Source organism: Tasmannia lanceolata, unplaced genomic scaffold (assembly GCF_043159265.1).
Source record: "Tasmannia lanceolata isolate RefF3 unplaced genomic scaffold, GAP_Taslan_0.1 ptg000037l, whole genome shotgun sequence".
NCBI classification, from domain to species: Eukaryota; Viridiplantae; Streptophyta; class Magnoliopsida; order Canellales; family Winteraceae; genus Tasmannia; species Tasmannia lanceolata.
Genome location: NW_027518714.1, coordinates 17472362 through 17595647, shown reverse-complemented (window position 1 = coordinate 17595647; position 123286 = coordinate 17472362). Strand labels below are relative to the sequence as shown.

The 123286-nt window shown below is 41.4% G+C and overlaps 9 protein-coding genes and 1 long non-coding RNA gene across 14 annotated transcripts; 6 read left to right on the top strand and 4 right to left on the bottom strand.

The window, feature by feature from the left end:
• Positions 1–4475: 4475 nt before the first annotated feature.
• LOC143862354 (uncharacterized) lies at positions 4476–7686 on the bottom strand. Its single transcript, XM_077373383.1, has 3 exons — positions 7508–7686; positions 5586–6514; positions 4476–4692 (listed from the first exon to the last, which is right to left on the bottom strand). Exons 2-3 carry the CDS (start codon positions 6510–6512, stop codon positions 4687–4689), a joined length of 933 nt encoding a protein of 310 aa, XP_077229498.1. The 5' UTR covers positions 6513–6514; positions 7508–7686; the 3' UTR covers positions 4476–4686.
• A 5885-nt stretch (positions 7687–13571) lies between these two features.
• RAP lies at positions 13572–26446 on the bottom strand. Of its 2 annotated transcripts, XR_013239757.1 has the most exons (4): positions 24284–26446; positions 24105–24187; positions 16521–16674; positions 13572–13993 (listed from the first exon to the last, which is right to left on the bottom strand). XR_013239757.1 is itself a non-coding variant. In XM_077371312.1 (3 exons), exons 1-3 carry the CDS (start codon positions 26145–26147, stop codon positions 16582–16584), a joined length of 2040 nt encoding a protein of 679 aa, XP_077227427.1. In that variant the 5' UTR covers positions 26148–26446; the 3' UTR covers positions 16353–16581. The 2 variants fall into 2 exon arrangements, 1 of the variants encoding a protein (XP_077227427.1); XM_077371312.1 differs by lacking the exon at positions 13572–13993 and having other exon boundaries at positions 16353–16674.
• Positions 26447–27670: 1224 nt separating this feature from the next.
• Positions 27671–32741, bottom strand: LOC143861824 (adenine DNA glycosylase-like). Its single transcript, XM_077372760.1, has 7 exons — positions 32163–32741; positions 31092–31151; positions 30647–30763; positions 30471–30568; positions 29413–29963; positions 29177–29283; positions 27671–27911 (listed from the first exon to the last, which is right to left on the bottom strand). Exons 1-7 carry the CDS (start codon positions 32637–32639, stop codon positions 27834–27836), a joined length of 1488 nt encoding a protein of 495 aa, XP_077228875.1. The 5' UTR covers positions 32640–32741; the 3' UTR covers positions 27671–27833.
• A 2479-nt stretch (positions 32742–35220) lies between these two features.
• Positions 35221–54814, top strand: LOC143859988 (ubiquitin-like-conjugating enzyme ATG10). 4 transcript variants are annotated; one of them, XM_077370484.1, is made up of 7 exons: positions 35221–35352; positions 38753–38932; positions 39032–39082; positions 39217–39276; positions 52460–52559; positions 52644–52741; positions 54547–54813. In XM_077370484.1, the coding sequence occupies exons 2-7, from the start codon at positions 38777–38779 to the stop codon at positions 54787–54789; spliced, it is 708 nt and encodes a 235-aa protein (XP_077226599.1). In that variant the 5' UTR covers positions 35221–35352; positions 38753–38776; the 3' UTR covers positions 54790–54813. The 4 variants fall into 4 exon arrangements, with proteins under 4 accessions (XP_077226599.1, XP_077226598.1, XP_077226601.1 ...); XM_077370483.1 differs by lacking the exon at positions 35221–35352 and adding an exon at positions 35386–35491; XM_077370485.1 differs by lacking the exon at positions 35221–35352 and adding an exon at positions 36960–37095 and having other exon boundaries at positions 54547–54814.
• On the top strand, positions 35417–37433 carry LOC143859986 (Ubiquitin carboxyl-terminal hydrolase family protein). The gene has a single exon (XM_077370482.1). The coding sequence runs from the start codon at positions 35494–35496 to the stop codon at positions 36724–36726; it is 1233 nt and encodes a 410-aa protein (XP_077226597.1). The 5' UTR covers positions 35417–35493; the 3' UTR covers positions 36727–37433.
• Positions 54815–62494: 7680 nt separating the features above from the next.
• Positions 62495–65141, top strand: LOC143860791 (cytochrome b5, seed isoform-like). The gene is made up of 3 exons (XM_077371605.1): positions 62495–62697; positions 62959–63025; positions 64692–65141. Exons 1-3 carry the CDS (start codon positions 62524–62526, stop codon positions 64949–64951), a joined length of 501 nt encoding a protein of 166 aa, XP_077227720.1. The 5' UTR covers positions 62495–62523; the 3' UTR covers positions 64952–65141.
• Positions 65142–69920: 4779 nt separating this feature from the next.
• Positions 69921–110359, bottom strand: LOC143861170 (MLO-like protein 1). The gene is made up of 14 exons (XM_077372098.1): positions 110170–110359; positions 110026–110080; positions 107306–107520; positions 76454–76570; positions 75936–75996; positions 75673–75767; positions 75163–75237; positions 74960–75048; positions 74788–74837; positions 74342–74382; positions 71019–71228; positions 70567–70634; positions 70383–70443; positions 69921–70295 (listed from the first exon to the last, which is right to left on the bottom strand). The coding sequence occupies exons 1-14, from the start codon at positions 110299–110301 to the stop codon at positions 69978–69980; spliced, it is 1587 nt and encodes a 528-aa protein (XP_077228213.1). The 5' UTR covers positions 110302–110359; the 3' UTR covers positions 69921–69977.
• A 1905-nt stretch (positions 110360–112264) lies between these two features.
• Positions 112265–113451, top strand: LOC143859943 (uncharacterized). The gene is made up of 3 exons (XR_013239520.1): positions 112265–112310; positions 113116–113181; positions 113263–113451. It is a non-coding gene; the product is annotated as an uncharacterized LOC143859943 (long non-coding RNA).
• Positions 113452–113483: 32 nt separating this feature from the next.
• LOC143861278 (uncharacterized) lies at positions 113484–114498 on the top strand. The gene is made up of 4 exons (XM_077372219.1): positions 113484–113889; positions 113974–114126; positions 114197–114382; positions 114457–114498. The coding sequence occupies exons 1-4, from the start codon at positions 113638–113640 to the stop codon at positions 114496–114498; spliced, it is 633 nt and encodes a 210-aa protein (XP_077228334.1). The 5' UTR covers positions 113484–113637.
• A 754-nt stretch (positions 114499–115252) lies between these two features.
• Positions 115253–116549, top strand: LOC143862518 (uncharacterized). Its single transcript, XM_077373581.1, has 4 exons — positions 115253–115405; positions 115490–115585; positions 115691–115906; positions 115983–116549. The coding sequence occupies exons 1-4, from the start codon at positions 115292–115294 to the stop codon at positions 116085–116087; spliced, it is 531 nt and encodes a 176-aa protein (XP_077229696.1). The 5' UTR covers positions 115253–115291; the 3' UTR covers positions 116088–116549.
• Positions 116550–123286: the final 6737 nt, after the last annotated feature.

The window sequence follows — 123286 nt, the reverse complement described above, 5'->3', positions numbered from 1 at the left end:
TTGGTTTAGGGTTGGCCTCAACCTGATCCAACCCGACCCGGTTGTGGCCCTAGTGGGAATCACCCTATTTTGGTGGGACCCCAAAATACAAAGTAGTGTTAGGTTTTGGGAAAACACTGATAAAAAGAGAAGAAAGCAAGAGAGAGGATGGGATTCTCTTGATTCCTTTCCCCTTAGAAGAGAAGGAAAGGGACAACTATGGATTTCTCACTTGAAGAGAGATTAGAGAAATTCTTCAACATTTTTAGGGGTAAAATCGGGTCAGTAGACAGTATGCCAACATGAGGCAGAGTAACCACGAAGTGGAGGAACCGGCGCCCGCCAAGTACCGACGACCACTCCGCCTTGCTGAGTGGGAGATTAGGAGTCCCGACCGAGAGGGCCCTCAGAGTTGAGAGCGATGAGTGCCACCCTACGACACCACCACCACCATTGCCTCAACCGAGAGGAGAGTCCTCGACTAGTCGACACATGACAGCCTGCGGCCAACAAATCCACACAGCAGGGTGCAGGGCTCGAATCGACCAAGGCCCCCACGGTAGGGCGCAGGGCTAGAATTGATCGAGGCCCTAAACAACCGAACAACTCTCGCATCATCCTTCACCCATGTGCTCAGCTCTCATTCTGTTGCCTTCATCTAACGAAACCACCACTCTTCTGCCATAGCTAGACAGAAGGCGGAACCCACTCGTGCACAAGAGCGTTCGTACACTCATCCAGATTTGAGCAGCAACATAAATGATTAAGAGGAAAGAGTTGGAGAATCAATGAAGTGTTGGATCAATTAAGGAACCTATTATAATCTTTATTTATTTTTTACTTTACAAAATATTCTCCGGATCGCTCGTGGACGTAGGCATTAGTGTCAAACTGTTGCGGATTGTTTTATTTGGCCTTTGATCGCGGGTTTTAATTGGACCTTTGTCCTTCGATTTTCTACAGCCCGTCTTAACCGTGATCGTTTGGATCCATGCATCTGATCACGTCAACAGGGGATAAGTGGGGGGCTCAAGAAATGTCTTCGAAGCAACGCAAAAGTAATTTCTTTGACTAAGTGTGTCGCCCAAAATCAGGCCATTCACTTTTCCATAAGTGAATGGTTGAGATTGAAGAAACATCTTTTCGGTTACACTAAACCCAACAATTCACAGAAAGTAAAAAGGGCTGATTTATATGGGGGTGATTTCAGGCTACGCACTTAGTCACTTAGTCATGAGCGTGGTGAAAAAAACTCCTTCCTTTTTATCATGTTCTTTAGGTTTTGAACATTGACACATTTCATCTTTAATGCACGAGTTCATGCAGTAAATTAATTTGATTAAAATAATTATTTTAGTAAAACAAATACATATATAGATAAAAAAAAAAGGGAAATGACATCCAACCCAGCGCGGTTAACTTTCAAAGGGAAGGAAAAACATTAAAGTACGCAGTGAACTATTCTCACCGAAAACGTTAAAGGGAGGGATTTTATCTGTCGGGGGGTGGGTGGCGGGGGATATCATTCCCCTAGAAAAAACATACATCATGTACAAGGGTGGCAATCCAACAGATACCGAACCGAAAATTCAGTTTCGGTTTGGTAAAACCAAACCGATTCAAATTTCGGTTTGGTATAACCAAACCGATTCAAATTTCAAACCGAACCGAAACCGAACCGATGCCCCCGATTTCCAATTATTATGAGTAAGGGGTGGCGAAATTGGCCGAACCGAGCCGAAACAGAACCGAAAATTTAAATTTCGGTTTGGTTTCGGTTCGGTAGAACCGAACCATTGCCACCCCTAATCATGTATGTGCACACAATGCTAAGAATTTATCCCACGACGAATGTTATTTACCCATTTGATGTGGTATTTTGATCGAGGACAAATGAAGACATGATCCCACAACGAAGGTTTTCACTCATTTATTGCAGTTTTATACTATAATGAAGATTATTTGCCCACTCATTGTGGCTTTTTAATTGAAGGCCGAATTACTAAACGATCTAGATCGAGTCTTTGCAAAAGTAGTCACATAGTTTACCTTATTTGTAATTTGTAAAATCAGGGTAAGAAGTATCATACTTTACACCTAGTCTAACAATTTACGACTGGAGTCATCACATTTGCCATCAATTTGTCACCAAATTACTCATTGTAGATTTCTTTTACTCATAAATGAGCGAGCAACATATCCTTAGATGCCAAAAGACAAAAACCACCTTACGAAAATACTTGATTTAATTTGGGAAATGATAAAAGTTTTATCATTTCTAGAATCAAATCAAGGTTTTTACTTGATGTAATTTTCACATATAAGGATATTTTGGTCATTTTATGAGTAAGAAAAATAAATTTGATCACAAACTGATGGCAAGATTTGATCTGCAAAATTCACTCAAATGTGATGACACCATTTATATGTTGTCAAACTAGAAAAGTGCTTTTGCAAGTAAGGTGAAATGCACCACACTTGTACTTCTATTATCAACCACTTATGTGCCTTCGATCGAGATTCTTACCCTTTGGAAATAGCAAGCTTTGGATCGATCTACACATCCACCTCTCTCAAAATCAAAATCCAAATCCAAATCCAATCCATGTAGAGGGCTTGCAAATAGACGAATGGCTACACTTAAATGCAAAATTAAATTTATGGAATGATTAAGAACGTGTGATCATAGTGAATTTTAGACACAAGCATTCCAAAGTGGGCATGACAGACCCTGTTTGGATTGCAAAAAATTTCTGGAAAAGTTTGGAAACGAAAAATATGTCTACTCGTTTTTACACACGAAAAAAGATAACTTCAACCAAGACTAGTCAATTTTTACTTAAGAGGGACTTCAATTTATGATAATATCTCTCTGAATTAATCGTAATCATATCATTTCCCTCTAAATTGTGGGAAGAAAAAATAATTCCATAAAAAATATTTTTCTCGCAATCCAAACAGGGCCATAGTTCCGATTCAAGAATAATTCAGCAAAAAGGCAAATGTTTGATAAATGTCCGGGAAAAGTTTGAAATCCATAAAAATGTAGGGGCCGTTTGGATACGCGGATTTTAAAATCCAAGTTTTTAGTATGAAAACAGTGTAAAAGAGGGTTCATGATCAAGCTGTTGTGTGATGTCCTAGCAACGTTTCTTGGATTTTAAGAAAGAAAATCAGGTTTTAAAAATCTATCCTGCATCCTAAAATTTCTAAAACCTAGAAATATGGAAGGATCTGCTACTCTCTTGTTGATGGAAAGAAGGGAGAGAAGTAACAAATGAGTAAAAAACGACAGGTGGTCAGTCATCCCGGATGATGATATTCTCATCCGAGATGACAATATCGTCACTGAGCAGAGCATAACGGTGGAAAGTCCGTCCAAGATATACTTTATCTGCACTGAGCCATACCAAGAAGTGGTGACTCAGCGCAAATAATGCCCAGGAGGGTAGGTATCCTAGAGGTTGTCCAGACTTTCATCGGACAAACTTTGGGCCCCATCGGGTGAAGACTTAGCTAGGAATTCAAAAGTTCCTAGCTAAGTCTTCACCCGATGGGGCCCCAAAGTTTGTCCGATAAATTCTGCAAATAAAATATGTGAAAATTAATTAATCATTCGTTCAATTCACATTTAATTCAGAAATTTGAGAAATGCTAGTTTTGTTAATTATTCAGGACCCTAAGTTTAAAACTGGGCATAAAAATTCAGGATTCTCTCGAGAACTTAGACCCTGTTTGGATTGCAGGAAATTTTCCAAAAAGTTTGGAAAGGAAAATAATTTCTGAAAGTTTCTACATTTTTTACACGGACAAAAAAGACAAATAGCTTGAACCAACCCTATTCAACTTTTATACAGAGGTACCATCAATTTATGATAATATTCCTCTAAATTAACTATAATTATATCATTTTCCTCGTAATTGTAGAAAGAACACCAGAAATGTTTTTCTTAAAATCCAAACTGGACCTTAGTAAGTAGTAACTATGCTCAGATACAATAACATTGCACTAGGAACAACCATATCAACAAACCACATGGTTTTGTGGTTGTCCTAAACCCTCACCCTAATGTCCACATATGCACCATAGGAATCAATATGTCAAATGGCAAGAAGATCAAGATGACAATAAGGTTATTTATGTGGAAGCATGAGTACACAGTCTAGGCCTTACGGTCACCCTAAACCATGCAATTTTTCCTAGCAAGCAGAGCTCACTTCTTTTCACATCTCTAGCTAAAATGGGACCAAACCCATGACACCTGGTCTACATGCTCAATCTGAAGCTGTCAATGTCTAAAAAGCAGATAATAGTGAAAGATCAACAGGTTTCATTTTTTGATTTTGTTGTTTTTCCCTTCTTTTTCTTTCTCCTAGTAGGTAAATTATTCTAGTAGAATCCTGTTGAAGAAATTATTGCAGGGTTTGCCTATTATCTAGCATGAGATGGTTGTGTCACCCATGGAAGAAAAAAGTATTAGGTTTAATAAGAAAAATTAAGCAAGCGAAGGCAACTGATTCACTAATCACATGCAGACAGATAACACACTAGGTTTAGGTTCAACAAAGTAGATGCACACATAGAGATACTACTCAGCAAAATAACCATAGAAATCCAATACCTGGCTCGAAATCTTCTTTCAATCTATATTATTTGACTCCATAACATAAAACATGTGCCGCTACTATGAACTGTATTATAGACTTCTAATCCTGCACAAAAAGGAAAAGCAATAAATGCATCAGTGAATAGTAGATTTTAATCAGAATTTCTATTCCACTATGCCAATATTTATAGGCCTGAAATAAATAAAAACAGACCTTAATTTAGCCATTTTATTGATTTGCAGAATTATTTCAGCTTTATTTATGCATATTTGACTATCTTCCGGTTCATATCGATGGGTTTTTCTTTTATTATATTTATTTGAATGTTTTATACTAGTATATTTTTCAATATTACCAGATAATTAGTTGTATGGATGTGTTAGCATGTCTGGTACACTTGTCCATGTAAAAGTGTACTCATGGCTCTTTATGGGTCTTTTTTCTTTCTAAAGAATATATCAAGCTATGTTTATACAAGTTAAGATAACAGGAACAAAAAGACAATGTCAAACTTAGAAACAACCTGCAATAATTTGAATTTATCTTGATAGTATCACTAATTATACAGCAAATTAATGTCATGATTAATTTATGGAAATCAAATCAAATCTGCACTCCCTTTTTTATAACGGCAGTCTTCACTTTAGTTAAGACTGTTTCAATTGACCGTTGATAGTTTTTTAGGAATTGTCAAAGCCAATTAGAGAAGATCGACCTTAATGGTAATTAGTTGTCCAGATGTTAGGTTTTGTTGGGTCCCACGCATAATACCTAACTTGTTAACAAACTTATCTCATGAGCTTTTCAATTCTAATAGACAAATTAATGGCCAGATCAATAGTAGGTCATTTGCTTTAGCACTAGACATGATTTTATTTGCTACTGTCTATAAAAAAAATCCAACAATAGATACTTCAGATAAACAATTGAAGAAAAATAAGCATGAGAGTTAAATGATCCCAAAAATGCTTATAAAAAGGTCAACGGAGTGAGTGTACCTCATCGTCATCTTCTCCACCATCTTCTTTGTTCTTCTTGAGGCGGGTAGTCCCACCCTCCCTACTGATAGGTAATTTCATAGGCCCGAAGGGAGTATCCACATGGATAGTTCCTTTCATAGAATAACCAATACCTCTTCCTTTAATCATATCCCAGAGGGCAGAACCGAAGTCCTTTGGCCTAAACGTCACTGGGATCTCGATGTAACTAATTCCATTTTTATCGACATTAGTCGATTTTGCAAGTTCTGCACCTCCTATGCTCACATCAGAGAGCCAAACTTCGTAGTCCAATTCCTTAAGTGCCAAGTCAAAGTCATTCTTATTCTCCAATTTCAGATGGAGGGTTGCAACTGTTTCTTCAATGGAGAACCTCTCGAAATGTATCTTATCAAGATCAATGTCAGGTTTGTAGGGCACAGGAATCTCGCCGGTCTTCTCCAGCGGGATAGTAATCCTTCCGAAAACAGGTACATCGATGATAAGATCGACCTTAATTCTGTAAGGAATTATGCTTCCGGGTTTGATATCATCATAGGTTTCTTTAATATCATCATAGATCAATGTCAGTGGTATCTTGACAGTCTCTGAACCATGTGCATGAATAGTTCCTGCATCCGGGATCAGCCCAGACACAAGTTTCCTCTCATCACTCTCTATTGCATAATTTATGTCTATGAGAGGGATGGGAATGGGATTTGGGTTCTTTACAAGCACATCGACGACAATGTCTGCCTTCTTCAGATTGATAGAAGGAATGTGAACCCCAGTAACATCTGCAGTTGGCTTCCCAAATCCTATTGCTTCCTCAATTTTTTCTCCTATGTCATGAATAAAATCCTTAACTTTGTCAATGAATCCCTCCTGTTTGCCATCTCTGTCTTCTTCCTTGTGGGATTTCTCCTTAACTTCCTCGGAGGACGACATATCTTATAACATCATGTCCAGAAATAGCAATTTATATTGTAAGCAGATAAAATAAGTGAAAGATAAATTAATTTTAATGTTCGAGAAGGGGAAGGTTTTTAAATGCAAATTCTTCATCAGTCCACTAAAAATGATATTAATATAACAATTCAGATGAAACACTTCTGACCTGGAGCTGGAGCTAATCAAAGTCGAATGATATTTACTATTCTATGATGCTGATGGAACCTAGAACCAATCAAAGGTAAAACTAAAAGTTTCAAAGCAAATGCTGGTAAAAGTAGAGCTTAAGATGATAGAAGCCAGATGCCGAATCCTTAATTCACAGGGTCAACAAATTAAATTTGAAATTTATATACCAGTTTAAAAGAAAAGAAAAAAAAATGTTGACTAATGAAAGAAGGGATTGAGCCTCTAGCTCAATGGTCAAGGCTTTGTTCTTTGACCTAGAGGTCGGAGGTTCAATCCAAGCTTTTACCCACCCAAAAAAAAATGAAGGGACTTCACAAGAGTGTTTCAGACCAATGTTCAAATGAATCCATATCCAGCTCCTGATCATTGTAAGTTTCATGAAAGAAACAAAGAAATTGGAGAACCTCCTATAGAGGAATATTTTTCAAAAAGTACTGTACGGATCACACTATAGGATGATCCAAACCGTCCATGTGATGGGCTGGCCACAAGTAAATAGGTCATGCCCCAAAAAAATCATTTCTTTCGGATGATCCCAACCCTCCGATCTATAGAGAAACTGCAACAGATCGGAGGGCTACGACCATCCTATGGAAATGATTTTTGAGGCACAACCTATTTACATTGTGTTCCATCACATGGACGGTTTGGATCATCCAATGATATGGTCCGTACAGTACATTTTGAAAAATACTGGACTTTAAGGGCTTACGAATAAAAAAGAAAAGATATCACCCGATTTATGCTGTATCAATTTCTAGGGTTTAAGCAGAGAAAGGAAGATAAAAATCAGTGTGTTTTACCTGAAAAATTGGCGGAATGAAACAAGAATCCGATCGCAGTGGGATGAAGTATGAAGAGATGAATTCAGAATTCTACTTGATTTTCTGTGAATGAGAGAAAAACAAAGAGTATCTTGTGAGTACTTTTGTACAGGAAGCTACAGCTCATAGTCATTTGTAATGGTCGGATATAGACATCTGCCATTAATACACGCCCATACAAGGAAATTTGCAGGATCTTATTAGTTGATCTAACCGTACACGTGGAACGCGTTCATGATCCGGATGCACCTTTGCATAAAGAGCGGGACAGTGCCAATCGGTCATTTTCTACCCTTTCTATGGATGCACCTTTGCAAAAAGAGCGGAAAAAGTGCACTTGATTACCGTCATTATCGGTAACCTTTAGGGATTTGCTAGCGTCCATCATAGAAGGCATTTTGCGGATGGCCTGTTGCATGTGTAAGCAGACACATAAGCTCACTTTTTAGCAGATTTTGTCTTCATTCATGAGGTGGCTACTCTCGCATGCAACAGGCCATCAGCGAAATGCCTTCTGCAATGGACGCTAGCAAATCTCACCTTTTAAAATCAGTTGAAAAAGTGGGTTGCACTTATTTTCGTGGATCCCATTAAAGGCCTTTTCCGGCACTTTATGCAAGGGTGCCCTTGCATTTATAATTGCTCTTATTTTGAATCCTATTTAGAAGTTGTTGGGGGTAGAATTAGGATATTCGGTACTGACCATAAACTTCTCCCCAATTCCAGGTCACGCCTGAATTGGGCCAAGCCCTCGACTACCGGTGCCGATACATAGCGGAAATCCCGAAAGCGAGTGGAAGGTCCGGTTGACCGTTACAAGAATCTCGCCCCCACGACAGAAAGAGAAACCGTGGGCTCTCGCCACGCCCGTCATTCCATGATCCCTGCTTGGCCATTCCTAATATCACACCCCCATTACCGTAACAGCCGCCCAATCTGCAACACGCCAGCGATATTATGGGCGTAATGGGCGTCGTGGGCACCATGGACCTCATCTCCTATAAGAAGGCACCCACACACTCAAAGAAAGGGCATAAGCATTCATATCTTGGGTAATCTATTTTGGCTCTCGCTAACTTCCCGTCATCCTTTTTGTCTGTGTCGCCTGTTTCTGACTTGACTGCCGAAGTGGCTGCCTGGAGCCAGGGGCAGAGGCACATCTAGCATGAGGGGGGCATCCCCCCGCCCCTCGGCCCCTGCGCGAATGACTTGAAAAGTCCCATTAAAAGTGCAGGTACAGCCATGAATGCTTCGGTAGTTTAGTGGCTATGCCCCCCCCCCCCCCCCCCCCGCGGGGCCTCGAGCCATTCCTATGGACCCACTAACGCTTTGTCTGTGGGCACAAGATCACAGGCACTACCAATCTAAACCAAGCAGTCGGATCCAAGGCACCATAAGAAGTGTTTCCTTAAATTGATGTCAAACGTTGAGATTTTTTACCTATTTAGTGTGGCCCCAACTACCGATTGGCACACTATACGGTCGAGATTGATGCTAGCTACAATTAAAAGAGGTCCACCAGCAACCAAATTGGTCCTCTAAATAAAGAGTTTTTAATTCTACCATCAAGTCCTGGGTGGGTGGTACCACCCTTGATGATAACCACCCTTGATATTTGATCCGACGGACGGTAATTTTGACGTACTGCCAACATAGGGCACCGTATAATTTCTCCTAAATATATTCGAGAGGGACTTTATTACTCATGGTGATGTATACAATGGACACACTGGGTCCAGCATTTGTCTGATCTGAACCGTACATCTAATAAGTCTAAATTTGGATCTCAAATTACTCAATATCGCCCCAATCATATTGTTCTAACATCAAATGGTGTAAATTTGTGGTCATTGAATTCAAACCGATTGCTATCCATGGTTCTTGATTGTCCATGTTCAACAAAAACAGACACATAATTTGATGTCGCTGGATGATTGAATTGAGATTTTGGACTGGAGATTCAAAGCAAGGCCTATCCAATAGATGGTTTGGATCAATCCAAAGTGGGACCCAGTGTGACCTATTGTTAGGCCCAAAATTGGTAACAGATGAGGCAGCGACGAAGAAGCTGATCTGGCAGGTCCAAACTACTGAATTGATTGAGAATTATGTCATGCACAGAAGTACACGAGGCCAGAAGACCAACCCGGAGTTGTAGCTCCGGACGGGCCCTTCGACACTCAAGTCAGTAATGGGCACAAATTTGGGAAAACCAAAGTTAAAGATGGTCTTTGTTCTTAGGAATTCGGTCCCCTACCTTGGCATTTGTGAAGGCTATTTATAGCAGGAGCCTTGGGGTAGTTGAATTACCTACCTCAAGATAGGTGTCAGCCCATGTGTGGGCCTGATTTTACTTGCCCTTGGTAGATTACCTGGCTACCCCTGGGGCTGGTGCCAACTTCTCAGTGATCCCTCCGAGGGCCACGTGTCTACAGCTAATTGGGGGTGACTTTTCATACCCCATCATTTGTCCCCCGGTTCTCCAGATCATTTTGATGACTTAGGAAAGCATGAGAGGTTGCGCTCCTGAGCAGTGAAATGAGTCGAGGCTCGGAATGAAGGGCATGGGCTGGCTTCTGGTATCCTGCCCGGTTCGGGACAACCAGAGATAAGAGGTGAAATATTCTGGTCGGCCAAGCCTTATGCACGGCCTGGAACGACCAGAAATATGAAGTGAAATATTCTGGTCGGCCAAGCCCTCTGCACGGCCCGGGACGGCCAGAACCATGAAGTGGAAGATTATGCCTGGCCAAACTCTCTGCACGGCCTGGGACGACCAGAAACATGAAGTAGAAGATTCTGCCCGACCAAGCCCTCTACACTGCCTGGGACGACCAGAAACATGAAGTGATTCATTCTGGCCGGCCAAGCCATCTACACGGCCTGAGACGACCAGATCATTTTCGGTTTGTGCACGCGTCATATCTTGGCCGGCTTGGGACAACCAGATTTTTGTCGTTTTCCGTAACGCACCATATCCTGGCCGGCTTAGGACGACCAGAGTTTTGTCGTTTTATGCACGCGCCATATTCTAACCGGCTTGGGACGACTACATTTTTGTCGTTTTGTGCACGCGTCATATTATGGCCGCTTGGGACGACCAGAGTTTTGTCGTTTTCTATAACGCGTCATATCCTGGCCAGCTTGAGACGACCATATTTTTATCGTTTTCTGTAATGCGTCATATCGTGGCCGGCTTCGGACAACCAGATTTTTGTCATTTTCCGTAACGCGCCATATTCTGGCCGGCTTGGGACGACCATATTTTGTCGTTTTGTGCATGCGCCATATTCTGGCCGGCTTGGGACGACCACATTTTTGTCGTTTTCTGTAACGCGTCATATCCTGGCCGGCTTGGGACGACCAGAGTTTTGTCGTTTTCTATAACGCGTCATATCCTGGCCGGCTTGGGATGACCAATTTTTTGTCGTTTTCTGTAACGCGTCATATCCTGGCTGGCTTGAGACGACCAGATTTTTGTCATTTTCTGTAACGCGTCATATCGTGACCGGCTTGGGACGACCAGATTTTTGTCTTTTTCCGTAACGCGTCATATCCTGGCCGGCTTGAGACGACCAGATTTTTGTCGTTTTCTGTAATGCATCATATCCTAGCGGCTTGGGACAACCAAATTTTTGTGGTTTTCTGTAACGCGTCATATCTTGGCCGGCTTGAGACGACCAGATTTTTGTCATTTTCTGTAACGCGTCATATTCTGGCCGGCTTGGGACAACCAGAGTTTTGTCGTTTTCTGTAACGCGTCATATCCTGGCCGGCTTGGGACAACCAGATTTTTGTCATTTTCTTTAACGCGTCAAATCCTGGCTGGCTTGAGACGACCAGATTTTTGTCATTTTGTGCACGCGCCATATCCTGGCCGGCTTGGGACGACCAGAGTTTTGTAACAGTTACTACTCTTGGACGTATATACATAAGTCTATATACGTATGTATATACGTATGAATATATATATATATACACGTATACATACGCATCGCCTAGTGCCCTGCTCCATCAATGAAAGACACGTGGCGGCCCTGGGTTTGCGAATGTTAACCGCCTCAAGCCCCCAAGGCTATAAGAGGCATTGCTTATCCATTCATTCTTCATTTTCCTGTTGCCTCATTTCTGCTCCGCCTACTCAGGCTTGCGGTTAGCTTTGGGGTCGTGGTCGTGGTTGTCGCCGAGTTAGGTGCCTTCGGACCGGTAATCTTCTTTCAGTGCGTCTTTTCTTTATTTGTCTCTATATTTTTTGTATTCTTGGTGTCCAGTAGTAGTAGTTCTAGTTCTAAGCCGGACTCCAGATCGTCCCCAGTGGGATCCGCTTCTGCTAGCAGTTCAAGGTCTAGTTCGTCAGAGAGGACCAGATCCAACCCGACTAGGATTCCCGGCCCTTACATGGCCGGTTATAAGTTAAAGAGGAACTTCATTACTCATGAAGACGTATACAATGGGTCCAGCGTTTGTCTGATCTGAACCGTACATCTAATAAGTCTAACTTTGGATCTCAAATTACTCAATATTAGGCGAATCATATTGTCCTAACAACAAACCGCGTAGATTTTTGGTCATTGAATTGAGACCGTTTGCTATCCATGGTTATTGATTATCCATATTCAACAAAAACAGACGGATAATTTGATTTCGTTAAATGATTGAATTGAGATTTTGGAACCACTGGAGATTCAAAGCAAGGCCTATCCATTAGACGGTTAGGATCAATCAAAAGTGGAACCCAGTGTGCCCCATTGTATTACAAATTTACAACAAGGTGCCCTAAATATTTCTCTCCATTACAACTTTACAAGTAGTTAGTTCCCAATGAAATTAAGGGTAGTAGGTGTTTTCCTTGGGTCTATTCCAGTGGAGAAAATATGAGCAGGCTAAAGTACAAGTGAGGGCTAGTTGTTCAATGATCAACACCATTTATCTGCCAGGCCTTGCTACAGATGGGCCATACACCAAAATTCTCTCCCATCGGATGATTCTAAGCCTTTGATTACAGACGTATGCTTTATTGTCACGGAGTTCCTTTATTTGTTCTAGAATTTTCATGGTACTACTTTATTGAGTTTAGTGCTTCTACTAATCATCTATACCTAGTCATTAGATAGAATATAATGAGTGTTTTTAGAACATTTCTTCATACAGATTCTGAGGGAAACTAGTATTGTTTACTTCTTGGGTGGAAGTTTCACTAACAAGTGCTATTCAAACATATCCTTCTTGCTAGATTGTGCATTCTGGGATAGTAGGATCTCATAAGTTCTTATTTTTAGCAGGGAGCTCCTATGGGTCTACATGTGAATCTAACAAAAAATCATTAGTTCATTATTGGTCAGTGCTACCAAGTCCTTATCTTTCTTTACATGAGTGTTGGGTCAATGTCATAGCATCATGAGATGAAGTCGAGAATACTAAGCAAGGACAGTCCCTTGTTCACATATTTTTAATGATAATACTTATGTGGCTTCTATGTTCCACCCCCCAGTATGTGTTTTTAGATTAAGCTTCTCTAGCTTGCATTCATGGGTTTTTTTTTTTTTTTTTCTAGACTAGCTTCCCTGTCTTGTAGTTTTTTCCTTGTATCATCTCTCATCCTAGAATCAGTATCTGTGTTTTTTTTTTTCGGAGTGAGAGGTAACTGTATTAAAAGAGAGAAGAGATTACAAGTGCAAGTCAAACGGGCGAAGATTGACCAACATAGAAGGAATCCCACAAGGCCCCTGATTTGGCCAATCGATCTGCAAGATCAATATGGACAAAATTAATAAATCCATCATCATATATTCTAGAAATTTCATCGAAAAACCTAGCTAATCTCCAAGGACCTACACTGTTACCTTTACCGCAAGAAAAAACATTAGTCGAATCATCTTCCATTTTTCATAGTAGCTAGTCCAGGAAATGAACTTCATGCTTTTTGCATGATTTTTGTGTGCTATTTGTATTTATCAATGAGAACTGACTTGGTTTGGTCTTTTGCTACATCCTCCAGAGTCAAATGAATCCCCTGAGATACCTCCTTCAATAAAAGCACAGATCCTCAAAACTTGTGTTGATGTGCCTGAACTTCTCTTTATTATCCCATAAAAGAAACAGCAACATGCCCCTAGATAATACAAAATAAGTAGTATACAACAAAGTATATTCTTAATACTAAATTACAGGATTAAGATGAGTTTAGGTCCGCTCCAAATAGTTGACTCTGAGCGTACGGCATGTGCTTCTCTCTTCAAACATGTAGTGTCCATGTTACTTAACTATGCACTATATAAACCATGCATTTGATAGTTCTCTGATGTAATCAATTTTTGGACCAGAGAGACCATTTATGCTAGTGGGTCGGCGTGGGGGCACTCAAGTCTATATGGACTCCTTTTCCTGATTTCCAGGCCTTATATCCTTTGTTCCAAGTTCTTGAAGCCTCCGGGCATCATCAGTAACTTGTTTTCATCCGATTTCCTGGCAGAATTTCGATGTGCAATCAGTATCGCCAATGCTGGCACAGCCACAGAACATAGCTACTTGAGGAAGTAAACTCAGATAGTGGTCAGAATCAAACGCTTGGAACCAATGCATCTGATCCCCTGTTTGTTTATCAGACTAAAATTTGTAGTATTTATAGAACGAAATTCTGAAACCGGATTTGGGCAAAACAAGGCAGGCCCTATGATTTGTTGACACGGACACGGAGTGTCGGACACGGCAAACCCCCAAAATTTAGAAACAGGGACACGGTTAAAATAGAAAGTATATATAATCTTGATTTCTGGATATAGATTTTTGTGTCGAATTTTGACACAATATGATAGTGGCACACCCATACACGTACATACACATAAAGTTACCGTCACTTCTAGCATATATTTATAAGTATCGAAAAGAGGGTCGACACGTGTGGACACGGGTGTCATGTCAGACATGACAAGACATGTGTGTCAACAATGAATTCAAAGTGTTAGCCAAATCATAGGGCATGCCGTACAGGTCGCAATTAGTGTAACGTAATCGGGGAAAAAAAGAAATTATAATTGAGAGCACTGCATTTGGTTGTTTGTGATTGAGAAAATTACCTGAAAAAAGAGAGTAAAAATGGCAATGATTTTGAAATGATTTTTCAGGAGAAATTGACTGGCAAGATCATCTGTCACATGACACTTGTTTAGTGGTCGGGACGGATCATTGCCTTCGATAGGAATTTTAGATGTCCTGGTATTGATTGCTTTATTAAGCTGCTTACTACTTTAGAAGATTGTTCCATCTTGCAGGATAATACAAATAATCAAATTTGGACATCTGATTCGAAAGGCTCTTTCTTTGTTAGGTAGTTCTTCAAGACTCTTGGCAGCCCTTTGGCTTCTCCTGTCCCTTGGCACGAGGTTTGGAAACCCCTGGTGCCTACCAGAACCCAAGCTTTCTGCTGGACGGTTGTGTTAAATAAAATCAATACTCTTGACAGACTCAAAGCCGACCCCAACTAGTTTGGGACAAAGGCTTTGTTGAGTTGAGTTGAGTTGACTCTTGACAGACTCAAAAGACGTAACATCTTTCTGGTAAACAGGTGTTTCCTTTGTTCATTGGAAGAATGAGTCAAGCAACCGCATCTTCATCCATTGCAAAAAGGCCTATCTTATTTGGACTCAGGTGCACGATTGGTTTGGCATTCAATGGACAGTGTCAGACAACTCAGACCTAGTCAAGAATTTATGGCTTAGCTCGAACATTGCTAATTTTGGCTCCTTTCGAAAGATTCTTTGGCGTCTCACCCTTTTCATGATCATGTGGGAGATCTGGCTGGAAAGGAACACTCAGAATTTTGAGAAAAACGCTCTTCTATACATAGTTTGGCTTGGAAGATCAAATTTAATGTAGCTACTTGGGCACGTCAGCACAAAGATTTTTGGGGATATTATGTTGAGTGTATCCTAAGGAATTGGAGAACGATCTTATCGGGTTCTTCTATAAAACAGAGGTGTCAGTGGTTTGGAAACCTCCTGCCACCAATGTTATCAAGCTTAATGTGAATGGATAGCAGGAATCAATGGGGTCATTAGAGATAATAACAGAGTCATCATTTATGCCTTTTTTGGTCCAATCAGCCTAATGGATTCTATTGAGGCTTAGGTTCGGGCTCTTCTTCTCGGTGTGCGCATTTACAGGGATCATATCGAAGGGAAGTTAGAGGTAGAAGGTGATTCCTCCAGGCTCCAACATTATATCTTGAGCTCAAGGCTTAAGCATTGGCCCTTGGAGCATACCAAAGTTCGTGGACGAGATCATAACCAAGAACAATGAGACTCTTCTCTTTTGTTCATTTTCCTAGGAGCGCTAATTATCTCACAGATCGTTTGGCCAAATCCAGGGCCTTAACACTCTTTGTATTTGAGGCATTACTTGCCCCCTCTCCCACTCCGACGTGCACCTGTAATCTATTCCTATTGATTCCATATATTTTTTCTCAGGAAAAAAAATGAAGGTTTGTATAGTTAGCAAAACTCCGTTTCAAACTCTGTTTTTTTGAAGAAAAAAAACGCATTTTATTGTTGTGCCGTTTAAAACTTTCACAGCGAATAAAACTCCATTTTTTTTAGGCAAATGTTTTAAACAAGTTTAAAATGCGTTTTAAACACGTTTTTTGGCCAACTTTCCAATTTTACCCCCACCATATTTTGTAAATAACAAAATTCTAAACTCATTTTCTTGTGTTTCCGTTTTTTTTACTACGTTTTTTTGAACCGTCCCGGTTTTTTGGCGAATCACATTTTGCTAGCTAAGGTCTAGACAAGGACCAAAGAAAGGGTGGATGGAAGTGATACAACAGTTTAAGCAAGAAATGATGATATACTCCCATAAAGCATCTGCTTGCAATTGAGCTATTACGAGAGAAAACTCCTATTGATGCTACAGCATATTTCTTTCAAACTATATGCGTAAGAATCAATCCAGTAAAGCAACTGCCAAAGAAAATGGTCAAGAAGCTATTTAATACCTTGCCACCATCATCAAGATTTCATCATAATTTCCACTTTGAATTTTACCATTCTTGACCATTATTCTGTGCTCGAATGGCTTTCACCGATCTGATCCTCAATGATTTTCCTGAGGTACTCTAGCTGCTCAAATGCACCCTGAAGCTCCTCCCACTGCAAAGATGAGAAATTCCATAGTGTAATTCATTTGTAAATGATATTAGAAGACTAAAATACAAAGCCACATTGACCTTCATTTGATTTTTTAAGTTAAATTATGTGGCATCCAATATCGAGAACCAATATCAGTTCAAATCAAAAATCCTCCACATCAAGAAAGGAGCATAACCCCATTTACCCAACCAAAAGAAACAAGGTTTCAACTGATAGTAGTGTTCTTACAAAACCATAGAATCTAGTCACTTTAAGCTGGTGTGAAACATGTAAAAAGTGACATACGCCAAAAGTTTATTATGTGTGGAACATGTAAGAAGTGACATAGATAAAAAGTTTATTATGTGTGAATTCATGACATCCAATCTATAATTTGGCCGACACTTCGAATTTATTGCCAACACATGTGTCCAGCCGTGTCCGACAAGACACGTGTGTCCACCCATGTCGACAGTCCTTAGGACACTTTTAAATAATCTGCTATAAGTGTTAGACTTAATGTGGGTGTGTAGACACGTTTTTGTGTCGTGTTAAGTGTGACATTCTGTTTTATTACTGTATATTGCATTTACCTCTATGATTTGGCCGACACTTCGAATTTATTGCCGACACACGTGTCCTGCCGTGTCTGACACGACACGCGTGTCTAGGGGTGCTCATTATTCGGTTAAAACCGAATAACCGAACCGAACCGAATTGGTTCGGTCGGTTCGGTTCGGTTTTTTTCCATTTCGGTTCGGTTTCGGTTTTTTTTTTTTGGCAATTCGGTTATTCGGTTTCGGTTTCGGTTATCTCCAAAAAAAATTTGGTTAACCGAAATAACCGAATTAATGATAAAAACCATTATTTTTTCAAAAAAAGATGTGATATGGGCACTCCAAAGGATGATCGAAACCGTCCATTTGATTGATCACAACTTAATTAGGTTGTGCTCAAAAAATCATTTCGATTGGATCATCCTAGCCCTCCGATCGAAACAAAGATTTTGCTTTTTTCCCTCTTTTTCTCCCATTATTCGGTTATTCGGTTTATTTGGTTATAACCGAATTTTTAATCGGTTCGGTTTTTTAAAATTTCGGTTCGGTTATAACCGAATAACCACCCCTACGCGTGTCCACCTGTGTCGACACTCCTTTGGACACTTTTAAATAACCTGCTATAAGTGTTAGACTTAATGTGGGTGTGTAGACACGTTGTTGTGTCGTGTCAAGTGTGACATTTTATTTTATTAGACATTCTGTTTTATTATTGCATATTGCATTTACCTCTTTTATTAGAAACTCTTTTTTAGCTCTTCTTTAACTAATATTTGTTGTTGTATCATATATACTTTCTATTTTAGCCGTGTCCCCGTTTCTAAATTTTAGTGGTTTGTCGTGTCTGACAATCCGTGTCCGTGTCGACACGTGACACTCGTGTCCGTGTCCACAAATAATTGATTTACCTCTTTTATTATTAACTATTCTTTTATTATAAACTTTTGTTTAGCTCTTATTTAACTAATATTTGTTATTGTATCATATATACTTTCTATTTTAGCCGTGTCCCCGTTTCTAAATTTTGGTGGTTTGCCGTGTCTGACACTCCATGTCCGTGTCGACACGTGACACTCGTGTCCGTGTCCACAAATCATTGCATCCAATCAAGATAAGGAGGAGATCTAGGCTTTATCTGATTTCTTACATTTACAAACTTATACTGAGGAGGAATCTGGAGTCATTCACACTATTCTAAAGTAAGCCTATATCCATACTTTACTAGAAAGAATATGTGTCATACCTGGGGAAAACCAGGGACATCTCTACTGATTCTCTTACACAAAGGACCAAATTTCATATAAAATGTTGGAAAAGAAAAAAGGTCAAAGTTAAGAAATCAATGAAAACAGAGAGAAAGCAGGTAAGCGGAAGTCTGGTACAAAGTGGAAAATGAAGCCCCCTTTGCTCATGGAATCCATTTTCAATTTCCTATCTAATAAATCGAGGGAAATCGTATCTATATTATCTCAGCAAGATTCAAAAGTCGCAATCATCTAATGAACCCCAACAATGGGATCCAGATATTTCATACTTTGCCTATGAACAGTAAAATATAATGGGAAAACTTGAGTGGCCCTCGAGGTTATTTAAAATTTTATAAATGTACTATATTTTCTCAGCAAGATTCAAAGTTCGCAATCATCTAATGAACCCCAACAATGGGATCCAGATATTTCATACTTTGCCTATGAACAGTAAAATATAATGGGAAAACTTGAGTTGCCCTTGAGGTTATTTAAAATTTTATAGATGTACCATTTTTTAACTATTAAATACCTTACAAACTTTATAAAAAATACCTCACAAATGTAAATTTCTTTATAGATATTAGATATCGTACACATGCAGATTTGTCTATAGCAACTAATTACCTTACATTCTTGACCTCTTGATTTATTTTTACCACATAAAATTCAGTCTAAATCACGTTTTTTTTTTTGTTGCACAGATGATGTTTGCATTATGTGTGTGCCATTATCTTGTGAACAGTAAAATGAATAGGAATCACCATAGAAGTTACAATTTTGCAGAACTAAAACTCCTTAAATATTAATCCTTATGAGACTAATAATCTAAGATTGCTACCAACTTTGAGCAATACCTTTAGTCCCAAAGAAGCTTCTCAAACCCAAATCAAAGTATCATTTCAAAAAAAAAAATCAAAGTTACAATTTTTACCCAACATAAAAGGAATGTGAATCTGTATGGGCTCTTCAAAACCCTTATACCAGCTTCCAAAAATTCAAGTAAAAATAACGATTACTTATCTATAAAAAAGATAAGATCTCTTGGTTTTGTAAAACAAAATATAAGATCGCCCTAGGTTTTGTTACAATTAGATCATTGGTGGGCTCTATTGATGACAAGATGGAATTTGCGAGGGTTGTCATCATTCCTTCCCTTTGAGAGGAACTTATTCTCGAGTAGAACACTTCTAACAGTACTAACTGTCGAAGCACTCCCATCTCAATTTACTCCAGCGTTAGAAAAATTTCAACACTTGCGCATTTGTCAAAACATACTAGGGAAATCCCTTCTGTCAAATCAAGTACTTAGAATATACTTATGTACTTTAACAAGCCCTCCATCCAGAATCTTTTGTTCTCAAATTTTCAGAATAATACAACTTCTTATAGGCAAGAATTAGTAGAATTGTTAAAGCTAACATCTTCAAAACTTTTACGTTAATAATATAACTCCAAAACTTTGATTCTTCCGACCATAATAATCAATGTCGTTATTTAGAGAGAAGGTAAATAGTAGCATTAAAAATGATATTCTGCAATATCTTCAAATTCATCATCTTTGTTAACTTACCAACTTCTCCAAAAGCTTAAGCTGTTGGAGAAAGGCGTTATTTATCTTTTATACTTCAACACTCCCCCGCACGTGTGGCCCACTTGGCAAACACGTGGCACATGTGGTCCCACTTTGGGCCGACCATCGCATGTGGATTTTTGCTATCCGGGAGGTTTGAACTCGAGACCTTTGGCTCTGATACCATGTTAACTTACCAACTTCTCCAAAAGCTTAAGCTGTTGGAGAAAGGCATTATTTATCTTTTATACTTCAACAATCTTCCATTTCTTGATTTATGTATAAGGCTACTTCTTCTTATATTCTTGAATATGCTCTTCAAATTATTCTTCTTTATAATTTTTTCCTTCAATATATTACTCATTCTTTACTAAATATTCATATGCAATTTGGTCCTTTCGTCCCTTTGGTCGTCATTAATTTTTTCTTCCGCACAGTAGTCAAAGCCGTCTACCGTGTCTTGATCATGCTAATCATCAGAATATCCATTGTAATTAGACTCATTTTGTAAAATCCACATAATTTTCTCGACCTTCAATTTGGAAATCTTCCATCTATATTATGCATGTTGGAAATCTTCACTACATTGATTAAGGACATGAAAATTATGAGCAAAGTGTCCCTGTCTAGTGACTCTTCACATGAAACTTGATTTCAAAGTACGTCTCCAGGTTCATTTTGAACACTAAAGGTCATATCGCCAAAAAACTCCATATTCCTCAATTTGCTAGTATATTCCTCGAAGGCTGCAACATCATTCTCAAATCTCGTAAGCCTAGCTCAATAACTTGATGAAGTTGAAGGAATTCTTCTCACCCCCAATTTCATGTTGATTTAATCATTCCACAACCCCCGATGCATCATTTTGATCCGGAAGCTCAACAAGATCCCGCAATATCAAATCCATGAAAATATGGAACGAAAATGGCTTTGATACCAATTTGATGTAAAAAGATGTACATAACAAACAATTGTCACCAAAATTCAAGTATAAAAGAAGCAGAAAAAAGATATAATAAGCCCTAGAACTGTTTGTACAACCACTAGAAGAAGAAGAAAAAACCAAGTCTGTGCGTAGTACCATGAACAATAATGTGAACAGCAATTTCTACAAATTTTCAACTCTGAAGGATTAAAATTCCTAACATGCTAAAACTTTGATGAGAGACATATATTCTAACGGCATGTGATCAGATGCACCACACGAGTAGCAACGCTATTTGAACCCCCCAAATCTCTCCCTGGATAAAGATCACCACTTTATATCTCTGGATCTTTCCTGACAGATTAATAATTATTGGAACTGCTTGACCAACCTTAATTCCTACCGTTAGTCAACACTCCTCTACGGTTAATTGATGATTTTTTTTTTTTGAGACATTCTTCTACCTGTAAGGCAAGCCGATACACCTCGTCAATAATCCACACTTGGGTAACTACCAAATGATTCCTCATTTGTATCTTCAATCCTAATAAATACTAAGAAACTGCAATATCTTCAAATTCAACCAACCCGTTGCGCAAACATAGGTTGTTGAATACATCTTTGTATTCATCCATTGCCATATCCTTCTCTCAAACAGATTTATCATGTAGTCGACAGGTAAAAAAAATTCTGAAAATTTCTATCTTCATCTACTCTCAAGTTCGTATCCTCAGTTTCCCTACCAAAGACCAGGACTCCACCAAATGCTGCCACCATATAGCCGCAACGCCTTTAAATTTTGATTTAATAAGAGCCACCTTACGATCAACTAGCATATATTTCCACTAATAAAAAAACTATCCATATTACCATTCAAAAAAACTATCCACACTCGTCACCCAGATGAGGGAAGTCTTCGGATGCATTCTACCATTGAACTTCGGCGGATTGAGCTTCACCCCTTTTTTCATAATCATGGTACAACCTCTTGTTTGGACCCCTTTGCGATTTTGAGGTGCTGGTCCTCTTCTTCCACTCCCCTCAACACGAGCCCTAGGTTATGCAAGGTTTTAAATTTTGATTTTGGCTCTGATCGTCATGGAAACATAAAGGTATCGGGTTCGGTTGGAAATTTTCGTGGAAATCTTGTAAAATCATGGAAATGTATGGAAACATATATGAATGATAGATTTTCAAGCTGAAATTCAGAAAATACTAGAATAAGCACAAATACACACTTATAAACCATCACATAAGCAAGATAGACATCCATAATGGTTAAACAACATCGAACACCTAGTGATATGCACTGTAGCACATGTCTGATAATTCAGTATAACACATTTCACACTTAGTTCATATAAATATTAATGCATAATACATACACTGCATTTCACATGCAATTTATAACCTATACTGATATAATATACCTAAACTTACGATTTTGGTTTCAGTATGCATTTCGGTGGGATGGAAACGTAAACATTTAGGTTGTTTCATATCGATTTTGGAGAAAATTTAAAACCATGGGTTTGTGCTGCCCTTCATCATCCTCATAAAAACAATTAAAGTCCCGCCTTCCAAAAAAAAGTCATATGAATGCTCTTCTTCACGCAAGTCGCCTTCTCGTACATCCTCAGGTTATAACAACCGAGTGTTTCTCAGTACACAACCATCACAAGATTACTCCATATGCAAGGCTTCAATCTCATGCGATAGGGCAGTCACTTGCTGATAAATATCTAAAAATAGATCATCCTACACTTCCTTGAGTTTTCATGGTCTGAGCAAGAGGAAACGAAACCTTGCTTTATGTCAAAAATTTGACGCAGCCAAGACAAATAGAAAAAGAAAGTAAAACCAGCACAAGAATGATGCGATTTATTTAAAGAAATTGGCAAACAAGTAGCCAAAGAAAGAGAGGGAAAACAGATCACTAGCTGACTTACCTTCTTTAAACTTCACTATTCACATTTTTTTAAGTGAGGAAATTCTTCTCCATGATCTCACTTAATCCCCCCTTTTACAATATTAGGAGAAGACTAATATGCCCCTAAATTTCATAGAGGTGATAATAAACGAAATAAAAGGATATAGAAAACTCCCTAATGATTAAAATCTGAAATCAAATACTCGTCACCATCCATCAGCCTCAATTCCTAGTGTTTGCGTCACCTTTGAAACACATTGATGACTTTGGGTCCACTGCTGTATCACTAAGACTCCTACTAATTTCTAGAAATAAATCCCAGCCTTATACAAACTTCTAGAACCCAAAACAAGGTCATTATAGTAGGCCCTCTAATAACTGATATTTCAGGTGGAAATCAATTCTATAAGTTATTCGAGTGCATTTGTTATGGTAAATGGTATCGCAACCTGCTTTTCTGGTTTTTCAGAGTTGATGGGGCTTCAGACCTTCCCCTTGATTTGCATCAGGGGCACTCCTATGTTACTCAAAGTCACTGCAAGATTGAATTTGAGTGTGGGTACCAATCCCCCTATCTCGACAGTTCTTAAGGTGTATCACCACTTTCTTACACCTTTCTTACAATGTTTTTCTTCATTTCAAGGCTAGGAAGTCTGACAAAACTCAATCTTAGATTACCATCTAAAATCTTTATCTTGTTGACTAAGAAGCAAAGCCTTGACTTTAAGCATACAAACTCCTTCAATCTTCAAAACTATCCATCCAATATATTGGAAAAACGCCGTAGGCTCCCTAGAGTTTAGTTATAAGTTGAAAGATTGTAAGGATCCCTAATAATTCATTACATGTAGCACTCCTGAAACTATGAAACCTTTTTACATGGAAATTTCCACTATCGGTTTTGGTTCAAAATATATCAGTCCGAGTCCTGAAGTAACTGATCACTATATAAAATGAAACAGAGAGAGAGAGACAGCATGTGGCAGCCAAAAATTATATATGGCAACAAACTTCTATACATGTGTCTATGTGCTTGCAAATGCATTTATTGGTCTTTAGATTTCAGATATTAATTAGACCAAGCCAATGAAAAACTCATCAATCTCATAAAAAATTATGTTTGGACTCATTACTTGAACCCTTGGATACATAAATTCAGAAGATTTTTAGCTGATAAGTTAAGGGGAGAAAAAGTTCAAGTGTCTACGCAATATCTCACCTCTTGGTGAGACAGAGAAACAAGTTTCCAACCAGCAGCAGTAATATAGCGACGTTTCAGCATCGTGTGACCCAAAGGCGTCCCTGCAGAGAAACATTTGTGGATTTCTCAATGATTTGTAAGATCTAAGGAACATTAATGCATTGGAAAGTTTCAAGACATGGGTATATAAGAGACACCTGAATTCCTCGAGAAATGAGTTGGTCCATCAATCTCCAAAGCAAGCTTTCTATCAACCAATACTGCATCCAAAGTATATCCTTCAACTACATATTCTCTTATCCACTCAAGGCCTGTGCTAATGAGAAGGCGTGCCACCTCCTTTTGAAATGAAGAAGTTATCTTTTGATTAAACCTCTTAGTTTTTCCCGCAAATGCAATTTTTTCCTCGATATCATTCTTAAGTGATAAACCAAGATGAGGGTATTCAAGTTTCAAGCACTGGTTTGCTATGTAAACCTGTGAAGCAAACATCATGTCCTCTCTATACTGCTCTGAAATCCTTTGCTCTTCAAAATGACTCAAAGTTGTCCACACATGGGAGAAGAAAAGACGGTCCATTTGCCCAAGAACGGCATAAGACCAGGCTATACTTCCGAGCTGATTTCTTTTGAAATTGAGTTTTGGGGCATCAAAAGACATTTCTGAAACAAGACCTTCAATCATTTGTACACCTCTTTCATCGGAACCTAAAAGGCCAGGATCTCCAAATGAGTTCTCCAAGGCGCTTGATGTCTCTTCTACCCCACATTTGAGATTCCCCACATCTTGGAAAGCATTGTCAAGTGAGTCAAGTAAGGGGTCTGCATTCTCATATAGAGAAGCAAATGCCCATAAGACTTGAGTCAGTTCTTGCTCTCGAAAAGTAGTAATAATTGTGGATCCCCTCTTTGACAGCTCTGAAAAGAGCTCTGGTGCGGAGTGCTGCATCGAAGCAAATGCACCCGCAATATTAGCAACATTTTGCGAGTTGAACTCCCCAACCTTGGTCATTGCCACCTCAGCAATTCTATCCATCTCTGATAAATAAAGAAGCTCCCCGCCTATTTTTGACAGTGCCCACGCAATATTCGATATACCCTGAGGAGAGCACTCAGGCAGGGCTGCCATTGCAATACCCACAAGCATCGACATTTCTCTTTGACGAGCAAACACTAACCTATGACTCTTCATCATAGACACTTTTTCCATGTTTTTCGCAATCCTATGAAGGGAAGTTGCTATATTCAAGGGGGAGAGAGGAGAAGGATTCAACCCTTTCCCAACCGCAGAGATTATATCCGTGGCTACTTCTAGTACATCGTCCGCGGTCTGCGCATCTAAAAGTGCTTTGTTTAAATTGATCTCTTTTTTCCTATCCGAAGGTCCCGAGAATTGAGAAAGTTTTTGTATGAAAGCCTCTCTCATTTGCTCTTTTCTTTCTTCAAAAACACCATCTCCCATCAAGCTAATTGTCTCTCTAAGATCACTACTATTACTACCATCCATAGAGTTCATAGAGTTCAACTCCTCTAAGTCAATTTCTTCAGAAACATACTCAATTTCATTCATTTTCGATTTATCTGATTTCTTCGTTTTCTTATTAGTTATCTCCTTATTGCTCTTTTTCTTCTTGTTCTTCTTCTTTACAGTTATCAAATCTTCCATGGTACGAGTCAAACCCCGCGCTTCCATTGATTTCAAAGCAATTTTCCTCGCCCTAACGCACCAATCCATTCCATCAGTGTCCTCAATGAATTTCGATTTTAAACGGGTTCTCTTCTTTGTGGGTTGGAAACCCAATGGATCAATCTCCCCCAAGAACTCTGTTTCCCAATCATTATCAAGTTCTTGTTTATCTTCAACACTTTTTACAACCACAGAGAAATTTCTGAGCCTGGTTTTACTAATCCTTGGACATATTTTAGTAAAACCAAAGTGGGGTTCCCCATTAGAAAACCCAGTTCTTATTCTTATACTTGGAAAGGTTTGAACAGTTTTTGTACTAAAATTTAGAGGTTGCAAGTAACCCTGGGTTGCAACTGTGCTAAAAATCCCTTTCATTTCGCAAATAAAGATAGAAATTCAGAAAGAGATGAAAGATAAACTCTTACCCACAAATTGATTCAACAGTTTCTTGAGGAAGAACAAGCAACCCACAAAGGGATTCCACCGTTTTGAGAAGATATGAAGAAATAAAGAAATTCAAAGGCTAACATTGGAGTACTCGTTTTGTGAGAATAAATGGGGAGAAAAGAACTCTTTCAATTTCAAGCACATAAAAAATTGAGTCAAGAAGGATAAAGCACTGGAAGATGATAATTCGCTCCCAGAAATTTCCCATCCGCCCCGCTTTTACTAACTTACTATTCGTAGTCTCTCTTATCGTTATTTTTGGATACTGATATTGGCACTAACATGTTTTAATAATTGCACAAACTCAACTTGTCTTACATTTCCAAAAAGCTATTGGAAGCCAATTAAAACAGAGAAGATAAGGTGAGTTTGTGCAATTATTAAAACATGGTAGTGCCAGTATCAGTAGCCATTTGGGATTTGCTAGGAAATTTCGCAGAAAGTCATATTGCCGCTCACTTTTGCAGGAGAGAACAGCCACCTCAGATGAGTTAAATGGATAAGACAAAATCTGCTGAAAAGTGAGCCTATGTGCCTGTTCTCTCATGCAAAAGTCAGCCATCAAATGCCTTTCCGCGAAATTCCTGGAAATTTTGTGGAAAGCCAATTGGCGACTGACTTTTGATAATGGATGAAAGAAGTGACTTGCCTTGGTGTAAGATAATTCATAATCTTCTCTGCTTTTTTATGTTGACGTGCATATGTTCCTGATGATGCTAACTTTAAGAGAATAAATCATCACAATTTGGGATCTGTTACTAAAGCTCCACTTGTTTGACGGCTAATCTGCATTATGGTCATAGGCATCCCATGGTTTGTTGTACATCAATCTAATCCGTAGCCCCTTCCTTACAAAAAAAAAGGCTTCACATTGAGCATGATTGAAGTTCTATAGTCAAGTGCCCCTGCACTTGATAAAAGTCTTCTAATAGTGATACTGGCTCATTGAATCTAGAGAGACTTATCATATAATTTCTCTCTATATCAAATAGGAGTTAGCTTTTCTTCACATCCTAGACAGTGCTTGGAATCGATTTATGTTTAGGTGATGTCGCTGTTGGTTCATGCCGTGTGTGCTACTGGGTGCGTCATTTGTTTTCAAATCCTTCTAAAGAACACAACTAGCTTTGAAATACAATGAATTTTCTTGGTGAAATAAACTTTTATACTAATAAAGCATCGGGTTTTTTCATTGCAAAGTTTCTGTTCTGCCAAACTGTAGCGCGAACAACTGAATATGTTCTTACTATGGTATCGATGAATCCAATTTGAAACAAAAGAAATTTGGCAGGGAACTGAAAATTTTTCAAACTGCCACTTTAGGTCCCAAATACGCTAAACAAAGAATCAAAGATCAATTACCAAGATCCAGAAACATGCTCAAACCATAGCACTTTTTTTTTGTACGGCAAAGGAGGCTTTTAGTTAATGAAGGTTGTATGGGAATTCAGTTGAAAGAAAAGGAACAATAGATTATGGATATAAGAGGCAGCTCAAAGCCTGAACCGCCAAACGTATATTGTACTTACAAAATTGTACAATGAACTTCAGATCAGATATAAATTACTGAATAAAACAAAATGAATTTAAAGATCTAGCTCATCAACTTAATCTCTAAACATTTTTCCTTGTTGCTCTTTTGGTCTTCATCAGCAGTTTGCTCTGCTTAAAATCCTGGATCATATTATAAACCTGCATTGGGAAGAGTTTTTATGGTGCAAGTCAGTGGGGATCCAAATCACAAATAGGATAACAATATGGAGAATCGAAGGTGAAAACAGAAACAGAAAGAAACAAGAAGATGTTCAAAAAGTAAGCTCTCCAAGACGACCACTACCTATACTTGCGTGGGTTAAAAATCATCACAAGTCCTAGCTATGAAAGAGTTTGTGATATCTTGCAGCTTTCTGTTTCAAATTGGGGATATAAATGTTTGGGTAAATGAGTAAACCATAAGAAATGTTTGGAAATATGAAAAATAAGATATCACCAAGTAAACTAGATTTTAACCATCTATCTCAAATTTCTGGATAATACACATAGAAATTTCTATTTAGACGCCTCGACCCTGTTGTCGTTATCCAGTTCTTGTCATCTTAATAAAGTTTGTTACCTTTCCACACATATAATGAGTTTGATTTATTATCTTTAAATAACTTGGTAGATTTTGGAGATTGAAATAATACTAGAAGTAAATTTACTTCTAGAAGCATTAGCATTAGATAGTAGTTTTTGTGTATCTGTGTAACCCACAATACAACAAACTCATTAAATAGTAGAACGAGAATAGGAGAGGGAATGGAAAATGGGAGGTGGTTTCAAGGAGAAAAGTAATTGTATTAGAAATCTCTATGGTTTTCCCCTTACCCTGGCATGTGGTAAAAAGAACAAAAAACTAAAACTAACATCAAAGCAACTACCTCAAACTAAAGCTATTAGCGACCTGTTGTCGTGTTACCCGTTGCAATTTGTTCATTCAAGTGACTTACATGCAAACCATATTTCTAACGGATTCCTATCATTTCGATTCACACAACAATTTAATGGGTAGCGAACCAGGCAACAATGGTTTTCACTGACAATTGGGTAAAGCATAAGAAATATTTGAAAATATGAAATATAAGATGAGACCAAATAAACTAGATTCTAACAATCCATATCAATTTTCATTGGTTGCATAATACTCACTAAAATTTCTGTTTAATAGTCGATGCATAATACTCTAAAATTTCTGTTTAGTACTAAACTGTGCATAGTATACACAACAGTCAAGCATTGAGAGAAGCAAATCTCAGCTGTTTTCAATCCGTAAGCAACGCTAACTTTAATACCATTAACTTTAAATATTCCAAATTCGATGGTGACTGGCAACTCATTTATAATTGTGTCTAATAGGAATCAAGTCGAACCATGAATTGTAAAGCCTACTAATAACACTTGTGCATGCATATGAATACCTTTCTTACTCCAGATGTCAATCCCATGCTCTTGATGGAATTTTCATCAACACATTTCCACGACATTGTCCTTTGGTCCTCGTTCCCATTCAAGACATTTACCCCACCTTCACGACAACAAAAAACCAAAGTAATGAGATAATGAAGCAAGTGTAATAACAAAGATAACATTAACAAGAAAATCAAATCAAACCAGATAATTCTCATAGGAAAATAGTTTCCAAGTGGTTTCGAACCTTTCAGACTTAAAACCAACAGCTCAACATACATTCGAAGTCGAATGTGAGTGAAAATGTGAACATACTCCCCAATATCCTCTCTCAAAATTACACAGTTTTTTTCTCTGATGTCAAGCTTAAATGACTCCTTTAAAAACTGATCTATTACTTCTCTTCTCAAGCTCAAATCATTTTCTTCTTTCTCCAACAGAACTGATGGGAACTCCCACAGGCCTGCGAGTAGCCCTTTTTCTGGCCTTTTTATGAGAAGGAAAACATTGTTTTTATTGCTTGCCTTCAAAACATTTGGAACCTGATCTTTAGTTATCTCAATGACACAGACAGCGGCAAAGTCATGCCTTTGTTTAACTTTTGCCACCTTTGTTGGATAATCTGTGACCTGTACCAACTCAGAGTTTCTGGAGATAGAAAGTGCTTGGCACTGATCGGAAATGGGGCATGAAGAACAACTTGGGCTTGTTGGAGTGCATATGGTTGCCCCAAGTTCCATGAGAGCCTGGTTAAAATCTCCGGGTCTAGAAGGATCGACCAGTTGCCCTGCTAGCTTCCTAAACAAAGAAAAGAAGTATATATAAAAGACAAGAAAGTTATCAAGGCTCGTGCCTCTGATATTTGAAATGATGATAGTGATAAATTATAACATAATATTGTTATCTCTGTCATTTGTCTCATGTATCATCTTATGAAATTTTAGTTAGCAATCCAATAAACTAAAGATTACTAAACATCTACCTTCTGAGAAGATGACCAACTTTACATGAACTCTCTCGAAAAGAAATATATTGAGTGAATACAAGAAATAGATTATCAAATAAAAAACAAAATTTGTTCAATCAAAAAGATTTAGGGAAACAAAGACTAAAGACTGGGCAGCTACAAAGAGTCAAATAACCAGAAAGGTAAAACAAATTTAAGGGCACTTTTTTCATTGTATTGTCATTTTCGCTAGTTGTAGTTTTGGGCCTTTGGCAGCTCTACAGAATCTGCCCAAGAAAAATTTTGAAATAAAAATGAAAAAGGATTTCTAAGTTGTCATATGATGCCCACAAGCTCACCAGAAGATCTGGACAGTCGCTGACTCCTTTGGATTTGCAGTAATGGCCTTAAGTCTAGCTATCACCCTAATTACATTTCCATCAACCACGGGCATGGCCTGAAATCACAAAAAAAAGAAGCATAGAAGGAGTTCATGTTCTCCACCTGGAATATAGAAAGCTGATTAATTACACACCTCCTTGAAAGCTATGGAGGCGATAGCCCCAGCTGTGTAATCTCCTATTCCCCGAACCCTCCGGAGAGCAGAAACTGTTTTAGGAAATTCACCTCCATCAACAATTGACTTTGCTCCCTGACCAGCACAATCCAGTACGTATGAGTAAGTTGCATAGGAAAAATAAGGTTCCACTTATATGTTCTCATCTCTTGCCATATCTTAGTGGATCCAGCATCAAGGTTCTTTACATGCAGATATATGAAGTATATGTTGTAAATTCAATAGATGCATGGTCCAGGAAGCTGATAGAAGCAGAGAGAGAACCAAAATAGTAGAGGTAACATCTGAGATGAATAAGGTAGTATTGATGTGGGATTGAAAACAAGGTGCATGAGATTCAATTTAAGTGTGAAGAAGAAAATTTTGCAGGTAATCAGAAGGGAAAATGGCATTTCAGATGTACCTCTAACAGAAACCGGGCACGTCTGTAGTAGCCCAATCCAGCCCACATCTCATTGACCTCCTGCATAATGCAAAATGGCCCGTATTTTAGAATCCAAAAATGAGTATACAACAATCATAACCAACAAACATCTCCCACCCTTCTAATATAGGATGAGCTCTTACTCTCTTCTTCTTTTTTTTAATTCTGCCCCAAAGAAAAGGTATCATTTATTTCTTTCAGATTTATGAATATCGCATGACTTTTAGTACCATAGTTTAGAAAGTGGAGAAGTCAACCCCTAAGCTTAGGTGGATGCAGCTCAACTTTCCTGGTTTGAGTTGAGTTGTCCTTACAAGTCAATCTTGATACAACTTAGTCTAAAATTGGGTCTAAATTTCAGGAAATTGAATCATAACTCAAAATATAAGCTGAAAATTTCACATAACAGAGGATCAATTGCTTTGCAACGTTCTTGAAAGAAACAAGGAGCTCAAAAAGACCCAGATGAGTCGACCTGATGAATTTATATGAGTACCCAATTGAGAATGTAAAGTGTAAATGCATAAATAACACCAACTCTAGCTTAAGCTTTTGGAGTAATTGGTTGTTTCACATGGTATCAGAGCTATTGCTTCAAAGCAGGTCCTGGGTTCAAAACCCAACAACTTCTTGATATTAAAAATTCATGTGTACGACCAACCCAAAAGGGAGGGGCCATGCATGAGTGGGACACACTTAAGGGGGAGTGTTGAAGGATAAATGATTGGGTCATTGGAAACATAATTTTACACGTGTTTTGAGATTTTTACAAATGCTTTGAGACTTTTTCATTGGAAAAATGTGTAAAATTATGTTTCCAATGCACCTTAACAAGTGTCATAGAAAAACCGTAAATGATTAAATAACACACAACTCTAACAACTTAACCTTTTGGAGTAATTGGTTTGTTCCACAAAGAACAGTTCTCAAGTTTTGAGTTTCTAACCTTTGCTTTCCTTCAAACTGAACTACCAAATGATTAAAAGAAAAAAAATTGAGAAGCTTTTGTAGGATACGGCTGATAGTTAAAGAAGAGATTAAATTCTATACCTCTTGAGTAGCCCTAGCGAGATGACCGACGGTCGGCCATTTCTCCATCCAACGGTTGTAATAATCAATAACAGTCGAAACCCTAGTCTGTTGTAACATCACTTCCGAAACCCATACCTCATAAGCACGAGCCTCCATTCCTTCCTCTTCAATTTCCTCCTTTTCTTCATGTTGGTTTATTCTCCAGGGCAAAACCCTCTGGTTTTCATAGTACCAATGAAGCATAGAAGCCCTAATTTTTAGGGTTTCTCCCAGAGAGAAATCCTCAATGTCTTTGTCAACTCCATTGCAAACCCTTTTCACTTCTCTCGTCCGCTTCTTATTCTTCTTTGTTTCCTTCTGCATTTTCCAGTCTATGTCTATGGAGAATGTGAGGATTGGGAAGTGGTATTGTGATGGGAAAGCGTGGAGAAAATTTAAATTTAAGTTAGAGGGTTTTCCCGCCAAAGAGTGTGGATGTAAGAAGACTGAGGGCATGTGTTTTGAGGGTGACGACCGTTAAGGTCTTTCAAAATATTTCTAGGGTTTCCCTTTCTTTTTCCCAATCCTGCAGCCACTCGGTCCTTTTTCCTTCATATATTTTTTTCCTCCACAATTTAGAGGGGAAATGATATATGGTTAATTTAGAGGAATATTATCTCTAAGTAAAATTGATTAAGGTTTGTTGAAGTTATCTTTTCTTTTGTAACTACAAAAATAAGAAATTTTAGAAATATTTTTCCTTTCCAATCTTTTTCCATAAAATTCCTACAATCGAAACATTCTGAGCTAGCATAGTTTTTCAGTGCAAAAGAAGTAGACTTTTATGGGGTTTCTAGAACAAAATTTGAAAGTGAGACCTCCTTTATATATTTATTTGGTGTAACTACTTGAGCCGGACGAGAGGAAACCTTCATGTCCGGTTTTTAAGGGGGGATCCTATAAGAACCTATCCCAATTTTTCTTTTGCTAGGCCCATAGTTAAAAAACCGACTTTCTTACAATTTATGAGGTTCATTTGAATGTGAAATACAATTCCGGAAATATAGCATCCCACTTTATTTTACTACCCAAGGCTTCGATACATTTCGAAATCGAGAAATCTCTACTGGAGCAATTGCTATCAGAGAACAATTAGCCGATCCAGATTTGCAAATTATTACAGATCATTCATTGGTGGAATGGAAGGAATTAGGGGAAGAAGGGTATACTGGAAATGAATGGGAAGATAGAAAAGTTGGACGAAGAAAGGATTTTTAGGTTAGACACATGGAATTAGCTAAGCATTTTATTTGAACAAATGTAGAACCAGAATGGATGGTTTTGTCTCTATTACCGATTCTTCCTCCAGAGTTGAGACCAATCATTCAGATAGATGGGGGTAAACCAATGAGCACTTTTGTTTGCCCGATAAATATGGAAGTTATGTATTCACTCCCTTTTCTTCCCCGTGCCTTATGTATTGGGATTTTATGATTGGTTACTAGGAGAGTGTGTCCGGGGAAAGAAAAGGGGACGAATAACTCATTTCCCAATTGCTAAGGAAAAGTGTGGGTCCATCCAAATCATGCACTTCAGTTACTAGGCCTCATGTTGTCCCTTAATCTGAACCGTTGATCTAGCTGTGCCGTCCATCTTATTAAATGAGAATCGTCTAATTAAGGGGGGGTCAATGATAGATAAAGAGTCAAGACGTAGATGTGGGCCCCAAAGCTGAAAGAAATCATGATAGTGTGATGCCTTTTTTTACGGTGAATTTAGTACTAGGGGTGTAAACGAACCGAGCCGAGCCGAGCTTGGCCCAATTCGGCTCGGCTCGTTAAGCTCAAAAGCTCAACTCTGGCTCGGCTCGGCCAGGCTCGCAAGCCTTACCGAGCTTGGGTTATATTAAGGTCAATGATAAGTTCACACCCGCCATCTTCCATGGACAGCCCTATCTAGTGTAATTTGACTACTCTTTTTACACCACGGGGGTGGTCCAAGTAACAAATGGGGTACCAAAAAAGAAGTGACATATTTTGCCTCCCCCTTTCACTCCCTGGACAACCCTTTTAGTATATAAATTAATATATAATATATATTTAAATATATTAAATTCTTAACGAGCCGAGCCTGGCCTAGCTCGGGCTCGGCTCGGCTCGGGTCATTAAGGATTCGAGCTGAGCTCGAGCGAGCTTCCGAGCCCGAGCCAAAATTGACACCCTTATTTAGTACCTTTGCTTTTGCCCCTGAAAATGGATTCATAATTACTGGGTTTTAGTTTCTTTTCTAAGGCTTTGTTTGGATTGCAAGAAAAACTTATCTGATGGAAGTTTTTTCTCAGAAAAACTTTTCTTTCCACATTTTAGAGGAAAATAAAATAATTATGTTTAGGTATTACTTACCAATCCAATTTTTCCTACCTTTCCATTGGGATTGGTTTAGAGGGATATCATCATAAATTGAAGGCCCCTCTGAATAAAAATTGAATATGGTTGAGTTACCTTTTTCCTAGGGGTGCAACCGGACCGCATCGACCCGAACCGAAAATAACCCGGGTCAGGTTTAGAAATCATGGGTCTTGGGTTGGCTAGGGTTTAAGGTTGAAAAACCCAACTCAAGCTTGGGTAGGCTAGAGTTTAAAGGAAAAAACCTGAAACCTGACTTGACTCTTATAGGTGCAGTATGACTTTATTAAATATCTCTTGGATACCATGGCAAATTATTTTCTAATTAATTGATGTAATCATTTTCATTGGGTTTATCATGTTTGTGATGCGAAAAAATAGTTTCATTCTTAAATTCATGCGCTTGATGATATAAATCTAGAGATTTTTGGTGTGAAAATTTATGGTTTTCTACAATATTTGAAAGGGAAATGATATCTGCGCCAAGGTGTTCCGATAAACAAGCGCTCCACTTGTTTGTCGTGTAGTATTTAAAGGGTTTAAATAGCTTTTTGAGAACCGTAATATCCTCTAAAATCCCTTTAAATACTACACGACAAACAAGTGGAGCGCCTGTTTATCGAAACAGCTTGGCGCATATATCATTTCCCTATTTGAAATTAGTCATCCCAACCCGACCCGAACCAACCTGAGAAACTATGGTTAGGTTTATGAATCTAGGGTTTTATAAAAGGAAACTAAACCCAACCCGAGTAGGGTAGGGTTCTAAAAAAACCTGACCCGCCTGACCAGTTGCAGCCCTACTTTTTTCCATGTTAAAAAAGGTAAGAAATTTTAGAAATATTTTTCCTTTCCAAACTTTTCCCAAAAATTATTTCTGCGGTATTTTGCTACTCATCTCGTCATCTTCCACCATTTCCTTCTCCTCCTCTATCAATCGAATCCAAAATACCAAAACCCAAGGTATGCCTCTGAACCGAACTCTATCCCATTTCAAAAACCCTAATGTTTCTCTAACCAATTTAGCTTCAATTTCAAACCCTAAATCCCCAACATGTATAGATTCCAGTCTTACTTCTCTCACCCAATCTGCTCCAGTTTCAAGCCTCAAAGTAATCTGGAGAAAAGACCCTCGATTAGATGACGCAATCGAGAACGATAAACAATGGAAACTCTGCTCCAAAGTTGTTAAAGAAGTCTTAAACGAACCCAGACAAGTAATCCCTCTCCGATATCTTGAAAAAAGAAGAGAAAGATTAAGACTCCCCATCAAAATCAGAACTTTTCTCAATCGAAACCCAGGTTTATTCGATCTTTATCTCGATCAAATCAAACCCAAAACACAACCAGTCCCTTTCCTTAGAGTTAGCAATAGATTACAACGATTTCTCGATGAAGAAAATCGGATTAAACAAGAGAATGAGAGTCTTTTAGTTGCTAAATTGTGTAAATTGTTGATGATGTCAAAGAATAGAGTTGTTAGTGCTGATAAATTAGTACATGTGAAGAGGGATTTTGGGTTCCCTGATGATTTCTTATGTAATTTAGTACCGAAATATTCGGATTATTTTCGGATTGTGGGTAGTCCTGGAGAGGGAAAATCGTTCTTGGAATTGGTTTTTTGGAACGATGAATTCGCGAAATCGGTTGTTGAATTGAGAGCGGAAGAAGAATCGAATTTGACTGGGATTAGGGTTAGGCCTTCGTTTAATGTTCGTCTCCCTCCCGGGTTTTTACTTAGAAAGGAGATGAGGGAATGGGTTAGAGATTGGATTGAGCTTCCATACATATCGCCTTATTCGGATGTGTCTCATTTGGATCAAGCATCGTCCGAGATGGAGAAGAGGAATGTGGGTGTGTTTCATGAGTTGCTTTCTCTTTCGATTTTCAAGAGAATGCCTGTTCCGACATTGGGGAAGTTCAGCGAGGAGTATAGGTTTTCGAATGCTTTTTCAAGCGTTTTCACTAGGCATTCGGGGATCTTTTATATGTCTTTGAAAGGGGGGATTAAAACAGCTATGTTGAGGGAAGCGTATGTTAAGGGGGAATTGATTGAGAAAGATCCACTGCTTGAAATCAAAGAGAAGTTTGTTGAAATGTTGGCTGAAGGGCGACGGGAGCGTGCAGAGCAGGAAAGATTGAAGAGGGAAAAAGTAAAGAAGGAGATGGAGATGGCAGCTGTTAGGAATGCTGAATGAGATCGGCACGAGTGTGACATGGGGTTTTGAAGTTCAGTTGCTCTAATTGTGTTAGAGGATGGATTTAAGAATGAAAATCCTATAAACCAGTAAGAGAAATGGTTAATTGTGTGTTGTTACCTGAAACAGAGTTCTTTAGCTGCCTGCATTGGACATAATACATCAATAGTTTTTGTCCATCCCATTAAAATGTCAATCACACAGAGCAAGATTCAGGCGTTTTAAGGCAATTCCTGAAATTGGAGTGTTAGATGATTGATGAGATCAAAAGGGTGGATCTATGGTTCTGTTTCTGTTTGCAGGGTGATTGGTCTTTTGCATATTTGATAGCGTAAAAGCTTTGGATCTACTTTGAAGCAAGTGGCGTAGGTATACAAGAGTGGGTTATTTAGTTCTGCGGTAACTGCAGTTTACATTAATCCTAAGAAATATGTATCCATTCTAATGTTAGTCAGATGGAGCTTGAGCCTTGTTCATTTCTATTGGAAATATGTAGAGAGCTCCATTTTGCCCTTGGAAACTCAATTTGAGTTTAGCCCCACCAAGTTAGTATTTGTCTTTTGAGGGGTTGCCAGTTGACAGGGTGTAACGAGGCTTAGTGCCATTACATATTAGGAACATTTAATGCTCATTGTGCTTACAGAAGGAAGAGATGTTTTTTGGATGATTATTTTGAATGTTTAAATGGATGTTTACTATTTATGGCATTGTCATATACCCCGAACGCGACCTGAATATTCATGTAAGCTCTAAGTGGTTGATAGGTTTTTTTGGAATTCAGACAGCCATGAACAGCTCTAAGTGGTTATTTTCCTCCTGAAAATTACAAGGATAAATAAATTACAGATATTTTTTGAAATGGTAATACAGATAGCATTGATATTAAGTCAATGCGTCCCAATGTGAGAAAAAACATAAATGGTTGGGATGTAACTTGTAAATACTAAATAGGCCTCTGTGAAAAAACATAAATGGCTGGGATGTAACTTGTAAATAGGCCTCTAGCTATGTTGATGGTTGAGATTCTCTATTTTTTTGCAAGAATGGGTTTGGATAATCTGTAGATGGTTACCAAATAACAAACAAAAATTGTCAAATTAAGTAAAGTTTATCATTTATATATAAATGCACTAGTGATTCAATGTAAAGTAAAGAGACATATTCACAATGCATTTGTGACACCTTGGCCGTACTTTGGAATTATGAATGATACCCTGATTTGGTATTCGTGATTCATGAAGATGGTATCAATTTGTTAAACAAGGTTTGTCAGGTACAAAACCCTTTCTTTCTCTCTTAATTTTTGAGTCATGCGTCTCATGCTTTTGTCTAAATCATGCTGTATTAAGTGTAAAGGATGAATCCACAGCATTCCCAGATTAACCCATGCCATTTGTTGATGATACCTAATATCTCTTTTGTGTAATAATTATCATAACCTGTATTGTCTTATTATTTAGTTTGTTTTGATCTTATTACGTAGACTCTTTAATCCTATATATACAGTGTAAAAGACGTATCTGCAACTGCAATAAATCTGTGATTTTCTGAATGTAGTAATTTTAATATCTTAATGACTTTGGATGATCTTTAATCATATAGATACTGTTTGCTTGACACTTTTGGATGTCAAGTCACATTCTCTTGTTATTGTAATGCTTGTATGAATCACATCACCTTGTATGGTAATCATGTTGTTAATTTTATATAATACATTTAATAACATACCCAGGATGCATACATTTTGTATTTTGGATAACATTGTACTTTTGATGATTCAGACTTGGATAGTTTGGTATCGAAGGATTGTTGGGTTTTTCCAAGTTATGTTTCATTTGGTTGCATTACTTGTTTTCACATTTGATCTCTTTGTTATGTTCTGTCATTGAGATTCATATGCTCGAATTTTAGCTTGACTCAGTATCTGCAAATAAGAAACTTGGGTGCCTATTCTTGGGTTCTTGATTTTCTCATTCACCTAACTTGTATGGATCACCTGATACTGTGGATGTTCAATCTATGACAGTTTTTTCCTTAAATCAACCATACCATGCAAAATTCCTGGGCTTGGGATGGAACTCTCTCTTCAGATGACTTCGTAGTTGCTGCCAGAGCCCTTTCTAAAAGGTGGAAGGACATCAATCCTAATCTCCCATCATGGTCATGGATACCTTGTCCAAGATTACCTTGGGTCGCTTCACATAAAGTTAGTCGCATTTTCCTAGCTCTCACTTCTTGGCGTAGTTGTGTCCTATATTGAAACTGTTGATGGTTTCGTGTCATTGTTTCTTTTCTATTTTCGCAGGTGGTGGGATACTTATCTCTTGAGAATGTGTATTATCTGGACATTAATGAGGCCAGTCATAGCAATTCCATAGCAATATTATGACCTGTAACAATTTACTAATGTGTGTAACTTGTGGTAACACATTGGAAATGTAGGTGGTGCAATGAGTTCATTTTTTTCATTTCTTATAACTGCTCTTACAGGAACATCATACTGAAGAAAGTTTCTCCGGAGAAGAAGATCTTATTGATAAAGCCACATTGGTATACTTTATGTTACTTTTATCCCTGCTTTGTTGTTAGTAGAAGCCTTGGAGAGTTACAGTGAATTATATCATTTTTTTGAAAGTGCACAGTTAATTATATCATATTAAACATCTTCATAGAATTTTTTTTCTATATATTATTTGTTGTTGAGGGTTTATGTAAATGTTGCAGACATTTTAATCATTTTGAATTATTTTTTCAATATTCTTTTCTCATGAATGTGTGTATATATGTATATAAGACATTTTAATCATTTAGAATTATTTTTTCAATATTCTTTTCTCAGGAATGTGTGTGTATATACACGTATATATCATATATAAAATAATAACATAGTATTAGAGCTAAGCATTCTGTCGTCCTCATGATAACTTTAACATGGCATCCGAGCTGAGTATCCAGTCTTGCTTCTAAACATCTTAGGTGCGTTTTCCATAGTTTCTCCCTGAAATCCCTTTTTGGGGTAAAAAATTACGGGATTCCATTCAATTTAAGAATCTAGTAGTGGAACCTTCTTTTATGTGAACTCTCATGGAGATTTTACCCCTTTTCTAGTGGGTTTTGTGAGTGATTTCATTTGGTTCTTGAATCTGGTCTGTATGGTCCACGTTTTACCCATTTTGTGCCTTTCTCTTCACTTTTCTCCAGTGCATTGTTGGCACAAGACTGTTAGACGAATTACAAGCCTTAAAGCAGTGTGGTGTCCGGGATTTTGTTTTTCTTGTTTCGCTTCCTGAGTGAAAGATGGCTATAGGATGTCGTTGGGTCTATGAAAATTTGTTTTGATGGATCAATTGAGAGATGTAAAGCATGTTTGGTGGATGACTATATATATATATATATATATATATATATATATATATATAGAGAGAGAGAGAGAGAGAGAGAGAGAGAGAGAGAGAGAGAGAGAGAGAGAGAGAGATTTGCCAGCGTTCATGAGGTGGCTGCTCTCACAGCAGCAGACCATCCGCAAAAAGCCTTCTCCGACGGACGCTAGCACATCCCATATATATACTAGGAAATGTTCGTGAGGGAGAACCATATGACCTAGTATCACTCTTTCTTGCTAGTACACAGCTGGGGCTCTAATAATTAATGCTTCATAAGTTTATATTCTCTATCTCTCATCATTCAAAAAAAAAAAACTCTTATATCTAATTGCATAGACCAGGAACCAACATTGTTCCACTTCTGATAATTTGTACTCTCTTATTTCTAATACTTAAAAAAAAAATACAGTGATATGAGTCTTAAGAGAGTACCTTTTTAGGAAAAATTGTTCAAAGTGCCTACACGTGAACAATAATGCTATTCAATTAACATTCTTCAGTCTCTTCGTAAAACTCATTGTGGTGATTTCACCCCCGATAGACTCTAGTGTGGCAGTGGCAACAATGACAGATGCGGAATGGCAGCAGTACCTGACTTGGCTTGATAGTGGCAATAGGAGGTTTCTAGGTTTTTTTGTTGCCAGGCAATCGAGTGTAGAGCCTAGTGCATGAGAAACGTGGGTAGGACAAGGGCAAAGAGTTGAATTTTTTTCAAGTGCCATTTGACTAGGGGTAGGGGAGGCCATTTGACTAGGAGTAGGGGAGGTAGACAAATGCATATCTGGTAATTAATACTCTAATAGCTTATGAAAAATACGGCCCCCGGCAATAGTAATTATTAGAACCCCAACTGTATTTCGAATTTTCTGATTTCCCTAATAATGCAATTTTCTACATGGTAATGTTTCTATTATTGAATTTGACATTTATAATACAATTTTCTTTGTTTTTGTTAGGAAATGAGATTAGGTAAGAGAGGAAGAAGAAGAGGAATGGAGAGATGGAGAGTCTCCACTAATGAGTCTTCCCATGTAAATGATGTATCAATAGGCCCAAAGTAGGGCAACCTTGTACAAAGACTACACTACCCTTCATCTACAAGTAATGACTAAACTACGCTCACACACTCCTTAACACTCCTCCTTAAGCTGGAGTGTATATACTATGGAACTCCAGCTTGGTACAAAGAAAACTACAATACCCATACAAACAACTATAGGAATGGAGAGATGGAGAGTCTCCACTAATGAGTCTTCCCATGTAAATAATGTATAAATAGGCCCAAAGTAGGGCAACCTTGTACAAAGACTACACTACCCTTCATACTACAAGTAATGACTAAACTACCCTCACACACTCCTTAACACCCTCCCTCAAGCTGGAGTGTATATACTATGGAACTCTAGCTTGGTACAAAGAAAACTACAATACCCATACAAACAACTATAAAACCCATACAACCAGAAAGATAATCATCTCATACACACAGCTAGCTCGGTACAACACTCCCCCTCAAGTTGGTGTGGTGAATACATAGTGAAATACATAACAAAACAGAGCAAAGGTGGTGCAAACTCAAAGGCTCGCGAATAACTACCAGGATTTTAGGAGCTCAATGGGACCAAACTGTCACATTCATATTGGCATATCCACATCCCAAATTAAATGAACAAGCACTAAAAGAAGATTAATTGCAACTTAAAGAGTCAACAAATGGCTTTAAAGAGAACTCATGATTGGGAAAACATTCTATCCTAAGCATAAATGCATAAAGTAACTTAATTAATGTAAAAAAGAAGAGGATTTTAAGGTTCAAACATCTAACTTTATTCCCTGATAAGTTGCTGTCCACAAACAAAAATAAAGATCTAGGGCCCAAATGTTGATGAGAGAATGGCAAAGGCTCAAAATATCCTAAAGTAGTTAACTAGGGATGTTACTAAGGATTTCTAAAGGATAAAGGGTCGTAACATGGCTGAAAATATAGAAAAATATTACCCGGAAAACGCAGCAGCCCTTCCACTTGTAGATCTTACTAGCAAAGGTCCAAGGTGATGATGGAGAAGCCCGTGATCGCATTTCCAAATACCGGACAGCAAAAGGCCTCCAAGAATGGAGGTGAAATGGCCATGAGAGAGTGAGTGAGAGTAGAAAAAGGGGATAGAGAGAAAGAGGAGATCAAACGAGTGAAGAAAGAAAGAGATCAAGAGAACGAGAGAGAGAGAGAGAGAGAGAGAGAGAGAGAGAGAGAGAGAGAACATGAGAGAGGGAAAAGACGTGGGAGAGGGAGAAAGAGAGATGAGAGAAAGGTAGAGAGAGAGGGGGAGATGGCTACCTTTTTCCTCTTAGGGTTTCTCAAATATTCTTCTTCAAAAACTAGGGCTCTCTTTCATCCACCCTTTATTTATAATCTTTTGCTAGCAATTCTCCAAGTGAAAGGACCAACATACCCCTCCTGTAATAACATAAAACAAGGTGATAAGTAGGGGCATAAATGGAAAAGTGGATAAATAAAATAAAACAAGGGTGAGTAGTGGGTGCAAAAATAGGCCCTAGATGATGTGGACAACCCCCACATCTAGGCATACTAAATAACCAATAGATAAATAAAAGCAAAAATGATAATCCAAAAGCGCAATAATGATGATCCAACAGTCGGATCACATCAATTCTCCCCGGGCGGGAAGAACTCGACTCCGTCGAGTCAAATCTGCGCCGAGCTGGAAACGGCCCTACCATCGAACAAAATATCGCCCGTGTGTCCCGTGGTAGGCACCTATCGTCTGTATGTCAAATGTATCATCAATCTGCGCCTCTGAAGAAGTAGTGACTCGAAATAGTAATGTACGCATGTCGCCTGGACCATGCTCTGAAAAGTCTACTCTGCCCGGAAGTCGCTCACATCGGAAATATATCATCAGCAAACCATGCGTACTAAAATCCCGCTCTCTGCGATACTGATCTATGACTGTCTCATATGCCTCAATGCGCGCAAGAAACCGCTCCAACACCTCTTGTTGTAGCTCAGTGATGTGCTGAGCAAAATCCTCTGCTTCAACACTGCTACGTCTACAGTAAGGGATGTGGGTATGGTCAAGTAGGTGATGAATGAAAATGTCACAAATAGTCTCAAAGGATGATCTACCTGTGGCTCTAATAATAGAACTATGATATGCAAAATTAGCTTGAGGTAGAATCAAATCCCATTGAAGGGGTCTCTCGCCAGCTAAACATGTTACTAAATCACTTGAGTTGCGATTAACCACTTCTGTTTGACCATTTAAATGAGGATGGCAAGCACTACTGAATTGAAGATTGGTATCCATTATGCTCCGTAGAATTTTCCAAATAAGTGACACATTTGGGACCCTAGCGACACAAATGGACATGAAACAAAACACATCTAGGAACCTATAATCAAGGACAATGCTGAACTTGCGACTACTAGTAGTCTCGATAACAGAGGAACCTATGACAGAGCCTGTGCTTTGATGAGTGCTCTTAAACGGAAAACGTGTGAGGAATAGTGCCAACGACTTACTTTTGGGTTAAACACCCTCTTTAACTGACTCACGAGGTTTTGACACATTCTTAGACGGTTTAGGGGGATCATTTGCAGGACTTAAAGTGATGTGAATACCGTCTTTCACAAAGGAGTACGTATTCTTCTCCTCGTCATGGGAGGTCTTTCTATCATACTGCTAGGGGCGGCCCAGCAGAATATGACCCACCTCTAAAGGAGCCACATCGCACCAAACTTCGTCTTTGTAAACATTTCCAATGGAAAAGTTCACAAGACAGCGGTGTGTGACGGGCACTTCGGCTCCTCCTTTAAACCATGCGATGTTGTAAGGTCGATTATGCTTTTCAGTCTTTAATTTGAGCCTATCGAGCATCAACTGGGAAACCAAATTCTCCGTACTCCTACTATCAACAATGACGGTGCAAACTTTCCCCCCTGATGTGCATGTAGTGTGGAAAATGTTGCTTCGCAACCATTTTTCAGTATTTGGCATTTTAGGAGATATCATGGCCCAATGAATAATAAGTGTATCGAAGTTCTGGTCTCCATCAAGGGTAACCACATGCTCTCTTGTATCATCCTCGAGGGGGACATCATCGAGGAGACCCTCATCGCTACACAGGTTCCTTCTCATCCTCAACATGTACTGGCTTTGCTAAGGTGTTCTGAGGAATGAAGGCTCTATGTGGGCACTCTGCTGATCGATGACCCCATAACACCACACTTAAAACATTTAATGGCATCGTTCTGTGGCCTGGGTCCAAGGAGTCCACGTCCAGCACCCGTATCACCCTGAGGGGGCCTCACAGCCGTACTCTGAGGTGGGGGAGTGGGTGGTGGTTGAACGACTGTGGTCCCTCGGCCAGACGAGCTAGGCTGGGATCGAGATGCGTCTCGCTTCTGAGAGCGCTGGGCTATTTCTCGGCTTTCAAGCCTAGACGTGAGCCTCGTCCACCGTAAGAATAGTGTGAAAGGAAATGACATCGTGAATCTAGTACTTTAGATTGCGAACATATCGAGCATCTGCCTGCTCATCATCCTCTACGATACTGTTGCGAGCGGTCAAAAGGTGGAATTCCTCTATGTATTCCCTCACGGATCTTGCACCTTGCCGAAGTTCCAACAATCTCTGGTAGAGATCTGACCTGAAATCGGCTGGGAGGTATTTACTTTTCATTTTTCCTTTCATCTTTTCTCAAGTCTCAACTTTGCGCTTACCATGCTAAACTCTCCTGACTTGCACTTGTTTCCACAAAACGAGGGCAGAACCCCTCAGTTTCGTGGTCACAAATTTAACCTTTTTGTCCTCGGGGAGCTTTTTCCATTCGAATAAATTATCGACGCTCTCGAGTCAATCGAATAATTCATCGGGATCGAGATGACCCTGGAAATTCCCGATATCTACCCTGACGCCATAATCTAGTGAACGCTCTAAGGCTCTAACCAATCTATCCTCAAAATGTGGGTGGGACCCATCCTGGGACTGGCCCTGCTCCTCATCTGGATCGTAGGTATCATCTTGATCTGATAGTCCGTCTGAGAAACCCTCTAGATCTGGATCTCGACGATCATGCTCACCACCTGTGGTAGTGGGAGACAAAGGAAGCTGTGGTTGAAGAGGAGCGACTGGCCCTGTAGGTGGTATCCCTAGATGGGTATTGATCCTCTCTAAGGTTGCACTCATCGCAGCCATCATCTGAACCTGTTGGTCTAGTGTATCTTGGGTTTGTTGCTGCTAGGCTCCTCTGGGCTGCAGATGACCCCGGCCACGGCCACGGCCCCGTGCAGGAGCGTTGGCCCTATGTGCCATGGAAAAACGAATCGGAAATGTAGGAACTAGGCAAAACTCTACGCTGGATGACTAAGAACTTACCTAGATTGACATTATGACCTAAAGATGCCCTACATGACACGGCTGACTAATCTAGACTCTATGAGGAATTTAACCGAACATTTGGTGTGCACTAGGAAAACTAACCAGGACTCACAATGAAAGAAGGTTTCTTTTAGGACTTTTAACGAACACTTGGTGTGCACTAGACAAGCTAAACCCTATATGGATGCAAGGAATGCCGAGATGGCGTGTGACCATGGACACGAATAAGATTACGAGCTCTAGGCTCTGATACCACTTTGGTGCAAACCCGAAGGCTCGCGAATAACTACCAGGATTTTAGGAGCTCAATGGGACGAAACTGTCACATTCATATAGGCATATCCACATCCCAAATTAAATGAACAAGCACTAAAAGATGATTAATTGCAACTTAAAGAGTCAACAAATGGCTTTAAAGAGAACTCATGATTGGGAAAACATTCTATCCTAAGCATAAATGCATAAAATAACTTTAGTAATGTAAAAAGAAGAGGATTTTAAGGTTCAAACATCTAACTTTATTCCCTGATAAGTTGCTGTCCACAAACAAAAATAAAGATCTAGGGCCCAAATGTTGATGAGAGAATGGCAAAGGCTCAAAATATCCTAAAGTAGTTAACTAGGGATGTTACTAAGGATTTCTAAAGGATAAAGGGTCGTAACATAGCTGAAAATATAGAAAAATATTACCTGGAAAACGCAGCAGCCTTTCCACTTGTAGATCTTACTAGAAAAGGTCCAAGGTGATGATGGAGAAGCCCGTGATCGCATTTCCAAATACCGGACAACAAAAGGCCTCCAAGAAGTGAGGTGAAATGGCCATGAGAGAGTGAGTGAGGGTAGAAAAAGGGGATAGAGAGAAAGAGGAGATCAAACGAGTGAAGGAAGAGAGAGATCAAGAGAACTAGAGAGAGAAAGAGGGAACGCGAGAGAGAGAGAGAGAGAGAGAGAGAGAGAGAGAGAGAGAGAGATAAGGGGAGAGAGAGAACGTGAGAGAGGGAGAAAGAGAGACGTGAGAGAGGTAGAGAGAGAGAGAGAACGTGAAAAGACGTGGGAGAGGGAGAAAGAGAGATGAGAGAAAGGTAGAGAGAGAGGGGGAGATGGCTACCTTTTGCCTCTTAGGTTTTCTCAAATATTCTTCTTAAAAAACTAGGGCTCTCTTTCATCCACCCTTTATTTATAATCTTTTGCTAGCAATTCTCCAAGTGAAAGGACCAACATACCCCTCCTGTAATAACATAAAACAAGGTGATAAGTAGGGGTATAAATGGAAAAGTAGATAAATAAAATAAAAAGGGTGAGTGGTGGGTGCAAAAATGGGCCCTAGATGATGTGGACAACCCCCACATCTAGGCATACTAAATAACCAATAGGTAAATCCAATGACCAATAATAAAAGCAAAAATGACAATCTAAAAGCGCAATAATGATGCTCCAACAGTCGGATCACATCAAAACGGCCACAATGAGTGTAATGGCGAGAGCAACAACTACAAAAAAATAATAGCTCCTCCTGAAGCAATACTACGACGAGTGCGATCACAACAGGGCCTCCCCCTGAATGAGAGCACATCGAACAAATCCGCATACCAACGAGCAATGGAGGTGTCTCCAGCGATCCAACGAGCAAAAAATAGGCACACCAAAGCTGCGCACAACGAACAACAGCGAAACACCACGAGTAGACATCAGCGGAACATCACATCGCCGATAGAAGAACTCCTACCACCAAAAGGGTGAGGAGCCAACGACCGACCAACAAACAGGGCGATAGAAAATTAACCATCACAACAACGATCAACAACTAGCGCTCAACAAATGAGCGCATGACAACCAACCAGCGATGGCCAAACAACACGTCACCTAGACAACAATGAGGCCGAATATAGCCACCACTAACAACAAGGTCGGAAGCAACGCTACCGACCGGGCATATCGCCACTAACAACGTGGATTGAAATGCAAACCACTACAACGACAACAAATGCGTAAACCTACGCAAGGCAACTACACAAGTGTAGAAGCACTAGCAAGGTGGATTGCAATGCAAGCCACTACAACAACAACGAAGGCATAAAACTACGCCAATAAATTACACTCACCATGTAGAAGCATCAACAAACACGATGCGGAAGGAACCAACCAAGAACCAACTACAACCAACCAACCAACAACCAACCACAATAACTATGATTTCAATCACGATCAACCCAACCAACAAACCAACCACAACTAAAAGCAACCCAACCAAAGATGATCACAAACTAACAACCAACCAACCAACAAACCAACCAACCCAACCAACCAACCAAACAACGCATCATCAAGAAAATCACCAACAACGTCCAATACCGACAACACCAACCATCCACCAACGACACACCACCACCAATACCAACTACAAACCCACTATAAACGCCACCAACAACCAATCACCACAAAAAACAAGCACATACGCCAACTCCAAATCACCACCACCAACAAACCACCATCAACACACAAATAAGTCACCAACGAACTACCAACAAAAGAATGGTGAACAACATAAAAGGAAACGCCAACAACACACCAACAAACACCAAGAGGAAGGAAACAAGTAATAATGCGAAGAAGCAATTAACAGGAAACACCAAGTGTGGATGGAACTAACGAAGAACACTAAGACGGAACCAACCAATCCTACAAACCACCAACCAACCACGACAAGAAGGATAGAGAACATAAAGGCATCACCAACAACACTCCCCCTTGGGCGAGACTACATGAGCTCGGAGATAACAACAAGAAGACAACACAAGAAAAGACAACACTAGACAACACTCCATCCATGGGACTACATGGGGTATTCAACACTCCCCTAAAGTTGAGGCCGAAGGCCTTCAACTTGCAACGAAAAGAACACAATCAAGGAACAACACCTCTCTTAGGAGATGAAACTAGAAAGAACACAAGTATGGACTAAGATGCTGAAAAGAAAGGGAAAGAACCCAACAAGGGTATCGATTGACAAAACGGAAAGAGATTTATAGATTTAGGACAAGAATAACAAGAAAGAAACAAGAAAGAAGAAAAAGAAGAATTTAGGAGAAGAAAGAACAAGATTTATAGAGAAAGAGCAAAAAAGAACAAGAAAAGAAAAAGAAAAGAAAGATTTGGATGGAGAAAAGAGAAAAAAAGAAGATACAAGAACGGATCTTTTTGGGTTTTTTTGTCTTTTTTGTTTTAGAGGGTGGATGGATCTACAAATGGTATTTCCAAGAAAAGATTTGGGGTCTAGGGACCCAAAAGGAAGTGTTAGGGTTTGGATGGATGGATTTGGGGTTTTGGATGGAGATAGGATTTTAGGGATGCTAAAAGGGATCTGGGAAGAAGATTTCTTCCCAAAGGAGAATTCAAAAGTGAGGGAATGGAAAGATTTAGGTTTTGGGATTAGAGTACCAACTAACAACAAGTAGAAGGAAACAACAAACAACATGAAACACAGTGAAAGAACCAACCAACAAGTAGAAGGAGCAACTAACCAAGAACACAAGAAATGGTGAAAGAACATCAACTGGAGTCACCAACAACACACCAACAAACATCAAGCGGAAGGAAACAACAAACAACACGAAGAACCAACAACTAACAATGCAAAGAAGCAACTAACCAACCAACCAATGAACCAACGATGGAAACCTGACAACACTCCAACAAGGAGGACGATACTACACCAACCCGAAGACGACGACAAAACGTAATAGGAAGAACAACCACCAACAAAGGAGCACCAACAAGGAACTCCATGTGGAACAACAAGACTACAACAACTACAAGACAACACTCCAACACTCCCCCTCAAGTTAAGGCCGACGGCCTTCAACTTGCAACGAAAAGAACCACTTCAAGGCACATCATCTCTCTTGGACATTTCACCAAACACTTGGTGTGCACCTTTGAGATCAAGATAAAGTCCATAGAATACAACGAATATAGGGAAGGAAAACAAAGAGTAGGATGGAGTGGATAGGGAGAGGTTTCCAAAAGAGAAATAAAGGAAAGATTTAAACCATAAAGGAGTGGGTTAGGAAACTAGAAAGATCACAACAATGTATTAAGATTTAGAAAAGAATTGGATTTAGGGATTTCGAACGGGAATAACAAGAAAGGAACAAGAAAGAAGAAAAAGAATGAATATAGGAGAAGAAAGAACAAGATTTATGAAGAAAGAACCAAAAAAAAAGAAAAGAAAAGAAAGAGTTGGATGGAGAAAAGAGGGAAAAAGAATGTACAAGAAGGGATCTTTTTGGGTTTTCTTGGTTTTTTTTGTGTGTTTTGGAAGAGGGATGGATCTACAAGTGGTATTTACTCGAAAATATTTGGGGTTTAGGGACCAAAAGAAAGGGTTTAGGGTTGGATGAATGGATTTGGGGTTTTCCCTTATTAATATAAGCCCAAAGACTCTCGTTCTATCTTAAAAAGAGAGTAGTTAAGTTGTTTCCAAACACCAAAAGCAACTTTAGATCTTGACCGTAGATTTCCGCAAAGGCCACCATGGTCAGGATTTTATCCTAATGTTCTCCCACTTGGCTTGCGAAAATCTCCAATTCTAACACAAGGATCTTTCCATAGTGGTATTTGTTACTTGCTTATCTTTCTTAATTTCCGTTCAGTGAAACCACTAATAACAAACAATGTAACCATTAGATCTCAATTTCGATCCAATAGCCGAACCCACAATTATATTATTAGTACTTTCACCATCATGAACATGCACATTCACTTGTGTAAACATGGCCAAAAACAATCATCAGACGGTTTGCTTCTCACAATAATGTGCACAAAATATTAGAGTAGCAGATAAATAACCATAATGTCAGAATCAGAATAACCCAAAATAAATGTGATCACAGCAAAGTATGTAGCCATCTAATACAGACTCCCACTATGAAAGGCTATCAAAATTGTCCACCAATCCCATGCGCGTTGCGTGCTCTCTGAAGAGCTTTGGTGACAAGCCTTTAGCCGAGAGATCTACCAACATAAGTACGGTACTTGTGTGCTCCACATACACACACTGATCCTGAACTTTCTTCGTCAGAACAAGATATCTCAAATCAATGTGCTTCGAACCGTCTCTAGATTTATTGTTCTTGGAAAAGAATACTGTAGCAGAATTGTCACAAAACAACTTTAGTGGCCTCTCAATAGAGTCTACCAATTGAAGCCTCGACACAAAATACCACAACCTCAAAGCATGAGCTGAAGCTTCAGAACATGCAATAAACTCAGCTTCCATAGTGGATGAAGCCATCAACTGCTGCTTAACACTCCTCCATAATGTTGGTCCTCCTAGAAGCATGAAAATGTATCCAGAGGTGGGCCTACGGGTGTCCCGACAACCAGCAAAATCGGAATCAGAATAGCCAACAACATCAAGACTTTCTGACCTCTTATATGTGAGCATAAAATCTGAGGTTCCTCTCAAATAACGCATAACTTTCTTGGCAGTATTCCAATGTTCTAGTCCTAGATCACTTTGGTATCTCCCAAGCATACCAACAACAAAAGCAAAAGCAATATCTGGGCGGGTACAGACTTGAGCGTATATAAGGCTCCCAACTGCCGAGTCATATGTGATGTCCTTCATCTCATCCCGCTCCAATACGTTCTTTGGACTTTGTAACTTACTGAATACATCACCCTTAACAATAGAGGCCGGACTAGCGAAGCACTTATCCATTCTGAACCTCTTAACAACCTTTTCAATATAGGCCTTTTGTGATAACCCCAGCGAGCCTCGTGTCCTATCTCTATGTATCTCGATTCCTATCACATAGGATGCCTCACCAAGATCTTTCATATTGAAATTCGCGAGAGAAATTGTTTGGTCTCGTTCAACATGCTTAAATTGCTACTTGCAAGCAATATGTCATCTACACATAACCAAGGTTTTAAATTTCGACCGAAATCTGAAATTTTGGTCCGAAATTGTAGGAAAATCACGTTAAAAACTATATTTTATTAATTATTTAATATTTCCCTGAAATTTCGGGCGAAATTACCAAAATTTCAGTAATTCGTCTGAAATTTCAGGCGGGATAAAATATTACTTTTTTTTGCTTTCGTGGGATTTCGAACGAAATTTCGGTTTCGGTGAGTACCGAAACGCATTCCGAAACCGAAATTTAAAACCTTGCATATAACACTAGGAAGATGAACTTGCTCCCACTAGTCTTAAGATAGATGCTTTGATCTACAACGTTTTCTTTAAACCCAAAACTTGAAATTATCTCATGAAACTTTAGATACCATTGTCTTGAAGCCTGCTTCAATCCATATATCGACTTCTTAAGTCTAAAGACATGGTGGTCCTTGCCCTTAACCCAAAAACCTTAGAGTTGAGTTATATAGACTGCTTCGAGCAAGTCACCATTCAAGAAAACAGTCTTCACGTCCATTTGATGTAACTCAAGATCGAAATGAGCTACTAGAGCCATAATGACTCTCGAGAGTAGGCACCAATCGCCATGGTGAGAAAAACATCTACCCAAGAAACATGGACACAAGCTTATCCCAAAAAAGAGAAAATTGGGTAATGCATTAATTTTGGGAAAGAGGGAAGCAAATTTACTTCGGTAAAGTTGGGAAACAAATTTCTTTGATATCCCTAGAGTTCCATAGAGGTAACCCTTGTGGTTCTTGAACGTTTCCCATATGGTTTTCGACATTTCTCATTTCTCTCGCCGTTCCTCTTATCGGATTTGCAGTTCTTGTTTCCACTTCAACCATTTACATACTATCCTGAAATGACTGGGTTAAACTATCTTCTAGTTCTACATGACATGTTTTCTTGTGTTTGTAGGTTCTTTATATTATTACTGTTCAAATTTGCTATGATATGATATTCACGTTCCCATTCTTTTCATTTCTATTGACAAAACGATCATGATTTTTAATTCTGTTTGCTAGGTTCAAAGTCACGATCAAGAAGCCCATATCTATGATTTCCATATAGTATACAGCCCTTCTTATAGGGTCCCTGTGCTTTATTGCCGTGGGTATCGATGTGGTATGCATGTCTACAAATCAAAGCATGCACAATCTATTAAATGCATTTCTGAAGTAACAATCCAATACTAACTGCTCTATGTAGATGGACACCCTCTGGAATTTGAGGACATCAAGAAACAGCTCTCCTTACACTCTTCTAGAATGCTGAAGGAAGCGGAATGGACATTCATGACTCAGGAGGTACATTTTCATGTTACCCATCACTGTCTGATTTAAATCGCACTTATCCTTAGCTGATAGGGTTGGGGCTGAGAATTATGTAACTTCTTTGAGCTGAGGTTCCCAGGCTTTTGTTTGGGATCCATATCAGCTGAGGTACATTTGTAGTCAGCTCTTTTGTTTTGTACGAAAACCGAAAAAAGAATCTTTAATTATAAAAAAAATCATTTGAAACTAGATTATTTGAACTGAGGGCAGATGCAGATTTTGAGGCTCTGGATCAACGCTGAATTACTTCTAACATGTTAGATCAAATGATAGAAATATTTAGAGTTTTGAGAATTTTTTTTTTTGAGAAGTGACAATATATTTATATACTGAAGTCGTTACAGGGGTACCAAGAGTCCCCCTGATTACAGTATATAAACGGGCATAGAGCAGGTTCTTAATCCCAAAAATCCATAGAAACTACAAAGAGAGCTTGCATATCCCCCAATTACCAACTTCACCAAACCGAGAGTATCTTCATCCAGAGGCTTGTAAAAAACATTTCATAAATAAAACCTTTCATGTACCCTTTTACCCTAGCAAAAATAAAGATTTAACGGAGGAAAAATCCTTGAGCAGCAAAGGACCAAAAGTCCCTCAAGCACGCTCAGAAAATCTCATTAAGCGTCTACTTTCTGAATAGCGTAGAGGCTGTTATAACCAGACCATCAACAACTTCCCTTCCATCCATCAAGACAAAGACAAAACACAAACAACCTCCACAACCCTTCTAGAAAAACAAAGAACTCCAAGACAAAAACCATAGAAACCCCCAAAAAACATTTGCACCAGAGAAATATAAAAGCCCCTTACTTCTTGAGAGCCTTTAGCTCCCTGCTCTCCCTAGCTGGCGTCTTCCCCTTCTCTATCGCATCACACTTCTCAATATCTAGAAACATCTCCTTGGTCTTCTCCACCTTCTCTTCAAAACCAATTCCCAGGTTTTTGCCCATTTTCGACATTTCACCAAATTCTTCCAGAGATGCTCGCTTCTTCTTATCCACCATTTCCGCATTTTCATCCACCGAATCCTGTTCGGCCCTTCTCAGACAACTCTTAATTTTCCTGCTAAGGTCTGCATCCATTGAGTCTCTGGATTGAGCAGTCTCTTGATTGCTGACTACTTCCTCCCAATCCTCCTCCGAATCCGTCTCCACTTCCAAAGTCTTCTTTTCTTCAGCAACGCCTTTTTGAAATGGGGAAGCTCATGGAGAGTTTTGAGAATTGAAATATCCTACCAATTTCAGATATATGATTCTGGCCTGTGTTCAATCAATCATGCCACCACATCTGTCAATCTGCTGATTGTGGGGCTTCTTGTTTGTAACCCAGGTATCAAGGACACTAATTTCTATGTTCTTTTTTTTTAATAGTTGAACATATTATTTAAGTTGCGGCTACTGTTGTGGTATTTTCTTATACTGGTTTTAATGGGTTACTTGAAAATCCATGGTAACCTAGACACATGAACTTGGTGTCTTGAGACTTTAAATTCAAAACCAGATACCCCTCGCCCACATGACTGGTTGAGTGTTAGCTAGTTTTTTGTATCTCACAGGCACCGACGTATAGCTCATTTATTTTTATCTATGAAAATTACTCTATCTTGCATTTTTATAACATTATTTGTATTAGATATCTTTTGAGAATGTGGAGTATTGGATAGCTGCTGTAAGCATTTGTTTATTTTTAGGATCCCTGCACTTTACTCCTCGTCCCTATTTGCATATTACTGCCGAAAAACCTTCAAACTCTTTTCTTTTCTATGTTGATGACAGGAACATCCTTACTTGAATCGACCATGGTTTACCTTGCACCCATGTGGAACTAGTGACTGGATGAAGTTGCTATTTCTTGGTCACACTACGCCAATTAAGGATGTGATTATCAACCAATATTTGATCTCATGGCTATCAGTTGTTGGCCAGGCAGTTGGTCTCAGAATCACCCTTGAAATGCTAAACAAGTCCCCGCAGTTGTCGGGTCTTGCAACTTCTATTTCTTCTGTTATTGACGGCTAATCTACGAAACAAACATGTATAGTGGTTTGCCTAATTCATATTCAAGTTGTAAATAGTTGTGGGTGTCTTATTTCTCTGACAATCTCATCACCACCTTTCAATTCTCTCGTGCCTGTGAAGGACCGACATGGCTACGTTCATCTTGATCTCGATCTCTCCGATAAGAACACTGGTTAAGCAAGTTAAAGACGTTTTATCTAATTGAGAAATAAGTTGGGCGCGTTCTGGGCAATAAGTGGTTTTGACCATGCTTAAAAAGAAAGATGCGCATTAGGAAAACTTTGATTTTCTTCTAATGGTAAACCTAGTCTTTGTTGATAAAAACCTAATGAGAGTCCTTCATGTAACTTTTAGGTTTTTTTCTTGTTTTCTAATTCTTGTGTTCTTCATTTTTTTGAATTTCTAATTCTATTTTCCCGATTTAATAAAATTAGAAGCCTTCGTGTGTCTCTGTGAAGAATAAGTCAAAATATATTTCAAATTATCCTAACAACAACAACAAGATGAAAAAAAATCTGAAAAATCTTAAACAGAAATAGAAAATGAAAGGGGAAGAATAAAGAATTGGTTAAAAAAATCAGGTTATAAAGGTAAAAATCGAGTCCAATTGGCCAAAAATTGGGTTGAATCAGTAAAAATAATCACCTTAAATGGAAAATTCAGTTTGAATTGGTAAATATCAGGTTGAATATCTAAAAATTTGAAAATTTACTGATTTAGCCGGACTTTTTTGACGATTCAACCTGATTTTTACCCACTCAATCCAGCCTTTTGATTTAACCCAATTTTTACCTATTCAACCTGATTTTTGCCAACTCAACCCTAATTTTTGCCCATTTAACCTGATTTATGACGATTGAATCCGATTTTTTTTTTCTATTTTTTATGTTCTTCCTCTACAGAAAAAATTATATGAGGAGATGAAGAGAGAAATAGTATTTTGGACTGTAAGGCCACATACTGGATCAATAGATTTTAGACTACCATGCATCCATCTGTAAATTCAGATTGCTTTGTAATTACTTGGTATTTTACCATATTTTTATATACCAAGTCATTATACATGTCTATATTGTGATATAGAGTACATTTTTATCATATTGTGAACCGAAACTCCCTACATTAGTGGCCCTAAATGATAAACTGCAAACAGATACTTTGAACATTGGTTGAGTTTTTAAGATTTTGTATAGTTTCCTTTTGATTGTTAATTTTCTTCATGTTGGTAGTTTTTTAATCTACATGGTTAGCTAATTGTATCCATGGTTTTAAATTTCGACCGAAACCCAGAATTTCAGATTTCGGTCGGGACCGATACTGAAACGTCACATACCCGAAATGGTATTTTATTTCGGCCGAAATTTCGTCCGAAATTCAGAAAATTTACCCAAAAACCTGTTTTTTTAATTAATTTAATATTTTACCACCGAAATTTTGAAATTTCGTTTTCGGTAGGGTCTGAAACCGGTACCGAAACTGAAATTTAAAACCATGATTGTATCTTTTGCACATTAGTTGAGGTTTTAATATTTGTTGTAGTTTTCTTGTAATAGTTAGTTTCCTTGTTGTTGGTAGTTTTTTAATTGAGATGGTTCGACATTTGCACCCCTGGTTCCTATATATTTTAACTTCAACTCTCTCCAAAGTACGTTTCATGTGATGGCATGAGAGATTATTGGAGTTAGGAAAAGAGTTTTATAAGAAAGTTCATGAACCTTTTGCATTATACAATATCCTCGTGAACTTGGAAATTATAACTAAGCCCATCATTTTACATTATTTTAAAAATGTCCTTATCTTATTAAGAGTTTTTATATGATGCCCGACCGTGAAGTACCGTCAATGGGAACTCCCTTGTAAAAACACCTTAAAAGAAAAGTAGGATGAATGTGAAAGAGGGGTCTCAATGTGGAAGGCCTTCTTGATGAATGTGAACAAGTGATCGAGCACTGCGAAAATGATCCCCGTTTAGTTTTATTTTGGTCAAGGAGTGCTGTTATATGCACTCACTTGTTTTGATAATGGCACTCCTTACTTTCTTAAATTTTTGATTAGTTGTTGAATGAAAAATAATACAACCTTATGAGAGAACATGATTCATGCAAGAGATTATGTGCTTTTGTGACTAATAGTTTATGGGATGAAAAGAGCGCGCGCCTTATGTACCTTCTCCCTCACAAGTACAACTGCTGGAAAATTAATTAAAAAAAATCCATATAAGGCAGGAATTTTAAATGAATTTTTCTCCCGCGTAGAACATGCTATTTACTTAATTTTAAAAAATATCCATGTGCATGTATGCATGCATATATGATTTTCCAATATAATTTTTTGGTATGTAAGGTCTTTTAGCATTTAATAACCATATATAAATACATTTACATTTATAAACTATTTAATTGCGATTTACATTAATAAGGTTTAAAATAGAATGGAGGAGTGGGAATGTTAAAACCAAGTTTATGTATAAAGTAAAATAAAATAAAGTATGATATTATAAGTAAGAAATTTAGCCACTTATGAGAAAATTACATTTATTAGAACTTTAATAGTTGCACATTTATGAGGTTTTAGTTAACTAGAGGACGTGACATAGAATTGACAAAACTACCTTTTTATTTTTCACGGTTGTTCCATTTTTTAATATCATTCCCCTAGAATAATTCAAATATAAATAAGAAAAGAAACTTTATATTGATATGAAATGTATTGGTTTGAGATTTATAAGGTTTTAAATAAATTGAAGAGTGGGCATGAAAATCCGACTTTTCCCGTGAGAGTGACACAGTGCATGTATTGTTGAGGAAATACACGGGGCAAAACTCCTCTCATCGTGCAAAAATTAACGGAAAAATAAAAGTAAACACGAAACCACAAGATGAACAACGAGTTTTTACGTAGTTCAGCAAAGATGCCTACATCCATGGGTGAAAACATGAATTTTCACTAAGAGGAAAATAATATACATGTTACGTGCCTCAATGGGTCCCACTTGGGCTGGAATAAATTAGTTTAGATTTATTAGTTGGTAGAATTTGCTCTGTAGTTGTTTGTGATGTGTAAGAGTCTTAAAGATAAGGATTATCTACATTAGGGATAAAGCTACATTTTTATTTTTCACGGCAATTTCGCGGAAAGCCATTTCACGGCTACCTTTTGCATGTGAGAAGAGCCACATCAATCAAATTAATTGCAAAAGACAAAATCTCCCAAAAGGTCAACATGTGCAGCTGTTCGCACATGCAAAAGCCGTTGTATGTGAAAACTCATCTCCATCGGCCTTTGTAATTTCTAAAATGACGACCCTAGATAGATTATTGGAAAAATTGTTTGAAAAATGCAAAGTTTTGGTTAAATTGTCAAGTAAGGGTACGTTCTTTTTATTTGTGAAATAGGGGCTGTCAGTGCTTTTAGGAATCCCAAAGGACAAGAATACTCTCCCTTCTCTTTTTCCCTTCACCTTTTTAGCTCACTTCCTTATGCATTTTCACCTACCCTATCACCTTTTAAGCTCACTTCCCTAATGGTTCCGAGATATAAAATGTGGTTCCCTAGTGGTTCCGTGGTAGAAAATGTGGTTCCCTAGTGGTTCTGGGGTATAAAATGTGGTTCCCTAGTGGTTCCGGGGTATAAAATGTGGTTCATAGTGGTTCTGGGGTATAAAATGTGGTTCCCTAGTGGTTTCGGGGTATAAAATGTGGTTCATAGTGGTTCCGGGCTATAAAATGGTTTCGGAGTATAAAATGTGGTTCCATAGTGGTTCTGAGGTATAAAATGTGATTCCCTAGTGGTTTCGGGGTGTAAATGGGGGTCCCTAGTGGTTCTGAGGTGTAAATGGTGGTTCCCTAGTGGTTATAGGGTATAAAATGTGGTTCCCTAGTGGTTTCGAGGTATAAAATGTGGTTCCCTAGTATAAAATGTGGTTCCCAAGTGGTTCCGGGGTAGAAATTGTGGTTCCCTAGTCGTTTCGAGGTATAAAATGTGGTTCCCTAGTGGTTCTTTGGTAGAAAATGTGGTTCCGTAGTGGTTCCGGGGTATAAAATGTTGTTCCGTAGTGGTTCCGGGGTATAAAATGTAGTTCCCTAGTGGTTCCGGGGAATAAAATGTGGTTCCCTAGTGGTTCCGAGGTATAAAATGTGATTCCCTGGTGGTTCTGGGGTGTAAATGGGGTTCCATAACGGTTCCGAGGTATAAGTGGTGCTTCCATAGTGGTTCCAGGGTACAAAATGTGGTTCCGAGGTATAAAATGTGGTTCCCTAGTATAAATGTGGTTCCCAAGTGGTTCCGGGGTAGAAATTGTGGTTCCCTAGTGGTTCCGAGGTATAAAATGTGGTTCCCTAGTGGTTCTGTGGTAGAAAATGTGGTTCCGGGGTATAAAATGTGGTTCTGTAGTGGTTTCGGGTTATGAAATGTGGTTCCCTAGCTGTTCCGAGGTATAAAATGTGGTTCACTAGTGGTTGCTATGTATAAAATGTGGTTCCCTAGTGGTTTCGGGGTATAAAATGTGGTTCCCTAATGGTTCCAGAGTATAAAATGTTGTTCCCTAGTGGTTCCCTGTAGTTCCGAGGCATAAAATGTGGTTCCCTAGTGGTTCCGGGGTATAAAATGTAGTTCCCTAGTGGTTCCAAGGTATAAAATGTGGTTCCGTAATGGTTCCGGGGTAGAAAATGTGGTTCCCTAGTAGTTTCGGGGTATAAAATGTGGTTCCCTAGTGGTTCCGGGGTATAAAATGTGGTTCCCTAGTGGTTCCGGAGTAGAAAATGTGGTTCCCTAGTTGTCACATTTCCCTAGTGGTTCCGAGGTATAAAATGTGGTTCCATAGTGGTTCCGGGGTATAAAAATGTGGTTCAGTAGTGGTTCCGGGGTAGAAAATGTGATTCCCTAGCGTTTTCGGCGTATAAAATGTGGTTCCGTAATGGTTACGGGGTATAAAATGTGGTTCCCTAGTGGTTCCGGGGTATAAAATGTGGTTCCGTAGTGGTTCCGGAGTATAGAATGTGGTTCCGTAGTGGTTTCGGTATAAAATGTGGTTCCCTAATGGTTCCGGGGTAGAAATGTGGTTCCCTAGTGGTCCGGGAGTAGAAAATGTGGTTTCCTAGTGGTTCCGGAGTAGAAAATGTGGTTCCTTAGTGGTTCTGAGGTATAAAATGTGTTTCCCTAGTGGTTCTGGGGTAGAAAATGTGGTTCCCTAGTGGTTTTGAGGCATAAAATGTGGTTCGGTAGTGGTTCGAGGGTATAAAATGTGGTTCCATAGTGGTTCCGAGGTATAAAATGTGGTTCTGTAATGGTTCTGAGGTATAAAATGTGGTTCCGAGGTATAAAATGTGGTTCCCTAGTGGTTCCGGCGTATAAAATGTGGTTTTCTAGTGGTTCCGGGGTAGAAAATGTGGTTCCCTAGTGGTTCCGGGGTATAAAATGTGGTTCCCTAGTGGTTCCGAGGTATAAAATGTGGTTCCCTAGTGGTTCCGGGATAGAAAATGTGGTTCCCACGTCGGGCCCGTACGGGCCGGGTCGACCCGCTTGTCACCCGGATTTTTGCCGTATTTTTTAAGATGTTTTTGGGAAATGTTATCCGCACTACCGTATTTTGATGAGGACACTCCTCACTTTATTAAAAGTACGGTATGGCCCGCACCATAGGATGATCCAAACCGTTCATTAGATGGGCCACAACCTAAATAGATTGTGCCCCAAAAAACATTTAGGTTTATCCTAACCCTCTGATCAGAATGTTAGAGGGTTGGTCCTAACCGTCTATAAATCGGAGGGTTAGGATCAACCTATGGAAATGATTTTTGGGACACAACCAATTTAGGCTGTGGCCCATCTAATTGACGCTTTGGATCATCCTATGGGGGGCCATACCGTACTTTTAATTAAATGAGGAGTGCCCTCATCAAAACACAGTAGTGTGGATAACATTTCCCTTTTTGTTTATGGGAATTTGCTACCCACCTTTGCCGAGGCAACTTCTCAGCTTGTGGGCCATCTTTTGATGCAAAGATTGGCAGAAGTAATATGGGTGCAAAGGTGGCTAGCAAAAGCATAATTGCAAAAAATAGTAATCATTACTTGCAAAAAATAGTAATCATTACGGATTTGTGGCTCAAGTGCTAAGTTTTAAATGAAAAATGACGAAAAAATGGAAGCAAAGTATTAAAATTATGAAAAAAATACCAAAAGGATGCACTTACATATGACAATTACCGAACTATAAAGTTTGACTGTCTTCTGTCGGAAGTCCGAACAAACCTTCGGACTTCTGAATGAAACCAATATTTTGGTTATGTATACTGGCTTCCATTCGGAAGTCCGAAGTTTTGTTCGGACTTCCGACGGAAGCCAGTAGAATAGGGATAATTCCAAAGATTTTTATTAAATTGAGTAAAAATTCGAAGGATAATAGGGATATACATTATGATCTTAGTGTCATGCAGGCAACTATAAATTGAAGCTTGATTTTGATGTTTTAGAATAAAAAAATGCAAAGAAAATGGATTACCAAACCCTGTTGTAAATGACAATCTTCATGATTACCAAACCCTGTTCCAAGAGTCCGTCTCGGAAGTCCGACTCTCTCTCTCCCTCATGATTACCAAACCCTGTTGTAAATGGGCAACCTTCAAAACCCTTCAATGGAGTTTTCCACGTTAGAAAAGTCTTGAGGAAGAAGAAGGTGGTAGGTGAGAAGGTAATAAGTGCATAGGGATATGTTCTAAAAGGTGGAAAGAAAAAAGAGGTAGGAGGGGTATATTTGTCCTAAAAGCCATCTTCTCTCACCTGACAACACATTTTTATAATTTTCAAATTACTACCCTTTATTCACAATTTAGAAAAAACTTTGCATTTTTCTAACAATTTGCCCTAGATTATTATTTTTTTTATCATTTCTACCATTGTCTCCTTTGTGAATACAGAACCTTGTATATTCGAAGACTTTTTCTTAGACAAATTATCTAAAATTACCTTAATATATTAGATTAATTTATACACGTGTCATGTGCTGATGGGCCCCAATAAAATTCATATACTCTTTCATTGTGGAATTTCCAATTCACAACATTAGGACCTAAGTGTATGGTGAATAGGGCCATTGATTTGGTGGGCCATCACCCTAACAAATTGCCCATGCAAGTCCCATGACGGATCCAATGTTTGGAACCATCTGTAGTTAAGAAAAAGCCCATTTATGATCAAGAGACTCTGTGGAACTATATAGCGATGCTAGCCCATTAAATCGACGGCTCAGATCACCCAAGACACGCATAATGTGAAAGTAAGAGTGACGGCTATGCCTCGTAACAGGTCCAAGTCTGAAATTTGAATACCCAACATTAACATGGTCAAGTCAAGAATAGGCTTCTCTCTCTCTCTCTCTCTCTCTCTTGTTTGTTTTAATTTTGCCTTTTTTCAAGCATTCATTTGGGCTACTGATATTGGCACTACCATGTTTTCATAATTGCACTAACTCACCTTGTCTACTATTATTTAACCAGGGTTACTACAGCTTCCAAAAAGTTGTCAATTGCCAATTAAAAAAGAAAGAAAAGACAAGGTGGGAGTGCGATTATCACAACATGGTAATGCCAATATCACCAGCCTTCATTTGTTGACCTTACATTTTTGTGTATAAGATTCTAGAAATCACATAAAAATAATGTACTTTGAAAGACTCACACAAAGGGGGTTGGTCCTTAGTGGGCCCATTTGAAAATTATAAGAAACCCTTTAAATATGGCATTTGGTCTTCTCCTTCATCATTCCTCATTCTTCTTCTTTCCTCCTCCTCCTCCTCCTCCTCCTCCACCTTGGGGTTTCTTACAAATGGCAGAAAATAAGGCTTTCACTCTATCTCAAGTGTCTGTTCATTCCTCTAAGCAAGACTGCTGGGTGATTATACATGGCAAGGTACATACATCTTATTTTATTTCCTTCTATGTTTTCTTTATTTCTTTCAATCTTTGTTCATCCTTTACATCTTAAGGGCTGTTTTTCCTGTTGCTTATTCATTTATTTGTCACATAAGTGTTCTATGTATAGCTTAATTCTTATTCTATGGTGTATGTTATCTATCTATTTATATTGATCTTGGGCTATGCTATTTATAAAGTTTAGAATTTAGATCTAAAGGGTTGTTTTTATTAATCTATCTACTTAATTTTTTTAAAGGTTTATGATGTTACCAAGTTCTTGGAAGAGCATCCAGGAGGAGAGGACGTTCTAATACAAGTCTCAGGTAAGAGAAATTTCATGTCTTCAGATTAGGAAAATAATAAGATTTTTTAAGGCATGCTTCCAGCGTGCGCCGGGTAAGCCACTATTTTTACCTCTATAAATCGTAGGGTTGGGATGATCCTATGAAGCTGATTTTTTGTGGACACTCTATCTATGGGAGGGCCAATCAAATAAATGGTCTGGATCACCCAAATAATATGCCCTCCACTGTATTTTAAGCTACTGTGTAGATACTTATCTACACTTGTGTGTAGAAACCGTTTTCTCGAAAAAGATTTCTAAATAAATCAAAGATAGATCATATTCGGAGCGTGTTTGGATCCAGGGAAAAGGAAATTATAGAAAATAATATTTTCCATGAAAAAAATTCCTAACTCTCGTGGGGTTGCAATTTTCCTTGAGAACAAGGAAAATTTTTTCAAATGAGGAAGATAATTCCTTAAAAATATTTCCCTAAAATTAAAACAGCTCCGAAAGGTGGAAGGTACAGATCATTAAATACTAAAAGACAAGATGCTACGGTGGAAATATCAAAATATGGTAGTGCTGATATCATTTTCCTTCAACTTATTTATGTAAGGTTTGCTAGGGACCATCGCAGAAGGCATTTCGCGGCTGGTGCCACGTAGGCTCAGATTTTGTCTTGCTCATTTAGCTGCACTCTCATGCAAAACCTAGCTGCAAAATGGCTTTCTGCGAAGTCCCTAGCAAATCTCGAAATGGTAAAATAAGGCGGGCGTTTTATGCCAAATCACGTGGGACCACGTGTGACACGTGGACTTACATTGCAACAGCACTAATTTTTTAAATGAATAAAATAAGCCGCACTTCAATGCGTAAAATGTACTATATAAAAACGACGTGCGCGTCGATATCTCCAATCTGTGGGAGTGGGCCCCACTTTTTAACCTACGCCTGTGAAAATAAAAGTTACACTAGATAAAATTTACACTATGTGGGCCTCACTTGTGCCACATCTATGTTATATTACCCATGGGTTTAACATTTGATCACAGACGTTGATAACATCTTGATCGGATAGTGTTACTAAGTCCTTGATCCATCAAACCTTTTTTCAGGGTTTTTTTGTACTTTATCTAACACATGTGATGTCTGCTCTGAAACCGTGTGGGACTCTATTTTTGCAAAGAAAAATTAAGGCCCAGTTCGTTTAAGATTATTACAGCTGATTGTGAGTGCAAAACCGATTATTGGACACAAAAATTATGTTTAAATTTGAATCCAATAATTAAGTAATTAAGAGCCTGTTTGTTTTAGATTATGACAACCGATTGTGGAGTCCCCAACCGATTATTGTACTCAAACCTAGTGCAATTTTCAGTCCAATAATTGGTTGGGGACTCCACAATAGGCTGTCGTATTCTAAAACAAACAAGGCTTTAGTTTGGCACTCGCAATCATGTCTCATAATCTTAAACGAACAGGGCCTGAGGGTGGTGTAAAATTAGACATGGGGACCAATTTTTAAACATAGTGTAGAAGAGGAATGGCAAACTAGGGCGCCCACATTGGATCCACGTTATCAAGGTGAATGCACCTTGAGGACGTGGGGCACCCTTTTGCAAGGGCACCCTTCAGTTTAGAATTCCTCTATATCCAATGATGTATAATAATAACGGAATTGGGTATTTTGACACTTGTTGCAGGCCGAGATGCCACAGAGGCTTTTGAGGAAATTGGCCATAGTGTTTCGGCCATCAGCTTGATGTCCAACTATTTGGTTGGAGTGGCCGAAAAAGGCTCAGACGGAGATGAAGATGAAGATGAGATGGAGGAAAAAGCGGGCTTGGCTACAAAGAAATTACAAGAAACTAAGACTTCATCCTCCATGAGTTTTTTTGAGCTTATTCTACCACTCCTTGTGATTGGGCTCGCTTTGGCTTGGTATTTCTACAGCAAGAACTAACTCTACACAAGGCTTTGCTACTTTATTTCTTGACTTTTGTTGCATGTGGGAGGAAATAAAAAAGGATGTCATTTTCTTGTATGAGAAGACTTAGTCATGGATTTTGAAATTTCCTGTATTTTTGTAGACTTCTTGTGGTTATAATATACCACAAGAGAGATTTATAATATAGCATAAAGATATTGAGAAATTGGGATTTGCTAGGGACTTTTGCATTCACGGCTGGTTGTTGCGTGAGAGACAAGCCACCACCAACGAAATTTCGGATTTCGGTGAGGACCGAAACCGAAACGTACCGAAACCAAAATTTAACGGTCGAAATTTTGGAAATTTCAGTAGATCTGAGGGTTAGGATCAACCAATGCAAATGATTTTTGTGGCACAACCTATTTAGGCTGTGGCCCATCTAATGGACGGTTTAGATCATCCTATGGTGCAGGCCATACCGTGCTTTTAATAAAGTGAGCAGTGCGATCATCAAAATACATTAGTGCTGATAACATTTCCCTATATTTATCAAGAGAGGTACATTATATGGTGTCTGTGTATTTTTCCAAGGAAAATAGTATATGCAAAGTATAAGTGGGGTTGAACATTCGGTGATCCGGACCAAATCATTCGTGTATCGGCCCTGTAAAAATTCCCCCTCAAGTTGGCGCATGTAGATCCGAAATGCCCAACTTGGTTAATAGGGATTGAAAATGTTTACGACCTAGAGCCTTTGTAAAGATATCTGCAAGTTAATTTGATGTGGAGATGAGACAGATGCGGATGTCCTTGGACAAAATTCTTTCCTGAACAAGGTGAAATCAATCTCAATATGTTTTGTCTGCTCATAAAAAAAAAGAAGAAGGATTAGCGGCTATGTGAAGAGCTGCTTGATTGTCACAAAAGAGAAGCATGACCGACTTTGTGGCACTCAAAGATCTAACAAGAGAGTCGTGAGGCATAATAACTCACATGTAGCTGTAGGCATGGGACTATATTCAGCCTCAGCAAAAGAACGAGAAATGATATTTTGTTTCTTAGTTTTCTAGGAGATAGGAGATGAGCCAAGCATGGTGCTGATCTTCCCCAAGAGTTCACATCGACCGGAAGCTCTTTGCCACCTGGGGCTGTAGTATGTTCCGAGGGTTAGGCTGTTCGCCCATTAAAGCGGTACTTGAGCTGGGTTCAGAACGTCGTGAGACAGTTCGGTCCATATCCGGTGTGGGCGTTGGATCCAATTCGGGATTTTCCTTAGGAGGAATCGGGAAGGAATTGGAATGTAATAATATTGATTCATACAGAAGGAAATGTTCTCTATTGATTCAAATGTTGTACCTATAGGATAGGGATAGAGGAAGAGGAAAAAACCCGAAGATTTCGTATAGTACTTTTGATCGCAAAATCAATCTACTCCCCAAAGTATTTCGTCACTTGCTATGCCCTTCCTCGTCTCTGGGTGCTTAGGTATCCACCGCAAGCCTTTCCTCGTTTGAACCCCGCCATTCACGTTAATGCTATACCATCCTAAGGTACTGCTAAATGGAAGGATCTTATCAACGTCCATGAATGATAAATCATAGGTGTCGGGATAGTACATGTCAAATGTATCTAATTTGGGTATAGGAAACCATGAGTTGTTCTATGTAAGGGTTCCTCATCATTCAATAGATTGAATCAAATCAATTAAGTATAAATCTGGGACAATGAGAGAGTCTAATTGGTCGATGCATTCTGTTTATGTAATTATTGTTAGTGATTTTGCATTTTCAAAATCATGTATATTACATGTTTTAGTGTTTTGGAAAATGTTTTATCAAAAGCGTTTGGGAAAAAGAAAATGTTTTCTTGGAAATATTTGCTTTTACAAAAGGATGTAGAAGTGTAGTTGAAAAGATAGTTCCACATCGGATGAGAGAAAAGAAAGAGAAGGGCTTATAAAGCACTACCTTTTCTAACTCTTGTTGATTGCACATTGGGTTGAACCCATGGTTGGACCCGCGGGACGGTGCAACGCACCGTTCGCACACGCGCACGCGCACGCGCGCGCGCGGCGTGGGCAATGGGCTATAGGGCGCATAGTGGCGCTTTATTGGCGCACTTTGCACTTCGAGGAGCGATTGGAGCCTTTAATTTTTCCAGATTTGATCTGCACCGTTGGATCAAGATGAAGGTGGACCGGTCAAATGGTTCGCAGGCCCATCAAGCCGAATGGTTCAGTTGGGTTGGGCTTCGGTTCGGGCCTAACGGTCGGCCCAACGGGCCCATGACTCCAACGGTCAAAGGGTGTGATCAAATGGGTTGTGTCCCTTCCCCCAACGGTCATGTGCCAAGGGGGTGCGATCCACACCATAGATCGTTGATCTAACGATGACTGGGTTGGAGAGAGGTTTTACTCAAACCAACAGTCACCTCTAGAATCGATCAGGACCATTCAATATCAATGGGTGCGATCTAACGGTCAGATTTCAAACATTCTGGAAAGATGCCCTGTAGAGGTGTTTTTCACACTGAAAAGACATCAGATGGTCTATAAAATATGTGCAAACTTCAGTCATTTCAGATAGAAATCGAATTGGCAATTCTGACTGATTTTACACTCTCTTCTACACTCCTACAAAAATCCCCAAGTATTTCTACATACTGTTTTTCTTTTGTTTACTGTTCTAGATATTGTTTTTCTGCAGAAACAGAATCTAGAGATTTCTCTAAGGCTTGAGATTTCGGAAGGGCATTTCGGGTTTGATTCCGCTAGTGCTACGCGTCATCAAACATTAGTAGGGCTTCCCTACTAGGCTTCATTGTATCTTGGAGGCAATTCGCGGATCTCCTTTGCACACTACTAGTGGGGGCGAATCTTGTCTTAAGGAAAGTGATATCACGCCTTGAAGCAACAAGTTTCTGTTTTCTATCATCAACAGTACCCTCTACAAATTTTTTCAACATTTATATTGAATCAATAGAAACAAGGATTCTATACCCAGATCTTAATGAAAAGAATACACCAACGCCAGCCGAGTAGAATATACCCTAAATCCCGAGATGGAAATCCCTAGGCATTCTACTACAAAAGACAACCAGTAGTAGAACATCAGGTTATGGGACAACTGGCCCAATCTATGCTTTCAAAGATAGATCACTATCAGAGGGCAAAAATATACCTCTTCTGGAAGAGGATTTTAGTGAAGAACTCGTAAGGTAGAATCATAGTGAGGTTTCCTTGGATCATACATGAATTGGCTCAAAAATGTGGACGGCGTAAGTGATTTCAGGGCGTGTGATAGTCAAGTAAATTAGACGGCCAACCAACCGACGATACTGTTGTTTTGTTCCCAATAATCCAGTTTAGGTAAGAATGTCAAGTGTGTACTTCCGTTGACATAAGAAAATTCCTTTAGGAGAACGAGTGACATCAATACCGAGAAAATACTTCAAGGAATCGAGATGTTTAATGTGGAAGCGACCATTAAGGAAGTGCTTGAGAGATAAATATCATCAAATGCTAATGACTGGTGACTCACCCCATGGATTGGCGTAGGAACCTCATGTTCATGTGGTGTGGAGTTGTGTTCTTGAAAGTGCATAGTATGTTGATCTTCAAGTGGCTGCAAATGAGCAAAGGTGGAGGTTGTTGAGATATGACTATTTTCAGCCATATCTTCGATCATGGTTGGAGACTCCTAGACTAGGGGTGACTCCTAATACATGAGGGTGTTAGGAGGGGCTGTTTTGGAGTCCTAAAATTGCAAGGGTTCCTAACTACAAGTTTGTTGTGAAAGGAAAGAGACAAAGAAAATGAGAACATGTGGGGTTCCTACTAAGTTGGTAGAGAGAGAGAGAGAGAGAGAGAGAGAGAGAGAGAGAGAGAGAGAGAGAGAGAGAGAGAGAGAAGATTTAGACACCAGTTTTGATATTGATTGATTTTTTTTTAAATGATCGAGGTGAAATAGTTGCATTCTTCTTTGTTCCGGCTCATAGTGTAACTTTTGTCTAACTCGTCCATGGACACAGGCCTTTCTGCCGACACACGTAAATCTTATGTTTTGTCTTGGTAATTACCATTTACGATTTTTGGCTCATGGTTTGGATCGCTTTTGGCTCATAAACTTCTATATCTTCCTTATCCTACCAGTATAAATTTATAGAATTTTGAAAAGCTAATACTTAAGCCATTTAAGATAATTACACCATAACCCATTTTAACACCATCTCAACTCAACTCAGCTAAGCCTTTGTCCCAAACTAGTTGGGGTCGGCTAATGAATCCCTTAGAAAATTTTGATGAAGAAGGTGAAAGAGTCTACCCGGCTCAAGCTGACTAACTCTAATCCTGACACTAGTTGGGTTCGTTTACATGGATCTTTTTCTTCCATTCTCTCCTATCCAAGGTCATGTTCTCTGTTATATTCCTAGCCATCAAGTCTTTCCTCACTGTTTCTACCCAAGTTGTTTTAGGTCTGCCCCTTCCTCTTTTTACTCCATCAACTTGGCACGAGTCACTTCTTCTCACTGGAGCATCCAAAGGCCTACGTTAGATATGCCCAAACCATCTTAAGCGGTGCTCTCTCATCTTCTCCTCAATTGGTACCACCCCACTCATTTTAACACCATATTCTTTGAAATTCCTAGAATCACTTCCAAACTGTCGCTAGTATTCTGACAATATGAAAAACAGTATTGCTTTCAAGATGATGCAGTGTAATTTCAATTTTACTATGAAATGCCAACAAAAAATTAAAGAGATATGAACAAACATGTGTATAACTTTTTTGTACGAGAAATTTCACATGCGACTAGCTATCTGATCCATTTTTATACCTACAATGCTTGTCATTGCATAAGAGTTCATGAGCAGGGGTGGAGCCAGGAATTTTCACTTGGAGGGGGGGCTATTTACACTTGCTAAGCATTGGTCGTAGTGGGGGCTGGCGTGGCCATTAAACCAGCCAAGCATGCATGTACACTAAAGGGATTTTGCAAGTCATTGGGGGGGGGGGGGGGGGGGGGGGGGTGCTCATGCTATATGTGCCTCCGCCCCTGTTCATGAGCCTTCAGGTTTAGTGCATTTTGAGGCTGCGATCGAATCAATGTCCTCAGCAATTCCATCTTCCATCATAGATTCTTTTTGCCCTGCATTCTGCTCAACAGAAGACCCATCTACTAACCCCGCTTGATTCAACCCATCTTGGCTGTTAGTGGATTTTGATCCCTTTTCTTTTTTAACAACGTGGGGAAGCGAAAGAAAGCAAGCATAATTCAATCCCTTCTTCCTCTTCTTATTCTTGGCATTCTCTGCCCATTGAATCAGGCTCTTTTGCACATGCTCCTCGAATACAGCCTTATTGAATGAACTCCCCATCTTCATTGGAAAACCATTTTTCCATCAGTAGATAACCCTTTGGTTATAAAAATAAATAAAATAGGGGCCAAGTTAATTTGCTCTCACATGTGTAACAATGGCATAAAGTGGCAGTGTGCTGTAGCTGCAGAGTACTTGAATAAACACCCTGTCGACCACCAAAAATAGCACCACTTCACATGTGAAAATGGAGATATGGACTAAAGCATATACATATAAGATTCGAAAGGTAAGTTGATAGATGGATGTGAAGAGATAAAGTGAGAGCTACCCAATTGTAAGCCTGGTGATGATATAATAAAAGTGTCCCATAATGCAGGAGTCAAAGCCATATATGACCTGTAGAAGACAAATCTTGTTAGTATGTTGGGATTATATATAGGAACATCTCTGAGCCAACCATGCAGTTTCTCAAGCAGCTAACTTATTTTGTTGGTTATCGAAAGTCTTCATAAGAAATATACTGGTGGGTCTGTTTGAAAGCTGCCTGAATAGCAGTTTCGATTGCGGGAAAAATTTAGGTAGATGTTCAGCATGGTTCCTAGAAGAACAAACCAAATTTAAGGTCTTATGGAGTTTGAAACTTCAAAAACTAAAGGCCTAACCAAATAAATTGAAAGAGATTAAGGTCAAATCAAAGACTAAATCTAGTGGGGAACCACAATTGATTGAATCTTAAGCCTTATAACAGACACCCCAGCGAAATAGTACATTCTTGCTTACCAATATCCATAAGAAGAATGCAATCTCGAAAGCATTTTGAAAGAGAATGAAATGGATCAAATAGAGGATTATTCTTGGGCGGTGAAACCAGAAGTGATCATCTGAAGGCTGAACTACCAAGTCGCCCACTACAGCTGCATGTTTTCTGGTGACCCCGTATGCCAACTGAATAATTATATGTTCCAGCTTAGCGCCCACTGCAAGTAGAAGCTGCAAAATATACAATTATGTTTGTAAAGATTGCTCACATTAGTTAGAGTTGTTTTATCTAATTCAAAAATTACATGCACACTATTGTTTTTCAAGATAACTAGTTGGTAATAATGGTTTTGTTATTCACCTGATGTAAGTTAATAATCTTCAAAATATAAGAATTCACAATCATGCAATGAAAAAACCAGATATCGTTCAGAGATGAAACTATGGCATTCTTTCAGTCATATATGAGAAAAATAGCACACCATTGGTTCATTTTACATAAGCAAGTCCTAAGTGCAGCAATTTAGAAAGGGGCGATGATATTTTCACCTCCCCTGCAGTACGCATTCGCCCTCCCTTAAAATGTGATTTGGCGCCAAAAAGCGATAAAGTTGCCCACTGTTCCCGTTGTAAGGGGGGTGAACGCCCTTTAGAAAGATGCAAGCATACTTGCAGACATTAACAATCATCTGATAACATGCTTTTTATAAGATTTGGTAACATGTCGTGTCACGTATGGTATTTGGTTCGCGATGGAGATTGTAAATAGGGAGATGTATCTCATCTGCTTGGTTCTCGGTCCTTATTAATGGCTCTCCTAAAGGCTTCTTTAAATCCTCCCGTGGTCTGAGACAAGGAGACCCCCTTCCCCTTTCCCTTTTATCATAGTAGCCAAGAACCTAAGTAGGCTTATTGAAAAAGGGAAAATCATGTGGATTAATAGAAGGCTTCAAGATTGGAGACAGTGAGGTAGAAGTTCCGCAGCTCTAGTTTGCAGATGACACCTTGCTAGTTAGCTCTCCGAGGCCTTGAAAGTGTTGAACTTGAAGGCAATTCTAAGATGTTATGAAGCTATAATTGGCCAAAGGTCTAACTTTTACAAATCCAGAGTGTTTGGCATCCATTTAGAGGGGGAGGTAGTTCAAGGCTTGGTGGGCATTATGGGGTGCAAGATTGACACATTTATTTCATCATATTCGGGCCTTCCTCTTGGGGCGGGCAGAGCAAAAAACATAGAGTTGGGGTCAAATCGTAGAGAGAGTGGAAAGAAGGTTGGACAAATGGAAAAGAAATTTAGTTTCCATGGGGTTAGAATCACCCTCATTAAAGCGGTCCTCGCTAACATGCCCATATATCAAATGTCGATTTCCAAATGCCCAATGAGCGTGGTCAAAAGGATAGAGCAAATTCAGAAACGCTTTCTTTGGGGAGGTCAAGGTGAAGAGTGGGGGATTCCCTAAGCGAAATGGGAAGTAGTATGCAGGCCTCTTAAAAGCGTGGTCTTGGCATTAGACGAATCAAGGAAATGAATATAATGCTATTAGGAAAGTGGTGTGGAGGTTTGGAGAGGAAAGGTCTCATCTTTGGGTGAGAGTTTTGGGGCAACGCTGGGTCAATGGAGAACCAAGGACAAGTTCAGATGTTCTTGTGTGACTTTATGGAGAGATATATTGAGATTTAGTCATTTATGCTCAGCCGGAATCAGATTCAGAATCTATGCAGGAGATAAAATTCGATACAATTCGGTTTTGGTTGGACAAATGGTGCTCAGAGCTGGACAGATGGTGCTCAGATAGAATCTTAAAAGACATGTTTCCATATTTGTTTGCTATTACAGTAAGAAAGGATGGCTTTGTGAAAGATAACATGGAAAGAAGAAAAAGGGTGATTTGGAAACCCTGGTTTAGAAGGAATTTTTTCGAAAGGGAGATTGAATCCATTTCTAGACTTTTGGAAGTGCTAGAAGAAGGCTACATAAAGCAAGACGGGGAATATAAAAGGGTATAGATCTGGAATTCATCTGGTGATTTCTCAGTCAAGTCTTTTTACCAACACCTAGTGGTTTGCCTTGCATTCTCCAATGTTGCTAGAGTTTGGTCAATCCAGGCTCCCTTGACAGTTTATACCTTTGATTGGGTAGCTTTACGGAAAAGGATCCAAATGGTTGACTTTCTTCGGAAGAGGAAGATGCTCATTGTAGATCATTGCGTCCTATGTATTGAGGCGGGGGAATCAGCGGATCATCTTCTTATCCATTGTAAAGTCGCTAGAGAAGTGTGGAGTAAACTCCTAAGCAGATTTGACATTTATTGGGTTTTTCCGTAAAAGCTTGTTGATCTTTTCCAAAGTTGGTCTTTAGTTCCATGGAAGAAAGAACGTAAGACCCTATGGAACATTCCTTTAGCCCTCCATTTGAGTGCTTTGGAAAGAAAGGAATGCTGGAGTGTTTAAAGGGGTTACAAAAAACCCTGAATTCCTCTTTATCAAAATAGCCCTGACGATTTCATGGGTGAAATCTCCTCCTTCCTTCAACTGTGTATCTGCTTATGACCTTTGGGAAGGTTGGCGAGAGGTGTGTTGCTTAACGGAGATCAAGCATAAAGTTATTCAAGAGTGGGTATCTTCTGCGCCGGGTTTTGTTAAATTTAATTTCAACGGTTCTAGCTTAGGGAATCTGGGCCCAGCAGGAATTGGCGGTGCTTTAAGGAATAATCTTGGGGAGGTCTTATGGGTTTTTGCTTCTTCCATTGGGATAGCCTATGCTTCGGAGGCCGAGCTGAGAGCAGTTCACCCAGGTTTGCTGATATTAGCGAGAGATTAGGTGGAAAATGTGATAGTTGAAGGGGATTCATTGAATGTTATTAGGTGGTTTAAAGGGACTCAAAAGCCCCTTGGCAGTTTGATTGTCTCTTTGATGAAATGTTAGATTGGGTGGCATCCTCTTCAGGGACGTCTAACAAGGTGGCCGATAATTTAGTTAGAGAAGGGGTCTCTAAAGATGCCTTGGCGTTATTTGATTCTCTTCCTCCTTGAGCCTCCTCTTTAGTTTTTTGTAATTGTTTCTTTGTATTGCTTTAATCTCCTTTGTATTCTGACGATCTTAGTCTCCTCTGTTTTTAATAAATTTGGCTATCCTTTTCGGAAAAAAAAAAACATGTCCTGTCACGGGAGTTCGATGACTAAGTCCTGGCACAGATTAACACAACTTGTGCAATTAAATTAAAACTGATATGTCTGTAAATTAAAAAAAAGTCTTTACAAGTGCAGGGTGAGAAGCCACACCATAATCACAGAGGGTGTGAAAAGCTGTAAAGGATAATAATTCAGAGGTTTGGGATCCTTACGATCAATGGAATGAAGGCTATCCAAAAATATATACGCCGACCTGCACCAGGGAATAAGAACAGTCTGAAATCTGAATGCATAGATGTATTCCAAAAAGAATAGACATTGAACTGTGGAAAACCTCACAAAATAAAAGGATATGACTTTTATGAGTAATATTGCTTGCATCAACGGCAATACCATAAGATATAACCATATTTTACATTGTTTAGGCTCCAATTGTTTGGTGTCCAAGTACAAGAACTTTATACATTGGTAGAGTATGACTATAGTAATTCATGAGTTTAAAGGCCTCTTGGTATGTACAGAGTACAAGAACTTTAGACAGATAAGAAGTCAAACCCATTACACAAAATATTCAAATTGAATCTCAACAAGTAAGATAGAAATAAAAAACTCATCATCAATTTAAGTTTTCAATGAAGTAGCTTGAGATTGATCTTACCATCAACATTCAGCAACAAGAAAATGACCACAAATATCCAAAGGTACCAACTGCAATGGAAGAGAATCAGAAATTGAGAACTGAAAAAGGCATAGAGGAGAACCATAAATTAACAAGAACACATGCTAAACAAAACCTTTAGCACCACACAAGTGCTCTCAGATATTAATACCTCATACCAACAACTTTCTTAAAATCATCTTCAAGGGCTCGTAACATGTACTTGTGAAAATTAAATGTTGGGTTTGTCTGGCAATGAGTCTACAGAAGAAATCGCTTAAAAGAAAGTAAGACTGCCAAAGTAGGCAACAAAAATAAGAATACATAATCAGGTAAGTCGAGTTTAACAATATCTATTCAAATTCAAGAGCTTACCATAATGAAACCCCGTCGTAAAATGATGTACTCCGTTTTGCTCAAAGATGGGTACAGTTGTTTGAAGAAAGAATGCTGAAGAAAACAAAATAAATCTCGTCATTAGGAAAAGAATCTGAGGTATTCCATCATACACAATTTAAAATTAAGGCAAAACTTTACTAATCTAGGAACGCAAAGGGCAGTTGCAGAACACTCCGGTCACCATGCTACCAAAATTGGTCCTTATTATGAAGAGCGTTTATTTGAATTTTATGTTATCTGCAAATGTGGTATAAAAGCCACTTTGGACTCTATTAACTATATCATCTCTAAAACTATTATAAAAGATACTTGCAAATAATCATATTGGACTTCAAAAGCCTTTGCATACAAGATTATAAATATGCAAATAATTTTAGAGCTAGCAAAAGAGACTAACTCTTCTAAATTCTCACCAGACATTGAAAGCCGAAACTTTCGGCAAAGATGGAGTAAACATCTATGTTAGTCATGGAAGAAATATCTTACCACCCAACAAAGGAGTCGTGAACCTTTCGCATCACCCACAAATTGATCCCTGATAAAAGGATCTTGAAGCACGTAGGTGACTCTTGATTTCATAACTGTCACATACATATATTGCTCTCATGTTAGGTGAATTTGTAATGAAAAGAATATATGGAAGATGAGTTTCAGTGATTCGGTGTTAAAAAAAACAGTTACATGTCTTCACTGAAAATTCTTGGTGGCAAAAGAGAGAAGTAGCTTAGAAAAGCACCAGAAAGCAATACCTTTATCTGTATTATATTTCCCTTTGGCAATAGAATTCTCCCAATGTTCCCATTGTCTTATCTAAACCATGGGAGAGAAACAATCATTTATATATACCCAAATCACATCAGAAAAATTGATTAGCACAAGTAGTTGTGAAAGTGAATTCCGTAAAACAACCAATTACTCCAAAAGCTTAAGCTGTTATAGTTGGTGTTATTTAATCATTTATGCTTCAACAGTCTCCCTCACGTGTGGCCCCTCTTTTGGGTTGGCAGTACACGTGGATTTTTTATATCGAGGAGTTGTGTGGTTTTGAAATAGCTCTGGTAAGTTCCTGGGTTCAAAACCCAACAACTCCTTGATATTAAAAATCCACGTGTATGGCCAAAAAAGGAAGAAGAGGGGCCGTTCCAGAGGGGGAGTGTTGAGGTATAAATGATTAAATATCACCAATAACCGTTTAAGCTTCTTAAGTTATTGGTTGTTTAATAAATTCCTGCAAAAGTAAAAAGAGGTTGGAGCGGGGAGCAGTTACCCTTGCCCCTCCCAAAATCACTGTGAAAAGGCAGAAAGCCACATGGACAATGCCCAGAACGAAGACGAAGACGTGAAGGTGATGTAGTTCTTCAAGAGACAACAAGGGGACCTTCCCCTGTAAAACAAATCAACACTTGAGATATATGGCATTGATATTAATGTGGTTCAGAGCCTTAAGTGAAAAAGTGAAAAAGTGAAAAAAGCGAAAAAAAAAAAAAAAAAAAATTACAAAATTCCACATGCTCCCAACCTGGCATGATTCCTTTCAGATCTGAAAAATTGACCCAAATTTGACTTATATTGGCCTGGCCCTGTTCAACCCATTGGGCCAAAGAGATATGTAAGTGATGGGCCTTGACCCAAACATGGCCCGTTTTGAAAGTCATAGAACTATGTCAAAACCCAACCTAATTAGGGTCACGCTTATTAGACCAATAGTAGGCCGAGCCCATTTGTAGCACTCTTATAGGGACTTTGTCCAGTTTCTTAAGTTTAGAGGAAAAATCTTAGTGACAAATTTCAATTTCATATGGCACTTTCAAAGTTAACCATAGTCATTGCATATTCAAGGTTCAAGGTTTTAAATTTTGATTTCGGTTTTAGTTTCCTTGGAAATAAAAATGTTTCGATTTTAGTTGGAAATTTCAATAGAAATCCTGTAAAATCATGAAAACACATGAAAACATATGCAATTGATGAAATTTTAAGATGAAACTTTAAAAAATGCTAGAATAAGTACAAATACATACTTAGAAACCATCACATAAGTAAGAAAACCATCCATAATAGTTTAATAACATCGACAACATGGTGACATATGATGTAGATCATATATGATTGTTCAGTACATACCGAATTTCACATGTAATTTATATAAATATTTATATTTAATATATATACCACATTTCATATGTGCATTGTATATAGACATGATTATATAATACATATTGCGAATGGGGCCATTGATTTGTTGAAAAAAGACAGATCTTAGATTGTTCTTTAATTGCGAATGAGGCTATTGACTCATATTGTAGACTTCGAAAGAGAGGTATTCTGTGTAAATCGGATATGGAGAAAGCCTACGATAGGGTGGATTGGATCTTCTTCTAGATAGAATGGGATTTGGTTGTAGGTGTAGATGGATAAAGGTTTGTGTTTCCTCTGCTTGGTTTTCAATTTTAATCAATGGATCCCCGAAAGGCTTTTTTAAGTCTTTCAGTGGGCTCAGGCAGGGTGATCCTCTGTCCCCCTTCTTATTTGCTATTGTTGTAGAAACCCTTAGTAGGTTGCTTGCTAAGAGTAGTGGTGTGGGATTATTCAAAAGATTCACAATTGGTGATGATAATGTGGAGGTTACTCATCTCCAATTTGCAGATGTCACTTTTCTATTTTGTGAACCGGAGAACTACCAAGTGCGAAATTTAAAAGCGATCTTGAGATGTTAAGAGCTTATATTTGGCCATGTTAGGTCTAAAATTGGTAACAGGTTATAGTAGGGCCGGAAGGGCTGATCTGACAAGCCACAGCTGAAGGGCTGGTGGAGTCCTGCGCTGCACAAGGGCACAGACAAGAAGACAAAGGGTCAGAGGACCAACCCGGAGTGTTGCTCCGGACGGGCGCTTCGACACTCAAGTCAGTATGAGCAGGAGTGCAGAGCAATGTCAGAGTAGAAAGCTTAGGGTTTTTGATTTCAGATCCCTCACCTTAGCACAAGTGAAGGCTATTTATAGTGGTTCTGAGCCACCTGTCCAGGACAGGTGGTGGCCTCTGTATGGACCAGGTCTCATACCTAGGAGGGGCAGGTGGAAGTTCCTGATTGGTCCAGGTGTCACACATAGCAGGGACAGGTGTTGGATTTGCAGCGGTCCCTGTGAGGGCCACGTGTCAACAGCCAATTGGTTGCTGAGTTCGGACCTCATCAGTGCTGAGTTCGGACCCCATCAGTTGCCCCCTGGTTCTCCGAGTCGTGACAGCGGCTAGGGGAAGCAAAAAGAGGGTTAAAACAGCATCTGGCCGGCCTTAAGGCCTCTGGGCAGCTGAGGCCGGCCTCAGGCAGGGGCCAGAAAAAACCGCGGCGGCCTGGTCCGGCCTTGAAACTTGGCCTGAAGGAGCACGGCCGGGCAGGAGCCCCTGTGCAATCCAGTCCGGTTGAAATTTGAACCAGAAGTTTGGCCGGCCAAACCTTCTGGGCGTCGTGGCCGGGCAGATCTCCTGGGCGGCTAGGCCGGGCAGATCCGCTGTCGTTTAGTGACTGCGCCATATCCTGTCTGGTTAAGGCGCTGGACGGCCAGGCTGGGCAGGTCTTTTGGCGTTTAGCGAACGCGTCATATCCTGTCCGGCTAAGCCTTCTGGGCGGCTTGGCCGGGCAGAATCTTTTGTCGCGTAGCGAACACGTCATATCCTGTCCGGCTAAGCCTTCTGGGCGGCTTGGACGGGCAGAATCTTTTGTCTTCTAGCGAACGCGTCATATCCTGTCCGGCTAAGCTTGTGGACGGCCAGGCCGGGCAGGTCTTTTGTCGCGCAGCGAACGCGTCATATCCTGTCCGGCTAAGCCTTCTGGGCGGCTTGGCCGGGCAGAATCTTGGCTTCTGGCGTTATCACTTTGGAACTTGTACCTCGCATTTAATGCGGACGGTGCATTTAATGCGAGCGGCGCATTTAATGCGGTAAGTGACGTGGCGCACTCCGGCTGGTGGGAAAAGGGCGGGATTTTTCCCGCTCTTCCAAGCCTATATATACCGGAGTTGTTACTCCTCATTTTTCACTTTTTACACTCTTCTCTCCTTCTCTGCTGCTCGGCTAGTCAAATTTTTGCCCGCCTCGGATCAGTGAGCCCGGAGATCTTCAGTCAACACCTCAGCTCGGTAATTTCTTTTAGCTTTTCTTTTCTTCCCTTTTAATGTCTAGCACTAGTTCCGAGTCGGACTCTGGCTCAAAGGAGTCCGGTTCGACTAGTAGTACGGGGTCCGGGGCGTCGGAGAGGACGAGGCCGGCCTCGCCTACGGAGGCCGGTGTTGAGGACGAGGAGATAATAATCGTAGTAGACGAGGAGAGCGGAGAGAAGTGATTGTGGACTTAGACACAATCCCGGTCCGTGGGGACGGACCGCACCGGGTAGAAACCAGCGACGACGAAGAAGACGTTGAAGCGGTAGTTCCTCGCTTGCCGCGCGCGCCTGTCGAGGTGATAGCGGAGGCACGGATGGAGGCCAACCCACAGTACAACGTCGGGGCCCTGTACGAGGTGAATCATCTGGGGCCGGGCAAACTTCAGGCCGTCAGGGACAAATACTGTATTCCTGATCGGTACATTTTGAGGGCGGCCGTTGAAGGGGACCGGGCCAGCAATGATAGTGCAGATCTCTGCCTCTACGAAGAAGCCTTACGGGCCGGGCTCAGGCTTCCCTTGCATCCATTTTTTGTCGATGTGCTGAATTATTACGGGCTGGCGGTTACACAGGTCGTGCCGAACTCTTGGAGGACGCTGGTCGGCTTCCTGCACCTTTTGGGAGTTCGGCTCCGTAGGAACCCCACCCTGCCCGTCTTCAGGATGTGTGCGCACCTGAAGAGGCACAAGGACGGCGGCTGGATCTACATCAGCCAACGGCCCGAAGTGAAAATGATCACTGGCATACCTACTTCCATTCACACATGGAAGAACAGGTTTTTCTATGCTAGGGACACCGAGCAGGGCTCCCACTGGCCGTTCTCGTTGGAATGGAGAACGCCGACACCCAGAACCTTAGTCGGAAGCCAGCCCTTAAGGGCTATGACTACATGACCTTCGCTTTGATCAAAGAAGAGCTGAAGCGCGGTCAAATAAACTGCTCGGAGTTCTCCGAGGAGGCCGTCCTGGTAGAGCTCGGAATCAGCCGTGCGACGCCGGCACGTACGTGGACCCTTTTAGGCCAGCTTTCATTTTTTGAACTGTTCCTTTCTCTTCTTTTTTTTATAGTGCTAACTCTGTTCTGTTTTCATGTTCAGAAATGGTGAAGCAGATGTCCATGCTGGACAAAATCAGGCAGACCTCCCAGGCGTCCCCAACGCATGAGCAGCCCCAACCCAAGGGCAAGAAAAGAAAGGTGCCGGAGTCAACTCCGGCAATGGACGCACTGGCCGAGCCACTTAAAAGCAGCCGGGCGACGCATAAGCTGTCCGTCAAGTCGAGCCGGCCAAATCTCCTCGGGCAGAGCTCCGGGTCTGCACGGGTGACAGAGCCCCAACACAGCGGGCCGGTCCTGGGCATCCCTGCCGCCACGGCGGCGAGAGGCGACAACGTCTTCCGCCCAAACTGAGCGGTGCAGAAAACGGACAACGGCCTAGGGGATAGCCGGGTGGCCACAGAATTGATGTACCAGGGCGTCCTCCCACGCGACCGACGGGAAGTCGAGAAAGAGGCGCCGGAGACCTGTGCAGAGGCGATCGCCTCCGCCCTCTATCAGCTCCAGGTGTACTCTAGGGATATGGCGAAGAAGAGTTATCTCTTCTCTGAGACGCTCACACAGATAGAGTCCGAGAAGGGCCAGCTTCAAAAGGACAAGGACGGGCTTAGCGAAGCCGTCCAGGTCAAAGAGGCCGAATGCAACAGCTTGAAGGACGAGGTGCAGAGGGTCAAGAACCAGGCCGTGCAGGATCTCCTAACTGCGAGGGAGAGAGCCGATCAGAGGGAGAAGGCGGCTATCGAGGCGGCCGTGAAAGCGGCAGTACGGGAGGCCGTGAAGAAAACCGAAGAGAGGAAGGACACACAGTTCTTCAACCTGGGCCTCCAAGCCTATAAGGCGGGGTTCCTTCTCTGCTCTGAGCAGGTGAAGAAGGCTCACCCCGACATATCTCTGGACGGACTGACCGTCCCGTATGCCCCTCCAGAGGAGGAAGAGGACGAGGAGGAAGAAGGCGAACTGGACTCCTCCCAACCTGTCGAGGTGGAACAGGAAGTCGTTCTGGCTTCCGAGGTCACCCCTCCAACTGCCGAGGCCGGCCAGGTTGCAGCCCTTACTACAGAGGCAGTCACCGACGAGGTGGCCGACGGGGAGGCCTGAGTGGCAGCCCTCTTGCTCCTATCCTTAATTTTTGTTTGTAAATTTTTGTAATGGCCCACGAGGCTCATTCTTTGTAAGCCAGCTCGGCGAAAAGAGCACTTTTGTAATATGAATACAAATTCAATTTTGTCTAACTGTCTGTACGGCTGCCTTGCTTTTTTGTATTTGTGACGTCTGTGCTTCTTCCATATCTTTCTGCCGAGCCGGGGTGGTTGTCCGGATGTCATTGGCTGGAGTGCACCACTGCCGTTCTCTAAGTCTGCAAACACTTAGAATGAGAGCTAAGTCTGCAAACACTTAGAGTCTTTTGGGCGTCTAGCGATTGCGCCATATCCTGTCCGGCTAAGGCTGTGGACAGCCAGGCCGGGCAAGTCTTTTGGCGTTTAGCGATTGCGCCATATCCTGTCCGGCTAAGACTCTGGGCGGCCAGTCTGGGCAGGTCTTTGAGGTGGTTTTCCACTAGGGCGGGTCCGTGGTTGGAACTGATCTCCACACCAAATTGGACGCGCCGGAGTGCACCACTGCCGTTCTCTAAGTCTGCAAACACTTAGAATGAGAGCTAAGTCTGCAAACACTTAGAGTCTTTTTGGCGTCTAGCGATTGCGCCATATCCTGTCCGGCTTAGGCTGTGGACGGCTAGGTCGGGCAGGTCTTTTGGCGTTTAGCGATTGCGCCATATCCTGTCCGGCTAAGGCTCTGAACGGCCAGGCCGGGCAGGTCTTTGAGGTGGTTCTCCACTAGGGCGGGTCCATGTGGTTAGAACTGATCTTCACACCAAATTGGACGCGCCGGAGTGCACCACTGCCGTTCTCTAAGTCTGCAAACACTTAGGCTGAGAGCTAAGTCTGCAAACACTTAGAGTCTTTTTGGGCGTCTAGCGATTGTGCCATATCCTGTCCGGCTTAGGCTGTGGACGGCCAGGCCGGGCAGGTCTTTTGGCGTTTAGCGATTGCGCCATATCCTGTCAGGCTAAGGCTGTTGACGGCCAGGCCGGGCAAGTCTTTGAGGTGGTTTTCCACTAGGGCGGGTCCATGTGGTTAGAACTAATCTTCACACCAAATTGGACGCGCCGGAGTGCACCACTGCCGTTCTCTAAGTCTGCAAACACTTAGGCTGAGAGCTAAGTCTGCAAACACTTAGAGTCTTTTGATGGGGGAGCTGGCCTATACTAGTGACTCAAAAGTGAGGGACATAGTTTAGAGACAACTCCACTTTATTTCTTTTTGAAATTTAATTATAGAGACTCTTTACAGGCCTTCAAAGGCAAAGGAAAAGACTATTGATAGTATATTCGAAGATTTTGGAATTCCAGGCGTGCGGTAGCTTCCTGAACGGATGACCTCTTTGACTCGGTACGGCCCTTCCCAAGTCGGGGAGAGTTTGCCCACCCTTCTTGGCTGGGAGACGGCCGCTTTCCTCAAAACTAGGTGGCCTGCGCGGAACTCCCTTGGTCGGATCTTCGTATCATGGTATCTAGACACATTCTGCTTATACGCCGCGGCTCTGATCTGTGACTCCTCACGGACTTCCTCAAGCAAGTCGAGGTTGACACGGAGCCCGTCCCCATTAAGCTGTTCATGGAAGTTAACAATTCTTGGGGAAGGAATGCCGATGTCAACCGGAATCACAGCCTCTGTTCCGAAGGAGAGATTGAAAGGTGACTCACCCGTTGCAGTGCGTGGGGTAGTCCGATACGCCCAGAGCACATGGTACAGCTCGTCAGCCCAGCGTCCGGCCTTATCATCCAGTCTCTTCTTTATCCCCTGCAGCAGAGTCCTGTTCGTCACTTCGGTCTGTCCATTCCTCTGAGGGTGTGCCACGGAAGTGAACCTTTGCTCAATCTTCAGATCTGCACAAAAATTTCTGAAGTTCCTTGAGTCGAACTGTTTGCCATTGTCCGTTATGAGGACCCGGGGTATCCCGAATCTGCACACCACTGATTTCCAAAAAAAGTTCTGGACGTTCTGCTCGGTGATCTTGGCCAGAGGTTCAGCTTCTACCCACTTAGTAAAGTAGTCGATGGCGACAACGACGAACTCGCGGCCTCCGGAGGCCGGCGGAAAAGGACCTAAGATGTCCATTCCCCAGACAGCAAAAGGGAGAGGGCTGATGATCGGAGCCATTGGCACGGCAGGCTGGTGAACGGCGGGAGAAAATTTCTGACACTTCTGACACTTCTTCACAAGGCTCAGTGCATCTTGTCTCAATGTAGGCCAGTACAGGCCTCTTAGAAGGACTTTGATGGTGAGGGCCTTGCCCCCAAGATGTTCTCCGCAAATCCCTTCATGGGTCTCTCGCAGGGCATACAGGGCATTGGTTGGCCGGAGACACTTCAAGTACGGGAGGGTGTAAGATCTCTTGTACAGAGTCTCGCCGTCAAGTGAAAACCTTGCTGCCCGCTGTACGACTTTACGGGCCTCTTTTTTCTCTCCGGGGAGCTCTCCGCTGCGCAGATATCTGATGATCTCATCCATCCAGCACGACTCATCGTCGATCTGCATTACTACGACGGGCTGGTCATCAATACTTGAGGTCTTTAGGAACTCCATACGAATTTCTCTGAGAGCGGTGTAGCCTGATGCTGCTAGCTCTGAGAGCACATCAGCCTTTGTATTTTCAGTCCGGGGGACTCTGATGACCTCAAAACTTCCGAACTTGCTGGCCAGGCCACGGACTCTTTGCAGATATTTTATCATTCGCTCTTCTCGGGCCTCATATACTCCTTGGATCTGACATACGACTAACTGTGAATCGCAGTACGCCTTCAGTCTCTGAGCGCGGGCCTGAATGGCGAGGTTCATTCCGACGATGAGCGCTTCGTACTCTGCCTCATTGTTTGACGCACGGAATCCAAACCTCAGGGCATAATTCAGGACAAAGTCATCTGGTCCTGTGAGAACTAGTCCGGCACCGCTGCCACTTTTATTTGAAGATCCGTCGACATATACCTCCCAGAGCGGCTCTTCAGAACACGGAAGCGGGCTGGTCGGAGGAGCTGCACTCTCAAGCCCGGGAAGCGGAACCACTTCGGCTTTGATCTGCTGCTCGGATATAACCGGTTCTGCTTCTGAAGGAAGCGCTGCTTCTGACCCGGGGTCTGAATCTGGCATGGTACATTCAGCTATAAAGTCTGCAAGAACCTGAGCTTTGATTGCTGGCCTGGGCAGATATTTGATGTCAAACTCGCTGAGCTCCACGGCCCACTTCACAAGTCGGCCTGAAGTGTCTGGACGGTGGAGGATCTGCCTGAGGGGCTGTCCCGTCAGGACCTTGATCGTATGCGCCTGGAAATACGGCCTTAATTTTCTGGCCGCCATAACGAGGGCGTATACGAGCTTCTCGACTCGCTGATATCTCGTCTCTGCATCATGGAAGACCTTACTGACATAGTAGATCGGCTTTTGCTGGTGGTACTCCTCTCTGATCAGTACTGCTGCAACTGCCAAAGGTCCCGTTGAGAGATACAGAATCAGCTCTTCTCCTGGCTCTGGCTTGGACAGCAACGACGGAAAGGACAAGTACTGCTTCAGCTCTTCAAATGCCGCTTGACACTCCGAAGTCCAGGGCGCGGTTTTTATACCTTTGACTGCGTTGAAGAACGGAAGGCATCTTTCTGCGGACTTAGAGATGAACCGCCCTAGGGCAGCTACTAATCCGGTCAGGCGCTGTACTTCTCTGATAGTTCTGGGCGGAGTCAGCTCCATCACCGCCTTGATTTTCTCAGGATTTGCCTCTATCCCTCTCTGGCTTACCATGAAGCCCAGAAACTTGCCTGCTCCGACGCCGAACGTACACTTGGTCGGATTGAGCTTCATGTTGTGTTCCCTCAAGACTTGAAACGCTTCTTTGAGGTCGGCAACATGATTACTGGCAGCTCTGCTCTTGACCAGCATATCGTCCACATATACTTCCATATTGCAGCCGATCTGCTCTTTGAACAGCCTGTTGACGAGCCGCTGGTAGGTGGCTCCTGCGTTCTTCAGTCCAAAAGGCATAACTCGATAGCAATAAGTCCCCTGATCGGTTACAAAGGATGTCTTCGGAATGTCGAACTCATGCATTCTGATCTGATTGTATCCTGAGAAGGCGTCCATGAAACTTAGCAGCTCGTGACCTGCAGTAGCGTTAATGAGCTGATCGATCTTTGGGAGCGGGTAGCTGTCCTTCGGGCAGGCCTTATTCAGGTCTGTAAAATCTATGCAGGTCCTCCACTTCCCATTAGACTTCTTCACCATCACAACATTTGCGAGCCAGTCCGGGTACTGGATCTCACGGATGAAGTCGGCCTTCAGAAGCCTTTCCACCTCTTCTCTAATGGCCCTTCGCCTCTCCGGTGCAAAGTGCCTCCTCTTCTGCTTCACGGGCTTGCAGGTCTGATCAACCCCGAGCTCATGAGTGCTAATTGCAGGGTCGATGGCGGGCATGTCTGAAGGAGCCCAGGCAAAGACATCTGCATTGGCTCTGAGGAACTGAACAAGATCCTGCTGCGCGGCCTCTGGCAGGGCAGAGCCGATCTGAACAACCCTCTGGTCGTCACCGCTATACAACGGGATAGATATAAGGTCCTCGGCCGGCTCGTTTACGGTGATCTGGGCTTCGTTCCTTAGATCAAAAGCTCGATCGGCAGAGACTCGGACGCATTCTTCCCTTTCAGTGCCGCTGCATAGCACTGCCTCGACTGGGGCTGGTCCCCTCTGACTTCCCCTACGCCCCTGGTGTACTGAACTTCATCTTCTGATGATAGGCGGAGGGAACGGCTCGGAGGAGATTCTGGCCGGGGCGACCCAGGATAGCATTGTAGGCCAACTTGGCCCTTACCACCAAGAAGTTCACCATGGCGACGGACTGGCAGGGCGGCTCCCCGATAAGAACTGGAAGCTCGATCTGCCCTTCAACTTTGACAACTTCTCCGGAGAACCCGAACAGATCAGAGTTGGCCGGCTTCAGACGGTCGGTTCCGATCAGCATCCGCTCGAAGGCGTGATAATAGAGGATGTCTGCGGAGCTCCCGTTGTCGACCAAGATCTTCTTCATTTCCCAGTTCGCCACCAGCATGGTGATGACCAGGGCATCATCATGCGGGAGGATCAGGCCGTCGAGATCTGCATCTGAAAAGGATATCTCGTTCTCGAGCCTGGCCTTCTTGCTGCAGGTATGGACGACGTTGACCTGCCGGGCATAAGTCCTGCGGGCTGACGAAGAGGTTCCTCCTGCGGTCGGCCCTCCTGAAATGGTACCAATAACACCATGAGGTTGAGGTTGAGGTACCTGAGGAGGGGGCTGGCCGGGGCCGGAGCTTGAATGCGGTCGCCTAGAGGTTGAGCGCCCCGGGGGCTTCTGCCTTTGGGTTTCGGCTTGTCCTTGCGCTCTCTTTTGTTGTCATCATTTTTCAAGTACCTTCCGAGGTACCCTCTGCTGATCAGCTCCTCGATCTCCTCCTTCAAATGAAGGCACGCGTTGGTGTCGTGGCCGTGGTCCTTGTGGAATCTGCAGTACTGGGACATGTTTCTTTTTGCCGACGAGGTCTGCCTCTCTGGCCACCGGATGAAGTCCTCTTCCCAAATGGCTGCCAGGATCTGCGCTCTGGACGCGGTCAGCCACGTGTAGTGCTCTCTCGGGTGGGGGCTTCTCCCCTTTCGAGAAGGGCTTCTCTCCCTGCGGGAAGGGCTTCTCTCCTTCTTCTGAGACTTATCATCCCTACGCTGCTTGGTAGGGTTCTTCTCCTCAGGCCTTCTCTTGCTAGCAGAGTCCAGGGCGGCGAGAGTTTCCTCCACCGAGATGTACTCCTCCGCCCCGGCCATCAGGTCTGCAAGGGACTGCGGATTGCGCCGGGCCACTGCTCGCCTGAAGTCAGTTGATCGGGCGCCTGCCAGAAGGGCATTCGTGGCCGCGGAGGGATCCAGGTTAGGAACCTGAAGGGCTTCCCTATTAAAGCGACCAACGAACACTTTCAAGGCCTCATCATCTCCCTGCCTGAGGGCCATCAGCGAAGCCGTCGTCTTCCTGGGTCTTCGGCTGCTCATGAAATGACGGGCCAGGTCGTCCCCAAAATCATCAAAATTGTCCACTGACCTGGGTTTGAGCCGCGAGTACCAGTCCCTCGCTGCTCCAGTCAACGTGGTGGGAAATGCCCGGCAAAGGAATCCATCCGACGCCCCGTGGAGGAGCATTGTGGTCCTGAAAGTCTCCAAGTGGTCCACGGGGTCGGTGGTCCCGTCATACTGCGAAATCTACGGCATCTTCCAGCCCGCAGGGGCCTCCGCGCTGAGCACTCTGTCCGAAAATGGTTGAGCGCTTGTGAAGATCCGGGAGGTAGGCCGGCCCTGCTCTCTAGCGAGCTCTTCGATCCGGTGGTCGATCTGCTGGATCCTTCGTAACATCGGGTCGTCTCTTTCCTCAGCACGGTGGACGGGCCTCTCTCTTCTTGCTGGCGGGCTCACAGTCGATCCGGACTGACTGGCCAGACTTCTTCGCCGGTGCCGCGATCCCTCTCCGTGCGTGGAGTCTCTCTTGATGCCATGCCTTTGTACTGAGGGAGATCGTGACCGGTGATGCAGGCGAGGCTCGGGGCGCACATGCTTGTCCCGGGAGAGGTGATCTCGTCTTGTAGAGTGACGAGTCTGCTCTCGGGGCGGGGGCGTGTGCTCTCTGCGGGAGCTTCCCCTCCTCTGAGTGGGCTGAGAGGCCTCGGCTAGGTGCTGCTGGAGTGCGGGGGCTGGATTCCTGAACTGCGCAATCACAGCAGTCATTTCCTGGAAAAGGGCCCGCATCTCCCTCGGGGTCGGGGTAGGGTCTGAACGATCCGAGCGAGTCGGACTTCGCTCCCCTGCCGCCCCGACCCCTATCTGCGAGGCCAGTCGCTCGCTTCTTCCTTCGCGGGGGGCTGTAGCCCGGGTCGTCCGGGAGGTTGGCACATGCCTTCCGTTTTTCCCTACCATTGCTTGAGTGAGGTTCCGAACAGCTTTTTGTTGCGGGGTCCCACGGATGGCGCCAAATCTGTTAGGTCTAAAATTGGTAACATGTTATAGTAGGGCCGGAAGGACTGATCTGACAAGCCACAGCTGAAGGGCTGGTGGAGTCCTGCGCTGCACAAGGGCACAGACAAGAAGACAAAGGGTCAGAGGACCAACCCGGAGTGTTGCTCCGGACGGGCGCTTCGACACTCAAGTCAGTATGAGCAGGAGTGCAGAGCAATGTCAGAGCAGAAAGCTTAGGGTTTTTGATTTCAGATCCCTCACCTTAGCACAAGTGAAGGCTATTTATAGTGGTTCTGAGCCACCTGTCCAGGACAGGTGGTAGTTCTGAGCCACCTGTCCAGGACAGGTGGTGGCCTCTGTATGGACCAGGTCTCATACCTAGGAGGGGCAGGTGGAAGTCCCTGATTGGTCCAGGTGTCACACCTAGCAGGGACAGGTGTTGGATTTGCAGCGGTCCCTGTGAGGGCCACGTGTCAACAACCAATTGGTTGCTGAGTTCGGACCTCATCAGTGCTGAGTTCGGACCCCATCAGGCCAGAAATCCAATTTTCACAAATCTAGGTTGGTTGCTCTTAATATTCCGTCGGATGAGGCTTTGGAGATGGCCAAGATCCTTAGGTGTGAGTTGGATTTTCTTTCTTCCACCTATTTGGGTCTTCCCTTGGGGGTTGGAAGACAGAATAAAGCTTTTTGGGAACCCATAGTTGAGAAAATTGAAAGAAGGTTGGACATACGGAAAAGGAATTTGGTGTAAAACCCGGCCCACACACTAGGATTTGTCATTCATGTTCTTTCCAAGAAAAAGTTATATTGGAAAAGTTTTTCCTATAAATTCAATTTTTACACTTCATGCATTGTATAGCTGGGCCGCACCATTTTAGATCTACGGTAGGACCCACTATCTCTACCCAAACCTATGCAATGGGCCAATCATTTTACAGCTCATGTTTCCATAGGGTGAAGCCAACCGTTTTTAGACTCTTGTAAAGCATGTGCTAGAATAATAGCTATATTAGTATTATTACTGTTTGGGTCATTATTACTGTTTGGGCTAGAATACTAGTTACTATTATTATTAGTACTTCTACTACCACCATTATTATTAGAGGAATGATAGATACAAGGGAGCCCTTGCATAAAGAGCCAAAAAAGGGCTCTTGATTGGATCACATCATCAAATGTAAATTGATTTTACTCTTTCAAACGATTTTAAAATGTAACTGAAAATGATGTGGATCCAATTAAGAGCCCTTTTCTGGCTCTTTATGCAAGGGCTCCCTTGTATCTATCATTGCTCTTATTATTATTTGAGAAGGTATTAAACATATCCACCCATTGTGAGTCCTGTTAGGTCTAAAATTGGTAGCAGGTTATGGTAGGGCCGGAAGGGCTGATCTGGCACGCCACAGCTGGCGAGCAAGGAGCTTTCCTGTCCTGCACAAGACACATAAGGTCAGAAGGCCGAACCGGGGCGGTTGCTCCGGACGGACCCTTCGACACTCAAGTCAGTATGAGCAGGGGTCATAAGTCCGAACAGCAGAGGACCAGTTAAGTGCCTTGAGTGGTGATTTTTGTTCACCCCCACCTTTGAGCAAGTGAAGGCTATTTATAGTGATCCTGAGCCACCTACCAGGACAGGTGGTAGCCCCTGTGTGGACCAGGTGTCATCCCTAAGAGGGACAGGTGGAAGTCCACGATTGGTCCAGGCGTCATACCTAGCAGGGACTGGTGTTGGCTTTGCAGTGGTCCCTGTGAGGGCCACGTGTCAACAGCCGATTGGTTGCAGATTTTGGACCCCATCAGTTGCCCCCTGGTTCTCCGAGCCATTTATGACGGCTTGGAGAAGCAAGAAAGCTTACTGCCATAAATCCAAGCCCTTCTGGGCGGCCTGGAAGGGCAGAAATTGCGCTGGAGGTCTGTCCGTCTAGGCCTTCTGGGCGGCCTGAAAGGGCAGAATTTGCACTGGAGGTCTGTCCGTATAAGCCTTCTGAGCAGCTCGGCCAGGCAGAATTTGCACGGGAGGTCTGTCCGGCCGAGCCCTTCTGGGCGGCTCGGCCGGGCAGAATTTGCACTGGAGGTCTGTCCGTCTAAGCCTTCTGGCGGCTCGGCCGGGCAGAATTTGCACTGGAGGTCTGTCTGGCCGAGCCCTTCTGGGCGGCTCGGCCGGGCAGAATTTGCATTGGAGGTCTGTCCGGCCGAGCCCTTCTGGGCGACTCGGCCGGGCAGACTTTTGTCTTCTAGCGAACGCGTCATATCCAGTCCGTCTAAGCCTTCTGGGCGGCTCGGCCGGGCAGACTTTTGTCTTCTAGCGAACGCGTCATATCCTGTCCGGCTAAGCCTTCTGGGCGGCTCGGCCGGGCAAAATTTTGTCTTCTAGCGAACGCGTCATATCCTGTCCGGCTAAGCCTTCTGGGCGGCACGGCCGGGCAGAATTTTGTCTTCTAGCGAACGCGTCATATCCAGTCCGTCTAAGCCTTCTGGGCGGCTCGGCCGAGCAGAATTTTGTCTTCTAGCGAACGCGTCATATCCAGTCCGTCTAAGCCTTCTGGGCGGTTCGGCCGGGCAGACTTTTGTCTTCTAGCGAACGCGTCATATCCAGTCCGGCAAAGCCTTCTAGGCGGCTCGGCCGGGCAGACTTTTGTCTTCTAGCGAACGCGTCATATCCAGTCCGTCTAAGCCTTCTGGGCGGCTCGGCCGGGCAGACTTTTGTCTTCTAGCGAACGCGTCATATCCTGTCCGGCTAAGCCTTCTGGGCGGCTCGGTCGGGCAGAATTTTGTCTTCTAGCGAACGCGTCATATCCTGTCCGGCTTAGGCTGTGGACGGCCAGGCCGGGCAAGTCTTTTGTCTTCTAGCGAACGCGTCATATCCAGTCCGTCTAAGCCTTCTGGGCGGCTCGGCCGGGCAGACTTTTGTCTTCTAGCGAACGCGTCATATCCTGTCCGGCTAAGCCTTCTGGGCGGCTCGGTCGGGCAGAATTTTGTCTTCTAGCGAACGCGTCATATCCTGTCCGGCTTAGGCTGTGGACGGCCAGGCCGGGCAAGTCTTTTGTCTTCTAGCGAACGCGTCATATCCTGTCCGGCTAAGCCTTCTGGGCGGCTCGGCCGGGCATAATTTTGTCTTCTAGCGAACGCGTCATATCCTGTCCGGCTAAGCCTTCTGGACGGCTCGGCCGGGCAGACTTTTGTCTTCTAGCGAACGCGTCACATCCTGTCCGGCTAAGCCTTCTGGGCGGCTCGGCCGGGCAGAATTTTGCCTTCTAGCGAACGCGTCATATCCTGTCCGGCTTAGGCGGTGGACGGCCAGGCCGGGCAGGTCTTTGTCTTCTAGCGAACGCGTCATATCCTGTCCGGCTAAGCCTTCTGGGCGGCTCGGCCGGGCAGAATTTTGTCTTCTAGCGAACGCGTCATATCCAGTCCGTCTAAGCCTTCTGGGCGGCTCTGCCGGGCAGAATTTTGTCTTCTAGCGAACGCGTCATATCCAGTCCGTCTAAGCCTTCTGGGCGGTTCGGCCGGGCAGACTTTTGTCTTCTAGCGAACGCGTCATATCCAGTCCGGCTAAGCCTTCTGGGCGGCTCGGCCGGGCAGACTTTTGTCTTCTAGCGAACGCGTCATATCCAGTCCGTCTAAGCCTTCTGGGCGGCTCGGCCGAGCAGACTTTTGTCTTCTAGCGAACGCGTAATATCCTGTCCGGCTAAGCCTTCTGGGCGGCTCGGTCGGGCATAATTTTGTCTTCTAGCGAACGCGTCATATCCTGTCCGGCTTAGGTGGTGGACGGCTAGGCCGGGCAGGTCGTTGTCTTCTAGCGAACGCGTCATATCCTGTCCGGCTAAGCCTTCTGGGCGGCTCGGCCGGGCAAAATTTTGTCTTCTAGCGAACGCGTCATATCCTGTCCGGCTAAGCCTTCTGGGCGGCTCGGCCGGGCAGAATTTTGTCTTCTAGCGAACGCGTCATATCCAGTCCGTCTAAGCCTTCTGGGCGGCTCGGCCGGGCAGAATTTTGTCTTCTAGCGAACGCGTCATATCCAGTCCGTCTAAGCCTTCTGGGCGGTTCGGCCGGGCAGACTTTTGTCTTCTAGCGAACGCGTCATATCCAGTCCGGCTAAGCCTTCTGGGCGGCTCGGCCGGGCAGACTTTTGTCTTCTAGCGAACGCGTCATATCCAGTCCGTCTAAGCCTTCTGGGCGGCTCGGCCGAGCAGACTGTTGTCTTCTAGCGAACGCGTCATATCCTGTCCGGCTAAGCCTTTTGGGCGGCTCGGTCGGGCAGAATTTTGTCTTCTAGCGAACGCGTCATATCCTGTCCGGCTTAGGCTGTGGACGGCCAGGCCGGGCAGGTCTTTTGTCTTCTAGCGAACGCGTCATATCCTGTCCGGCGAAGCCTTCTGGGCGGCTCAGCCGGGCATAATTTTGTCTTCTAGCGAACGTGTCATATCCTGTCTGGCTAAGCCTTCTGGGCGGCTCGGCCAGGCAGACTTTTGTCTTCTAGCGAACGCGTCATATCCATTACGGCTTAGGCGGTGGACGGCCAGGCCGGGCAGGTCTTTGTCTTCTAGCGAACGCGTCATATCCTGTCCGGCTTAGGCGGTGGACGGCCAGGCCGGGCAGGTCTTTATCTTCTAGCGAACGCGTCATATCCTGTCCGGTTAAGCCTTCTGGGCGGCTAGGCCGGGCAAAATTTTGTCTTCTAGCGAACGCGTCATATTCTGTCCGGCTAAGCCTTCTGGGCGGCTCCGCCGGGCAGAATTTTGTCTTCTAGCGAACGCGTCATATCCAGTCCGTCTAAGCCTTCTGGGCGGCTCGGCCGGGCAGAATTTTGTCTTCTAGCGAACGCGTCATATCCAGTCCGTCTAAGCCTTCTGGGCGGCTCGGCCGGGCAGACTTTTGTCTTCTAGCGAACGCGTCATATCCAGTCCGTCTAAGCCTTCTGGGCGGCTCGGCCGGGCAGATTTTTGTCTTCTAGCGAACGCGTCATATCCTGTCCGGCTAAGCCTTCTGGGCGGCTCGGTCGGGCAGAATTTTGTCTTCTAGCGAACGCGTCATATCCTGTCCGGCTAAGCCTTCTGGGCGGCTCGGCCGGGCAGAATTTTGTCTTCTAGCGAACGCGTCATATCGTGTCCGGCTTAGGCGGTGGACGGCAAGGTCGGGCAGGTCTTTGTCTTCTAGCGAACCCGTCATATCCTGTCCGGCTTAGGCGGTGGACGGCCAGGCCGGGCAGGTCTTTGTCTTCTAGCGAACGCGTCATATCCTGTCCGGCTTAGGCTGTGGACGGCCAGGCCGGGCAGGTCTTTTGTTTTCTAGCGAACGCGTCATATCCTGTCCGGCTAAGCCTTCTGGGCGGCTCGGCCGGGCATAATTTTGTCTTCTAGCGAACGCGTCATATCCTGTCCGGCTAAGCCTTCTGGGCGGCTCGGCCGGGCAGAATTTTGTCTTCTAGCGAACGCGTCACATCCTGTCCGGCTAAGCCTTCTGGGCGGCTCGGCCGGGCAGAATTTTGTCTTCTACCGAACGCGTCATATCCTGTCCGGCTAAGCCTTCTGGGCGGCTCGGCCGGGCAGACTTTTGTCTTCTAGCGAACGCGTCATATCCTGTCCGGCTTAGGCGGTGGACGGTCAGGCCGGGCAGGTCTTTGTCTTCTAGCCAACGCATCATATCCTGTCCGGCTTAGGCGGTGGACGGCCAGGCCGGGCAGGTCTTTGTCTTCTAGCGAACGCGTCATATCCTGTCCGGCTTAGGCGGTGGAGTGCCAGGCCGGGCATGTCTTTGTCTTCTAGCGAACACGTCATATCCTGTCCGGCTTAGGCGGTGGACGGCCAGGCCGGGCAGGTCTTTTGTCTTCTTCAGATGACCAGATTTTCTGGTCGGCCTGAGATGACCTCATTTTCTGGTCGGCCTGCGATGACCTCATTTTCTGGTCGGCCTGTGATGACCTCATTTTCTGGTCGGCCTGAGATGACCTCATTTTCTGGTCGGCCCGAGATGACCTGGAAAAATATCCTGTCCGGCCATAGTATTGTACCGGAGTGAACCAAGCGGCTCCTTAACCCCAGTTTAAGAACTTGGATTTCATTGTGGGTGGTTTTTGGCCCCCGTACTCTCCTGGCCGGGAGTTGGCTCACAGCCATTTAGAGGCGAACCGAGGTGAACCACCAATGCAGGATCCTATTTTTCTGAACTCGGATTTCAGGTGGTTTTCCACGGGTGGTCCCTGGCCGGAATTGGGTTCCAAGCCATTTCGGGACGGACCAGAGTGAACCACTGCTTGGATCCAAGTCTTCAGAACTTGGGCTTTATAAGGTGGTTTTTCACTGGGTGTCCTTGGCCGGAGTGCACCACTGCTGAGCTGAGGAGGTATAAGTCTGCAAACACTTAGAGCTGAGCTGAGGAGGTATAAGTCTGTAAACACTTAGACTGAGAGCTAAGTCTGCAAACACTTAGAATCTTCAAGGTGGTTTTCCACTAGGGCGGGTCCTTGGTTGGAACTGATCTCCAAGCCATTGCGGACGTGCCGGAGTGTACCACCGCTGAGCTGCAGAGGTCTAAGTCTGCAAACACTGCAAACACTTAGAGCTGAGCTGAGGAGGTCTAAGTCTGCAAACACTTAGACTGAGAGCTAAGTCTGCAAACACTTAGAATCTTCAAGGTGGTTTTCCACTGGGGCGGGTCCTTGGTTGGAACTGATCTCCAAGCCATTGCGGACGTGCCGGAGTGTACCACCGTTGAGCTGCAGATGTCTAAGTCTGCAAACACTGCAAACACTTAGAGCTGAGCTGAGGAGGTCTAAGTCTGCAAACACTTAGACTGAGAGCTAAGTCTGCAAACACTTAGAATCTTCAAGGTGATTTTCCACTGGGGCGGGTCCTTGGTTGGAACTGATCTCCAAGCCATTGCGGACGTGCCGGAGTGTACCACCGCTGAGCTGCAGAGGTCTAAGTCTGCAAACACTGCAAACACTTAGAGCTGAGCTGAGGAGGTCTAAATCTGCAAACATTTAGACTGAGAGCTAAGTCTGCAAACACTTAGAATCTTCAAGGTTGGGTTTCCACTGGGGCGGGTCCTTGGTTGGAACTGATCTCCACACCAAATTGGACGTGCCGGAGTGCACCACTGCCGCTCTCTAAGTCTGCAAACACTTAGGCTGAGAGCTAAGTCTGCAAACACTTAGAGTCTTTGAGGTGGTTTTCCACTGGGGCGGGTCCTTGGTTGGAACTGATCTCCAAGCCATTGCGGACGTGCCAGAGTGTACCACCGCTGGGTTGCAGAGGTCTAAGTCTGCAGACAGGTTCTACACTCGGGGGGTCCGTGGCTGGAACTGACCTCCAAACCATTGTGGACCGGCCGGAGTGAACCTTTGCACCGCTGCTGAGTCTGCGCTGCAAACAGGTTCTACACTCGGGGGGCCCTTGGCTGGAACTGACCTCCAAGCCATTGCGGACCGGCCGGAGTGAACTTCCGCACCGCTGCTGAGTCTGCGCTGCAAACAGGGTCTACACTCGGGGGGCCCTTGGCTGGAACTGACCTCCAAACCATTGTGGACCGGCCGGAGTGAACCTCTGCACCATTGCTGAGTCTGCGCTGCAAACAGGTTCTACACTCGGGGGGCCCTTGGCTGGAACTGACCTCCAAGCCATTGCGGACAGGCCGGAGTGAACCTCTGCACCGCTGTTGAGGTCTAAGTCTGCAAGCACTGCAAACACTTAGACTCAGGACGCACATGCCTGTCCCGGAGGCTGTTGTCTCGTCTTGTGAAATGACGAGTTTGATTCCGGTCCGAGGGCGTGTGCTCTCTGCGCCAATCCGTCCTACCATTTTTGTCTGAGTGAGATTTCGAACAGCTTTTTGTTGCGGGGTCCCACGGATGGCGCCAAATCTGTTAGGTCTAAATGGTAACAGGTTGTGCTAAGGTGAGGGATCTGAGATTAAAACCCTAAGCTTTCTGCTCTGACATTGCTCTGCACTCCTGCTCATACTGACTTGAGTGTCGAAGCGCCCGTCCGGAGCAACACTCCGGGTTGGTCTTCTGACCCTTTGTCTTCTTGTCTGTGCCCTTGTGCAGCGCAGGACTCCACTAGCCCTTCAGCTGTGGCTTGTCAGATCAGCCCTTCCGGCCCTACCACAACCTGTTATCAATTTTAGACCTAACAAGTCCCATATTGAGATTGAATAGCTACAGGGGACTTCCAAAAGGTGCTAACAATTTTGTGTTGCAAAGGGATTTTTGTAGTTTTATCTCATGTATATAGACAATTTTGTGTTGCAAAGGGATTTTTGTAGTTTTATCTCATGTATATAGATAACAGTAAATAGATGTTGTGATGAGTTTGGCTGCACTTATCAAAACAAGACCAAAGAAGGACTTATTTTTATTTTAGAGAAAGGTGTGTCATTACCAAAATGACAGTTGTTACAAAGGTGTTACGAAACATGGATTTTGGGGATCTCTTGGTGATTAGGAAACGATTGTTCCTTCGCCCATTATTTAAGGACCTAATGGTGCTAATTGGTTGCAAAAAGCAAGGAGGGAGTTTTGGGTTAGTTTCTATTTAATGAGGTTTCCAAATTATCATTTGGAATTGTGCTGAAAATTAGGATTTAGTTTAGAAAAAAAAAAAAAAATAAAAAAAAAAAAAAAAAATATATATATATATATATATATATATATATATATATATATATATATATATACTAGTAAAAAGTCCCGTGCGATGCACGGGCCGACAAAGAACTGTACGGATCACGTCATAGGTTGATCTAAACCGTCCATGTGATGGAACACAACATAAATAGGTTGTACCCCAAAAATCATTTTCATAGGTTGATCCTAGCCCTCCAATCTATAGAGGTTTCCATAATTCCTCTTAAATCGGATGGTTAAGATCACCCTATAGATTTTTTATTAAAAAACCATAAAGGAGGAGGTTAAGATTGAAATTATGTGGCTTTAATGGGTGCCTTTGTTAAAAAGTATAAAGGAGGGGGTAGGATTGAAAATATGTGAGTTGAATGGGTGCATTTGTTAAAAAAAGTAAAAAAAAGTGATGTGTAATTCTCATAGAATTTTCAAAAAATTCAAAAAAATCTCTTCTTTTCTCTCTGCTATATATATATATATACTAGTAAAAAACCCGTGCGATGCACGGGCCGACAAAGAACGGTACGGACCACGTGATAGGTTGATCCAAACCGTGCATGTGATGGAACACAACATAAATAGGTTGTGCCCCAAAAATCATTTCCATAGGCCGATCCTAGCCCTCCAATCTATAGATGTTTCCATAATTCCTCTTATCTTAAATCGGATGGTCAAGATCACCCTATAGTTTTTTAATTAAAAAACCATAAAGGAGGGGGGTAAGATCGAAATTATACAGCTCTAATGGGTGCCTTTGTTAAAAGCATAAAGGAGGGGTAGGATTGAAATTATATGATCTAATGGGTGCCTTTGTTAAAAGCATAAAGGAGGGGGGGTAGGATTGCAATTATATGAGTTGAATGGGGGCATTTGTTCAAAAAAGACAAGAAATGTGAGGTGTAATTCTCACGGATTTTTCAAAAAAATCGAAAAAACTCTCTCTTTTCATCCCGGCTTATTATAGTAGATATATATATAGAGGAAAGTGAAGCTACACCGCCGGTGTAGCTAGCTTAGCTACACCACCGGCTTAAAATACAATGTGCCCACATTGTTTTGGTGATCCAAACCATTCATTTGATTGGCCCTCACATAGATAGGGTGTCCACCAAAAATCAGCTCCATAGGATCTCCCAACCTTTCAAACTATGGAGGCAAAAATGGACAAATTTGTGAAGGTTTTTACACGTTCATTTTTGCCTCCACAAATCGTAGGGTTGGGATGATCCTATGGAGCTGATTTTTGGTGGACACCCTATCTATGTGAGGGCCAATCAAATGAATTCTTTGGATCACCAAAACAATGTGGACCCATTGTATTTTTAGCCGGCGGTGTAGCTTCACTTTCCTCATATATATATATATATATACTAGTAAAAAACCCATGCGATGCACGGGCCGACAAAGAACTGTACGGACCACATCATAGGTTGATCCAAACCGTCAATGTGATAGAACACAACATAAATAGGTTGTGCCCCAAAAATCATTTCCATAGGCTGATCGTAGCCCTCCAATCTATAGATGTTTACGTAATTCCTCTTAAATCGGATGGTTAAGATCACCCTATAGATTTTTTATTAAAAAACCATAAAGGAGGGGGGGGTAAGATTGAAATTATATGGCTTTAATGGGTGCCTTTGTTAAAAGCATAAAGGAGGGGGTAGGATTGAAAATATGTGAGTTGAATGGGTGCATTTGTTAAAAAAAGTCAAAAAAATGATGTGTAATTCTCATATAATTTTCAAAAAAATAAAAAAATTCTCTTCTTTTTCATCCAGCTTATTATAGTCGACTAGTAAAAAACCCGTGCGATGCACGGGCCTACAAAGAACTGTACGGACCACGTCATAGGTTGATCCAAACCGTCCATGTGATGGAACACAACATAAATAGGTTGTGCCCCAAAAATCATTTCCATAGGCCGATCCTAGCCCTCCAATCTATAGATGTTTCCATAATTCCTCTTATCTTAAATCGGATGGTCAAGATCACAATTAAAAAACCATAAAGGAGGGGGGTAAGATCGAAATTATACGGCTTTAATGGGTGCCTTTGTTAAAAGCATAAAGGTGGGGGTAGGATTGAAATTATATGATTTAATGGGTGCCTTTGTTAAAAGCATAAAGGAGGGGGGGGATAGGATTGAAATTATATGAGTTGAATGGGTGCATTTGTTCAAAAAAGTCAAGAAATGTGACGTGTAATTCTCACGTAATTTTCAAAAAAATCGAAAAAACTCTCTTCTTTTCATCCCAGCTTATTGTGGTATATATATAAAGGAAAATGATTGTACGCTCGAGCGTACCAAGCTTATGGTACGCTCGAGTGCCCCAATCACATGGGTCCCACATTTTTTGTGGTGATCCAAAGCATTCATTTGCAAGGCCCTATCATAGATGGGGTGTGTACCAAAAATCAGCTCCATTGAATCATCTTAACCCCTCCAAAAGTGGAGGGCAAAAATGGGCAGATTTGTGGTATGTCCATTTTCCCCTCCACAAATGGATGGGTTAGGATGATCCTATGGAGCTGATTTTTGGTACACACCTCATCTATGTAAGGGCCTTTCAGATGAATGCTTTGGATCATCGTAACAAAGTGGGCCCACATGTGATTGGGCACTCGAGCATACCATAAGCTTGGTACGCTCGAGTGTACAATCTTTTTCCTCATATATATATATATATATATATAGAGAGAGAGAGAGAGAGAGAGAGAGAGAGAGAGAGAGGAATAAGATTGTGCGGTCGACCGTACCAAGCTTAGGTGCGGTCAAGGGCCCCAAACTCATGTGGGCCCACTTTGTTAGGATGATCCAAAGCATTCATTTGAAAGGCCCTTACATAGATGGGGTATGTACAAAAAATCAGCTCCATAGGATCATCTTAACCTATCCATTTGTGGAGGTCAAAATGGACAGACACCGTTTGCCACAAATTTGCCCATTTTTGACCCTCCACTTTTGGAGGGGTTAGGATGATCCAATGGACCTGATTTTTTGTACACACCCTATCTATGATGGGGCCTTGCAAATGAATGATTTTGAAGAACACAAAATGTGGGACCCATGTGTTTAGGCCCTCGACCGCACCTAAGCTTAGGTGCGCTCGACCGCACACTCCTTTTCCTCATATATATATATATATATATATATATATATAGGAAACTGTTGGCGAGCTTAAGCTCACCAAACTTATGGTGAGCTAGCTTGCCCAATCACATGGGGGCCCACTTTGTTAGGATGATCCAAAGCATTCATTTGAAAGTCCCTTACATAGATGGGGGGTGTACCAAAAATCAGCTCCATAGGATCATCCTAACCCCTCCATTTGTGGAGGACAAAAATGGACAGACACAAATCTGCCCCATTTTTGTCCTCCACAAATGGAGGGGTTAGGATGATCCTATGGAGCAGATTTTTGGTACACCCCCTATCTATGATAAAGCCTTGCAAATGAATGGTTTGGATCACTCCCCAAAATGTGGGACCCATGTGATTGGGCAAGCTAGTTCACCATAAGTTTGGTGAGCTTAAGCTCACCAACAGTTTCCTCATATGTATATATATATATATATATATATATATATATATATATATATATATATATATATATATATATATATGAGGAAAGTGTTTCTACTCGGTCCCCTAGATAAGCTTATCTACTCCTCCCTTTAAAAAAATACAGTGGGCCCACGCTGTTTGGATGATCCAAAGCATTCATTTGATAGGTCTTAACATAGATAGGGTGTGCCCAAAAAATCAGCACCAAAGGGTCATCCTAGCCCTTCGTTTTGTTGGGCCCACCGTGTCCAAAATGGACGCATATGTGTCCATTCTGGGCACCACAAGGCACTACAAAACGAAGGGCTAGGATGACCCTTTGGTGCTGATTTTTTGGGCACACCCTATCTATGTTAAGACCTATCAAATGAATGCTTTGGATCATCCAAACAGCGTGGGCCCACTGTATTTTTTTAAAGGGAGGAGTAGATAAGCTTATCTAGGGGACCGAGTAGAAACACTTTCCTCATATATATATATATATATATATATATATATATATATATATATATATATATATATATATATATATATATATATATATATATATATATATATATATATAGACACACACATATACAGACATGAACACTTTTCTCTATCTCTTTCAAGGCCATGATATATATAGACACACACATATACACACACGATCTCCTTCCTGGATGTTGGTTTTGGATGCAGAAAGATTCCGAAATGGGTTTAAATTATTGGTCTAAGTCAAAGAGGAATGTATTGGATTGGCTATAGGAGATCTTATTGTATTTTTTTTTTTTTTTTGACAGGTAAGCTGGGGTATGGCAAGAGGAGATCTTATTGTTGACCGAATAAACATTGATGCCTAAAACAGGGCTGCTTGGATGAAAGAAAAAAAAAAAAAAACGGGGACGGTTCATGAAGCACAACTTATCTTGTGCCTGAGGGGGAGGACGTTGGAAAATTTCCCATTGGTTCCGTGCTCTTGAAGACCCCAAATACAAGGCTAATCAATACTGTGACAAACCCAAACGTGAGAAGTTTGGGGGCTGTTGAATTGATTTTTTTCAAAGAACAGTGATTTTGGGTAGAAAGAAAGAAAAAAAGAAGTATAGAGAGAACAAGAAGAAAAAGAAGAGGTACGTGAAAATTTAGTTTTATGTCATTTAAATGCATGCAAGTTATTACTAATACTTATCTTTGATATTCGAAGTTTATATGTGCAAGAAGAAAATCTGGTGATATTTGGATTTGTTTTTCTTTGTATTTCCATGAGTTTTAAGTTTAAGGCATTACCGCCTTCTAACCAGTAACACTAAAATGAATAAATGATGGAAGGGTCAAAATGATTGTGGAAGAATAAGTTAGAGCCTTTCTCTTGAAGCTCTACAGTGATGCATTATTTGAAGTTCAATCCACCAAAGCTACAAATGATTGAACGACACTACAAGTACTGATGCTTCATGTTCTGAGTATCTTTGTCACATTGCACATATTGTTTTAACGATACATATGCACAGAGAATGCTATAATTTGTCAATGGTATTAGAAACATCGATGACTGCTGATTGTTTATTCATTATAGGTTGTGAATACTACTTTCATTATTTAATGTATAATACTCTACACCTCCATACACTTGAAACGTGGAATGTGATACCCTATTCATGAAACTATAGGCCCTTATAAGCCCAAAATAGCTACCCAATGTTTGGCCAAATCTTAGATTAGCAAGGTGCAATTGATGAAGTGCAACTATGTTTAAGACATTGTGCAGAAATCATGTTTAAACAAAAAAAATCTATTGCTCTCCCAATGTTTAGGACCATAGCCAATGACAAGTGCTACACATAACAATAATCGCAATACCATTGACAATCAACCAAAAATAATGATCTTGGTGAGTAAAAAGAAAATAACTAATTAAGTAAATATTGACATTCTATCAAATGACTGAAAGACATGCTAAGAATAACATGTTTGGTTTAAGGTCGCTACACTTCCAAACTGAGCATACATTCTTATTTTTTTACTATCTAGTTCCCACTTCAACTTCTATCACATTCCCTTTTATTAGTAGAGGCACCTTGTAAACAAAATTAGACATGTTATGTTGATTCCATTATTTAGACGTCGACATTTATTATTAAGTAAATAAGGAGATATGTACGCAATGGGGAGTTATGACATCCATGCATATTTGTGCAAGCTAAGACATTAAATGTTTAACCCATTTGCATGTTTTTACAAAACGAGAAAGAAATGATTCAAAGACTTATGCATCACAGAGCACAATGGAATGTTGTATAGCTATGAAAAGGACGGGTTCATTCCGCGGGCCTGCTCAGAGTCTGCCTAAGTCGCTTATGGTAAATCGGTTGGACTAGGCACCCATTTCGCACACCGGTTAATCGGGTGGAATGGATTATGTATGATGAAAGTCGCTTCCGGTAAATCGGTTGGACTAGGCATCCCTTTCGCACACCGGTTAATCGGGTAGAATGGGTTATGTTATGATGAAAGTCGCTTCTGGTAAATTGGTTGGACTAGGCTCTCCTTTCGTACACAGGTAAACCGGGTGGACTAGGTATGTTATGATGCATTTAGCATAAGTTTTCTTGAAAAAAAATATGGTTTTAATGCACGCATGTATCATGGCCTTGAAAGTGAAACTAATGAAGGAAGATCTACCACAAGATGTTAGTAATGTTGCATAAAATAAAATACAGCATAAGATATGATATTTTAATGGTGTTCCATATTTTAATAATTATTGGTAAAGGTTAATATTAAGAAGAATATGAATTAGAGTATATATTATCACTTTTCTTTCATGTTTTTAGATGATATAAAACTTTATTTTCTTTACTGGGTTTCTGTGGTTGAAACTCACGCCAAAAATATTTTCAGGGTGGACACTACTTACGTTCAGGAGGATCAGGCTGAGGATGGGATGGAAGTGAAGGAGCGCCGCCTTAGTGACTTTTGGGTTTAGTTTCCTTTACATATTTATTTAAAATTTTAGTTATGTATTACGTATAACTTGGGATCATCTTACTTTATATTTTCATGAGGGGACATTGAGACAAATTACTTTATTTGATAGTGGACATTGCTTTAATATTCGTTAAATTTCCGAAAGATTTTTGTATTTGAGTTAACGGGCCGGATTTCGGGACCTCCGAAAATCCGGGTCGTTACATTTGGTTTCTTGAGGAGGTAGGCTTGTGTTGGTTAAGGCAGTATTGGCCAACATCCCGGTTTATTTCATGTCTTTGTTCAAATGCCCGGTGAGTATTGCTTTGCGCATTAAACACATTCAAAGGAGATTCTTGTGGGGTGGGAATGAGAAAAAGAAAGGCATTGCGTTGGTTAACTGGGAGGATGTTTGTGTGCCTATCAAGTTTGGTGGGTTGGGTATTAGGAGAGTGAGGGAGTTTAACCATGCGTTATTGGGCAAGTGGTTATGGAGATTTGGTGATGAGCATTCTCGATGGTGGGTGATGGTTATTGGGAGTAAGTATGGCCAAGACTTGGGGAGATGAGAATCAAAAGATCAGTTTAAGAATAAAGGTCTGACGGTGTGGAGACATTTTAAAAACGTCATTCTCTTTTAATTTGAAAGTCATGTACATAGTGTATAGGGGTGACAGGATCAAATTTTGGAGTGATGTGTAGTGTTCGGAGGGGTCTTTAATGTCTCTGTTCCCGAGACCATATAGGGTTGCCTCTAATAAGGAGGCCTTTGTTGGTGAATGCTTTGAATGGAACAATGGTGTTATTGTGTGGAATCCGGGATTTAGGAGAAACCTCTTTGATTGGGAGCTTGAACCAGCCTCGCGTCATCATGTTCTTCTTAAGGGATGCTACATTAAGAGAAATGGGGAGGATAAAAGAGTATGGACTGAGGAACCTTCAGGGACTTTCTCCGTCAAATCATTCTACAAAAGCCTAATGCCCTACATTGTCCCTTCATATTCAGCAAATGTTTGGAAATTTCATTGCCCACCTAGACTTTGTATCTTTGGATGGGCCGTTTGTCGTGAGCGGATACAAACGATCAATTTCCTGAGAGACAGTGGAATGTGGCTTATTGATCATTGTCCCCTATGCCTAGAGGATGGGGAATCAGTGGACCATTTGTTTATGCATTGCTGTTTCACCCGGCTCATTTGGAGATTCATTTTCATGAGGTTTGGGATTTCTTGAATATTCCCAAAATCTATGTTGATGTTGTTACATCAATGGAGTTACGTACTTGGAGGGAGAAAGGTAGAACCTTGTGGAACTTTTGTTTACTTGCCACTTGGTGGATCATATGGAAAGTGAGGAATGCTAGAGTCTTTGAGGGTATGGCTAAATCTCCTCATTGGCTCTACTTGAAAATTATCACCTTGGTCATTTCCTGGGTGAGATGAACACCTTTGTTCTGGTTTATTTTGACATTTGACCTTTGGGAAGGGTGGAGGGAGGTATGTTTTAGTAGGGAGAGAGGAGCTCAAGTAGCATGAAGATGGGAGCCCCCTCCTCATGGTATGATTAAAGTGAATTTTGATGGTGCTAGTTTTGGCAATCCGTGACCGGCCCGGGTGGGAGGTGTTTGCCGTGACGATTGTGGTGATGTTCTTAGAGCATTCTCTGGTCCAATTGGTATTTGTGATGCATCGGAAGCCGAAGTGAGGGCTGCTTACTATGGAATTAAGAGACTTAGTAGAGGTATGATGGATAAAGCTATTGTGGAAGGGGATTCTTTGAATGTGATTCAGTGGCTTAAGGGAGGGAATACTCCTCCTTGGAGATTCCTGTCACTGTTTGATGAAATAGAGGATTTAATCATGGGATCATCTATTGCGTTTTACCATGTCAGAAGGTCGGCTAATGAGAAGGCGAATTTGCTAGCTCGGCAGGGGGTATCTGCCGAATTGCTAGAATGGTTTGACTATCTGCCACCATGAGGAGTATAGTGCATATTTGTATCTTTTTTTTCACTCTTTTGATTTTCATATCTTGTATGCTTGGGGTGTTCCATCTCGGACTCCTGTTTTTCTCTAATACAATCTTGCCATTTCAAAATAAAATAAAATAAAATAATACATATTGATATATTATACTACTAATGCACTTATGATTTGGTTTCGATTTTGGGTTGGGCCTGTAGCTCAATGGTTAGGCTTTGTTTCACTACTCTGAGGCTGCAGTATCAATCCCAGCATACCTACCAAAAAAACAAAAATAATGTTTTGATTTCGGTAATCATGTGTAAATGATTATGTAGGGGTAACTCAATGTTAAGATGTTGGATGTGTCTTTGCTAATGGAGTTAATTCAATAACATGGTTAGTGCATTTAGTGGGCCTATTAGAGATGGGTTCACCAAATGAAATGAGCACATCAAAATGTTTGGTACGGCTATCTAAAGATTCACTTCGGATTGGATCCACCTATGTCTTGATCACATTTTGTTCGGAACTCTTATATTGGTTGGATCCTTTTCATAGTGGTTTTCGTATCATATTTTCCAAGTGAGAGCCATGATCTATTTTCAATTGGATCAACTATTAGAGTGTCCTTAGAGTGTCCTAAATCCTACTTTGTGTACATTTAGAGAGAGAATCATAAAAAAAAAAATTGAAATAAAAATATTATTTGGATTTTAAATGTTGCAAAAATACCCCTCATGTAAATTGACATACATGAATGAAAATATAGTCCAGTTCACTATCAGAAAAAAATTCGGACCTTAGGATATACGATTCAATGGAACTAGTTTGGATCAGATACTGTGTTCAACTCCTGTCGATTAACTTTCGAATCCTTTTGATCCATTAGACCGACACGTTTGCATAGTTAGTTCAATAATGTTTAGTAGCTCATTAGAGATGGGCTCACTGACTAAAAGCATATCAGCACATTTGAGTGTTGGATAAATTTTGAATTAAGTAGATCAATTCAACAAAACCAAGTGAAATATCATGTAATTGGATTTTAATCACTTAAAGCTTTAAAAGCTTTGAGATTATTTGAATCAAATTTAAACATTTCGAAATGTTTTTTCTTTTACTTCTTTATAAGCTTTTATAATTTTTTTAAACATTTTATACGTTTTGCAGCTTGATTCTTTAAGTAGTTTCTATTATCTAATGTTGTATACGTTTTTAACATTTTATACGTTTTCCCTTGTAAAACGTAAAATGTTAAAAAATTTTAAAAGCTTATAAAGAAGTAAAAAGAAAAAGAAAAACCATTGCAAAGCGTTTGAAATTTGATTCAAAACCTTAAAGCTTTTAAAGCTTGAAACAATTAAAATCCAATAATCATTACAATTACATGATATATCACTTGGTTTTGTTGAATTGATCTACTTAACCCGACATAAACATGATTGACTCGGGCAATTAACAATTACAAATAATATAAATAGAAATTGTTAACTTACCAACTTCTCCAAAAGCTTAAGCTATTGGAGAAGTTGGTAAGTTAACATGGTATCAGAGCCAAAGGTCTCGAGTTCAAACCTCCCGATAGCAAAAATCCACATGCGATGGTCGGCCCAAAGTGGGACCACATGTGCCACGTGTTTGCCAAGTGGGCCACACGCGCGGGAGAGTGTTAAAGTGTAAAAGATAAACATCACAAAATGAAAATGCAAGGCCAATCCTGATTAGTACCTTTTCACAGTGATTCTTGGTTGGTCCTGTGGTGAATAGGCGTCTCCCGCTCCCCGGAATTCCGGGGAAACTTCTGAAATGACTTGTCTGAGCTTCTTCGGTCTCTTTTTTACAGGGAAGCATGTGATGGGTCAAATTCTCCTGAACGCAAATGTGAGCTATTGGCGTTTGAAGGATACTCAAGAGAAGTGAAATGAACCCCAGAAGCATCAATTCTGCATAAACACACCATCCAATTATGCTCTAATTTCGTTTCTTCAAAGCCTCAAAAGTATCAATTTTGCACAAAAAATAAAGGGAAGTGATATATCCGCCCCTTGAGTACTTGGGACAGACGTTAATGCTTTTTTAACGTCAATTCAAATTAAAGGGGTGTGAATTATCCTACAGGTGTGTGAATTTCTCATCACCCTTTTTTGGTTCTTTTTATCCTATTTTTGTAACCATTTTGTGTTCATTTGAAGGGTATTCGATATCTTTTAACCCTTCAAAATCAATATGAGGCTAAGAATACATCAAAACCACTCATTGTTCTACTTTTAGAAAACTAGTTTCTATCCTAATTAAAACCCGCCCCTTGGAGATACTGAAAACAAGTCTACACAGGGAGGGGAATCCACATATATAGCCCATCAACTTTTCCTCCCTTTTCGTTGTGGGATCTCACAATCCACCTCCCTTGGAGACAACGTCATCGCTGACACACCATACTGAAGAGAGTAGGGGTGCAACTTGGGTCGGATTGGGTTGAGCTTTTGCTAAAAAATGAATGGGAATAAACCAGAACCTGACCCGTTTCAAGGTAAAAGCTTAACCCGAATTCCAAAAAATTGACCCAAGTTGCACCCCTAGGAGAGATGTCTCGCTCTAATACCATTTTGTCACTCCATGACCCCACCGTATAAATATTGTCTGGTTCTGGACCCCCCCCCCCCGATTTTGTTTTCTATGGATTCTCCCTCTCATTGTGTAGAAGCATTTTCAGCATCTCCAGGTGGGGTGCTGGAAAACAAAATCGGAGAGGGTGGAAAACCTAGAGCCGGACGATATTTATTTACACAGTGGTGTCGGGGCGTGACAAAATTTACTTTCTCAATCATTTTTAAAAGGTTACTGAAAACGATGTGCATCCAAATCAAGAGCCCTTTTCTGGATTTTTATGCAAGGGCACCCTTGCATCTTTCATTCCTCTTAAAACCCTATATCTCATTCGTATTTGGCATTTGTTACATGAGGAATTGTGAGTATTATTGATATTTCGCACTGAATTTAATATTAATTAAATGGGAATGATATTCCCCCCTCTGATGGATAAAATCCTCCCCCCCCCCCCCCGGCTCCTATTGTTAGTCGTTAAGTTTTGAAGGCAAAGAAAAACGTTAAAGGGGTGAATTTATCCTCAACCAGTGAACCATTCTCACAAAAACCCTTTTTTTTTTTGCCACGGGGGAGGGGGCTGGATATCATTTCCCTAATTAAACCCCACAAGAGTTAATTTCATGCCCATGGTAGATGTTTTAAGTTGAGAGAAAAAAAAAAAAGAAGACTGCTTGAATTTATCCTCAAGCAGTGAACCATTTTCACAGAAACCGTTTATTTTTATTTATTTTATTTTTTTGTGGTGGGGGAATCATTTCCCTAATTAAACCCATCAAGAGTTAATTTCATGCACATGGTAGATGTTTTAGGTTATAATTTTTTGCCAAAACAAAAATCCCATCAGTTTAGTTGTTAGGTACCTTACCAATACGCCAAAAGCTCCAGAGCTGATGGAACGCGTTAGGCAAGGCCCTTTAAACCTGTCCCATCCCAGGCTGGGTCCCATACATAGGCAGGCCCCCACTTAGGATCGTAACATACCACCATGCTTCCGCTCCCACCGTCCTCGGCGGCCCACTCTGTGACAGCTTTCAATCTGGCCTTTCCAGGTAGCCCTTTTCACAGGTCACCCCTTCCGTGACTCGAACACGGTACGTGATGGCTACTATGATACCAAATGTTAGGTACCTTACCAATACGCCAAAAGCTCCAGAACTGATGAAACGTGTTAGGCAAGGCCCTTTAAACCTGTCCCATACCAAGCTGGGTCCCACCCAGTCTCATACATAGGCGGGCTCCCACTTAGGACCGTTACATTAGTGTCTTTTACACACCGAAACACCACATCAGATTAAACATTGAAATTTTCCATTACAATGAGCATAACAAAACCCCTATCGGAACATAATTGATGACTGAGTTTCGAATTACTGGGCCACTGAATTCTAGAGGAAACAACTCACTAGTTGCAAGGACTGATCTTGTTGAGTCAACTCAGACGAGTTCTGAGTTGACTCGACTCCTAGTAAAATTGATTGGCCAAAAACTCTTGAGTTTTATGTAAAAAAATAAAACAAAACAAAGTACTCACTTGAATTTTTGAACCTGCAATCACTTCGTTAGTTTATAAACTATTCTAAATCACTATGTATTGCATAATTGAAGTGTTCAAAATAAGAAATATAAACATTAGGCTTTAAACATTAATATATTAATAGAAAAACGTGCTTATTTTTTTGAGTTGTGTACTCGTTCCAGGTGATTCGACTCAAACCCACTTTGGATTCAAGATTTCGAGTTGTTTAACTACAGAAAGCAAAAAATATGATGGAATTGTGTGAACTAGATAAAATGAAAACCCAGTTGAGTATTATATGTAAGGGAGAGAGAGAGATGTAAACCTTCCTTTACTTTTTGTAAGGCTTCAAGAAGAGGCTTCTTGTCCTTTTTCAAATACTGCAAGATGAATACACATTAAAAACAGCTAAGTCTTCAGAGTGAGAAGTTCTAGAAAGCTAAGAATCGGACAGAAATGATATGCATGCCTCTCCAAGAAAATAAAGGATCCTCTCCACAGCGAGCGAAATGGCGACAATGACTGAGCAGACAGCGGCCACAGCCCAAGTTGGTGTATTTTTCAACGTTGCCACACTCTCTCCTCCTCCTCCTCCCTCCATCTCTCTCTCTCTCTCTCTCTCTCTCTCTCTCTCTCTCTCTCTCTCTCTCTCTCTCTCTCTCTCCAGTTAATGAAAAGAACTAGCTTTCTAAGCAGAGTAGAAACCTGTTACATATTTTATATCGACCAAAAAGAGACATATAGGACCCATAATAAGTGCTATTAAGTCATTAGGAGTGATAAATTCCCCCCATCTTGTTTCCCGAGCCACCCCTTCAAGTGAATTTATGACTACTCTTTTTGCACTAGAAGGGGGTGGTCTGAGGAAGAAATGGGGGCGAATTAATATATCATTTCATGGGGAAATGATTAATTCGCAGTGATAGAGACACTAGAGCTGTGTGTCCCAAGTAAAAAAAGAGGCTTCTTGGTTTCAGTGAGACATTGTTTGCTAATACAAGATTTGCTTGGACACTATACCATCGTACTAGGTTGATACCCTAACCCTTTGTTTTTTATAATGCCATTTGTAACTTTATTTGGTTAGCTTTTGACAGCTTTGTTTTAGAATTGAAACCAATATAGTCATGGGTCCCATAGATCAGGCCAACTCGAAGAGGCCAGAAAAAGATTAGTCTTTTTCCTCAACTTTCTTTTGGAAGGTCTTGCATAGATACAAAATGTGTATCTTCATCGAATCCATGGAAAATGCCTTCATGAGTGTGCCACAGATAATTGTATTCTTCCTGACTCAGATGATTCTCAGGAGTCGACTCGGCTGTCTAGAAACGAGTCATAGAAATTGTGATCAGTTCTCACACACTGACCCTCAGCTGGTTTATGGAAGAATAGGTGTAGTATACTTCTTAGTTGTCTCTACTCATGTCATCATACCCTGCCCTCCTTGCAACTCCGAGTCAACCCAGACTCGGGCGCAAGAGTCGGTGGGGATTCTACAAGTCATCAGCCATATAAAGTTCCAAGGTGGGGGGCGGTGACAAATGATACCACGTGACCCAAGAAGGGGATGGGATGTGGTCCCATGCTAACATTTTCTAAGGGAAGTTAAATATTCGCCGCCTTGGTCTGTTTGGTTGGCAGTAACATTTAAAACCTAGGAAGATTTTAGTCAAATTTTCGTCCCATCCAATGTTTGGTTGCCTTTTAGCACTGTAATTTTTTTAATCCCACTCTTGTAATGATTGCTTATGAGTATGATATTGACTTCTTGTCTCCTCTTTTTCTTTTCTAGGGAATGATGTCTTATCTCTCTCTCTCCTCCCTTCTTATATTTGGTAATCACACCCCTAAATTTTGGCGGGAATTTTAGGAATTATAGGGAAAAAAAACCTAGCAAATTCTGTTGACTTCACTGTTGGGATTAAAAAGCTCCTAGGATAAAAAATTTACCGGCAACCATCCAAATTATTTTAATCCTCATGTTATGAAATTTGGATTGTCCAATCAACATTATTGCTGCATGATAGTCCATGCATAGTGGTTCCACACCATTCACTACTTTGTTTTGATAATTGCACTAACTTATCTTGTCATACTTTGTTTTATTGTTTATACAGCTGTCAAAGGCTGTTACTGTTATCAAAAAGTTTTCAGTAGCAAATTCAAAAATAAAAGAGAAGCTGAGTTTGTGCAATTATTGAAACATGGTAGTGCCAATATCAGTAGACAAAAAAGTATTGGCAGCGGGGGAGAAAGCAGTCACCTCACCTCACCTCAAATGAATTAAATAAGGGAAAATGACCAAATAGAAGCGGTTTCTACTGAGAATGACATTTCAAAAGGGCTGTTTTCTAAATCACCAAACAGAAGTGATGTTGACTGGTTTGGATGACCATGGGACGGAAATACCCTTAGTTAAAAAACACGGTTTTAACTTTACTCTCTTTCTCTCCCTCTGTTTTTACTCTCTTAATTTTTTTTTTTACTTTTTACTTTCCACTGTTTACTCTCTCTCTCTCTCTCTCTCTATCTCTCGGCCTCTCTGTTTCTCTCTCTAGGTAAATCTGAGCGGCAAATCTCAGCGGGAAATCTCAGCGGCAAATCTCACAGGTTGGTAACCCATTTCTCTCACTGTCACTCTCTCCCTTTCAGTCTCTATGTGGTTTTGTCATTTAGGGTTTTGATAAGTCAGTGATTTAGTCGTTTTCTCAGTTAGGGTTATGAAAAATCAGTGGTTTAAACCAATCTCAGTGATTTAATTGATAAATGAGGGATTTGAAGTAACTATTGATGGTTATAATCCCCTAATTTGTTAGAAAGCAGTGGTTTAAACACCTAATTTCTGAGAAATCGGTGGTTTAAACTCCTAATTTCTGAGAAATTATTTGTTGAAACACCTAATTTGTGAGAAATCAGTCGTTTAATTGATAAATAAGGTGTTTGAACTAACTATTGGTGGTTTAAAAACCTAATTTAGGAGAAATTAGTGGTTTAATTGAGAAATGACGAGTTTATTCTCCATAATGATTTGCTCAACACCCTAATAGGCTTGTAATAAAATGAATGGACATGTCATTGCTTTATAGGGGCTGAATTTGTTACAAATCAGTTGTTTAAACCCTTACTTTTTTATGTTAACAGTGATTTAATTGATAAATTAGGGGTTTATTCTCCGTAGTGATTTGGTCAGCACCCTACTAGGCTATTAAAAAATAGAATAGACATTTCAGTGGTATATTGGGTTTGAGTTTGCGAGCAATCAGGTGTTTAAACCCCTAATTTTTCATGTTAACAATGGTTTAATAGATAAATTAGGGGTTTAATTCTCCTTAGAGATTTGCTCAACACCCTAATAGGCTTCTAAGAAATTAAATGGATATTTGTTAATTTGTTTCCTCACATTGTGTTTGAACAGGTCCACATCTGATTATTTGGATTCATATTCATCTTTTGCATATAGTAATCATCTCGTGAAATCATGGTAATGCCTCCTGTTATTCTTTTAAGTGTTGTATTTCTGATAATGTGCTATATATATATCTAATAATGCTTTATTTTCCAGCCGTCTTATGTTACGTCAAGATGCTGCCCCTCCAAGTTTTACGACTTCTTCCAGTCCCTGCAGTTGAGGAATGTACATACTGATATCCTAAGTAGAAGCCCATTTGGAGGCTTGCTTAACCTAGAAGGTGTAAAATTGCACAAGGCAATTTTGACCACCCTCGTGCGATCCTGGATACCCAAGTCCAGGGCATTTAGAGTAAGCGGCATCGTAGTCCCCTTTGAGGTTAAGGATGTAGCATTAGCATTAGGTCTAAGCCTTAAAGGGGATAGAATAAGGATAGACTGGCATTCGACGGAAGAGGTCGAAGGTTGGAGGTTTGGCAGTCCAACGGCAAGATTCGCTGAGATTGCGAAGGTTATTAGGGCAGAGTCCATGTCGGACGAGATTTTATCGATCCAGGCGACAGTCAGACATGTCTTGCTACTCCTCTGCTGCTCTGTGCTTTTTGCACATGCCGACGCCACGGATCACAAGACGAAATCCTGCATTTTCCCCTACTTAGAAGCAGAGACCATCAGAAGAATTGGTTGGGCATACCCTGTCTATGACTTCCTCATAGAGTCATTGGATTCATATTCGAAGAAGGGGATGGGATATATCAACGGTTGTGCTATTCTGCTACAGGTAAAGAGTACATATAGTATGTACCATATAAGTGATATGTAAGTTAAATTTTTGTTCTCTAATCATCGTACGTCTTCATTCCAGGTGTGGCTATTCGAGCATACTACCCTGTGGGAACCTTCAGTTCCAGATGCGCGTCCACGCCTATTGAAGTGGACCTCGAGGATCGATACACGGATGAAGGAGCAGACAACCGTCATTACCCTGATCCGTGATAGGAAGCTAAAGAAGAAGGAGGTGAGACATAAAGCTTCTGTACTCCTCTAGGTCTCACTTATTCTAACCGAAATGAACTATTCGATTTCAGGTTCTGAAGTGCTTACTACCTATTCCTGAAGAAGAGAGTCTCTTATCCATCGTAGCAGATGATGTAGACAATCTCGACGATCCTCTTCTTCCTCGAGAAGAGGGACAGCGGCAGTCTGTCGTAGAAGATGATGTCTTAGATGTCGAGAATGTGTTGATCGGAAAACGTTCTACTCCGATATCAGTGGTAAGGAACATCACTCTCTTGCTTACATAGGGTCATTGTATTCAAGTTATCTAAATTTCCTTTAATCTTCGTAGGTTTATAAGAGAAAAGGTGTTGGAGGCAAGGATCGTCTCTAAGACATTCACATTTCAGAGGAAGAAACGATAGCGTCCCTGAGTCTACTGGTACGGTCTTTATAGTTCATTTTCAATAACTATATATTTCATATGTTATTAACTTCACATTTACGTTTTGCAGAGCAACGTAGCTGTTAAGAGAAGAAGATGGACAAAAAAAGAAACTGATAAGGAAAAGAATAAAGTGGATGGAGAAGAGAAGCCTATAAGCAGGGCTGAATTAAATTTCATAGTGGGGAGGTTAAGACAACTTGAAGATCAAGTAGCTGAGTTGGAAGATGAAGTAGCTGAGTTGAAGAGGAAGCTGGCTGAAGGGGACCAGGAGGCTGAAGGGGAGCAGGAGGCCGAAGGCCAGGATGGAGATGAAGGAGGGGGGGAGGTGATGAAAGGAGGGGATGACCGACAGTTGGTCATCATTCCCAGCCAGGATACACCGGAGGTGGTTGAAGGTGAAGGTCCGGATGGAGGGGACGACCAACAGTTGGTCATGTTTGGAAGCCAAGACCGACGGGAGGGAATAGAGCCGGTAGTAATTTCCATCCACGACACTCCAGTAAAACCTATGGGTCCGAAAGTTTGGAGTATTGAGAGAGTAGTGAAGCTGGGTTTAAGAAGGAAGAAAGCCTCTAAATACACTAGTTCGCCGTTTAGAGGTATTGGGCGTAAGAAGACGAACAATAAACAGACGGTGACAGAGCCGCAAAACCATCGGTTGCTCGGACCGCTTCTTGCACTTCTGAAAAGGTAAATTGGATTGAAGCTCTTCTGTAATATAGTTATCTACCCTTTGTAAATGCTAAACAATTCGGAGTTTTGCAGCCACCGAGTCATACAGATCAACAACGAGTACATGTGTGCGGAAGACTTGGTTATTCTTAACGACCCCGTAGCGTGGTTAACTTCTCCGGTAAGTGTTTTGGTTATTTTTTCTAATACTGACTTTTTTCAGTAGTGATATTCGTCTCTAATATCTATATGTTATCTTACGTAGCTTATGAACGTATACGGCGAGTATCTGAACGTCCGGGATGAACGGAATAGAAAACCTGGAGAAAGAGCCTGTGTTTCCATCAGCACCTACCTCTACGTAAGAATAAATCGTTTTTCATTCCCAAACTTTCATTTTATAATTTTTTAGGAAGCTTTGAATGTGTTTTGGTCACGAATCACTTTGCTTGTATTGCTTCTGTAGGATTGTATAACTGACAAGGGCTACGCCGGGCCCGACTCCGTTGAGAAGTACGTTTGCCGCTTGAATCAATGCCCGCCGGATACCCTAAAAAGAGTCCTCTTCCCGGTGCATGTCCCTCAGCATTGGATTCTTCTGGTCCTTGATATGGTGGACGAAAAGTTCTACATCTACAACTCCTTGAAAGATGTTAAGTACTGGACAGAGGTTCGACCATTGGTGAGTTCGAGTCTCACCTTCCTTCGTTAAATTTGTAAGTATATAAAACTGTTACCCTGTAATGATTGTTTCATAGGTTCGATACCTGGAGGGGCTATACTTAGAAAAGTGGAAGGTGGACGTAAGTAAGTTTCTAGTGGAAGAACTTGACAAGAGGCCCATACAGAGAAACAGGTACTAAATTTCATTAGAATCAGGGGTTAGGAAACTTAAATTCATTGTGCCTCTTATTTGCGCTCCACGAGCTTGGTCGATGATGTCTTCTTCTTTTGCAGCAATGATTGTTGGTTGTTTGTGCTGAAGGAGATGGATTGCCTGGCACGTGATGTGCCGCCAAAGTTCAGTCAGGCAGAAATCACGGTCATGAGAAGACAACTACTGGAGGATTTTTTAGATGGCCGGTGTGGCACGACTGTCAACTTGTAGGGGCTGTGGTGGTGTTGTTGCAGGTCGACGCTCTCGAGACATATCATTTTGAAATTGTAATGTCTGTAAATTGTAATTTATTATGGTGATTGTCAGACCACTTATTCCATTTCTTCAGTTCCAAATTGTAATGTGTGTAAATTTGTCCATTGTGTAAGGATCAGACAATCTCTTCCATTTTCCAACTCCAATGCAGGTTCAAATCGAATGTAACTTTCATGACCTTGGCATCTAATAATTGGTTGGATTAGGATTTGATTGTTGCGCATGGTCATGAGTTCACATATGCTGCTTGCAGTGAGATACACTATTCGAAACAAATTCAATTTTTTTTGTTTTCATGGGGATAGGATGGATGGAAAAGGCTCTAAAATAATGGACATAATGGAGGTGGTCAAACAAATCCAACATAGCACAATAGGGTACATATGATATTTATGTTAGAAAAAAAAAATTTAGTACTGGTCGGAAGTCCGACATTTACTCGGAATTCCGCAGCAAAAAAAAAATTTCTCGGAATTCCGAGAATTATTTTCGGAATTCCGTAAAAAGTATATGTAAATTTATGGGTTTTTCACAACCCTGGTCGGAATTCCGAGAGTTTTTTCTCGGAATTCCGCAGTAAACTTCGACTTTTTGGAAAATGTAAAATCTATGTGGTCGGAACTCCGAGAATTATGTCTCGGAATTACGCAGCGAGTCTGATGGTTTTTAAAAAACTTTCGGAATTCCGAGACATAGTCTCAGAATTCCGAGACATAGTCTCAGAATTCCGACACTTATGTAACCCCTTTTAAACCCTCGAACGTGCTTTTTTTTTCATTTCCCTCTTCTAATCTCCCTTCGTTTTCCGTTCTCTCTGAAAACCGTTTCCAAACCCTAACTCCATTAACCATTCTCCCTTACAATCCGTTCAAATCTAACCCTAATTTATCATCTTCATCCTCCACAACCCTGTTTTTTACCCAAAAACCCATAAAATGCGTCATCCCTGCTAAAACCCCCAATTTCTCTTCCTATTCATCAATTTCCTCCTCCTTTTGTCAATTTTCTTCCATTCACACTCCTTCTCCTTCCATTTTCTCTTCTTTTTCTTCCACATTCCTCATTTTCTTTGTCATCTCTTCCATTATAATCAATTTCTCTTCCATTTTCTTTCATAATCTCCATTTTCAGAAATCTAAGGTTTCCCATCTTCCGTTTTACCCTCCATTACAACTTCTCTTATTCCCTAACTGTTCTCAAGATGCCTCGAACCAAAAATGTCCAAATCAGAGGTTCTACCCAACGCCAGGACGATGAAGGACCATCGAGGAAGCGGTCTAAGAAAGCTACGGCTCCGGCTCCCGAACCGGAGCTTATTCCAAATTCCTACTTCTCCTCTGCACAAGCGAAGAAGGCATGGCCGAAAATGGCTAATCGTGGTGTCCGCACCGGACGCTTCATAGAGCCCGACGTCCTCAAACACTTCGACCTTAAAGCTCGGTTTGACGCTCTTGGATGGACACAATTTCTTCATCTTGATGAGCTTATCTATCCTAGATTGGTACGTCTTTTCTATGCCAATCTCACAATCAGTCCTACGTACTTCGAAATTGAGTCTCGCGTCAAGAAAACAACGATTCGACTCAATTATCATGAACTTGCTGAGATGCTTGAGATTAGTCCCAATGGTTTTGAGCATTACTTTTGGCCTGTAAATGGGATCCATTCACTTAATGATCTTGATCACGACACTGTGTATGGTCGGATTACCCGGAGTTATAGATCCAACATGATAGTGAAAGCCTCCAATCTCATTCCTGAAGCTAAGATGCTTCACAACTTCATGTTCAGCAACTTCACCCTTCGCGGGGGCATGACCGATGCTCTAAGGCCCTTAGAGGCCTACCTCATCTATTGTATTCTTGAGCGTCGCAAGGTTTGCCTACCCTATATCATCTTCCGTTTTATGTTCCAAACACGTAAGCGGTCCAGAGCCTCCTTGCCATATGGCATGCTCCTTACGTGTATCTTCCACAACTTTGGCATTGCTCTGGATAGTGAGGCGACCATCATTCCTACCGCTCCATTTGATGATAAGTCTTTCCGGCGCATGGCTCTAAACAAAGAAGTAGTTGAAGTTGCAGCTGGAGAAGAAGACGAAGAAGGAGAAGAAGAAGGAGAGGAAGAAGAAGAAGAAGAAGATGAAGAAGAAGAGGCGGATCAGGATACTGAGGCACCTGTGGCACCACGGGCATCTCAGGATTTCACCGCTATGCAGGAGGCCCTTCAGCTATCCATGGCTTCTCAGTTTGAGAAGCTCACTACTCACGTTGACAGGGAGATGACCAGTCGCTTCGAAACGCTCACTACTCACGTTGACACGGAGATGGCCAGTCGCTTCCAGGCGCTCAGTACTCACGTTGACACGGAGATGGGTAGTCGCTTTCAGATTCTTAATACACACATTGATGAACAGTGGACCACCTATTACCAGTACCTCTCCGGTGGTCAGTGGGGTCAGCAGCCTGCCAGTTCCTCATATCCTCCACCACCACCTACAGAGCAGTAGATGGCTTCAGTTCTCCGATGATGATGGATACTTTTTTGCTCAGACGCTTTATATATACTGACATATGATGTATTAAGCTTATCTTCTTGGATGATAATTTGGATAATGTAGTTCGTATGCTGGCCAAGCACCTGATAGGTAGATTCTGTGATCAGTCGCTTTCAGGTTTTGACAATTGTAAGTGCTCATTTGCTTCGTAAAAAAAAAAATTCTCATTAATTATAGCACCCCATTACAGAAAACATACATGTACTCCAAAAAAACATACAATTATTCCAAAAAATGTTTATGTATTCCAAAAAATGCCGGGCCTGCAATTCATACTTACAGAAAAAACGGAGGCAGGCAGGATAGACCAGGCCTGCAATAAAATTTGCACGAATCGATTAACGCCAACACGGGTTGTATCGAGGACTAGTAAAAAAAACATGTTAGATTGATCATACCTGTTCTCCATTGGTGCGGAAGGCCCGATTGGAGCCTCGTTTTGCTGACGATTTACGATGGGAGGATTCTTGCACGATCTCTTATTATGTCCAAGTTGCCCGCAGGTACCGCACTTATGATGCACTCCTCTTTCCAGTCCTCTCTCCACTCTGACTTTTTTTGGTCGCCCTGGCTGTCGTCTTACTTTTGGCGGCAATACCAACGGCAAAGTATGGGAAGGATCTGACCATTGCGATCGATCTAACGTGGGATAAACTACTCCATCATAAGTCTTCCGATATGCATCGGCCAGATACCAATCCTGCCAATAACAGTATGGATCTTGGTGGTTTAGTCCCATGGCTGCTATCGCATGCCCGCACGGAATTCCCATCGTTTGGAACATACGACACGTACATGTTTGCTTAGCTAAGTCCACCTGGTCAACGTGATACCTGGACGTTACTTGAAATTCGGTCCAACTACACTGCCACGGCGTATAGGCACCTGCTTCTTTACGTGCTTCCGCCAACCAGGATTCCGCTTTTGGTGTCAAACGAGTCGTCCATTTGCTACATGTCTTCTGACGGAACTGAAAGAAGTCGCAAACTTTCCATCTTGTGTGTTCGACAAGTGCTGCAATTGGCAACTCCCTTGCTCCCTTTAAAACGGCATTGAAGCACTCATCTGCGTTAGTTGTCAACACATTATATCTGCATCCCTCAAAATACGCGCTCGCCCAATTTTCTTTAGGAATGTCCGATATCCATTGGTGTGCTCTTTTACTCTGACTTTTAATACTCTCCATCGCATCCTTAAAAGCACCCTCCCTTAGGGAATATGCAGCTGTCATAAAGAGTTTCCGGAGCTTTTCATTTTTAAAGGTTGAATGGAAGTTGGCACTGAGGTGATGGATGCAATAGCTATGGTGTGACCTGGGCAAAGCTTCAGTTATGGCTCTAGGCAACCCCTTCATCCGGTCCGACCCAATCGTGATGACATCTCGACCCTCTGAAATGAAATTATGACGGAACAAATGCAGAAACCATACCCAGCTTTCATACGTCTCAGCCTCGACTACTGCAAATGCTAGCGGGAATAACCCACCGTTGCCGTCTATCCCAGTTGCGGCTAGTAGAGTCCCCCTGTACTTCCCCCGCAAATGGGTCCCGTCAATTAGGGCGAGGGGCCTAACTGTTCGGTTGATTGCAAGTATGCTAAGGCCAAATGACCAAAATAAACGGGCGAAAGTATCATCCCCTCTTGGCCGTAACTCTCGGGATCGGCACAACCGTATTATTGTGCCATGATTCCTTCTTACCAACTCCTCAGTATACGCAGGCAGGATGCGGTAAGACGCCTCGACATTTCCGCACTTAATTTCGTGTATAAGCTCCTTCGCCATGTGGGCTTTTCGATAGGACAATGTTATACCCCACTGGACCTTGATGTACTCTCTTATCAAAGTAGCCTTGACGTCTTCTGGTCGGGGGAATAAGGCTACACAATTTTCAGCAGCCCATTTTGCAGTGGCCATGGGATGATCGTTCCCTTTCACTGTGCCTGAGCATGTGTGTTGGGGGATAAATGTTTTTACCTTAACATAATCTGTGTAAGTGGTCCCTGTGATACGCCACGGGCAACTACGCTCCTTGCATCTAACGCCATACTTTGTGGGATTTTTCTCTTGTGGGACAAACACAAAATGATGCTGGATTGCATAGTCTCTGACTTTCTTTTCAAAGACTTTAAGATTTGGGAACATTGCCCCAACCGTGAACTCCTCAAGTCGCACAATCTCATTTACTTCATCAGCCCCTACAACCATTTCATCTGCTTCCATCGGCTGCCTTTCATACATATTTCCCAAAGCATTGCCTAGATAATTAGTAGGTTCATCCTGCTCATCACCCATGTCCTCACTGTCACTGAAGTCCTCTTCATCATCACCAAAGTCATCATCATCGTTATTACTGCCATCGTTCGGTCTAATCAATTCATTAGCATGAACATCACCTCCAAAATTCCTAGACAACTCCTCCTCGTATTGGCTTGGGTGGGTTGTCTCAAACTCGGTCTCAGTGGTGTCGGTCTCATTAAAATTGGGATCATCAAAATCCTGATTCAAGTCCACTTCGTAGCTGCACATCGGGTAGCAATTAGAGATAAAATATTCGATTCATAAATGAAAGGAAGGAATATGAATAGCACTCAACAATTGCTCTCTACTATAATTTACCGATGTATGTTATGACTACTGCTATGTCTTCTTTTTTTTCCTTCTCGAGCAACGACCGATGGACTCGGTAATGCAGGGACAGAATTAATTTTCGGCCTCGAAGCGTCTGCAAATGAGGTAGGGATCGTTGCGACACCAACATTCCGGTAAGAAATATGATCTTCATAAACTTCACTTAAGTTGGCGTGACATCTGCGCAAAGGTGAGTAACAATAAAGGGAAGGCAATTTCACAAATGGATTGTAAACAATCAACTATTTTACCTATCACTCGTATATCTATCACCACATCTTCCTTCATCAAGAGGATCTCCACACCGATACAGCAGACCGACATCCGTAGGGTGAGGAGAATTGTTTCCTCCAAAATTGTACTCTTTAGTTACATACAAGCTCAGAGAATTAATAACCGTACTATCAAAAAGCGTCATCACCAGATCAAGGTCGTTATCATCTCGAATATCGTATAAGATGATCTGATATGGGTCTAAAATATATCGACACTTGATGGATAAAGAAACATTACTTCGATTAGTCCCAATTTTCCTGTGAATTAGAGTGTCAAATTCTCTAAATTTTATTTTCTGACCCACAATTAATGGCAACTTCTTCCCTCCTACGTATTCAAATGATACCGCATCCTTTACAAAGCCGTCGACGTGTAAGATAAAAGAAGCTCTTCGTTCTACTGTTCTCCTGTTTACACAAAATTAAACCATTGTCAAAATAACCAATTAAAAAAAAACCATTCCAATTAACAAGTAATGCACCCATTTTTGAATTATGCACAACTTCAACCATTGCTAAGTCTCAATAAAACAACATAAACCACTACTAAGACCTACTAAGTCATGACAAGGAAATATGAACCACTACTTACCCCATATAAAGCACTTAGAAATACTATAAACCACTGTTAAGCCAATATAAACCACTGTTAAGCCAATATAAACCACTTATAAACACTTTAAACCAATGGTTATCCTAAATAAACAACTTATAAACACTCTAAAACCACTGGTAACTCTATATAAACTACTTATAAACACTCTAAACCACTGATAGGGTTATATAAAGCAGTTGTAAAAACTCTAAACCACTGATAAACCTATATAAACAGTATAAACTACTTCTTACCCTGTATAAACCATGTATAAACACTCTAAACCACTGGTAAGCCTACATAAACCACTTATAAACAGTATAAACCACTGATAGGCTTATATAAACCACTGTTTACTTTATATAAAGCAGTTGTTAAAACTCTAAACCACTGATAAACCTATATAAACAACTTTTAAACAGTATAAACTACTTCTTACCCTGTATAAATCATGTATAAACACTCTAAACCACTGATAAGCCTACATAAACCACTTATAAACATTCTAAACCACTGATAGACTTATATAAACCACTGTTTACCTTATATAAAGCAGTTGTAAAAACTCTAAACCACTGATAAACCTATATAAACCACTTATAAACTACTTCTTACCTTGTATAAACCATGTATAAACATTCTAAACCACTGATAAGCCTACATAAACCAGTTATAAACAGTCTAAACCACTGATAGGCTTATATAAACCACTGTTTACCCTATATAAACAAGTTGTAAAAATTCTAAACCACTGATAAACCTATATAAACCACTTATAAACAGTATAAACTACTTCTTACCCTGTATAAACCATGTATAAACACTCTAAACCACTGATAAGCCTACATAAACC

Excerpts from the sequence above, each read along its gene's own strand:
- LOC143862354 (XM_077373383.1), bottom strand. The coding sequence starts at position 6,512 with ATGTCGTCCTCCGAGGAAGTTAAGGAGAAATCCCACAAGGAAGAAGAC.
- RAP (XM_077371312.1), bottom strand. The coding sequence starts at position 26,147 with ATGAAAGGGATTTTTAGCACAGTTGCAACCCAGGGTTACTTGCAACCT. Across the intron at positions 24,188-24,283 it reads TCATTTCTCGAGGAATTCAG|GGACGCCTTTGGGTCACACG; the intron begins GTGTCTCTTATA and ends GTTTCTCTGCAG. Across the intron at positions 16,675-24,104 it reads TTTCTCTGTCTCACCAAGAG|TGGGAGGAGCTTCAGGGTGC; the intron begins GTGAGATATTGC and ends TCATCTTTGCAG.
- LOC143861824 (XM_077372760.1), bottom strand. The coding sequence starts at position 32,639 with ATGCCCTCAGTCTTCTTACATCCACACTCTTTGGCGGGAAAACCCTCT. Across the intron at positions 29,964-30,470 it reads GCGACTGTCCAGATCTTCTG|GAAGCTAGCAGGGCAACTGG; the intron begins GTGAGCTTGTGG and ends TTCTTTGTTTAG. Across the intron at positions 27,912-29,176 it reads TGACATCTGGAGTAAGAAAG|GTTTATAATATGATCCAGGA; the intron begins GTATTCATATGC and ends TTCCCAATGCAG.
- LOC143859986 (XM_077370482.1), top strand. The coding sequence starts at position 35,494 with ATGCCTCTGAACCGAACTCTATCCCATTTCAAAAACCCTAATGTTTCT.
- LOC143859988 (XM_077370485.1), top strand. The coding sequence starts at position 38,777 with ATGCAAAATTCCTGGGCTTGGGATGGAACTCTCTCTTCAGATGACTTC. Across the intron at positions 38,933-39,031 it reads CTTGGGTCGCTTCACATAAA|GTGGTGGGATACTTATCTCT; the intron begins GTTAGTCGCATT and ends CTATTTTCGCAG. Across the intron at positions 39,277-52,459 it reads TTATTGATAAAGCCACATTG|GTTCAAAGTCACGATCAAGA; the intron begins GTATACTTTATG and ends TCTGTTTGCTAG.
- LOC143860791 (XM_077371605.1), top strand. The coding sequence starts at position 62,524 with ATGGCATTTGGTCTTCTCCTTCATCATTCCTCATTCTTCTTCTTTCCT. Across the intron at positions 62,698-62,958 it reads GGGTGATTATACATGGCAAG|GTTTATGATGTTACCAAGTT; the intron begins GTACATACATCT and ends ATTTTTTTAAAG. Across the intron at positions 63,026-64,691 it reads CGTTCTAATACAAGTCTCAG|GCCGAGATGCCACAGAGGCT; the intron begins GTAAGAGAAATT and ends CACTTGTTGCAG.
- LOC143861170 (XM_077372098.1), bottom strand. The coding sequence starts at position 110,301 with ATGGAGGGAGGAGGAGGAGGAGAGAGTGTGGCAACGTTGAAAAATACA. Across the intron at positions 110,081-110,169 it reads TCCTTTATTTTCTTGGAGAG|TATTTGAAAAAGGACAAGAA; the intron begins GCATGCATATCA and ends TTCATCTTGCAG. Across the intron at positions 74,383-74,787 it reads CTTGTTGCTGAATGTTGATG|GTCGGCGTATATATTTTTGG; the intron begins GTAAGATCAATC and ends TCCCTGGTGCAG.
- LOC143861278 (XM_077372219.1), top strand. The coding sequence starts at position 113,638 with ATGTCGGACGAGATTTTATCGATCCAGGCGACAGTCAGACATGTCTTG. Across the intron at positions 114,127-114,196 it reads GGAAGCTAAAGAAGAAGGAG|GTTCTGAAGTGCTTACTACC; the intron begins GTGAGACATAAA and ends ATTCGATTTCAG. Across the intron at positions 114,383-114,456 it reads GTTCTACTCCGATATCAGTG|GTTTATAAGAGAAAAGGTGT; the intron begins GTAAGGAACATC and ends TAATCTTCGTAG.
- LOC143862518 (XM_077373581.1), top strand. The coding sequence starts at position 115,292 with ATGCTAAACAATTCGGAGTTTTGCAGCCACCGAGTCATACAGATCAAC. Across the intron at positions 115,586-115,690 it reads CCATCAGCACCTACCTCTAC|GATTGTATAACTGACAAGGG; the intron begins GTAAGAATAAAT and ends TTGCTTCTGTAG. Across the intron at positions 115,907-115,982 it reads GGACAGAGGTTCGACCATTG|GTTCGATACCTGGAGGGGCT; the intron begins GTGAGTTCGAGT and ends ATTGTTTCATAG.